This window comes from Rosa rugosa, chromosome 3 (genome assembly GCF_958449725.1).
Source record: "Rosa rugosa chromosome 3, drRosRugo1.1, whole genome shotgun sequence".
NCBI lineage: Eukaryota > Viridiplantae > Streptophyta > Magnoliopsida > Rosales > Rosaceae > Rosa > Rosa rugosa.
This window is the reverse complement of record NC_084822.1, coordinates 29360687-29493266: the sequence shown is the minus strand read 5'-3', so window position 1 is coordinate 29493266 and position 132580 is coordinate 29360687. Positions and strand designations below refer to the sequence as shown.

At 37.7% G+C, this 132580-nt stretch overlaps 8 protein-coding genes, 7 long non-coding RNA genes and 1 pseudogene across 33 annotated transcripts in view; 8 read left to right on the top strand and 8 right to left on the bottom strand.

Annotated features, from left to right (window-relative positions):
* The first annotated feature begins 1967 nt into the window (after positions 1 to 1967).
* LOC133737527 (uncharacterized) lies at positions 1968 to 3290 on the top strand. The gene is made up of 3 exons (XM_062165063.1): positions 1968 to 2688; positions 2975 to 3045; positions 3258 to 3290. The coding sequence occupies exons 1-3, from the start codon at positions 2109 to 2111 to the stop codon at positions 3288 to 3290; spliced, it is 684 nt and encodes a 227-aa protein (XP_062021047.1). The 5' UTR covers positions 1968 to 2108.
* Positions 3291 to 7101: 3811 nt separating this feature from the next.
* Positions 7102 to 8135, top strand: LOC133736365 (uncharacterized). The gene is made up of 4 exons (XR_009859520.1): positions 7102 to 7164; positions 7546 to 7612; positions 7717 to 7849; positions 7956 to 8135. It is a non-coding gene; the product is annotated as an uncharacterized LOC133736365 (long non-coding RNA).
* A 7437-nt stretch (positions 8136 to 15572) lies between these two features.
* LOC133737526 (putative receptor-like protein kinase At3g47110) lies at positions 15573 to 19569 on the bottom strand. Its single transcript, XM_062165062.1, has 3 exons — positions 16878 to 19569; positions 15921 to 16403; positions 15573 to 15747 (listed from the first exon to the last, which is right to left on the bottom strand). The coding sequence occupies exons 1-2, from the start codon at positions 19567 to 19569 to the stop codon at positions 15928 to 15930; spliced, it is 3168 nt and encodes a 1055-aa protein (XP_062021046.1). The 3' UTR covers positions 15573 to 15747; positions 15921 to 15927.
* Positions 19570 to 33905: 14336 nt separating this feature from the next.
* LOC133740183 (UPF0496 protein At1g20180-like) lies at positions 33906 to 35994 on the bottom strand. Its single transcript, XM_062168105.1, has 2 exons — positions 35533 to 35994; positions 33906 to 35070 (listed from the first exon to the last, which is right to left on the bottom strand). Exons 1-2 carry the CDS (start codon positions 35564 to 35566, stop codon positions 34013 to 34015), a joined length of 1092 nt encoding a protein of 363 aa, XP_062024089.1. The 5' UTR covers positions 35567 to 35994; the 3' UTR covers positions 33906 to 34012.
* A 2589-nt stretch (positions 35995 to 38583) lies between these two features.
* Positions 38584 to 43336, bottom strand: LOC133738156 (uncharacterized). Of its 7 annotated transcripts, none has more exons than XR_009859977.1 (9): positions 42594 to 43295; positions 42389 to 42498; positions 41421 to 41543; positions 40861 to 41096; positions 40411 to 40538; positions 40152 to 40306; positions 39573 to 39678; positions 39400 to 39449; positions 38584 to 38910 (listed from the first exon to the last, which is right to left on the bottom strand). It is a non-coding gene; the product is annotated as an uncharacterized LOC133738156 (long non-coding RNA). The 7 variants fall into 7 exon arrangements; XR_009859978.1 differs by lacking the exon at positions 40861 to 41096 and adding an exon at positions 39791 to 39912 and having other exon boundaries at positions 42594 to 43288; XR_009859976.1 differs by having other exon boundaries at positions 40861 to 40942; positions 42594 to 43269.
* A 252-nt stretch (positions 43337 to 43588) lies between these two features.
* Positions 43589 to 46419, top strand: LOC133738155 (WPP domain-interacting tail-anchored protein 1-like; annotated as a pseudogene).
* Positions 46420 to 49485: 3066 nt separating this feature from the next.
* Positions 49486 to 51885, bottom strand: LOC133738157 (uncharacterized). Its single transcript, XR_009859981.1, has 3 exons — positions 51756 to 51885; positions 50148 to 50212; positions 49486 to 49686 (listed from the first exon to the last, which is right to left on the bottom strand). It is a non-coding gene; the product is annotated as an uncharacterized LOC133738157 (long non-coding RNA).
* Positions 51886 to 53162: 1277 nt separating this feature from the next.
* On the top strand, positions 53163 to 57276 carry LOC133736522 (butanoate--CoA ligase AAE1). The gene is made up of 3 exons (XM_062164042.1): positions 53163 to 53362; positions 53932 to 54257; positions 55560 to 57276. Exons 2-3 carry the CDS (start codon positions 54060 to 54062, stop codon positions 57024 to 57026), a joined length of 1665 nt encoding a protein of 554 aa, XP_062020026.1. The 5' UTR covers positions 53163 to 53362; positions 53932 to 54059; the 3' UTR covers positions 57027 to 57276.
* Positions 57277 to 61881: 4605 nt separating this feature from the next.
* Positions 61882 to 65613, top strand: LOC133739513 (fluoride export protein 1-like). 5 transcript variants are annotated; one of them, XR_009860668.1, is made up of 8 exons: positions 61882 to 62400; positions 62566 to 62643; positions 63016 to 63114; positions 63312 to 63504; positions 63693 to 64108; positions 64536 to 65087; positions 65201 to 65231; positions 65387 to 65613. XR_009860668.1 is itself a non-coding variant. In XM_062167297.1 (6 exons), the coding sequence occupies exons 1-6, from the start codon at positions 62014 to 62016 to the stop codon at positions 64752 to 64754; spliced, it is 1392 nt and encodes a 463-aa protein (XP_062023281.1). In that variant the 5' UTR covers positions 61882 to 62013; the 3' UTR covers positions 64755 to 65613. The 5 variants fall into 5 exon arrangements, 1 of the variants encoding a protein (XP_062023281.1); XR_009860665.1 differs by lacking the exon at positions 65201 to 65231; XR_009860667.1 differs by having other exon boundaries at positions 65201 to 65613.
* Positions 65614 to 78747: 13134 nt separating this feature from the next.
* On the bottom strand, positions 78748 to 80742 carry LOC133736646 (uncharacterized). The gene is made up of 3 exons (XR_009859647.1): positions 80562 to 80742; positions 79802 to 79878; positions 78748 to 78974 (listed from the first exon to the last, which is right to left on the bottom strand). It is a non-coding gene; the product is annotated as an uncharacterized LOC133736646 (long non-coding RNA).
* Positions 80743 to 88440: 7698 nt separating this feature from the next.
* Positions 88441 to 91174, bottom strand: LOC133736163 (uncharacterized). Its single transcript, XR_009859442.1, has 3 exons — positions 90994 to 91174; positions 90234 to 90310; positions 88441 to 89404 (listed from the first exon to the last, which is right to left on the bottom strand). It is a non-coding gene; the product is annotated as an uncharacterized LOC133736163 (long non-coding RNA).
* Positions 91175 to 95926: 4752 nt separating this feature from the next.
* Positions 95927 to 100021, bottom strand: LOC133735497 (uncharacterized). Of its 3 annotated transcripts, none has more exons than XR_009859061.1 (4): positions 99516 to 100021; positions 99365 to 99439; positions 96352 to 98540; positions 95927 to 96116 (listed from the first exon to the last, which is right to left on the bottom strand). XR_009859061.1 is itself a non-coding variant. In XM_062162904.1 (4 exons), exons 1-4 carry the CDS (start codon positions 99594 to 99596, stop codon positions 98452 to 98454), a joined length of 378 nt encoding a protein of 125 aa, XP_062018888.1. In that variant the 5' UTR covers positions 99597 to 100021; the 3' UTR covers positions 96347 to 98451. The 3 variants fall into 3 exon arrangements, 1 of the variants encoding a protein (XP_062018888.1); XM_062162904.1 differs by lacking the exon at positions 95927 to 96116 and adding an exon at positions 98784 to 98916 and having other exon boundaries at positions 96347 to 98540; XR_009859060.1 differs by having other exon boundaries at positions 96352 to 99439.
* Positions 100022 to 101394: 1373 nt separating this feature from the next.
* On the top strand, positions 101395 to 102477 carry LOC133737525 (uncharacterized). The gene has a single exon (XM_062165061.1). It carries the CDS (start codon positions 101395 to 101397, stop codon positions 102475 to 102477), a length of 1083 nt encoding a protein of 360 aa, XP_062021045.1.
* Positions 102478 to 109184: 6707 nt separating this feature from the next.
* On the top strand, positions 109185 to 113699 carry LOC133738562 (uncharacterized). 4 transcript variants are annotated; one of them, XR_009860164.1, is made up of 9 exons: positions 109185 to 109464; positions 109804 to 109932; positions 110317 to 110420; positions 110514 to 110614; positions 111433 to 111482; positions 112359 to 112467; positions 112837 to 112929; positions 113269 to 113327; positions 113451 to 113699. It is a non-coding gene; the product is annotated as an uncharacterized LOC133738562 (long non-coding RNA). The 4 variants fall into 4 exon arrangements; XR_009860163.1 differs by having other exon boundaries at positions 112802 to 112929; XR_009860162.1 differs by having other exon boundaries at positions 112796 to 112929.
* A 145-nt stretch (positions 113700 to 113844) lies between these two features.
* Positions 113845 to 117263, bottom strand: LOC133738563 (uncharacterized). 3 transcript variants are annotated; one of them, XR_009860168.1, is made up of 5 exons: positions 116933 to 117263; positions 116224 to 116845; positions 115386 to 115452; positions 115003 to 115110; positions 113845 to 114819 (listed from the first exon to the last, which is right to left on the bottom strand). It is a non-coding gene; the product is annotated as an uncharacterized LOC133738563 (long non-coding RNA). The 3 variants fall into 3 exon arrangements; XR_009860167.1 differs by having other exon boundaries at positions 115386 to 116845; XR_009860169.1 differs by lacking the exon at positions 115386 to 115452.
* Positions 117264 to 127043: 9780 nt separating this feature from the next.
* Positions 127044 to 132580, top strand: part of LOC133735845 (sterol 3-beta-glucosyltransferase UGT80B1) — an 11154-nt gene continuing 5617 nt past the window's right edge. The window contains exons 1-7 of one of the 2 annotated variants that reach the window (XM_062163273.1): positions 127044 to 127810; positions 127893 to 128000; positions 128303 to 128466; positions 129232 to 129474; positions 130060 to 130171; positions 130616 to 130786; positions 131684 to 131747. In XM_062163273.1, the coding sequence (XP_062019257.1) occupies positions 127729 to 127810; positions 127893 to 128000; positions 128303 to 128466; positions 129232 to 129474; positions 130060 to 130171; positions 130616 to 130786; positions 131684 to 131747 (944 nt within the window). In that variant the 5' untranslated portion in view covers positions 127044 to 127728. The remainder of the gene's footprint in view (positions 127811 to 127892; positions 128001 to 128302; positions 128467 to 129231; positions 129475 to 130059; positions 130172 to 130615; positions 130787 to 131683; positions 131748 to 132580) is intronic. The other variant, XM_062163274.1, reaches the window with a different exon arrangement.

Genomic DNA, 132580 nt, shown 5'->3' with positions numbered 1-132580 from the left:
GAGATAGAGAACGCAGGCCAGTGTTTGAGACGTTTCTAGTGTATGATGGGTCCAAATCTATCATCTCTCTGTAGGGATAGAACAAGCCCATATCAATTGTACATCTCAAGTATCGAAAGATATCTTTTACACCAGTCCAATGGCGTTGCGTTGGTGCAAAGCTATATCTAGCTAACAAGTTCATCACAAATGAGATGTCCGGTCTTGTGCATTGGGGTAAGTACAATAATGCGCCTATTGTACTTAAGTAGGGCACTTCTACCTCTAGCACATCTTCATCATCACCCTTCGGACGAAGAGGATCATTTTCATGATCAAGACTACAGACGATCATGGGTGTGCTTGAAGGCTTGACCTTGTCAAACCGCCTAAACATCTATCAACACGATGCTCAAGTTCCAAACCGAGACATAATCGTGTTCTCTCAAGATCCATCATCTCAAACTTGGATTTCAAGTGTTCAACGGTTTCCCTTAACTCTTTAAGGGTTTCCAATGAAGATCATGTCCAACATGAACTGCGATAGAATCCGGAACTTGTCATGAAAACGCGTGGGCATATCTCTTCCCAATCAAGTAGTCACTTTAGTGAGCGTTTCAACCTCATTGCAAACATGCTTTGTGATCTAGAGCCACTTGACTTGGGTAAATGAAGATCACCATGAACCTTCATGTATATTCCGTATCTGGATCCCCATAGAGATATGTAGTGACCACATTCATAAGCTGCATGTTTAGTTATTTGGAGACTACCAAACTGACAGGGTAGTGGAGTGTAATGACATCCATTATGAGAGAATATGTATCATCGTAGTCGATTTCAGGGCGTTTTGTGAGAATCCTTGCACCATAAGGCGAGATTACCATCTTCTTTTCTCATCAAGCTTTCTAATGAAGACCCATTAGTCAACAGGTTTTATGTAGGAGGTGTTGGCACCAGTGGCTCGAAAAACCTTCCTCTTCGTTAGAGAATCACTACACCAATTTCGGAATCAGACAACACATATCAGACGACAGCAAACATTTTAACTGTCGTTTGCAAGAAATATTCTGTCGTCTAAGTTTTCGAATCCAACAACAGTTTTTTCTTGGCTCTTGTGTAAAAGCATTTCAGACAATGGTTGATTTTTTTGATGTTGTCTGAATGAGTCAATTCAGACAACAGTTATTATGTGATGTTGTCCAAGGTTCATTAGACAATGGTTTACTTTTGCTGTTGTCTGATTATTTTCAGTCACACAACTGTTTTATTTTATTTTAGGTGTCTGTTGTCTGATATCTTTTAAGTTAATGCCTGCTGAAAGATGTTGTCTGATTGTTCTTATTCACACAACAGTTTTTAGGTTTCTATTGTGCTACTCTCTTTCAGACAATGTACTTGAGTTGATCTTGTCTGAGTTTTAGGGTTCAATATGCTGGCGCCCTAGAATTGGCTTTTAAGGCTTGGTTAAATTTTCAAAATTCACTTCCCTCCTTTCGACCAAATTTTGGTGAAATGTTAGAGTAGTATATAAAGGAAAGGGAACGTAGCATTTCCTCCTTTTCTCCTTCTTCCTCTGTCGGGCTGCACACGCCTCTCTCTCCCCTCTCCTCTTACCTTCTATTCTCTTTCCCTTCCACTTCTCTCTGCCATCGTCGGAGACCACCATTTTTGGCCACCAATTCACAACACCACCCTTGGATCTACTCCTCTACTCAAAGTATGACGTCATTTTGAAATGGATCGGGTTTAAAGCATTTCTAGGTCGCGACCCCAGAGTGTTCGATTGTTGGAGAGCTGATTTCAGCCCTCTCTCTTCCAAAAAGGTAGCAAATTCGATCCCTAACCCAGAGTTCGAGTTAGGAGTTCGATTTCGATTCGCAGCAGTCAATTTGAAGGTATTGGAGTTCGATTTGGAGCAGGCCATTTGAAGGTATGATTCCAATTGATTCCATTATAAATCTTGAAAATAGTGTTTGAACTTTGAACTTTGATTCGCAACAGGCTATATTTATCTGGGTTTGAGTTGTTCTTGTGTAGACAATCATATATGTATCTGGATCTGAGTAAATATCTTGCTTTTGGGCATCATTTGTTGATGGGTTGATTGCATAACTGCTATTTCTAGTATGAGCTGTTCAAACTTACGTGATCTTGGTACTTTGGTTACTGGAAATCCTGGCTTCATTGACTACAGAGTGGCTCCTCTGTCAAAATTTGGGAACTACTCATGTCAAAACACAAGTGGAGGACCAAGGATAACTCTTAGGTGCAATAGTTGTCAACCAATTCAAGACAATATGTATATTTCCTGGCAGTTCATTGATCTTCCTGATAATCCTGCTGCTGCTGTTGGATTTCAGTTCAATCTTACTGCAAGGAGTCATGCTAATAAAAGACATCTGAGTTTTGTTAGTGGAACCCTAGAGAATGGAAGTACTTTGGATGATAGACCAGTTACATTCAGAGGGAGTAATACAAATATATTGAAATTCAGTTTATTTCCACGAATATACCATAATCTACATGATCTAAGGCTCATCCAACCTTTGTTTCATGTGTTTGTACTGGGTTCATTCTTTAATGACACAAGTCAGCTCCAAGCATCCCTTCAAAGGCCTAAGGATGGAATACTTAACACCACATTGTACATCAACTTCCTCTCTGGCTACATTGTGGAGATAGATAAGCAAAATATTATGGGTCCTGGTAGGAAACATGTGCTTCCCTTAAGTAAACAAGATCCATCCTTTCAGTATGTTCTATGTTAATTCTACCCATAGTAACCTGCAATTTTTGTGGTTCTGTTTGTTTTTATTTGATCTTTACTTCTCCTTTTCTGCTGTTGCAATCTTTCCTTAATCCCAATATGCCAACAGATGATTTTCTTGTTGCCACATGTCTCAGTTGAAGTTCAGTTTTTAATTTATGTAATGTTATTGCTCTCTTTATTTGTATGTTACGATCTAATTTTTTCTTCTACCTTAAAATGCAGTGAGCTTCCTTGCTGATCTTGGCGGCTTGTATTGCATCTCCATTGGCATATTTTTCTACCTTCTGGTGCAAGTATGATACTTGACCCTCAAAGTTTTGCTTTGTTCTTCATCACTATTTTCATGCTTACGAAAAGTTTCAAAGGACACATAATGGAAAAATCTTAGGTTGCAACCAAAATGAAGATAATGTCAATAGGGCAACCAAAATCTTTGATTGTTTTCTCAAAACCAAAAACCCAAAAATCATTGTCTTCTTTATTTCTTTTGTTTCTGTTTTCACAGGTTTCTGTGCTCTATTTTCTTTTCATTAATTAGCATAGCAAATGATCTCCAAAATCCTTAAAAATTTACCAGTATCCAGTTTAGTGTGTCAGCTTCATGTCTATAAAGTTTTATTTAAATCGGAGTAGCTTAGGTTAGGTTTTTATTCTCGTTTTGGTTTCTGGTCAGAGTCATAGTTAATCTGTTTTGTGTTCATTAGATTAGTTGTTATTCAATCTTTCTGTGGGTAATGACCCATGTTATTAACTTGTATTTATTTGGTGTTGTTTTTAGACCTGTAAATGGACCGGATTTTGATCCGGACCCGCTCTAGATCCGTGACTATTGGACGGGTTTGGATCGAAAGTTTTGATCCGTTGATCCGTTAATGATCCGAATCCGTTAACCCGTTTATTTAACGGATCAAATACGGATCTAGGTCGATCCGATCCGTTAATGATCCGGCCCGTTTTTGTAATAATAAAATATTATTTTTTATTAATATATTATTATTTTTTAAAAAATATAAAATATAAAATATGAAAAATTTCTAATACAATTTTTTTTGCAGAAATCTAAGGGACAGTCTATCACCCAAGATTCCAAAAAGCATTAAGAATTTTGATAATGTAATTTTACTTTTGGTGATACTTTTCATGTTGTTTTAATATTTTATTAATATCTTATGAGGTATCATGATATAAATTTAATATTACTATTTAAAATTTTAAAATATTTGAAATTATAACGGGTCGGATTAGCGGATCGGGTATCCGTTAACCCGGTGGATACGGATTTGGATCGAGCTATCAACGATCCGCCGGGTTAACGGAGCGGGTTTGGATCGAATTTTTTTTTTTAAGTAAACGGATTTGGATTTAGGTCGATCCGGTCCATTTACAGGTCTAGTTGTTTTATTAATATGATCTTTGCTTCAACCTGAATTGGGTTCTTGCCTAATTGCATTTGTGGATGTGGATTTTGTTATTGAAGGTATGCTTTGGATGTGAATGTGGAGAGGGCAAAAGATGTTCTCATGCATGCATAAAAGGCTATTGCATATGGCACATGACCCTGCCACTAGATCTTTTGGCTGAAATGTTAACCTTTATGGGTAATGAAACTGATTTATATAAACAAATATAATTTTCTGGGTAGTGTGAACTAGCAATAATTGCAAATGTGTCAAGGTTTCCTTTTCATAAATTTAACTCATAATGTTTATTATCGCTGCCTTATGTAGTGGCCACTTGGGTTATTATTTAGAAGTAATGGTGCCCAGACATGTAAACTATGTGCTTCGATGCAGGTTCGTCATGATATTCCTATATAACTTCTGTAAAAGTTGTTGTAATGCCAGAGAAGCTCTCCTGCTGTTCCTGGACGAACTCATATTTTTTTTGTTTTATCTGTTGTAACAGATGAAATGCAATGATGTTTTCTTTTGGTTGAAGTACATAGCACAAATTGATAAGCATTTTACGATCAAGGGCTTTTGCGTTATTTTTTTTATATGATTTCATAGTTTATCAGTCCCAAGTGTATGTAAACTATTTCATTGACTTGTGTCAATCTACTTTTTATAAGAGCTTTAGTATTTGATCATGATACTCTCAATACCTTGACAGTTTATTAATTGCATCTGCTTTTCTTTCCTTGCAGTGATTTTGCTTACAACTATCTTAGTGGTACAATACTAAAGGAATGGGCTTCAAGCTTGCAGTGATTTTGCTTACAACTATCTTGGGAGATCGACCAAATTGTATTCTTTTTTATTATCATGTAAAGCTCATGAAAAATGCTTGTTAAGCTAATAAAATAGATATAGGCACTTGGGCAAGCTTAATTCCTGTGTAAATGTTAGGATGAATACTGCTGATGGAATGAAATGGTTTTTGGAATCAAGGATATGTTGTTCAATTGTACAGAATGTATATCTTCTTTTCTATCTCAGACAATTCAATACCAATCGCAAACCATTGTCTAACAAACGAACATAAAGAAAAAAGAAAGAAAAAACTGTTGTCTGAAGCAATGACACACAATAGCTTTAATAGTTTTTCTGTTGTCTTGTTCAAAGTCAGTCAATAGTTTTCAATCACATTGCTGATCTACAAGCTTCATTCAGACAACAGTTTTTGTACAAATCAATGTTCTCTAAATATTCATTACACGTCAACATTCTTCCAGGGTCTGCCAACTAAAATTACTTTGCACAAGAGTTCCGGTACCAATTGCTGTTGTTCTTCGTGGTATTCAGACAACAGACGGTGTAGTAGCTGCTGTTGTAGTAAACTTTGTCAGACGACAGTTTTGTGGTATTGTCTGATTCATGTATCAGACGGCATTGAGATAGACAACACACTACTACAGAAAATGAATCAGACGACACCTCTCATACGACGCTACACTGTTTTCCGTGGTGTGAATTATTTCTCATTATTGAGACGACGGTTGTAAAATTTCCGTCTTCTAATATGAATTCAACCAACAGGTGTTTTTCATACTGGAATTATGTATTGCTTCAGAAGACGTTTATAAATGGAAGCGTGGTGTGAAGTTAAATTATTAGAGAGGCGGCAAGTTTCGCACCAATTGGCACCACTTAAATTTCCTCAGCATGTAGTGTTTATATGACGGTTACTTTAAAACTGTGGTGTGAATCTATAGATTTGTAAGTCAAAACATGTTCACTGACATTCCCACCAACATTTCCCTCCATTCTCTCCCCCCAAATCTATTTCCCTCTCACCAGGCAGCATGAGGAGGCAAAATTGAAAATTTTGAAGTGCCATTCAGACGACACTTATATGTAAAACCATTGTCTGATGGCTTGTACATATGCATCGACTAATTGCTTATACATGTGTCCATGCCAAATGAGCCCATTTAGACAAAATATACTTAAGAAAAAACGAAAAAAACAAAGCCCTAGAAGAAAGCGGCATTCACTCCACAACTACCCCCGACACTGAGAGACCCTTACAAACGCCTGCCCTTTCTTCGACATACCCCGACCTCTCTCTTCTTCACAAACCCTGACCTCTCTCTCTCCTCGACAAACCCTTTCTCGATAGATCCCAACCCTATCCCTTCTTCGACAAACCCCAACCAAAACTGTCTCTCTCTTCAACAAACCTCGACCAAAACCATCTCTGCCTCTAGCGATCTGGGCAGCGCTCTGGTTACTCGATCTGGGAAGTAGTGAAGGGGAAGAAAACCTAATGGGTAGCCTCTAGGGTTCTTCAGATCTTTCGCCGAAGGTGGTTATTGCTTTCAGGTGGAGTTGAATCAGAGAAAGAAGACCTCGAATTGCCAGGGTTCGAAATCGGAGTCGGATTAATTAGGGTTAGGGATTTGCGTCGATTTTGGACAGGCTTCAGGATTTTGATTCGAAATTCAGCTATGGGTAACTGGGATTTGAATTTTGTGGTCTCAGTATTGGATTCGAACGTACATTGGAGCTGTGGATTTGAGATTGAAGGCAAAAATGTCAAAATTTGGGCCAAGAAGGTAACTAAGTTGCTACTACTTCAATTAAGAGATCAATAGTGGTTTTGGCTTTACCATCTTCTGCGATTGCGAAATGTGGGCTTGGCTTTGGGGGTTTTGGTCCTGGCGAGGCTCGTCCACCATCTATTCGCAGCAGGCATGACTATGGGAGGCTGCATTGAACAGACTGAGGATGTTGCTTATAGGATCACTGCTAAGGCCTCGGATGTTGCGCATACTATGTATGATGTTCTTAATTATGTGAGTTGAGTCTTTCAATTTTCGAATGGCTGGGTGTGTTATTTGTTATGTGGTTTTTTTTTTTTTTTTTTTTTTGTGAAAATGACAGACTGTTGTACCCAATGCTCTGCAGATATCGGTTATGGTGGTGAAGATAGTGGTCATCAGCCATATTTTATCTGGGATTTCAGCTGTGGTGAGCAAGTTTTGTTCGTGTAAAGTCCCTGGTTATGTGCTTGGTTTAGGGCGTTTGTGATTGTGGTTTGGATTTTGGTTGATTGGTAGATTGTATCTTAATCTCTAATGAGCCAACGACCACAATCTGGTGCTCCTGCTCCCAGAAAGGCATGGTGCACTGCCCTTTGTTAAATGTGAACCTGTAGTTTATACAATATTACTGATTTGCTTTGTTTTGACTCAGAGGAGGTTCATACCAAAAGCTCGCCCAAAGGCTGAAGTTAAACCGTATAAACTCCTCACTTTTTGTTCAAACCAATGTACTTTATTATTGATTATCCTTTTCTTTTCTGGTTAATTTGAACATGACTCACTTGTGTTATTCTTGATGTCTCTATAGTGACCCGGAGGAGGAAGAGCAAGCTAGTCATGCTGAAAAGGAGAGGGAGTTGCTCAGACATTTCCATGTATGTATTACGACACTGATTGATTAGTTTGCATTGATATGATCTCGAGTTTTGATCCCAATATCTGATCGTTTGTATGTTTTGTCTTGCTTTGTGTCTTAAAGGAACAATCTTTGAGGGCAAAGCTGAAAAACGAAAAGAAAGGTAGAGGCTTTTCTCAAGTGGGTTTTTGAGTGGGATGTTGAAGAAGGCTTATACCAGATCCTTCAATTCCTTGCAGAACAGCCTTGGTCTAAAGTGTGTTTTTGATTTTTTTTTATTGTTTGTTTCAATTTTGATGTCATTTCTAAATATAGTGGATGCTGATTATTGGAGTGGATTGGATTGTGTTGTGGTGGTGCAGGAACAAACTGGATGTTAGAGAACTTGCAATTCATTTTGGGGTGTGTTCGAATCATTCCTGTTGTGCAAAAGGTTTATACCTGTAAGTTTTAATTTCCTTTCTGCAATGCAGTTTTCACGTTGACTGAAGTTTTAAATCTTGAGATTGCAATTTGGATTTTCAGTAGCGAGGGGGTTTATTGATTGGCATTGAGTATAGTTTTCCTCTCTTTTGTTACTCACAAAGAAGTAGAATTTGAAATTTTTATGATTTTGTTATGCATCTGATTTTTCTGTTAATATGATCATAATGTTTTAGCTAGTTAGTTGATAAGAGTGACTTGATCTTCTATTTATCTGTTTTCGGATAAGTTATTTAATTATTTCCGTTCTTTTTCTGTTTCTAAGATTTTAGTATGAACCAGGGGAGTAATGAAATCGCTTCTCTATGTATCTGAATTTTCTAGTTTACTGATTATTTATAACCAGGTTCCCTGATACCATATTTAGAGTAAGCATTTCTCTTCGGAAAATGAATTTTAGATTACAAAAACTGTGTTTGCTTTCTAATACGTAGTCATTGATGGTCTTTTCTTTGGTGTAGAATGCTGTGGATATGGCGCTGGCAGATTCAGAGTGTAACAAGCATGAGAATTCCTAATTGAGATTGTCATGTTTCTGTAACAAGGTTGGTTGTCTTGTATCATAATCATTCGTAATGTGAATTCCTTGTTAGCTAGATCATATGGTTCAGTATTATGTTCCGGTTGTGTAGGCTTTAGTCAATGTTGGTGCTGATTTGGCAAAACTAGTTCCTGGCCAAGTGTCCACTGAGGTAGATGCACGTCTTGCTTATGACACGCATGGAATTGTAAGGAAGGTACTGGTTTTTCTTTGTAACTCAACTTTTTTCCTTTTTCTTTTCAAAGATGATGCTAAAGCATTGGAATTCTATTAGCTTATAACTGATGTTCAAGAATGATATGTTGGTTGCTAGTCTATTTCAAACTATGAATGCATCCTGATTATACTCATTTGTTCTTTCTTCTTTGTTGCAGTTACTTTCACAAATGACAATTTGAAAAGTTTTGTCATTTTGTTATTGTATTGAGCCTGTCATGGTTGGTGCAGTAGTTCTGCGTTGAACTTTCATATCCCCCATAATATCCGTAGATTCAATAGTTTCTAACTTAGGTGGCTTTGTCATTGCAGAAAACTCTTTTCCTCTGCAACCCTTTTTTTTTCTTTGGTCCAACATTTGCATGTTAGATTCAGACTTCTACGCAATGTTTTAAAAAGCGCGCCTTAAGGCTTAGAAAGCGTGAGACACTGTAGAAAATGAGTCTGTTTGCAGGTGAGGCGCAGAGGCGGACAAGGCGCCGATGAAGGAGGAAAAGGTAGCCAAAGCGCGCCTTACGGCGTCTAAAGCGAATGCCTGGGATTTTTTTTTTCTTTGGATGGTTTCGTGTTTCTTTGTTATGTGCAATTGGAATTAAAATTTGGATTTCGTGTTATAAGCTTCTGTTATTATCTAATTCAAAAGCCTCTGGTATTCAAAAGATATGCAGGATTTTGTGTATTTATGTGTATATGTCACTATGGTTACTGCAATCAACGGCCTTAAATGGGTATCGTACAAAACATGTAAATAGATTTGAGTAGCATCTCACCTACTGTGCCTCTAGCCTCCTAGCTATGCATATACTCTGTTATGGTAACAAAACATGTAAATAGATAGACGTGTAGGTGCTTGTGTGTATTCTATGATAGAATATCCAAATGGATTTAATGAGGCTTGCAATGTTAAGTCGCTCAGTAGCATCTCTTGTACTTTAACCCTCATCAGAATATTGATCAAATCTTTTCTGTTTTTTAATTAGGCTTATTTGTCCGTACCGTGTAAACAACATGTCGAAGACACCTCTGCTTCCAGTGAAGAAAGAAGTAACAGCTCCCTCATTGAAGTTGAGAATATAATATCTGCATTTAGAAATCTGAAGACTACAGACAAGTAAGTTCAGAATTAGAATCAACTTTTACTTTTACTTATGCTTGTGTTATTTTTTTTGGGAGTGACTTGTTATAATTCCTCTACAGTTTATCAAGTGTAGCTGGAGTCCCATTGTTAGTAACTTCAGTGCTATTCTTTTAAACCTTTTATAACATTACATGGTTTAGAAAAATGGAGATTTTGCCACTTGGAAAAGAAGCATTGTTTATGGCAGCTACTATCATATCTGCACAGTCATCTTGTGCTCAAGTCTACATGGTGCTTGGACGAACTTGTGCAGATTTTGGAATGCAAGGAAAGACGTGGGCAGATCGTTATACCCATTTTTTACATAATAGATCCTTCACAAGTACGCCTCCAGAGGGAGAGTTATGCAGCTACATTTGTTCAACTTGAAGAATGTTTCAAGGACAAGGTGCTCAAGTGGAGGGATGCTTTGACAAAAGCATCCAAACTAGCAGGGTTTGATTCATGCAATATCAGGTAACCTTTTAACTTTCTAGCAGTAATGCAAATATCTCAATAATCCGGATTGTCTTCAACTATTAGTTATTATGCCAGCCTTGAATCGAATTAGTGGAGTTAGTAGTTAAAGATATTGGTTTATATAAGACTAGTTCTATATACATGTTTTTGGGTTACAATACATGTTCAATATATAAGACTAGTTCTATACATAAATACAGCTAATTTATACGTAAGGCTTACGCCTTACGCCTCAAGGAAAACGCCTTGCTGAGGCTCTCCCGAAAACGCCTCGGCTACGCCTCAGCCTTTTAAAACATTGCTTATACGTCTACGTACTGTAATTAAGTCTTTTGTCATAGACAAGTGAAATAAGGGCGATTGATAAAAATGATTCTTTACTAGCTTGCTTTTTCTTTTTCAGTATTGGCATTGGTCTGGGTGTTATCTATTGGTTTGCTTTTGTTCTATGTATTGTTGGTCTACAAGATACGAGGATTCCATTCTCACTAGTTCCGCTTTACTTTTGTCAATAAGAATAAGCTTACACGACCAAGTGTATTTTCATGTGCTCTATGGGTGCCACTAAATATAGTGTCTAACAAAGTTTCCTGAAAGAGTTTAGGGTATATATATGCATCCTCATATGCCATCATACGCCTTTGCATTTGTACAATAGAATATTAGACCTTTCTTTATTTACTTGAGTTAATCATGGTTATGAAAGTTGCTCTTTTTCCTTATTTTTCTTGTCCTTTGGTTATAAGAAGATATTCTTGCAACTGTGGTACTGAGGTTTGTTATTTAACTCTCTCTGTAACCTTCTGTTGGACTTTACAGCATGGCTCAGTGTATAAGCTTGCGTTTGGACCGAAAGGATTTGTTGCGGTATATATCAGATCCTATTGTTGCAAGGCACATATATTCTTCGAGAAAATGCATTTGGTTAAGAAGAGCAGGTCCTAATTTTGAAGACAAAAGCTAAGAAGAGCAGGAGATCAGTGAATTAGAACTTGACTTGGATTTTTTTCTGTTCTCGTATTTTGTATTATCAGACCCATTTAGATTGATATGGGATTATATCAACTATCTATTATGATTAATTTTCTGTTCTTTTGGTCATTTTTCATTCCAGAATCTAAATCTTGCCATTACAACAACAATATATAGAAAGATATGTCGTATGATGAGGATTATAGGGTGGAGTCAAACAAAAATTCTACAATTCACACGACGGTTCTTACTTATATCATTGTTGGATACACACACAGACAACGAGTAAGCAAAAATCATCGTCTCAAATGTCACAATACAACGGTTAGAGTTATATCTGTCGTGTGAAAGCGCGTGCACTGAATTTTTAAGTCATCACACCACATTTTATGCTGGAAGAACTGTCGTGTGTATACAATTTACACAACGTCTTAAAAATAAAAACTGACTTCTAAACAACAAAGAGACAAAGGCTGGAATCCTAAAAACCGTGGTATGAGTAGAAGTCACACCACGCTGGAATCCTAAAAACTGTGGTATGAGTAGAAGTCACACCACGACATATTTCTGGCGACAGCATGTCGGCAGATCTGCCGGTCCATCAGACGATGGAGTCAGCTGCAAACCGTCGACTCAATGATCGGTATACGACGGTTGAAAACCGTCGTCTGACAGCGTTTCATCAGACGACGCCTCGATAGACCACGGAAATGCAAAACGTGAGACGACAGTTTTAAACCGTCGTGTGAAGCCTTTTGTGTAGTAGTGACAGCAGCGCCTATTATCAGACGACAGTGAAAAACTGTTGTCTGATTGAAAAATTGGTGTAGTGAATCCAACTTAACCTGGATCGCATCTTTCCATTTAGGCCAAATTTCTCTACGTTGGCATTCATTATTCAATGGAGCATGGTTCGATATCATCGGACTCAACAAACTCATGCGCAATGAAATGCGCAACTACATCATCAATCATGATGGAGTTTCTATCTCACGTCTCATGTACACTAGTGTAATTATCAGAGAGCTCTATATTCTCAAGAATAGGTTATGACGTTGAGGCGTCCCCCAACGATAACCATAATCCGGAAGGTTCTCATGAGACGGATTTTGAGTGTGGATGATCAAAGGATTGAGTTATGCCAAAGTATCTTTCGAACCCACGGGCCTCCCATGCATCCTAGCTGGGGCCATGGCCTGTAACACCAGAGTGCCACTCTCTATGGTGTTGGTGTCATGCCTACCTCCGTGTAGGGTAGGGTTTCGTCCTCTCGTAGGGACGTCCATCCTTGCAGGCATGTCTGCAACAGATATGTGTGATCTCGTCACTTTAGCAGGGATTGAGATGAGACATAGTGGGGATAGACCACGACAATTCCTGTCGTTCCTGCTGAATATCCGTGTTCTTATCTCCTTCTAACGACGGGAAGACTGTTTTATCAAAGTGACAATCCACAAATCTAGCGGTAAGGAGATCGCCTTGCAAGGGCATTAAGTGGCGGACGATTTGTTGGAGTCTCAAATCCAACTTAGTTGCCCATTCGTCTGTAAGGACTCATCACAGCTCAATTGGCACATAACTGACACACTCAAATATGTGTAAGTACGAGATACTTGTACCCAGTCACTAGCTGTAACGTAGAGATTGTTTGAGTGGCGGTGAGCTTTGACGAATTAGTATAGCTGCATGCCATATTGCATCACCCCAAGCAGATATAGGGAGATTAGTGCGCATTGCCAATGTCCGGCCTACCATCGTAGTCGTCTCTGCGAGACCATTTGGGTGTGTATATGGGAATATGATATCCAACATCAGTCCCAGTGATATGCATTAATCATCGAAAGTCTTCGATGTAAACTCTCTAGCATTGTCAAGTCCGATTAATTGAAATGGATGATCCGGGGAGTGAGCCCGTTGTCATATGATATGTGCTAGAAGTGTAGTATAAGCAGCATGACAAGTGGACAATGACACAACACATGACCAGCATGTTTGCTTATCAACCAACATCATGAAATATTTAAACGTCCGCAAGTTGGTTGAATCAGTCCACAGAATCCCCTAAGATTATGTGTAAGAACAGAATGAGTATTTTCGTATCTTTTGCATAGGACGGTCTCGGTCCTAATTTTCATAAGGAACAGGATTTGCAAAATGAGTGAGGGGCTTTGGAAGCAACTAATGAGGATTTTGGTTGGATCGTACCTAAGCGTCTGAAGCGCTGTTTGAAGCAAAATTTGCGACTACATCATCAATCATGATGGAGGAATTAAAGAAACTTAACAGGGTAAGTGGGATAAATGACCCTAGAGTTTGGGTAAATGGACAAAAACTCAAAGGAAGAAACCCGCGGCATCGCGCAGGCCAATTTGCTGGTCTAATATTCCAAGGTTTCAAATTTCTCCGAAACTGCCGAAATTTCCATAATTTTCAATTACTGAGACGAAATTCATATGCTATATATATCAATTCCATCAGGTGTTTCCCAAAATTTTCTTAAATTTTCCGTACATTTTTGCGAAATTCTTATTTTCCGATATATCTACACACACAAAATATATTTAAAAATTCAGACCAAAATTTTGTCCGAAATTTCTGTGAAATTTATATGTCACTGACAATGAATTTTTTACTTCTTACTTTCATAAAAAAATATGAAATTTTGATTTTTTTTTTTTTTGCAATCAATTTGAATACAACAAAAAACCTTTTTGGCTTTTATCTGCTACAGAGTTGAATGCTCCAACCACAACATGATTCCCTTTTTGCTTCGTCTCAAATGTTGTATGCTTCATACAATGAAACACTATATTGGGTAATTCCACAATATCTGATATATAGATTGCATGTGGGAAGAGATCAACAGACGTACAATACCCATGTAATGAAGTACTAAAATCATTTCCAAAACTCATGCACTTAGGAGCAGTATTGTATGATTCTAAATGGAAGCAGTTCAACTAGCTAGATCAAACCACATCATAGTAGCTTTTATATTCCTTTTGTTGTACTTGTTCAATTTCATTCATGGGGTTTTGGTATTATGTCCCTCCCCCCCAGGGCCCAGCTCTGTTGTAATTTTCTAATTATTAGTGAAAAAGGGTGATGACCAACCCTTTCATTGGGTTCCAGCCATAAAAAAAAAAAAAAAGTAAATTATACTCACATTATCAATATATAGTACGTTTATATATAATTACACTGTTCAGAGCAGTAGGTCATGTTAACTGGAATCTCCCCCTCCAACATGTTCTCACTAACACTGAGATATCGCAGTCAGGAGTTAGGACAAGTGATAAACTTGGTATGAAATGTTGCGAGAGAGGCTGTTGATTTGAAGGTTGATGTACCTAAGAAAGGAGAGGCTTCATGAAAGGTGATATAGTGCCATGCAAATCATGGCCTTGTAGATTCAAGACTACTACGTACTATTTGATGCCTTTTGCCGCAAGTAATTCCATGCCAACTGAAAAGATTCATTCTATGGTTTCAAGAAGTCATGTGGATCGTGGCTATGAGTTCTTTGAATCCGAGTTAAGCCACATGATCCGTATCATTTGCGAGTTTGAGACACTAGCAGGAAAGAAGGAGTTCATAAGAAGGAGAAGGGTAATCACATGAGTCATGACAGCATATGAACCAAAATGGACATAAGCAGAGTACATGAAGCTCCATTGTTAATTGGGCTGGGCTCTCACAACTTGGTAACTTTACAATGGGTTCTCTAAGCAAGTTCTTTGTTTCTAACCTGTTAAGTTTAGCTCGAGCACCATAATAGATTAGAAGGTGAACACAGTCGATCTCACGTACTCTTATTATTCTAGTACTGCTGTAAACTAGAAATTGACATTTCAGTGATTATATATACTAATCGTTTTTTTTTTCCTCTCACAATGACTCTTTATTTAATCTCCATTATTCAATTTTGTAGAAAATGTGGGTGGGTGACTTAATTAGATGAAGGTAAGGTGTTTGAAGAAATGTTCTTTACAAGAAGAGGTGTGGGGTTGAAAAGATACTTCTGGACTTGTTAGTTTCCATTTACACAAAACATAACAAAAATATAGTTATGAATTGGATTGCTTTGCCTTTTCTGATAATTCTCACAAACCCAATTGGATTACATCACTTATTACACATAATTAAGATACAACCATTGCTAGTCTCCATTGGATCTTAGGAGAAATCTACACAATAAGCAACTCATAACCTAGAAATTGAAATCAAGCACTCACTTATTAGTAGCTGCAACTTCGTCCACACTTCCAGGCTATCATCCTGCCTTTAGACGTCTTCGTCAATAGTATAACTCACAAAATATGGACACCTCGCTTCCCATGCCATACTGTGTAAGTATTTTTGCACAAAAACATGATTATGCAATCATAAAGAAGTAAGGAAGAATAAATAAATAAATAATGAAAAAGGGCCAAAAAAATATATCATTTTGTTGCACACATCATAAAGAAGAAAATAACAGCATTCTCAAAAAAAAAAAAAAGAAGAAAATAACAGCACCTATTGTTCAGCTTTTTCTTGGCCTTTCTTGACAGATGTCAACACCAGTGTAAGCATCTTTTATACGGTGTAGCTTCCTGTGGACCTCCTTCATAGACATTCGATTCCTTGGTGATTCTTCCGAGCATGCAAGTCCAATCTTAAAGGTTGGAAGTATGCAATTCCACACACAAGTGTTCAACTTGCTTAAATTCTCATTGTCAATGTTTTCTTCAACTGCTTTGATTTCATTATTGTAACCTTTGGTGTAGTTCACTACATTTTGTGATGTTGCAGGTGCTATCTCTTCTAAAGTGGCAAGAAGAGTTGGATCTACAATCTGCATCACTCTTCCTGGTATGGCCATCTTGACAAAGTTATGGAGGTTCAAACCCTCTTTAAACATTTTATCGATAGGTCTTCTTCCTGTGAACATTTCCAACACAAGCACCCCATAACTATATACATCCCCTTCTCTTGATGGCTCAACACCACTCGCATACTCTGTGACTCACAAAACAATCAAGTATATATATGAGTTTTCTTTGTACAATTTGGAACCTAACTTCTGTAGCAGGGAAAGTTTCTTTGTTGATCAGACTAGTATGAAAACTTTTTCATCCTCAATGATTATTAATGGATGAATGTATTATGCAAATGGATTCCAATTTTGGGTTGAGACAGAAAGTGAGATGAACTTCATTATTGGTATCTTTACTCTCTTTACAACAAACATCATTTACGTCTTGCATTAATATTACAATCTTTGAGATGACATATCTTATCTTGCTTGCCAACTTGTATTTAGTATTTGTTAGGGCTTAAAATTTAAGCTAGTTGTCATTGCCACTGTGTGGCATTGAGCATAAGCTACGTACCATGCTCCTATTTCTCTATTCTTTTGTCCATATTTCTATTATCCTCAGTAAACATGTAGATAAAAATTTAAGAAATTATAAAGTAGTGGAAGATTATTACCTGGAGCAGCATAGCCAATTGTTCCCTTTATCCCAACTGTGCTACTTTGATTTTGAGAGGAGTCCGTGGTCGTTGAGATGAGTCTTGCTAACCCAAAATCACCAACACGAGCAACCATGTCATCATCAAGAAGAACATTGCTCGGCTTCATGTCACAGTGAATGACTTGTGGTTCACAATGGTCATGAAGATAACACAACACAGAAGCCACATCAACAGCAATATTCAGTCTTTGAAGAAGGTTCAAACTCCTTGATTGGTTTTCTCTATGTAGCCACTCCTCTAAACTTCCATTTGACATGTACTCAAAAACTATAGCTTTGAAGTCATTACCATTGTAATCTATGCTGGAGCAACATGTTAAGATCTTCACAAGGTTCCTGTGCTGGATATTTCTCAGTGCATTGCATTCTGCCACGAAACTCTTGGAAGCTCCTTTCTGTTGAAGGTTGAGGACCTTTATGGCAACAACCTTGTTTTCTTCTTGATCAATAATCCCTTTGTATACAGAGCCAAAACCGCCTGATCCAATTTGATTGCTCAGAGAGAATCCGCCAGTAGCTTGATGAAGTGTCTGGTATGAAACCTTTGGAAGGAATTTGATTGATGACACTGCAGATAGCGGTTTATTCTTTTGAGTTTTTCTCCTCCAATAAAGAGCTATGATCACTGCAAATAGAAGAGAGCATCCAGCGACTACAGAAATTGTGAACTTTAGTTTGAAACCATGCAACTTTCTCTGCTTTGGTACTTTGATGGGGCATGCTGGTAGCTGCAATTCCGAAACACCACCACAAAGTTTGCTATTTCCATCCAATGACATTGCACTTGTGTCTCGAAAAACTCCTTCTTTCGGTACCTCACCCTCCAGGTTATTAGACGAAAGGTTCAAATAGATCAAGAATGGAAGCCTCTGTAGGTCTTTTGGAATAAGTCCTGAAAAGTTGTTTCGTGAAAGATTTAGATATTGAAGACCTCTCAAAGTAGCCAAAGAAGAAGGTATGATTCCTTGAAAGTGGTTCCCTTGTAGGTAAAGAAATTCAAGGCTCTGACAACCTCCAATAATTTCTGGAATTCCTCCAGTCAAATTATTTTCAGAGATGTCCAGTGTATTGATATTCTTCAGCTTACCCACTTCCACAGGCAGAATGCCTGTTAGCGAGTTTTGCGATAAGTTGAGCAAGACAAGGGAGGATAGACCAATGACCTGTGATGGTATATCTCCACTAAGCTTATTGTGTGATATATTCATCACCTGCAGATTTTTGCAGTTACCAATATTTGGATGAATGTTTCCTTCTAATTCATTTTCTGATAAATAGAGTACAACCAATTGGGTGAGGTTTCCAAGAGAAGATGGGATCCGTCCTGATAATCTATTGGAATTTAAATATAATCTTTGCAGTTTTTGTAACTTCCCAAAAGAAGCTGGAATGATACCTGTGAGCAAGTTTACGTCCAGGCTCAAGTGTATTAAATTGTTGAGATTTCCTAATGTTTCAGGAATCGTTCCCACTATTGGATTGCCCCCAAGGTAGAGTTGAGTCAGTTGGGTTGAGAAATTGGCTACAGAGTTAGGTAAAACACCTCCAAATTTGTTATTAGTCAGAGTAAGGATCTCCAGATTGCTGCAATTTGTCAAGAATGTTATAAATCCCAAATCATTTGATGAATTACTTCCTAGATTATTGTGGAATAAGCTGAGCACCTGGAGACTAGGAAAATTTCCAAAACTTGCTGGAACTTGCCCAACAAAATTATTTTTCGCAGCATCAAGCTTCTGAATCTGAGAAGCATTGGGAAGTGAAGCTGGGATTTGTCCAGAGAATTCATTTCCACCAAGATGCAGTAGTCGGAGATTAGGCATGTTTAAGCCTATACCAGGTGGAATACTGCCCTTAAACTTATTACCCGTAACCGAGAAGACGTTCATAGATGATATGTTAAAAAGGGAGGGAGGGATCATACCAGAGAGATTATTGGGACCAATTGCAAAAAATGATAAGCTTCTCAATCGGCCTATCTCCTCTGGAATTGTTCCCACCAAATTGTTAAATGAGAAGGCCAGTTGTGTGATTGATGAAAGATTTCCCAAGGAAGGTGGGATGGGTCCCGTCAGACTGTTTTCCGTTAGATTGAGATGCACAAGCTTCCTCAATGACCCAATCTCTGAAGGAATTTTGCCGGTAAGGCGGTTTTGTCCAATACTTACGATGCTCAGTTCCGCACACAAGGTCAGGTTGACTGGAATTCCCCCCTCCAACATGTTGCTACTGAGATTGAGATGTCGCAGTCGGAATAAATGTTCAACTTGTTGCGGAATGTTGCCCGAGAAGCTGTTGTTTCGAAGGTTGATGAACCTAAGAAAGGAGAGGTTGCCAATGTATGGTGATATGATTCCATGCAGATCATAGCCTTGCAGGTTCAAGGCTGTTACTCTTTGATGCCGTTTGCCGCAAGTAATTCCTTGCCATTTGCAGAAGTGAACGGAGTCATTCCATGAGTTCAACAGCCCATCTGGATCGGTGGCTGTGCAATCTTTGAATTTCAGCAAAGCCAAGTGATCGGTTTCATTGCTTAATGTATTTGCAAAGATGGCAGGTTGGAAAAGGTTGGTGAGAAGGAAAAGGGTGGTCAGGAAATGAAGGTAGGTAGACCAAAATGCACAGAAGTTGAGCTTATGAAGCTCCATTTAGTTTGCTTAAGCAGCAGGAAGCTAGGTGGTGCAAAGTTGAACTTTCAAGGAGCGGTGTTTAACATCGTTTACTTGTGTCAGTGCATATATAGGCGTTGGCTCATCGATCAGTAATCACTATTCGATCACTAGATCAATTTAGTCAAGGTGGTGAATCAAGAGTACTTATGACTTGAATTAAATATTTGATGGTGGAAGAAACTTGGAAAGCAGTCCTGCACTAATTATCTAGTGGAGTTCTGGCTATCATGTTGCTATCATCTGGATAAGCTATCATGTAGAGCCTATCATGGTGGAACATAAATCGCTCCTCAATTCTAACTTACCGTATCTTACAATCTAGATACCAGAGATTCTAAGACTAGAAATTTACAGTTATGGAAAAATGAAATTCCACAATGTTTAGTTAAAGAAACTGGAGCTCCAAAAACCATTAAACCCACCAAATATCCTAGTTAGGATATTCAATACTAGCACAGAGAATAGAGAATTATGGTTTATCCATGTTACTCAGAATTCTGCAAAGCAGAAATGATCATTTTACTCTCTCATAATTAAGCCGTTGCACTTCTATTCTTGGTTCTGCATTGTTAAATTTAGAAAAGAAATATCCAACCTATTCAATAATTGCAAGAATGAGCTTTCTAGTAAATAAGTAGAAACTTGCGAGAACAATTTTAAGAGATCGATTCCCATGAGATTCATTCTCAAGGATACCGCCTAAAGAATCCAAACTAGATCCCTAACTAACAAGGCAACAGACACTTGAAAATTTGAAACATTCTCATAATATAGTAGTGGATTACCCAATATACAAACTTACTTATAAGCTAATGCTGAATACGTGATAACTCCTATCCAAACCCAATGAGGCAGAAAAGGGACTCATTTTTTATCCTTTATACAGCACTAACACCATATCTTTTTCAATGACGGCTATCAGGGAAATGTTGTAGCAGAGATTCATGCACTGAACCCTATACAGTTCTGATTACTACTTGTTGAGTTAAGTTCAAATTCTAATAGGGATAAAATAACTTTATGAAAACCCAATTTTTTTTATTATTATTTTTTTTTTTTTCAGAAGAGAAATCCAAGATTTGTTGACATGATATGTCAACCAGAATATCACAAATCCAAGATTTCTCTCTTCTCCTTCTCTGCAAGCCGTACCTCCTCCATTCTCTGAGAGCGGAGCCCTCCTCCGGCAGCATCTCGGACGCAGGCGGCAGAATGGGATCGTCCGATCCGGCAGCGAAGAACGACGGCAGAGATGGAGCCTCTGTCTCAGTGGCGAACACGTCGTCTACTACGACGGAGTCATGCTCGTAGCGGAGGTAGTCATCGTCGTCGGGAAGAGTGAAGAAGGAGGAGGACATGGTGTGTGGCTGACACGTAAGAGAGGTCTCTCTCTCTCTCTCCGCTTTAACTGTTATGCGAAATGGTTTACTACAGAGGTGAAAATGAAATAAATGTCAGGTGGCGACTAATTTGGCTTATTCCATCTTCCCGCGCTTATTGTGCCGCTACTCTGGTAGATTAGACCCAATTAATAGCTATATTTCACTAGATTTTTATGAAAAATTAAAAGCTATAAGCTAAATGCAATGCAATTTAAATCGAACAAGTTCGTGCTTCAGCAAACCCCGTGACTACAAAAGGCTATGACGGGCAGAGTCGGGGTCTCTCCTCTGTCGTTTTGAGAGTCGGCAAGTCTCTGGTTTCTCAATCCTATGTGGTGCGTCTCCATCTTTTTGTGGTGAGTTTTCCTGAGCTTGGTCTCAGTTTAGATTTTTTATGTCTCTTTTCCTTTCTATCTCTCCTTGTTCTAGCCCAATTTTTCATCAAATTTCCAAATCTATTATCAAACCTCCCATTCTCCTCCATCTCAAACACCTCACTCTCTCATCTTCATCCGAATTTTCTCTTTTTCCACAACCTCATCTTCACATTCAACCCTCGGAGTCTCCACAAGAATCTGTTCACTTAACTTCACACCTGAAGATTGCAGCAGTACGGGCAAACCACCAAAGATTGTGGACATCGTCGGACCAGTGGTGTTGTGATGCATGGCGGTCTCCACCTCCACGACTACCTTTACTAAGTTCTTTGTTTTGTTCTTGTTGTTCTTCCTGTGCATGCAATTTCGGTGTGGAGAATGATGGTGGAGAGTTACTTGGCCTCTGGAAGTCAAGCTTCTTTCGGGGTTCATTTGGTCACAGTACTACCATGGCGGCCAGCCTTTGTGTTGCAGTGAAGAGTTTGGTGTTAGGTCTAGTTTTTCTAGTATTTTGGGCTTTTGGGCTTCGGTTTTAGTTTAGGTATGGGTTTGTCTATTAGGTATTTGGGCCTAGGACTCCTGTTTTCTCATTGTATTACCTTTGTAATGTGTTTCATCTAATGAAAGTGTTATTTGACCAAAAAAAAAAAAAATGCAATGCAATTTAACTTCTTCCACAAAACTGTTTTGTTTCTAGAACATGTTAGCTATGTTCATTGATTCAGCAAAATTACATCCTAACGTCCGTTAGAAGAGCCATTACATAAGCAACTCAACTTTTTTATAATCCTATGATGCTCATCCAAAATCTAGTCAACACTACTATAGAAAACTCAAAGGCACAAGCAGACTACTCTTGACGGCATATCTCAAAATTGAGAAACTGCCGACTCCTTCCCCAAAAAGAAAGAAATCATCAGTATGTCAGTCATCCAATACCAACTAAAAGAAACTAAAATAAAAAAAGAAAAATGCAAAATCAAGATTAGTTTGTAACAGACCAAGACCCAACCACAGATTCCAAATCCTACGAGGTTTGAAACCCATGCCCAAATTGGAAGCCTAGACCAATCTGAAACTACTAAGGACACCTAGGAAACTGGACACTATTGCAACAAACCTGCCACCGCCATCCTTGTCGAGGCTAGCGACCCGCCACCAGTCCTCATAAACATAACTAGGGCAAGGTTAGGAACAAAAGAGAAAGCCCCACACAGACCACCTCGAACCCAACAGTCGACTCCTTGCCTCCGATAATTCGCTATCGTCCTAGCATCGACTACACCACCCAATATTAATGGCCAAAGTCCAATCTTCAACCTCATATCACAACCGGATTTGGATCTCTCGACCCACAACCCGAATGACCTAGCCATTGCTCCTCTCGATTGCAAGCGAGATGCAGGGTACCCCACGAGGGACAAACCCCAAACTTGCGCCGCCGAAACGAACACAACCTCCAAAAACCTGTGGAATTCCCCTACTTAGATTCACATCCTTACTATAAATCCAAGGCAGAACACACCCACCAATGAACAGTAGGCCGAAGCCTAACAATATCTTCCTGAATAAGGAGAAAATACGGGAAATGCCAGCCCCGAGAGAGGCGCCGCTCCCAGCCCAAACAGAGTGCAAAGTTTTCTCATTCTTTATCTTCCACAAAATTATGAGCAATCTCAACCCAATAATAAATTAACTAAAAGATAATAAAAAATTACAACGTCTTCCACAAAATATGGACAACTTCCCTCAAATATAAACATGGATTTTAGTTTTTATTTTATAAAGACAAAAATCAATTAATATGTTCAGAGCACATGTTAAGGAGCTAGTTATCTATAAAATATGTTCCAATATCTCTAACAAACTTTTTTATTTTTTAGAATGTCGTTAGACATATTCATTTATCTATCTCACTCTCTTAATAAAGTGAAATTTCATATTATTTAGTGATGATGTCTCTGATTTTGATGGTTGATCATATCCCCTAATTGTATCATGAGTCTCTGTTGGTATGGAAAAATTCAATAGAAAATTTTCTTACCTACTTCTTTTGGCTGGAGTGAGAGCGAAAGTTTCACGGTCAAGAAAATGACTATGCGTCTTCGGAATTTGAATTGATGTGGGGCTATCTGCAACTTCAATGCTCAAGTTACTGATAGTTTGAGCTGTAGTAAGTGTATATGGGATTGATTGCTTACTTTAAATGTTCACTTTACCAAGTATTTGTAGGCGAGTTTGAGCGGATATCTTGACTAGTGCGCGTAGGGGTGTGCAAAGTCCGCAAGTCATGTATTAGCGGATCGACTACACCCAAGATTTCAAATTTCTCCGAAATTACCGAAATTTCCGTAATTTTGAAGTACCGAAATGAAATTCATATGCTATATTATTTTCGTCAGGAGTTTCCCAAAATTTTCCGTACATTTCGGCGAAATTCTTAATTTCCGAATCATCTACACACACAAAATATATTTAAAAATTTACACCGAATTTTTTACTTCATACTTTCATATAGAAAATATGAAATTTTGATCTTTTTTTTTTTTTTTTTTTTTTTTTTTTTGCAATCAAGTTGAATACAATAAAAAACATTTTTGCTTTTACCTGCTACAAAGTTGAATGCTCCAACCAGAACATGATTCCCTTTTTGCTTCGTCTCAAATGTCGTATGCTTCATACAATGAAACACCATATTGGGTAATTCCACAATATCCGATATATGGATTGTACGTGGGAAGAGATCAACACACATACAATACCCTTGTGATGAAGTACGAAAATCATTTCTAAAATTCATATACTTGGGAACAGTATTGTATGATACTACATGGAAGCAGTTCAACCAGCTAGCTAGATCGAACCACATCGTAGTAGCTTTTATATTCCTTTTGGTATTACGTGCCCCGCCCGCCCTGTTGTCATTTTTTAATTATTATGAAAATGAGTGATGGCCAAGCCTCCCACTGGGTTCCAGCCATAAAAAAAAAAAAAAAAAAGTAAATCACATTCACATTATCAATATACAACACATTTATAATTACATATAGATAAAAACACTAGTTTAACAACCTACTACAATATTAGTTAATTACTCGTTCATATTAAATATCACAATTCTATTATAAATTTATAATTTTAGAGAGGTTACATTGTAAGTAGGTTTATTATAGGTTAGTTTAGTCTATGTAAAAGTTTCATTCAAAATTATCATTTTATGAATGCAAGTAATGTTATTTCTTTATTTTTAACCGAAATTTCCACCGAAATCGAAACTTTCTCCAAAATTTCTTTAAATTTGAAGTACCGAAATCAAAACCGAAACTGAAATTTGAATCATTGGTCTAATCTATATTGGAAATTTGGAATCAATTAATTAAATTAAAGGCAGTGAGAGGCGGCTGGGTGGCGCCTAAGCCTGTAGCTCTTCCTTGTCCCATGTTTGGTGTTGTAAACGGCACGTAAACGGAGAGTGATTGATCATTGATACTAGTAAAAGATAATTAATTATAATGGTCATTCCACTAAGATAATTGATTATCAATTAGTCTTAGGAGCTTGGATGCTTCATGATTAACTTATGTAAGGTGATTACGAATAGTTTAGACTCAAAAGTTTAATATAAACACTGGGTTGATTTTAATCTAAGATTTTTGCCGCTATACTTTTCTTTGAATATTTGAGGAAGGAGACCGATACTTGCCGAGCGAGTATAATAGGTAAATAGGATGTGGAGTTGTGGACTATATCCAAAGGTTTTTGGCATGATAGGTTCTATTAATATATGATGATATTAATAATAATATATGCAGCCAGCCCCACGAGGTTTGGACTTGGGGACTGTATATAAAGTCCTATATATGTTTGTCTCGTAGCGGCAGCGCAGTTTTTCAGGTCAGAACATGTGCTTTCAGATTGTTCTCTTGGGTTAATGTTCTTAACTGATGAGTAGCTGATAAACTTATGACATGAGACAATTATGTGTATAATATATATATTAATTCAATAGAGACAGATTCATAAATTTTTCTTTTCTATTAGATGAGAATATGAAATTTTTTTTGTGATAATAAATATATTCTCGCGCAAAACAACATACTAGCGCCTATTCGTATTCTTGTCATTTGAATACTCAATTTTAAGTATTCCATATGCCTAACCACTGCAAGTGGCCTAGTGGTTCTTGACTAGTTGGGTGTGCTCCCCAACCTAGGTTCGAACCCCAAAGCTGTCAAAGTGGCCAGGCACTGTGCTGCAATGCACAGTTGGAGCATTTCACATGCGCTGAAGGGGTTTATCTTGGGCTTAGGAAGCCTTTGGGTTCCCCTTGACAAAGTCAAAAAAAAAAAAAAAAGTATTCCATATGCCTATGTGCTCTTGCATAATGATTTTAAGCTGTTTTATCACTTATCATAAATTTAATTAGAGATAGTTGCTGACGTTTACACGCTAAATGATTCTGAGCATTAGTCAATTAAGTTGGGCGCAGTTTCAATTGTAATTAAGAGAGAGTTATATAAGATAAAAATTATTATTATATGTCGATCTAATGTCGCGTGATCGATATCATGATCTTCCAAGAAGTATGTTAGAATAAATCAAGAGTTGAAACTAATGACCAGTATACTAATGTTATTGGTTCAACCGTTCAAGTCAACTTTAATTTCCACTAGTTTTTCCTCTTCATTCGAATTGATAGGTTGACCATGTCATATCACCATTTGAGTGTCTCATCCAAACATCCTCTTGGAAATAAGATCATCTCACTTAAAACTTATGACTCTCCAAAATCCAAATGATGCTTCTAAATTTCTAGGAACCTCGAGACTCAGAGCACAAGGTCAACTATTTCTTTCTCCCAAGTCTATCAAACAAGTTAATTACATGAAACTAGGCATCGACCCCGCATGATGTTGTGGGTATGTTACATGCATGTCTGACTACAGCACGAAATATTATATAAATAACTAAAATATCTTTTACAAATTCTAAAACCTGGTATGCTAACCAGATATGCACGTACATATTGCAAAAAATTAGATACGCTAACTTAGTGTTTCATCTATGGTGGAATGATATTATAACAATTTGAAAATGACATTACTGAAAGGTCATAATTGTTAACTCTACATTAGTAGTGTTTCATCTATGGTGGTGTTAATGTCTAAGATTGAACGGTAGCCTAAATCTTGGTTAACGTGGGTCCGGTGGGCGGACTGTTACTTGTGGTATCCTTGGAGCTTCCGCTATCTGTCAAATAAAATACAAAGTGGCGTCAAAGGGAGACTGCGCTGGACGGTCTTCTCTTCTCCGATGCCTAAGTTAGTCAATGTATTTATGTTGACAGTATAACAGTAGGTAAGTAGTAAATGCGTAATTAATGAGGAGAGAGGAGTGGACATTTTATAGGTGGGGAAGAGGCTGACCTCTTCCTTGTTTTCGATATGGGACTGATATGCTTCAGTTCCCAGTTTGTGGAGCTTCTGGTGCTGTTTTGGCGAGGTGCGTCAGCGATGATCTGGGGGTGAGCCGGGGCTCAGGCGATAGCCTGCTTGGCTGTGTTTCCGTAGGTCACACCGTTGGTGGTAGTTGGTACAGATGGCGGTAGCATGAGCATGGCTCATTATAGCTAATTATGCTTGGCAAATGCTCATGTAAGTACAAGTCCCCCAAGTCCCCAGTCAAGGAGGGCAATCTTGGTTGGGGAGTTGCCTAGCGGTTTGAAGCGTTACTTTTGCTAGACTTGCGACAACATAATTAGCGTCAGTGCGTTGTTGACCATGGATTCTCTGAGCAAACGCTTTATACCCTTTCGGGTGGGCCCCTGCTAGGCCCCCCAGGGAGTCCCCCACTCCCCGGCTAAGATGGGCCTCCGTTTGGCCGACATATTGTTTGATGAGGGGGATCTGTATTGAACAGAGGGTGTTGGGTAGCGAGCTCAATCTTTGATACTCGAGTGTCGGGGGTCAACGTGCCTGATCAGGGCCACCGAAGACGGTTGATATGTCCCCCTACTTGGCCCGGAGAGACGTAGCTTAACTACAACACAGAGTGGCGGTCGTTGTCAGAATGAGGCGTTGCCTTGGGAATCGCCGTGGGCAGAAATCCATCTGCTGATAAAAAGCGGTAAGAAGCGTCGCGGGGACCTTCTGGCTTGAAGCTCAGCGAGCGGTGTTACGCTCAGCAGAGACTGTTGTAAGATGAAGTGAGACATTCCGCTAGCGGTGTTGCACTTAGCGGAGACTCGCTTGCAAGAAGGGAGGGAGAAGTCCCGCTAGCGGTGTTGCGCTTAACGGAGACTCGTTTGCAAGATGGAAGGGAGAAGTCCTGCTTGCAAGCGAGTCTCCGCTAAGCGCAACACTGCTAGCGGGACTTCTCCCTTCCATCTTGCAAGCAAGTCTCTGCTAAGCGCAACACCACTAGCGGGACTTCTCCCTTCCATCTTGCAAGCGAGTCTCCGCTAGGTGGGGAAGAGACTAATCTCTTCCTTGTTTTCGATGTGGGACTGATATGCTTTTACTCCCAGCTTCTGATACTTCAGCGACGTGATATTGGTGCGGCGCGTGGTGGCACGTCAACGGTGATCCTGGGCTAAGCCGGAGCTCAAGCGATAGCCTGTCTGGTGGTGTTTCCGTAGGTCACACCCTTGATGGCAGTTTAGAACTGCTATCGGTAGCATGAGCGTGGCTCATTGTAGCTAATTATGCTTTAGGCACATGCTCATCTAAGTAAAACCTCGGCAACAAGTTGGTCTTCTTGCTTGTCTTTAAAATCTACTTACTCGAATTGAGCCTAGGCCCAAAGGCCCAAGCTATAGATCCAGAAACCCAAATCCCTTGCCTGGCCATCGCCACCGCCGCCGTCGACATCATCTCCACCGGTCGGCCCTTCCACCACACCATCTGTCGTCATTCAGCGAACCACCAAACCCAGACGAATCTGGGTGGGAAATCCTCTGATATGCCTGTTGACCTTGATTTCTCTTCGACCATGATCCATGCAAGTCCTCCAGCGTTCAACCGGACAACGATCACCGATCCAGGCGAATCCGGCCTGCCACCTGCCTCGCGACCTCGACTAAAGGTCCACTCCTCTCTCCTCATTAATTACGCATTTACTACTTACCTAATGTTATTCTGTCAACATAAATACATTGACTACTTAGGTATTAGAGTAGAGAAAACCGCCAACCGCGGTCTCCCTCTGACGCCCTGTGTATTTTATTTGACAGATAGTGGAAGCAACAAGAATATCACAAGTAGCGGTCCGCCCCTCGGATCTGCGTTGATCAAGATTTAGCTACCGCCAAATCTGAGACATTAACAGAGGTTGTTAGCTGCTATATTCTAGTTCTTTTACTATTAGACATTTGGTTGCAAGTCTTTTTTAGGTGGGGGTAATCTCTATGAGTTTTGCTAAGATGTTTCTAGTTGTTATTTGTACCACAATTGCGTGCCGGCAAATTAGACTAGATGAATGATTTTTCCTTAGAAAGCGAGGTTGTTCTTGCTTAGCTAGGCTTGCTTCATGCGAGTGTCCCATATTTAATGAGTTTAGTTTGGCTTAGATAAGTTGTCTGTTTTCTTTTTTGCCAGATTGCTTGTATAAGTGCTTGTTAGACTCTGATATGTTTTATGGCTTGATTATCTAATGAAATCAACTCCTCTTCAAAAAAAAAAAAAAAATTAAATAGTGAGTGTAGCATGGAAAGATCAACAAAAGTGGAATTCGTCCGCATAAATTTCACACTGATTCTTGTTTCTAGATGGAGAGACCAACAAAGACCCCCCACAATGCCTACTGAAAAGTAGGGCTGGGCGTCTGGACCCGAGAACCCGACCCGAACCGATCAAAAAAGCCCGATTCGGTTCGGTTTTGTGTTGGAAAATATCGGTTCGGTGCAAAATCCGACCCGAATTACAGTTTATCAGGTCGGGCTCGGGCTTGATATTTTCCGAGACCGAAAGACCGAGAAGAACCGATTTCTCCTCCATCTCGGCCTCTCTCAATCTCCTCTCAAGCCAGCTCCTCCTCCTCCTAAATCTTTCCCCTCCATTTGCAAACGTAAAATGCTCCGACGACCCGAAACAACAACCCATCAACCACAACTGCATCATTTCCAGATCCAACACAAACACTACTAATATTTCATACACCCAGATCGGAGAAGAAGATCAGAAGGCTAAAAAAGATTGGATTTTGATTCCAATATCCGAAACCCAGTTTGTCCAATTAATTCCAAAGCTAAATCACTCACCATCACCAAACCCAAATCCAAATCCAAAATCGAATGAGGAACCCATAGTCATTTGAATTCAGGCCCTTCTTCTTCTTCTTCTTCTTCTTCATCGTCTTCCACTTCTTTTCTCTGCTCTGCTTTGCTGGCAATCATTCCCTTCGGTGAGCATGATCTAATTGATGATGATTTGATGAATATATGATAAATAGAGAGTTGCATAATGGGGATTGGGGAGGAAGAAAAAAGAAAGAAAAAAAAAGAAGAAGAAGAAGAAGAAGATAAAGATATGTAGAATTGCAGAGGAAAAAGAAGAGTGTCGAAGAAAAGAAAGAGAGAGGAGAAAGTAAAGAGAGAGGAGAAAGTCAGAAAGTAAAAGGCATAGAGTCTTGTGCAATATTTATATTTAAATAGGTTCTGGGATGACCTAGGACGATATAAATATAAACATTGCACATAATATACTGAGAGAGTCTCGTGCTCCAGTGGTTGGGAGTAAGGCCTATGTGTAAGAGGTCAGGGGTTCAAACCACGCTTCTTACCCAATTTTGTGCATATTTTGCATATTATTTGGACAAGCTGGGAAACAGGATTTTGGGCCCGAAAAGCCCGAAGACCGAACCGGCCCATTTGGGATCGGTTTATGTCGGTTTCCAATTTTGAAAAAGCCCGAACTGGCCCGGACCGATTGTTTCGGGTTCGGTCTCGGTCTCACCAAATTTCAGGCCCGGCCCGACCCGAGCCCAGCCCTACTGAAAAGTAGTATGTGAGTGTAGAGTAGCTAACATACATATAACAGAGTGTATAAAGAGTAATACACACTGATTGCAATCAATGTCTAATGAATATTTTGCTAGTAGTGAGGAAATAGATAAGTCTCTCTCTTGTATGCCTGGTCAAAATTTCCTTTGAAAATTTGAACAATTCTAAGCTCAGCTTTGATCGTGATGGAAAGTTCATTTGGGACAAAATGCAGTGCACACAATGTCTTGCATCAGAATCGAAGCAATCTCGCTTAGTGATAAGTTTTGTGCCAATTTACACGAATAAGGCTTTATCTCACTTACTTGCAGGACTAGGCAACATGGTAAACATATTTTAATAAAAAAAAATTGTTGCTGTATGCTGTATAAAAATATTTGTTAGTTTATTATTCCTATAATTTCAGGACATTTTCGTGAAAAACAAAATGCATGCAACCTAAACGGCTAAAAGCATGCCTTTTGAAGAGTATATATATCAAATGGAGGGAAAAGGGGGAAAATTGGATGCTGTTTAATTTATGCAAAATGGAGGGAGAGACCATATTGGTGACGTATATAGAGAGAAAAGAAGGGGAGATTGAGGAAAATGGAGTGAAAACTGAAGCAATTATTTAGATGAAAATTACTGAGAAATTAGAGGGAAATTGATAAGGGCCGGGTTGTTCACCCAGGGTAATTCAGTAGTTTCATGTAAACAATGTTTCTACGGTAGCATCATGCATCATTTTTAAACAGCAAGGTTGAAAAGTTTAGGTACCATCTGTTACCAAAATGAAAGTTCAGGTACCATATTTAATAATGGGTGTTGCTATTTAAACCCAGCAAATTTTTAAGTGTACCCGGCATTTTAAATATTATCTTATATTTCCTGTTTTACCCCTGTTTAAATAAACCCAGCAAACATTATCTCCATCACCATCTTCAAGGTTGAGACCAGTTAGAAAGAGTACTGATCTAGAAGGAGGAGATTGCGAGGAGCATTCCCGTGATCAAAGCAGAGAAGCTCGAGAAGATTTGATGTGGGATTGTGGGCTATTGGATTCGATTACATTAAAAAATTGTAGAAAGTCCAATCAATCAATGATTTGATTACATCTCACCCATATCAATACAAGTATGGAACTAGTCTCTAGCCTACTGCACTTCGTTTTACCCAACATGATTATCTTAAAACAGACTATTGTAGAAGAAATGAAGAAACCCATTTAAGGTAATTGAAGAAATGAAGAAACTCATTTCAGGTAATGGAAAAGAAGAACAAAATTGACTGAAGTCTCCCAATCAAAGAATTGACATTGTAGATGGCTATGCAATCAATCACAAAATTTCAATTTAAAAACCAAAGGCTCAAAGCAACAATAAGAAGGTATCGGCCCCATATCCCACTTTAGCGTCCTAAATGGGGATGTCGTTTATGCTCACAATAATGAAACACGCTGTCGTTGCCATTTCTCTTCTTCTTCTTCTTCCTCCTCTTCATAGCATGCCTCTGATCCGATTCCAAAAGAAGGATTTGTGTAGGTTGCTAGGTTTATTATATCGAGGGCAAAATTGGAAAATAAAAAATATTTTTTAACTGCTGGGTCTACTAAGAAGTTTGTTGGGTTCAAATAGAAACACCCTTAATAATTTTCCTAGATAGAAACCAAAAAGGCCATTCCCAACTCACTTCACAGACTAGGACAAAAAAAAGAAAAAAAAAAGAAAAAACTTGTTTCATAAACTCGCAACTAGTATCTATTAATGCTAGTAATAGAACTTACCCATGATCGATCTACTTCTAATGGTCAATTTTATATCAGATTCGTTTGTTGGCTTCATTTCTAAGACCTGGATTTTTGTAACAATATTGACATTATGAATAAATGTAAGAAGATAAGTATTCCCTAAAGTGAAAATCTTTTGATAGCTATTGGTGATACAATGATATGGAAACTCAAGACAATATATTATGTATGTATCGGTTTGCTCAAGAAGTTTGGAGTAGCACTACCAAATTCTCTCGCTACTAGCTAGAATACTATGAATCGCTTTAGACAATGTTTATTGACCACGCATGTGATCAAAGCTTTGATGAAAAAATATCCTTGTCTGTTGGGAAAATTGGGAAGCTCCAACAAGTTGATCTTCAATCAAATCCATCCTCACCTCTCAAGGTATCTGTTTGCTGCTGTTGTCAGCTCTAGGTACTGAAAGAGAACATAGAGAACATCCCTTCTCACAAGCAAGGTCCCAGCTGCAACTATCACCGTATGAAGTTCAATTTTGATGGGATCATCAATAACAATATATATAGTTAGTGACTATTGTAATTAGCTCCAAGTGAGAAACTGTAAAGTTTATATTCAGTTATATATCGTAGCGATGACTCCTATTTGACATCTTGGAGAATCAAGAAGATTGTAGAAGACATGTTTTGGCTCTCATTATCCTTTGAAGAAATTTAATTCACTTGTACTTTAAAGGAAGCTAACTTAATTGCTGATTATTTGGCGAAACTCGATCACTATTTTAATTCAAGCCGCACATGAAATGACTGCATGCCTTTCTCAACTGTAAGACCCTTATACAATTTTGATAAATTTACATAGAGGCTTCTCTTTTACAAATTTGTTTTAGTTTTTTTATGTAACAAGAAAAGTAATAATTTAATAATTATACTATATATAGTTGTTTGCCTCAAAATCGTCTCGGCCCAAATTAGTAGCCGAGGGATTTGAAGTCCAATTGTCCTTCTTGATACGCAGGCGTGCCAACTCGCGGCCAATTGGCCAAGCGAGGTTTTGATAAGATTTGCGCTTGATCTGACTTCTTTCAAGTGACTGTGGGCCAAGGAATGAACCGTCTCGGCCACTAGCATGGGTTCTCTTGCCTTAATTTGTTGCAAGGACTTTCGGTGTCTTCACCGATGTTGCTTCTCTTTTTGATTTTTTGATATAGGTTGCAGAAAGTAAAGTGCGAAAAGTGAGAGCAAGAATCTAAATGCGAATTAATTAAAATGCATGAAATTTAAAGAGACTGAAGAGTAAATTGCATGCAGGAAAGATAAAGTGCATGCGGAAGTAAAGAAAGCGATAAAAATTTATTTTATATTCAACAAGGAAATCCATGTCTCCTGGGAAGTCCTCGTGTTGCACCCCTCTTTTTTTAAAAAAATAAAAATAAAAAAAACAAGGAAATCCATGTCAACATTTAAATTGATGATATGGCATGTGCCATGTCATTTGGTAAGTAATTTTGGTACAAAGTTTTGGGATCCCTAGCACTACGTAGTCTTAACCAAAATTGGGTACAAACAATAGTACTAGTCCGACAAACAAATATACAAACAACAAGAGGTGGCCTTGACATCGAAGAACATGAGCATTTACTCTTTTACTTTTTTCTACTGGGTGTGCTCCCCAACCTAGGTTCGAACCCCGAAGCTGTCAAAGTGGCGAGGCACTGTGCTGCAATGCACAGTTGGAGCATTTCACATGCGCCGAAGGGGTTTATCTTGGGCCTAGGAAGCCTTTGGGTTCTCCTTGACAAAGTCAAAAAAAAAAAAAAAAAAAAAAAAAACTTGGTGCATTTTTAGTATAACAAGCATACATTTATATACACAAAATGAACTATCCTGTAGAAAGGTTTCTGTGGGTGCTACGTACCATGTATCCTAAGTTAGTTTCTGATACAAGATTCGGTCATCTCCTTTGTCACCATAGTTCTAGCTCTATTGATAGTTACAAGACACAGATACACGTGCTCTTGAAGCTCCTCCACTTGCTTTCTAAACCCGCCATTACTCTTCTTAAGCTCCTTGACAACTTGCAAAGAATACTTTTCCTCTCTTCTCTCCAAGCAGAAGTGTATCATCATCTTGTTGTGTTCAACTTCATCATGAAGCCTTGCAACCAGTCGACTCATCATGTCGAAATCCCTATTTAATATATAAGTCCCCTTAGCTGCCACGTCAAGTTGTTCTCCAGCTTTGGTAAGAACCCTACTCCTTAAAAATGGAATGCAACTACCGAGCTTTTTCTTCAAACGCTTAAATGGGAAGTTGAAAAGGGCTGGTCCCATGAGCAAGGCACCAAAAGCATGAGCTGATAGAATAACAGCAGTTATAGCAACGAAACTACAAGCTACTGTTAGGAAAATCCCAGAAGCCTTCTTGAAATACTCGATAAGCTTAAGTTTCCTTGCCACCCTTTTCCTCATTGACTTTAGGTGCTGTAAAAATGAAGAGTACTTGTCATGGATGAGCTTGAACTCATGGTCATTCGGATTTGAAAATGGGTTACCATGGTTTTGGACAATGGACAAGTGTAGCTCCGAAACAATCGATTTTATTTTTTCAGGAGAATGGTCCTCAACTTTGTCAAGTGCTTGTTCAATGAAGTGGTAGTTAGACTGAATATGGTGGATGCTTTTCAAGAGGTGGGTGCAGATTTTTGACGCCTCAGCACTTATTTCATAGTACTCGAGCATGAGGCCTTTCAATTCGGGTAAGTGGGAAAGAATTGCGGATTCAAGAATAGCGGGGATGGATTCTTGACCAGGTTCTAGGAGAATTTCTGAGAATTTCTGATCATGCTCGTGATTAGAAGAACATGATGGCTGGCTCACAATCAGTTGAGCTTTATTGAAGAAGTCTGCATAGGACTTGGTTCTAAATGCACTCCGGTACTCCTCGTTTAGATTGAAGCTTTTTCGAACATTTCTGATAGCTTCCTTCCCTGAAAATAAATACACGAATTTGTCAAACTAATCTTTTTTTTTTCTTTCTTTCTTTCTTTTCAGAATTTTATAGAAAATTGCAAACCAAGAAAAATAGGACCAATTGATCCATAAAAACATGCATATCACAAGATACCACTTTTCTAATCGGAAAGTGCTGAATTAGATTTTAAGTTTTTGTATTTTTTTTTTCTTTTTGCCCAAAACAGAATCAATCTATATGTGCATGTTCTTCGATCTTAAACTTTTGTCACCTTTTTCTTCTCTAGGAAAAATAAATTAGACAACATGGCAAACCCACATGCATACTGAAAATTCTCTCTTTAATTCGATCAGATCTATTAGATGACCTAACTCATATAAATTGACTAAAGAGACTGTGAATAGAGAGAGAGAGAGAGAGAGAGAGAGAGAGAGAGGAACAGAAACAAAAATAGATGGAAATTAGCTAAAACACATACCTTTAATCTTTGAAGCTTTAAATCTTGCCCACATCTTGAGGTCTGTAGGAGGAGATCGATCTATTATCTGATCGAACTCATAACCCAACTCAGGCTTTGCCAACAATTATAGAAGCTATAAAGAAGAAAGATCAAAGAGCTTGAATTAATGAGCACGCAAGCGCAGGTAGCTATTGTTGCTTGTTGATGATCAACTTCCTAGGTAGTTTGTTGTATTATATATGCAGTTTGCTCTAAAAAATGTGTTTAAGGATTGTAGCTCACGCTGTCGTACGTTTTGATAACTCTAATCTGGTCATTTGAGAGAGAGAGAGAGAGAGAGAGAGAGTTGTGTGCAAGCTTCAAAGGGCTAAGTTTGCTGAAGAGAGCCCTCGCTCCCCTCGTTCTAAGGACCCTTTTTCTGCATCTGACGGCCTCCTTTTTCCCTCCTTTTATTCGCCTTTATGAATATTTTGTTCTTGCAGTTATATGTATACACTTTATATGGAATATATATGCTTTGCTTATACCATCTTAATATATAACATAGAGAAGAGGAGTTATCATTACCCTACAACAAAGCTAGCCTACAATAATGTTGTTATATACGGAGTTACGGACAACCTTGATTTAGGGCATCGATCAAAATGGCAACTATACACTTCGTGATGGAAGGGTACACGTACATAAATACCTTGTAAATTAAGGCACCTCTTGATGCATTTTCTGCACTAATTTCTGAAATATCACCACCATCCAATTGATGACCAATTTTAACTAACTAGGTAGATACCAAATCGTACTAATTAGCTATCCATCATTTTCCTTTAACGTCGTTTTAATTAATTAGGAATACCAAATTAATTGATGAGGATAGCTAGATATAGATAATGCTTATAAAGCGACGTTAGGCAGAAATTCCTAATTAATCAATGCACGAGTTATTAACCACGCATATGATTTCCAGGATATTTTTCAATTCAGAGCCACGTACCACTTGTCAGTATGACACAATTCATTAATTACTGACATTAGTTTGATCAAAATCTAAGATCAGTATTTAGATTGCTCTCCATCTTTGAGTATGCATGGCGTGCCTTATTAACCTTCATTTTTGTCATCAAAAAAAAAAAAAAAACTTCATTTTCCTTGGATTATATATCAGAGCGTGAATAAAGGCCGGCGGGCTTCGGACCACCATGGTTGTTCTCACTGTAAAGCGTATATATGATATATCGCGTAAGAAAACGGAGCAGGGTGTATGGTAGCCCGTAGCCCTAGCCCTAAAGGCCGCTATGCTGGATTGCTGGAGGCCGTGGTAGGGATCTTCCGAGGAGTCTTTTGGGTCGCAATCTTTGCCATGACTGCCGGTATATTATCATTTTATTTTCTCTATTATTCTTTAATTTCTGTATTATTTTATGATTGTTGCATCAATTATTGCTGTGCTTGATTTGGATTTCTGCAATTGGGTGTGTTAGATTAGTAGGATTTGGATTTGGGTAATTGGTTTGTTTGATCCGATTAGAAGTTTATTCTTTTGAGGTATAGTTGATAAATCTGGAACTTTAATTTGCTTTGAAATAGATGTTGTGCTTGAGTTAGATGTATGCAATTGGGCTTGATTCCATCAAGAAGAAACTTTTTTTTTCTGTTTGATCCAAAAATAAGAACTTCATTGATAATGAAACAATCAAGAAGAAAAAAATTTCAAGAAAAAACTTTTAAGTTTTGTCTTTATTTAAATTTTCTAATTTTACTTTATTAATCTGTGCTTGATTTAGATTTCTGCAATTGTATTTTACTGAGGCATAAAGTACGAGTCATGAAAAATCCGTATTTCATGCTTCAATAAAATACAATTGCAGAAATCTAAATCAAGCACAGATATTTCTATTAAGATATATACCAGCTTCTACTTAGGATTTTCACTTTTGTAGTATATATGTAAATGTACAATGTTTCATAACTTAGGAATATATAAAACTTAGCAAGCAAGCAAATTTGCAGCATCACACTGGCTATGCCGCTAGTTCTCTCTTCTAACCCCATATGGGGATATGAACAGTAAAAACCCTTAGTAACATAACCCCCACTGATTTGCCCCATATTTTCTGTGGCCTGTGAAGCTTTTGACCCTTGATTGTTGTGTTGTCTCTATCACGCCATTTGCTTTGTTGTTTGCTTGTCACCGTTTTCATTTATCTATTTTGGTAGTTGAGAGAGAGAGAGAGAGAGAGATGGTTTGATTGTCAGAGGCCAGGTAGCTAAGAGATTTATGGGGTTAATTTCCGGTCTTTCTTTCTCCTCATCCTAAAGGATTTTGGTCAAGTAGTGAAGAGACTTAGTTTTGCAAATTTCATGTCTTGCTTTCTCCTCATTGTCTTGAATTCACTACTACAATAAGTTAATCAGACGACAGATATTTGGAGTTGTGTGATGACCAGCCTCACTGTGGTCTAAACGAGTGTTGTGTGATTGAAAAATCACACAACGGTGATTTCACCTTTGTGTGACAATACTTTGCTCAACAGAATACTTGTTTCCGTTGTGTGAATTCTGCGCAGGCATGTGCCTGGCATGGCATGCGTGGGGATGTGTCGACACATTCAGACAACAGAAGAAGAAATTCGCCGTTGTCTGAGATTCATAACATACAACAGATATAACTCATTCTTTGTTGTGTGAGGTTCATAACACACAACAGATATTACTCATTCTTTGTTGTCTGAGATTAATAACACACAACTGAAGTGAAATTATCTCCCTTGTCTGTTGATTACTCAGACAACAGAGATGATTCATTTCTGTTGTGTGTTATGAATCTCACACAACAGAACTTTGTTTTCTTTTGTTGTTGGTTGTTAGTTCACACAACCACTATATTTGGTTAGCTGTGGTGTGAATATTGTAATCAGATTGGGAAATAGCCAATTACTATTGTAGGAGAAGCCTTAATTTTGAACTCTTTTACAGTCATACAATACATTGTTTTGTATTGCGTTGTATGAGATCAATGCTAGGTGAAATCATACAAAATCAATGCTAGAGATTATTACCAATGAACAATAATTTTATATTAATGCTAAAAGTAACTTTGATACATCAAAACAAACTCCAATCGATTCACTATATACAATTTTATAAGCATTTAAACATTTTATTGAACTAAGCCTTCTAATTTCATAAGCTATACAAGATTGTGTTCGATCCTCACCCACAAGCAATGCTGCAATACGAGCAATCCAATTTCCATCTTGTGTAGCATATGCTTGAGGATTCTGATGGAAAAGTTCATTATCTTGTGCAGCATTAGCTCTAGATTAATCTCCTACATGGAATCTTAGGCCTGAATCCACACCCAACTTGGATGCCAAGGACAGTTGCCTTTGCTGCTTTCTGCATAAAAAAAAAAAAAGAGGTGGAAGTGGTGGCCATGGAAGCAATAGAGGCACCAGAAAATACGCATTGTGAAATCCTTAGAAGAAGCCCAGTCAAAGTCCCAGGAAAATCCTTCATTTTTTGTTTCTCTCAAAAATCCAACAAAGTATCAGATTCTTAATTGGTTTCAATACCTCATTTCCTTTAGTCCTATATAAATGTGTAACAGAAAACGCAGCATCAAGGGCTTGATCAAATTCTGTTAGTCCTATATTGATGCAATTCCTTATGTTTCATCATTCTATTCATGCAAATTCCAACTAATAGACGCTTTCATCAAATCGATTCAACTCTTTCTTAAAAGAATCCATGAAACAAATAGATATCATACAAGCTAATAATTCTTTTGATACCCAAAACGAATATCAATATAAGGTAACTACGTACTGAAGCAATTAGTTCACCAGAAAAAAAAGTAACAAGAAAAACCAAAGTTAAGATTCATACTTGAGACAAGAAGAAAGAGAGTGTGGAAACAAGGAGTTCTTAACATACGCCTGCACACAGAGGATTAATAGATAAACTGTTAGAAAAATTTAAGAGACAATGATACCAACACTGTCCCCAAAAGAAACAAATGATGCATCCATATCTAAATAACTGAGATATGACAAAAGTACCTGCTTTACAGCCTGCCCATTCATTTCTCATGACCTCTGGGATATGATCAAACCAGCATCCTTCAAGTTCCTTCTAAAGGCATTCACGAGACTGCTAGTATGAGGCCTGTCCAGATAAATTAGAACATATAAAACTTTAGAAAATTTGGGAAATGTAAATACATGAAAGACAAGATCGTGAGGGTAAATGTACATTTCAAACAAAGATCTAATCCTACCTCAAAGACCAGTCAGTTTACATCAAACTCTCTATAAGTTTATTGGCTACATATAGGTCAGAGAAAACTTAAGGTTTGTAATGTCAAAGTCTGAGCATCTTCAGACCTGAAGCTTTAACAACCTGCTCATTGAGTAGAGAAAAACTAAATAAAAATAAACTTTTTTTTTCCAAGACAAGTTCCTATGCCTAAGAAAGATAAAGAACAAAAATTATCTTCTTTTGTTCATCACTAGTTCACTACAATCATTGATGGAAGCTTAGAACAAGAAGGGAAACTGCTAATACACAACCTACTACTAATGATTTGTATTAGTATAGAGAAAGGTGTTGACTTGCTAAAACAGGTAAGAGTATCATACCAGCTCTTGTGTTAAGTAGAGATGACCAATTGAAGACCATATTTCGATACATGTGATCAAATCAGCATTGCGTTGATTGACAGCTTCCAAATGTGTAGCCAAGTGACAGTTCACAGAGCACATTATCTGATCATAGACTCTGATTCTCATAGAGCCTGGACATGATTAGTAAGGTTAGAAAAACATGCCAACGAACTGCAGGCTTATTATATTAGGTGAAAGTCTAATTCCTAGAGTTTAGTTCACGCTAATCACTTACCAAAGAGATATGAACAAGCCTGCTAGCTGCCTAGAACCCATACATTCATAAGCTTTCCTTCTTGAAAAGCCTTTCCTATATTATCCAGCCACCAATGCCCAACAGAACTCCTTTCAAGCCCTACCTACCTACAAATGGAATAGTAATTTAGTTACAAACAATGAAAGAAGCTCGATACCTAATTACAGCTATGCATCAGCCACTCTCTTGTTGGCTAGAGGATTCTAAAACACAATTAAGGCAATTCTCAAATCATGAACAAAAAACAATTGCAGCACAATAAAACCAGCAAATTCACAATTCATATCCCTACTGATTTGACGAAAACAGAACATATATTCAACACTAGAAACTTCAACCCAATAATCTAAAGGAGCAATCAATAAGGAGATTATCAAAGTACAAAATAGATGCAGAATATACCACAAAGTAGCAACTTGTCACCCTCACCTCAACTTAATAACCGAGCTTCTTAAAACCCAAATCGGAAAGAAGTTTAGTTCTTCTCCTTGTTTTCTCTTCAATCCGCAGTCTCAAAAAAAGAAAAACAGAACTAAGAGGTACTCATCCCAAATAAGTATCTCAATGGGGAAGAAAAACAGAAAAAAAGAAGAAAAGGTGAAAGTCAAACGGTGAAAGAGATAAGACCTTGAGCTAGGTGGCTTCTAGGTGTCAAACACGTGAAGCTAGCATCCACTGATGCTTAATAAACAAAAATAAACTTAATCTAAAAACTAACTAGCTTTATCAATAACAAAAAAATAACCTTAGGTAAAAGAACATGGTAAAAGAACTCATCCTAAAAACAACTTTAGGTAAATTAAGAAAAAAGAAAAAGAAAAAAAATTTGTTTCAGGATTTCACACAAGAAATCAAGGTATGCTATAATCTTCTCGCCAACATCTTCCCATTTAACTAAAGGACTTCTATCCACTATGGCACTATTTATCATTTCAACCAATTTTTCATCATAACCTGCACCAGAATCTTTGCATAGGTTCTGATCTTACAATATATTGGTATGACTCCTCATTGCTGGTATGCTTGTACTGGGATGCAAAGCCTTGGGTCTTACATGATTTCGTGAATTCGACATTGTTGATAGCTGCAGTCCAACTCCTCAAATCAAAGACCTAAATTGTAATTCAAATCAGTGACAATGGGACACTGCATATACAAATATATATAGAGAACATCAAGTTTGAACATAGACCTTCAACCAAAATTTTGAACATATACAAATATATATATATATATATATATATAGCTGTCGATTTGTTGTCAATCCTTCAATAATACAAATATCTACAAAAATGACCACCATAACTAATTAAATAAGAAATTAATCATTATAACCGCAACGCATCAAAAATACTTCATATTGCAATTAGTACAAAAATGGAAAGTATTTCTTCATAACATATCCACTTCAACCAAGACAATAAATAATGCAACAAGTTTTGTGTTTACACAAAAGTGGAGAAGAACAATATAACAGCTACATATATATAGAGTTCAACTCAGCTGAGAGATTACTTGGATAATAACTGAAGAATGGTGGAGTACTGTTCATTATATATATTAGGCCAAAGAAAAGATGATTGATATGAAAATAAACAATAATTCATTTTATCAGTTCGGCTAAATTGTCAAACTATTTGACAAGTTTAGATGAACAGATAAGACACTAAAGCAAATCAAGTTCTAATAATCCAAATTTCATTGTAGTTTCTATATTAGGCGTTAGTAGATATGTTCTATCCTTAGAAGAAACAATACACTATATGACAGCCAATGAATCCTCGACGATACATTCAATCCTCCCAATGTCATTTTCCAGTATGGTTAATGCATAATCACAAAAACAGAGCCAAAACCTCTGAAACTTCCACAGAATTATCGTTATGATTAACAAACTCATATCAAAATCAACACAGAATATCAAAGACTAAACAAAAAGGTTGAGCTAGATAGATACCCTCAATGATTGAACTTAGTGGCTTTCTGAAGCACTCCAACTGACCTCGATCTTTGAGCGCAATAACCATGTCTAGGGTCATATAGTGCAGAATGAATGAAATCACGAACCTGCCCAATTGAATTCATGAGCTTTATTATCTTGAATTACATAAAGTGAAGAGTCCAAATTGAAAATGATAGGAAGAGTGAGTAAAGTGGCTTACAAGAACTGGTTTTTCACCAACAATGTGTGTGGAGAAAAGGGCTTGCGGTGGAACTGCCCAGAGTTCACATGGGTTCACTACACACATAGCAATTTTACTGTGCTTACAGCATAGAGTGTAGAAGTAAGATAGATACAAAGAATACCTTTGGGGCTGCGGAAGAGCAAAAGAAGCGTCTTGGAACGAAGAGTCCGACTCATCATCGCCATTAGCTACCAGGTGATGAAGGTTGCGGGCCCACCGAGAGGGTTTCAGTGGCAGTGCAGAGGATGGGAGGGAGGTTTCGCTGAGTGTGTCGAGAAACCCTAGATTGCAGATTGATGATATCAAATACACCATTGCTAAACCTCCCGGGAAAAACCCTCCAACTGAACACTACCTTCAGAGAGAGTGGGCTAGGATTGCGAAGGAGAGAGGGAAATTAGGGTTAGGCTTATGAGGTAGAAGGTCTTGGGTGACTGTTTGGGGGTGGAGGTCGATTCTCGAAGAATGTCTCGGATTAGAGAAATTAGAGTTCTTCCGGGGCCAGATCCATGGTTGATTCAAGACAGGTCAAAGCTTTAGGGCCAAAGATTGAAAATTTGGGGGAGATTTGGGGGGAGAGAGAGAGAGAGAGAGGGATGTTGGGAACGGAAGAAAGGTAGTAGAAGAAGAAGGGGAGGTGGCAGAAAAAAGGTGGAGTGAACCCTGATCGAGGCTATTGGTTTCAATAAAGACTACTTAAGTTACTAAACGGGAGACTTCAAGTTTCTCCAACAACATAAAATTAATGGACCGTTGTATGAGTATATGATGACAAAGAAGGTTGAAAGGGAAAATTTGCCCCGGGAATTATGTGCTCATTTCCCTCCATCTAGGTCTCACATTCACACAACGGAAACTTCTTAAATAAGTTGTGCAATATCTTCCTAAAAAAAAAGTTTTCAATTTGCTTACATTCACACAACATAAACATATTTGTACCGTTGTATGATAGAGTTTGTGTTAATACACAACAGCAGATTTTACTTCTGTTGTGTGATGAGTGTTGTGTGTTTCAATTTTTGTAGTAGTGATTATTTGTGTTTGTTTTATTTTCCTCAGATGTTGTGGGAATTTCAGCACCATATGAGAAACAAAGAATTCTTTGATTCTAGGATCCTTGGTGCTATTGTTTGTCTTCTAAGATACAATAAAAGTTTGATCTTCTAAAAACTGAGGATAGGCTAAGTAACTGAAAAGGCTATACCATGAAGCTAAGTTCTTGATAGTGTATATATATACACCTCCTTAAACTTGAAACGTGAGGATATTTTTATTTTAGCATGTAGTTTAATAATCTATACCATTCATTTTCTAATTACATACACACATATGAATCTTACAAAAAGTTAGCCAAATAGGAAAATATTTACCATTTTATTAGCACAATATTCGTTTTAATTTTATGTAATGGACTACATTTGTTTACACAATTTTGAATGACCAAATGATTATGGATTTGGTTGATTTCCTGTAGGCACAATTCTTGTATAGGAATCTAAAGAATCACCGGTTGAAATCATTGAATCATGTAGTCATATACTAGTGTAAAATAGTAAAAATCCTTAAATTATTAAAGTAAGGAGGTTTTCTCTCTAGAACGGGCCTATACATACATATGTGTATGTGTTTGTGTAAAGCTTTAGGTACATTCATTGTTGATCCAATTGCTGATGGTTTGTTATTAATATGGACTTGTAAATGTGTACAGTCTGCTTGATATTTTTGTTTCTTATTGGATGGGTTGAATTGTCATACAATTGCAGCAGTATGTCAACATTAACTTATGATTATCCAAGATTGCAAACCCCTAAACCCTGGATCCTAAACTCTAAACCCTAAATATTAGAGGTTGATTTTGGAATTCAACTTCTCTATAGTACCAAGAAATCAGAAAAGTTTCGGAGTTTGGGTTTAGAGTCAGTATGCATGAATTTAAACCGTGAACCTAATTGTTCAAGGCCATTTCTACATAAGTAGTAACTCTTAACATTTGTTATGTTTCTGTTGCGCCTGTTTGTTTTGTTCTATTGGTGTTCAGGTTTCAGAACCATTTGAATAGTTGCACAGTTAAAATGGATTATGATGCTACTCATGAAGCAAGTGATTTTGGCAACGATGTTAATATTGACGTCCCAGTAGTAGAATCAAATAGAGTTGATAGTCTTGAAAGGGTTTCATTTGAGGGCATGGTTATAAGAGAATTACAAAATGTGGGCGAGGTTATAACTCGAGTTGAGTTGGATCTAGCATGTGCTTCTGAGAAGTTGCTTAATTTAATTGGTTTTATGATGCATGTGGCAACCAAGGAGAGTGATTTTGATGCCTTTATATCCAAGGAAGAGAAGACAATAGTTGGTTCTGTCGAGAAGGCTCTAGAGTTCACTCTCTTATCTGGAATATTAGACTCTGAGGTAGGTGAATTGGATAAGGTCATAGCTTTAATTCAAACGGAGATTACGGCTGCTCAAGAGCTACTATCTTTATATACATACTTAGGAGAAACATTTACAGTAATGGAAGAAAAGCTGCAGGATTCTGAGCAGTCTTTGAAGCAGTTGCAAGAACAAATCTCTGAAATCAGGATGCAATCTCTGAAGTTCCAGAGAATCCTTTCATGCTCCGATGGAGAAGAAAATTGTAAGATACCAGTCTCATTCTTATTGTGTATATGGTGATCAAGGTTGTTGGGATTTTATAATGGTAGGCTAGACATGCATTATAATCACCTTTGGTGCATAAATCGAATTGTTAGGGAGTGTTACTGTTACTTCCATTCTGTTCTGTTCCGTTCTAATGCATGCATATTATGGGGTTGCTAGAAAACATATAGTGGGAGGCCTGCAGGCAGGTTTTTCTAACCACCTTCAGTGCATAAGTCGATATAGTAGAGACTAACTGTTGATTTTATTCCATTCTAATGCATGCATATTGATAGGGAATAGCAACAAAGGAGTACTGGGCCATTTAGAAGATGATATATTTTCAAGCAAGAATGTACTAATGAAAATGCGAACTGTTAAACATCAGAGACATATTTTGAGGATGCTAGAGAAATCTTTGGCAAGCGAAATGGATCTTGAAAAGAAATTGACTGAATCAAAACACATTGAAGAGGATCTAAAACTGAGACTACTCTCTTCAGAACAAGAGGCATATTGCATGGAGGATGAAATCAGTGAAATGAGAAATGTTATTACATATCTGAAAGAAAAAGAAGCAAAAGTTGAAAATAGGGCTCAAAATGCAGAAGCCAAATATAAATTATTAGCAGAGACCAACACAGAACTTAATGAAGAGCTCAGACTTCTTAAGACACAGTTAACAGAATTGACATGCGGTTGCAACATGCCGTGGCATCTGCTGAAGCTAGGTAGGAGAAACAAAACATGTTGAATTCGACTATCATAGATATGGAAAATGTGATAAAGCATCTAAAGCAGAAGGTTTCAAAAGCTGAAAGTCGGGCTGATAGTGTAGAGGACAAGTGTATGATAGTATTAATTAGAATCTAATGCAGCACTAAATGAGGAAGTAAACTTTCTGATGGATAGATTGAAACGCGTGGAGGCAGCTTTCCATCAAGCTAAGGAAGCAAAATTAGCTACTGCAACTGATATTGCACTCCGGTCAAAAGACGTTATTACAGACTTGATAGTGCAACTTGCTTTTAAAGACAGCACTTTCATAAGCAGGTCTCTACCATCTTATATCTTATTAATATTCAAGTTCAGGATTGGAATTTGACTATCAAGTGGAAAACATATATTCTTTTGCTGTCTATCATTATTTTTTCTTGGACTAAGTTCAATTTGCCTCATCTAATTTTTGGTCGAAAATCATGTTAGTCCATGGTCTTTTTATTTTTTTTTTGTTTTTTGTTTTTTATATAATCAATATCATCTCTGCACTTCCAATATTCCTCTTTAGTTTCCAATCCTCAGAGCTCCATCCAATTGTGCGGTCAAATGATGGCGTGGCACTGACAGCATGGCCTACTTTTCAGCTGTTCAAGTTGAAGAGCGTCCCCCTTTCCGATATTTCTCTCCGGTCACTCAACTCTCCCCTCCATCTGTAGGGTTCTTCGAATTACTCTCTTTCTTGCTTGCTTGCAAAATCGAGCCTTTATTAGGGTATTGAAGCTTAAGTTGGATTTCTTCTTCTTCACCAACCCTTTTTTTAAAAAAAAAAAAAAAAAAACCCCATCACTTCTCCTCATTTCCCACAACCTTTTCTCTTTCTCTTTCTATGTTTCTCTCTCACACAAAGATCGAAGCTTTAGCTCAGATAACACAAAGATGTGATAAACCACATGATGCAACAACAGAACACATCAACCACAAGATCATATCATACAACACATATACAATATCAATTAAACCAGCTGCACAACATCCACACATGATCTGCAGAATTGCTTTCCTAGTGGCATAAGGACTCCACCTGGATCAATGACGCTCTGGATCCCTGCAGAAACAGCTTGGCCTAGGTTAGACATCTTGAGCACCTGGAATGAGGATGAATAGAAGAACTGGAACAAAAGCCTTCTGTATGTCAACACCAAAAGCTTCAGAATGGGGCTGAACAATATGCTAAAACCAGTGATGAATACAGGGACTTTGCTCCCTATTTATATTGGCCAAAACCACGAGTTGAACTCATCCCATAAGGAGTCCAACACTGCTTCATGTTTATCTAGATAGGAGACTTAGAATTGATCACAAATACTTAATGTAATACAGGTTGATTACTAATGAGTTTCCTACTTCTATTGAGAGATATACACCTCAATAGATAACCAGAATTAGAGTTGTATTCATGTTCTTCTTGTTATTTCCATAGGATTAAATCGATTGGGTTTATCTTAATGTAATGTCAGATGATGTTAAGTCCACATATTCTAACAAGATGGACTCAATTTCAAGCACAAGGAGGCCTTGTTTCAAGAGTTGAGTGACCATCTTGAAATAGCCAGTTCAAAACCACCATAGCTTGGTACGGCAGGGAAAGAGAAAGGTTCGAAGAGTGACACTGATTTGAGTAGTCAGAAGAGTGCAAGCAAGAGCAAAAAGGCCAACCTGTTACCGTGGTTGTTAGCTGTTGAAGATGGAGTTGGCTCCAACCCTAAGGGAAAAATACTTGCCCTAAATTTGGATGCATGCCTTTTTTGAGTAGGAGTAACTTCTATATGCTTTTCTGATATGTTTCTAGTTGATATCTATACCACAATTGCGTGGCGGCAGATTAGGCTAGATGAATGATCTTTCCTTAGAAAGTGAGTTTGTTCTTGCTTGGTTAGGCTTGCTTCATGCGAGCGTCCCGTAGACTTTAATGAGTTTAGTATTGGCTTAGATAAGTTTCTCAGTTTTTTATAACCGGATTCTTGTGTAAGTGCATGTTAGACTGATGCCTACTTTATGTCTGATTTTTGATAATACAAATTCCTATTAAAAAAAAGAAGAAAAAAAAGATATGTATATATGAGGGCAATGGCCTTCCATCAAGAGATTCTTTTTTAGCCATTTTAAGGGATTTTTTTGTGATTTTGTGGGACCTATTTTTTTTTTTATATTACATATCGGCATCTCGACCGTTTAGTTTTTAGGTATCCATGAGTAGATCATTTCTATAAAATTTCAGCCAAATTGATAATCATTAAGGCATTTATAATCATGATCTAGCATTATGAAAAAAACTGTTCAGTTTGGACAAATTCGGTTCATCTATTGATTTGATCTAGTTTGGTACATTAACGATCATCAATTTGAATGAAAATTGGCAGAAATGATCTATTCATGGAGACATAAAAACTGAACGGTCGATATGTTGACATGTGATTGAAAAGTGAGTCACACATGTGATTCTTTAAAATGACCAAAAAAATGATACATCGCTGTGTGTGTATATATATGTCGATAATAATTAACAAGAAGACAAATAGTGTAGAATTTAGTATTATTGATGTTCATATTATCATATATGGTATGATATATGATAAAATAGGAAAATAATGATGGGTGGAGACGTGGAACATGTTAGGCCGAAAAGACAAGACTAGCCAGAGCCCACAGGTACTAGAGTTGGAAATGGAAAATGGGCGTGTAGCTGGAATTTTGTCCTCACTAGAAAGACTTATACTGTGATTCTAGTTTTTTGCAGAGGAATGGATGATGTTAAAAGAGTGAAAATAGAATCCTGGAGCCCCTTATCTAGAGACAAAAACCTGGGGGTAAAAAACTAACTCACATAATCAAAAGCAGAACAGTCCCTGCACCGTTCATAAGGAGAAAAGAGAAACAAAATGAACAGTTACAGGGGGAACAAGAATTAAAATAGAGAATTTGTTCAAAAATGTCCTTATTAGTAGTTTTAGGGGGGTGTATTCAATCTAGATTTTAAATGATTCTGTCTGACTTTTAATAATCCGTGGATTCTCGTGGATTCTTCAGAATCCATGGATTGTTTTAATTCTATATGGATTTAAACAGATTCTATTGTATTATAGTAGCTAGATTTGTTTGGATTTTAATAGATTCTAACTTATATTAGGCTGCATCTATATCCTACAAAAACAATAACCTACATGGATGGCTTCTGAGATTGGCCAATTGCATTTTGGTTCATAACAAGATTTTGGGGAGTTTGTGGCCCTTTAGTGCTTATGACGAAGTGGATGGCATATTACCACTTCCTAGACAATGTACAAGACATGTTATGGGTGATGATAGCAAAGGTTATGACCAGAGTGGAGAGAAGGTTTCTTACAAGTTAGGTAGTATTACTGTAAAAATCATAAGAAACATTCCACAAATTTTCATTGACAAGCATGTGATATACACATTTTTACTCATAATTCATAAGGTGTGGATCAGTGTCTGAAGTTGGCACAGAGAGAAAACAACAATACATTATTTTCTTTTGTGGTTCCTAACAAGCTATGCACATATATTTGCTTCTATAGGCCACTTGTGTGGAAGGAACTTGAGAGCAACTAGCACAAAGTTATTGCAAGATAAAAACATCCGCACGCCTTGTCCTTCTTCCAATTTCCAACTCCATTGAGTTTTTCTATCTGCAACACCATCAAGGCAACTTAATTAGTCCGTAAAAAATTAGCATAATTTCAACTTGGCAATTAAATAAGATGTAGATTAGATTATGAGAGCAAGTCCAGCATCCAATAATCCTCAATGGAGTGATTCAATCTAGCAAGTCCCCTACCTATAAGGTTATAATCTTATCATAGCTAGCTTAATTAAATGTTAGTTAGAATACATATATATTTGCATCAGTAACACTACTAAAGAGCAGTTTGATTATAGCTAGTCTCCAATTATGAAAGAAAGTCTATTCAAGATTACATAAAGCAGATTTCCATACAAAGTCATCAAAATCATAACCAGTCACATGAAAAATAAATAGGGAGCCGCACACAAACCAAATGAAGTAAAATTACAGCTAAAAGATGCAATACATGGTGGAGGACATCCTCACTATCATTTGTTAAAATTCATGAACTGAAGCAAAGTGTACCTCAAATTAAGTTCCAAAGACCAAGGGTTATAGCTCCCCAAAGACAAAAGAAACTGATGGTTCTCCTGCAAAGTAAAGCTCTCTAGAGTTAGCTAAAATTACAATTTATGGAAGAAGAGCACCTAGCTTGTTAGATCAGCTGGAAAAAAGACAATGCAGAAATTAAGAATAAATAAAAAAAAAGACAATGCAGAAATTTGAAAGAGAAGACAAGTAGGGTGTAAATAAATGAAAAAGAAATCACTTAGCTAGATACCTTATTACGGTAAAAGCTAGCAAATAGCAGCAAATCCAAACAGTATAGCAGATTTGGATAAAAACCATAGTATGCCACTCTTGTCAAAACTAATAAAAAAGATGGCACATTTGCCATTATCAAATTACACCAGTTTTGATTGCAACAAATAACAGCTGGTATGATTTGCAATAGAACTAGCTACCAAGAGTAGAGCCTTTAACTAATGATGAAAGGATCACTTTCAATTAAAGCAAAGAAGACCCTTGTTTTTCTCTTTTTCTTTTTGTCCGTATCAAGATTCTAGCCACTTGAAAAAAATTTCAACATTCCAACCATTTGATATTTTTTCAGTACAAGTATTACAGAGACATTAATCTTATTCATTTTGATTAAAACACCTAGAAAGGATCACAAAATGTTCCACTTTCCCGCCAATGCTTGGCAAATCATTTTTTCCCCATTTTTGATTCAAATGCCATCAAATTTTCACAATTTCTTTTTATTTTATTTGAAGGTTAGATTCTGATACATGTCCCATATATTCAGAAGGAATAGTACATAAGCAGTGAACAAGGATCTGAAGCTAAAAATGGTCACACGAAAAAAGAAGAAGAAGGCAACTCACAATAGAACTTCCTGAATGATCAGCAAGCACCAATTCAAGTTGCAAGGCTTCAAGAGCAGTTGATAGTTTAGGTTAAAATTAAGCATACAATTCTATTGATTGCTTCAAGGGAGGCTTTCAATGTAACTCGAGTTTCAACTTAATTAACTAGGACTTCTTCATATAGCAATCTACAATCAATGGAAGAATGAAAACGTGTTGAGCCAGGGTATATATATATATATATATATATATATATATATATATATATATATATATATATATATATATATATATGGCATAATTCTAAAGCTAGCGAGTGTATGCACCAACAGTTGACCACCTCATTTGTGTGCACCCGATCACAAAAACAAGATCTGTATTGTTTTCAACGTACAGCAACAACATATTTTTGGATGCAAACTAACCCTTGTCATTCTCATTGGTATAAATAAGGATAACTTGATTAGTTTCTAATAAGGACATCACTCTTTCTATAAGCTCAATAGTCCAATACAAAGCCAAACATAAATTTCAGCCTAAAAAAGAAAAAGCCCCAAAAGAAGTCAAGTATAATATCAAACCAAATATGCAGAATCCAACACATAATACGCAATCTAGGTACATGAAATCCTTGAGCAAATCAAATAAAAACGCCCTTTCAATGTCAAAAAGAAGAATAATATGTCTGCATAAACGTTCTAACCTGATCAAATTAATAGCTAAAACCATTGCAATCAACATTGAACATGCGTATCAAAAATACCTTTTTAACAAGTGATGATTTCCAGCAGATTCACAGGTTGAGGTCAGCTCCAGGTCAGTTTGTCATCTCAGGTAAGATCTTCTTCTCTCTTTGACGTCTTTTCATCTTCAGAGTGCGAGAGAGAAAAAAAAAAAAAAAAACAAAGACGTCAAAATCTCACGTCTAGAGGGTGGATTTCTGATAGGGTTTGGTATTTATACCAAGCACCCTAGAATCCTACAAAATCAAGCATCTAATAAAATCTTTCAAAATCGTTGGGCTTTTGAATACCATCAGATTTAAAAGGACTTTTTAAAATCTTGATTGAATACCACAGGATTTTAAAGGACTTTTTAAAATTTTTAAAATTTTGATTGAATACCACAAGATTTTAAAGAACTCTTAAAATACAAAACAATCCTATAAACTCCTAATTGAATACACCCCCCTTAGTGTTAAGAATTATTATTAATGACTTATCTTTAATTAGTAACTAGCGGGGCCCATATCTTATGTGTGTGGAGAGATTTTTTTTTTTTTTTCTTTTTTAAAAGAGGATCAAAGGGTATTACTCCTGCCTCCATGGTCAGGGGCGGAGCCATGTTAGGGTCTACTGGGTCCCGTGCCCCACTGGGATTTTTAATAAGTAGCATAGAGTTTCCCTTAGTAACTAAACGCCAAGTTGGTGCAGTGGTGGCTCCTTGATTCTAGCTACTAATGTAGCTGCAGGTCTCAGGTTCGAGGCCCTTTGCAGCATTGGACTTTGTTTTGTTTTCAAATTCTTGCTTTTTTAACATTAACACCATTATTTCTTATAATTTTAAAAATCAAAGATAAAATATAATTTCTTACTTTTTAAACCTTAACACTATTATTTCTTATAATTTTAAAAATCAAAGATAAAATATATAACCATCATTAAGAAAACTATAAATTTGATTAAAAATATATATAACTTTTTTTAAAATATTGATATTTTCGTAACTTTATTCTAATTTATTAATTTTTATTAAAGTTTGATTACTTGACATATGCAAATTTTTTTTCTTCTAAGATTTCTGGGTGCCCCCCTTGAGTTTAATTTCTGGCTCCGCCACTGTCCATGGTGACTTGAATCCATGACTTCGTACATAGGTAGTGGGTGCTCTAACTACTGAGCTAACACCATAGGTGTGGAGAGATATGAAATAGCGAGAAGTTTCTTTCCTCCGTGTTTATAGGAATTTCTTTTTATTTTATTTATATCTATATTCTATTGAATCTATTATCTTTATTAGTTAATTTTATTTTAAAATTCATTGCCATAATTGGAAATATGACATATCTGGTAAGCGTAACTTCAGTTTGCGGTACAAATTTGACAGCTACCACCCTAGTTTGACGGTTGACATGAAAATGACATTTGTGGAGAACTAACCCGCTACCTTCATCTATGTCATCAACCACAACGAAGCACAGATACCACCTCCTTTACCTCGACTCCCCCTCTTCTTCATATTATTTGAGTACTTCATGTGGATGCAATCGATCTCAACAGACCTTGATGATGAGATTTGAAGGTTGATTTTGTCTCTCAGCTCATCCAAACTCTACAGCATCCCACTGAGACCCGGAACAAACCAAGTCAGGTACCTTCTAGTTCTTCATTTCTGAATACCTTCATCCCCATTTTGTTTATGTTTAGTTTATGATCAAAGATGTAGGCGATCTTTATTTTCTTTGATTAAAGATGTGGGTTACTCTGATTTTGGAGCTTTTGTCCTTTGAGAAAGAATGTTTCACCGGAAACAATACTTGAAGTGCTGCTTTACCTTCCATTTTGTTTAGTTATGGTTTTCATGTCTTTAGCACCATGAAAGGTGACGTGAAAGTTCAGCATCAATAGATAAGTTGATGCTGTTGAATGATTAATTGGTATATTTGGAGCTTCCTCTTGTCCCACATATATATATATATTGATGGTGATGGACACAGTTGCTGTTTACAATTTGACATTTCCAATGTCCAAAGCAGTGCACGAATTGGAAAATTTACAGACTTTTTTGGCAATCCCTTCAACCTTTAGCATATTACAGAGTCAACGTTCTTTGTTGTTTTCTTTCCATTGCACATACCTTCAAGTTTTGTATACTAGTCCAATACTTATCTTATTGCTGTGCTACAGTTCCTGATATTGCTCTTTGTGCCGCTATTGTAGCTAATCTCAACGCGAAGAGTTGTATAGTTTGCGTGATTCATTATTATACAAGTCCAGATTCCTGAAGGACCAAATTCTCAGATAAAAACGTTATATTTAGTTTGTGGTTCTGCCTGATTGTGAAACTGATGGAGGGTGCGATTAGGTGCTCCGCCAACTATGTTCCTCTTTCTCCGATCAGCTTCTTGGAGCGCTCAGCCATGGTCTACAGGGACAGACCCTCTGTTGTGTATGGAGACATCGTCTACACTTGGAGACAGACACTTGAACGATGCACCAGACTTGCTTCTGCTCTTTCCCAACTTGGAATTTCTCGAGGCGATGTGGTAAGAAACTGAGAACTTTTAATGTTTGTTTCTCTGTTTGTAGCCATTGTTGACTACTTCGCAATTGGATGTTATTGTTTTTCTAAGTTCAGAGTTCGGAGGTGTTGGCTTATCTCTGAATACTATGTAGTTGTACTCCTAATAGCTTGCTGAGAGATTGGATTAGATTGGGTTTTTTTCTCTCTTTTTTTAACTGTACTAATTTTGGAAAATATTTTAACTTGTGAAACATCCCAATCAGACATTTACACACTGATGAAGAGGAGGCTGGTTGTGATTGGCAAGTTGCTGGTTTTGTGTCTTCCACATATGATTTTTTTTTTTTTTGGCTATAATCATTCCCATAGGATTGGAATTTGAATACCATGATCAAGAACAAAGAAAGAGGCGGGAACATGAACCAAAACCCCTCAACCAAAAACAAATGGCATAAAGCCAAATGAGCAAAAAGCCATAAGACATATACAAAGTAATAACCATGAAGCTTGAAAGATGTAAAGCATGCTTAAATCAAAGGTTCAGTCTTACAGTTTGCGTCCTACTTCGGATAGGATAATGAGCATGCATGCTAATAGCTTGTCAAGAGCTTAGATTATATAGTTTTTCCTTTGTTTATCTCTTTTCTGTTCCTGTTTTTTTTTTTTAGAATGCTACAACTTGTGCACATCTCGTTCGTAAATTATCAGAGTTTTAAAGACAAGGCTGGTTGTGATTGGTAGGTTCCTGGTCTTGTTCTTCGCATATGATTGAACTTTGAAGAGCATGATCGCTTTTAGTCTTGTGCTACCCATTGCTTTAAGCTAATGACTTTGCATCTGTATCATCATGTTCAGCCTAATTCGAATAGATGCAGCTGAAGTATTTGTCTTTTAAAGTTTCTCCTTAAGGAGTGTTTGACTAAGTCTCACCCAAAATTCATACTCATAAATATTGAGCCCTACAGTTGAACATTCAGTTCCAAGTTGTTTGTTTGGTAGTGAGATTCTATATTCAAATGGTCATCTTTCTGTGTTTTATAAAAAGGACTACAGTTAAATGAATCTATATGCAAGTTCTCCAGTATGACTTACTTATACATGGCCATGGTGCAAAGTTCCTTTGTCCTGATTTTCTTTAATGATTATTATTTCTCAAGTGGTCAAGGGATTGAGATATGAATCCTAAAAACTGTTGTCACTTTTTCTTTCCTACACTTTAGTCCTCTTTGCCATATTCTTGAAGCCCCAATGCACATATTTGTACTTAAATAGTGATATCCCTGTTCACCTGTGCTTTGAAAAAGCTTTTTGTTGATTTTCACAGGTTGCTGCACTGGCGCCAAATATTCCAGCAATGTATGAGCTCCATTTTGGTGTTCCAATGGCTGGGGCAGTTTTGTGTACACTTAACATACGTCATGATTCAAAAATGGTTTCAGTATTAATGAAGCATTCAGAAGCCAAAATCATTTTTGTAGACTACCAATTTATCCATGTTGCGAAGGGAGCATTTGATATCTTATCCAAGACTGGAACCAAGGTCCCTCTTCTAGTTTTAATTCCAGAGAGTGATCAATCATCTCCTGACTTCTGCAATCCCCCTTCTGCATACATAGAATATGAGAGACTGTTAGGAAAGGGAAATCTTGGTTTTGAGATCCTACGACCAAAAGACGAATGGGATGCAATTTCGCTCAACTACACTTCAGGCACTACTTCAAGCCCAAAAGGTGTCATTTATAGCCATAGAGGTGCGTATCTCAATTCTCTGGCAGGAGTTATTCTCAATGAGATGGTATCAATGCCTGTATATTTGTGGTGTGTTCCCATGTTTCATTGCAATGGATGGTGCCTCACTTGGGCTGTGGCTGCTCAAGGTGGCACTAATGTCTGCCAAAGAAATGTGACTGCAAAAGGAATTTTCACCAGTATATCTCAGCATCGGGTGACCCACATGGGTGGTGCACCTACTGTCTTAAACATGATTGTAAATGCACCTGAAAATGATCGGAGGCCACTTCCGGGCAAGGTAGTGGTGATGACCGGGGCTGCACCACCACCATCCCAGGTACTGTTCAAAATGGAAGAGCTAGGGTTCAGTGTAACACATGCATATGGTTTGACAGAGACTTATGGTCCTGGGACAGTTTGCGCTTGGAAACCTGAATGGGATTCCCTACCTCGAGATGAACAAGCAAAAATCAAGTCACGACAAGGGTTGCAACATATTGGAATGGAGGAACTTGATGTTAAAGATCCGGTCACGATGAAGAGTGTTCCATCTGATGCAAAAACCATGGGTGAGGTTATGTTCAGGGGCAACACTGTTATGAATGGATATTTGAAAGATAATAAATCAACACAGGATGCATTTGAAGGTGGATGGTTTCGCAGTGGGGACTTGGCGGTCAGACACCCAGATGGTTACATAGAGCTAAAGGATCGTTCCAAGGATATTATAATTTCTGGTGGAGAAAACATTAGCACAATTGAGGTGGAATCAGTACTTTTCAGGCATCCAGATGTTCTTGAGGCAGCTATTGTGGGAAAGCCTGATGAATATTGGGGGGAGATACCCTGTGCTTTTGTGAAATTGAAGGATGGTTGTAATGCTAGTGCAGAGGATATCATTAAGTTCTGTAGGGATCGGTTACCCCGCTACATGGCTCCTCGAACTGTTATATTTGAAGATTTGCCAAAGACTTCAACTGGGAAGGTGCAGAAGTATGTACTGAGAGAGAAAGCTAAGGCCATGGGAAGCCCCTCCAAGACCTGCATCAGCAAACTGTAAAGCTTGGTATTTTATGTTGGTGATCTCATGTCAATTCATATCAATTCAAGTTGTGAAATTGTAGCATTTACAATTTCCCCTTGTTTTGGAACTATCTAATCATGTGAAATCGGTACTGGGAAGAAATACAGTAGGCAGCTGTGAAATTCCATTCATTGTACCATGATACCATCGAGTCCAGTGAACCTGTTGAAAGAAATAAGTAGCAACTGATCAGCCCCATTCACATATATACAATCGTTTTCCTCCATGGCTCCTCTTTTGTTGCTTCAGTAACTGTTCGATAATTTGTTTAGCTCGTAGTTTGGAATGAGCAATCTGATCTTTCAAGATTCAAATGGATCTTGATTAGAAGAAGTCGAAGACTTCATTTTGGTAGAAAATAAACAAGTAGTAATTCTTCAAAACCCATTAGAATAAACATACAGTGGGCTCATGTCAAACGACACATATCTCATGTCAATGGAAGATAAGATTACTCGGAAGATTTGTATCTGGAGAAAAATATATCAAACAAGAAGATGGCAAGATACATGTCTCCACATCGATCATAGGGCCAACAAGTCATCACGATCCTTCTGCATTGCCTGTGTCAGATTGGTATCAAAGAGCTCGTATCGGACAGGCATCACCATCTCATAGAAGGGGTTCTTCAAGACATAGTGTACAACTCATAGATGTGTTTCAAGAGCTAGACCTTCCATCTGCTGTGTCCTAAGCTCACTGACAACAAAGAATTTTGTCCCTGCAAAAGTGAATCGGTCTTAATAAAACAGCATAACTTTTCAATTCAAAGCATTCTTATTTACAAGGATAAACTGAACATAGGAAACAAAAGGCAACCAGCAATCCTCTTAAATAAGAAAGCCCCCCTCCATGCCAGAGGCAAGGATGCCAAGCCTAAAATAACAGATACAAGTAACCTGTAAAAGGAAATGTAAAGCATATAAAAACAGAACAACCATTAACTTTGTGCTAGGAAATTCAGGCCATGCAGGTGAATCTGATGTGAGTATAAGGACAACAGAAGAACTGCACAGGGCACATAATTCCAGTTCAGCAGTTGTCGAGGTGTTATGTAGAGTGTTGAGTGTTGACATCTAGCATTTTTCAGAATGTTAAGAACTCACCAATCATCGAATATGGAGTGAGTACAGATTTCATATAAATTTTGCGAGCAATTCTGGACAGTGAATGTTAGGTTTTATTCAGAAAGGCCTCGGTATTATTAGGAATAATATAACAATTTATATTCCTTATGTTGTTGTGTCTTTGTTACAATGTGGGACTCTCCTTCTCCACATCCAAATTCATATCGAGCCACACAACCTCAGCATTTGGCGAGATACTGGTACAAATCTCCCACCATCCATCATTCTCTTGAGTCATATCATCGTCCTTGCTCCACCTAGCCTTCAAGTTAATATATTCACCCTGAGCTTTCAACCCGGCTCTACCTTGATAGGTTTTTTCTTCTATCCGCCCTTGCATCTTTAAGTTGTCACCTTGGCTATCCGCCGCTGCTGTTGAATGATGATGTGTCCCAGCTGAACTTTCGGCTCTAATACTAATTGTTTTGGAGAACAGAATACTCCTAGTCATAGTACCGGCCGGTATTGTCTCCACTTAACCACCTTGACGTCAACATGTGCGGGGTATTATCCCAAAATACCTTGATACTATTAGGAATAATTCAACCACTATGTGGAACTATTGTTTTCCACATCCTGTTTTGTACCAATAGTCACACAGCCCCTACATCTTCACCACCTTGTACGTGGCATAGCTATTGCCAATTACTAATGCATCTTTATCGATGTAGGGGCTATTGGCCTTAGGAAAAAGAGTGATGAAAGTATCGTCAAGGGATCCCAAGGTAATTCACCTTTATCAGTACTCGAACATAGAAATAATGCCCTGCGTACACACAAACATTACATTTCGTCTAAATCGAAAACACTACAGATCGAACACATAGTTTTGGAATTCTCGAATGGATTGTCTCTCACCAAGTGAAGCTAGGAATCGCTGCCAACTTAAAGAATTCTAAAATATAGGACGATGGTTTATCAGTTATCACTTATGTAGTCTGGGATGGTTTATGGCGGAACCTTACACAATCAGGAAGAGTGGAAGCAGGTTTACAACTTGATGTAGTCTTTTACTTCTCCTCATAAACAAAGGAATACCACTGTAAATTAGATTATTTATTTATTTATTTTTTAACTAGGGCTAAATTTCGAGTTTTTAAAGTGATTAGGAGCCCTTCGGTTTAGCCCAAGTGGTGATGGTGGGCAGAGAATTGAGGTTAGGATTAGGTTAGATCAGGGTCCTTGATACTTCTCCATATCAAACAGATATGAAATCTTCCTCCAAGATGGTACTTTTAATGGCTTACATTCATCAATTTTGAAATTTGTGGAATTGTACGTCCTGAGGAATTGGAGAAATATGGAGTAGTAGTGACTCAACATAAGCTTTCTTTCTCGCGAAGACCATAGATTTTGACACTCCACAAATTTGGTATTTGTTTGTATTCCATAATCTCAATTTGTATCACAAGTTTGACCAAAAGAAAAATTGTATCACAAGTTACTGGGTAAATGTACTGCTGGAGGCTTATAGTTGGTTTTAGCTTGTTCATAACTTGTACGACAAGAAAATTTAACCTATTTATTACTATCTTAGTTATCTGTAACAGCTAACACTTGTGGCTAGGGTCTTTTTCACATGGAAACATTTCACACAAACTGACAAACTCCGTCCGGCCAGTTACACTAGGATTGCAGTACCTGTTGAAGGAATTTTGTGTGTTGACTTCTCCCATTGTTAAACATATCAAAGACATTGATGTATCTAAAATCCTATTAAACAAAGTAATATTTAACATTAGGGGAAATGATCATTTACCCAATTTCAGCTTAAAAATTGCCCACTTGCTCCACCAAGAGTTTAAAAACCTCATTTACCCAAAACACTCTAAGGGATTATTTCCCCTTTACACAATTAATTCTTTTTTATTTCTTTTTATTTATTTTTGGGACTTTTTTGCCCTCTCCTTCTTTCTCACTTAGAGGGAGAAATCATCCTCCACCTTGCCGGACTTCGGTGACCAGCAGCCGACCGCCGACTCCGGTGACCGGACTCCGGTGACTAGTGGTCGACCTCGGACTCCGGTGACCGGAGACAGGAATCCGGCGACCGGGGACAGGAATCCGGCGACCGGAGAATACCCAGTAACCATATTATTGCCCCCCAGTAATCATATTATTGCCCCCCAAAAAACATATTATTGCCTCCCAAATATCATATTATTGCCTCCAATAATCGTGTTATTGTCGTCCAGTGAATTGTATGAACTCCCAAAACCAAAATGAATACACTACAGGCACAATTGATCAATTTATAATCATATTATTGGCTCCCAATAATCATATTAGTGCCTCCCAATTATCATATTATTGCCCCTCAATACAAAGTCCAATGTCTCTACTGCCTCCCAATAGACCACCAAAAATGCACCATTTTGTAGGATTCACAGATAATTTGACTTTAATACACTGAAAACAACATGTAACTTATCAAAACACCACACTATAGTGATCCAGGTCCCTCGTATCAAAGTCTACTGGGGGCCAATAATGTGTCTACTGCCCCCCAGTAGACCATTAAACAAACCCCACAGTTACATTGCAATCTCAGGATACCGGAAAAAAAAAAAAAAAAAAAAAAAAAAGTGTTATGGGCACCCAGAAATTGCTCTGGGCACCAGATCAGAGCGACTGGGGATGAACAAACTCGATATCCGACCGGAGCGCCTAGATCTTGAAGCTTTGGGCCGCGATCTTCTGCTCCAGCACCAAGCACCGCTGCCCCATTGGCCCCATGCTCGCAAGCTTCAATGCCAGATCCTGAGACTTGCAGCGCCGGCGATTCTTTCTCCGCCTGAAAACGAATCTGGAATTGATTAGGATCGGTGGGATGGTAGAGCAGATCATGTCTGTTGGCCGGTGATGGTTCTTTTCTTGCTGGCTGCGGGTTAGGATCGGTGTGTCGGCGTAGATTCGGTGGTGGACTGGAGTTGATGGGATTGTGGTGACGTTGCTTGGCTCGGCGCAATCTGGCCCGATATGGGTTGGATCCGATCGGAATTTTTCGATCTGCGTCTGGGCTTTTGATTCCGGCATGGGGAAGGGAATGGTTGGAGACGGTTTTCCACTGCGTTGCGGGGATGGAATGAGGTTGACGGCGTTCCGGCGAGGAGAGAAGGAAAGTCTACGGTGAGAGAAGAAATCGGTGAGAGAGAGAGAGAGTCTGAGAGGATAGAGTTAAATAATAGGGGGCAAAATTGTCTCTAGATGTTAGATTGGGTAAATGAGGTTAAAAAACTCTTGGTGGAGTAAGTGGGCAATGTTCATGCTGAAATTGGGTAAGTGGTCACGGCCCCTTAACATTAATATATAGGTTGTATTATTGTTGAATGATTTGTGGACTTCTTGAAGAGTCGGTTGAGCTCTTTCTTTCCTCCATGTCATAGCTGACAGAGCTATGCTATATATCAAAAATATCAATTATTTTTAATTTCTTAGATCTAACTTCTTCTTTACAGAGCTGAAAGAATTGTCATCGTTTTGTTTGTGTTTAAACTGTACAGCAGGTGGGAAACTTGGCATTTTCTTACAAGAAACAAATTATGACATTTCAACATTATTTTTAATATCTTAGATCTGACTTCTTCTTTACAGAGCTGAAAGAATTGGCATCATTTTGTTTGAGTCTAGACTGTAGAGCAGGTGGGAAACTTGGCATTTTCTTACAAGGAACAAATTATGACATTTCAACATTAGAAGCTGTAGTACTTTTGTCAATTTGACTACAACGTTTGTTCTTCCTTTTCATGTCTGTTTTTTTTTTTTTTAATCAACATTCTGATTTTGTTATATATTGGTACTCGTGAAGTTACTGAAACAAGAATCAAGCCCTGTACATGGTCATGGAGGGGGGAGAGTACAGTGGGACTAATGACTCTGAACTGAGAGCAAGTGTATCGATCGATGTGACAAGAAGTGCCAGTTCTTCATTAAGGTGGCGCTCTTTAAGTTCATTAGGTGCTCATACCTCTCAAGTAGATGAAGGAAGTGAGAGTGTGTCAGAGGTGGGAGATATTGGGGATCGAGCTCTTCACAGCAACAGGTACAGTGTGAGTGGCAGTTTCAACTTCTCGTCTGCAGAGGATATTCAATTGCAATCCTATGGATTCTGGCGTCATGATCCTGCTGCATCCCATGCAATCTCCACAGTGTCGCGTTTGCCAGAGGGAATCATTTCTCCCCTGTCTATTGATGCCATAGTACGCGATGAGGAGAAAAACCAAGTGAGATTTTGGTGAAATCTTTGTTAGGTCCCAGAACATGGACATGGCCTTTGTTCTTCATGTCTATTGATCAGGAAACCAACAAAACTAAAGATGTTTACATTTTTTCTTTTTCTTTGTCAGATCATGCTTGTAGGAAACACTTATGGTTCTTTACATGTGCAGGCAAGTACAGAAAGAATACCAAAATTGTTGGAGTATGGTTCATGTATGACTCATCTAGCCTTCTTTGGCATTCTTGGGGTAACACACTTAAATATTGTTCAGTGTATATATTCTTTGGTGCATCTTGTTTCAATGCTAATACTATTTGAGTTTTATAGCTATTGGCAGCATTCATTTGACAAAAATTGGATCTTGTTGCGTTAGTGAAACAACTGACAATTTCCATAGCTCCATATTCATTGTGATGTACTTGTGAGAACCGGCCAACTCTTACCATATATCATGTAGAAAAGTACTTTTTGCGTAGAAAAGGTTGTATACAAAAGTTTTAGATTTCTGTTTCTCTTGACAAGAGTGATTATACCATTGTAAATATACCTTGTTGTTTCTTTATTTCATAGCAGCAAACCTTCTTGGCAAATAGATTATTTGACATGTTACAGTATGCAGGTCTTAACGAGATATCTACTGCAAAAATTGTTCGGCCCCGGAGTTGCTGGTGTGACAAGTGACCAAACAATTCTTTACCTTGATCTTCCTTCTAATATGGTAACTTATTGATAAACATGTTTTCCCATAAGATAGTTTAATTACAAGAATCAGGAGGAACTTTTATTGAACATGGCCTAAAACTTCCCTATGACCTTCGTTTCCATAGTCCTTGGCTCTTCTTCATATCATTTTGACATCATACTTGTAGGATATTGATGTGGATAATGTTGGATTATGTTCCAATGCATTTGTAGGTTGGCTCTTTCTTGATGGGGTGGTGCGGTGTTGTTTTTAAAGCAGATATATCATATAGGTCAGATTTTTTGGCAATTGGATTGACAACAGGTTACCTGGGAAGTGTTACAACTTTTAGTGGTTGGAACCAGAAAATGCTTGAACTGAGTGTCGAAGGCCATTGGGTTTTTGCTGGTCTCGGTTTTTTAATAGGTAACATGGAAAACTTTAAATGCCATGGTAGACATGTTGATTGTTGCTGCAAGCATTGTATTTAAATTTCACAGGTATCTGGCTGGGATCCTGCTTTGGGCCTTTTTAAACTTATCCACGATCAAATCCAAATGTAGCTTAACTGACTTGGCTAATATGAGCTTCTCTTGTATGTAATTGGTGCTCAGGTTTGTTTCTTGCTGCCTACTCCATCATTTTTGGGGTAGAAACATCCAAGTGTTTTAGGCAGCTGCTTGTAAGGAATTCAGGGTATGGTGTTGCTAGCTCTAGAAAGAGCTGGAGGGTTGACAGCCACAAGCGTCACTTGGCAGTTTTGGCAGTGTTTCTGCTGTTGCTAGCTGGATTATGGACTATGAGTGGAATATTGATGAGGCAGGAGTTTAACAGCAACAGCAGTGAGACACAACTATGGTTGGCTTGCATCGTTGGACCTCTAGGAGTCTGGGTCAGGTGGTTCTTAGCTCGACTAAATGGACGTGGATTGGGAAAGACAGGGTTGTTAAAATGGGTTCCATTTGGTACTCTAATTGCCAATGTTTCTGCAGCTTGTATTATGGCGGCACTTGCTACTGTAAAGAGAGAGGTAAGGTTTTGTCATCTGATTTCTGTTCAGATCCCATACCATGACTAAACCTACATCCTCACCTTTAAGTTTTATATGTCATCCTATCATACTGGATAGGAATTGTTCACAAATTACAAGTGTAGTTTTCTCTTAGTTTTGTTTTAGATTTTTTAATTTTTTGTTTTAAGATTTTTAGGGCCATTTGTTAGTTCTCTTCAAAGAACCTGCAAGAAAACATACCTTATGCTGCCTATAGTTGAGCATGCATGGTGCCAAACCATGCGAATTTCATAACTACTCATTGATCTCTCTTTATTGACTCCTGATTCTAGTTGTTATCATGCTAGCTGCATTAACCTGGTCCATATGCATTGAACTTGTGAACATTACATGACATAATCCCCGCAAAGCTAACGACTAATATTATTCTGTTTGTGCTTACTAGGTAAATACCAAGACTTGCGATATTGTTGCAACAGGCATACAATTTGGATTTTTGGGTTGCCTGAGTACTGTATCTACATTCATTGCCGAGTTTAATGCAATGAGAGAAAGTAAATACCCCTGGAGAGCATACATCTACGCCACAGTCACCATATGCACCTCATTTTGTTTAGGGACCCTGATATATTCTGTACCTGTTTGGGCAAAGGGAGACAACTAAATACAACAATTTTGTGCTTCTCAAGTGCCCCATGGATCTTGCAGAAGAATTTTCTACAAACCACCTGCAGCCAATTTCCGTGCTTGATGAACTTTCTATCTTTTCACTGTTCTTTATCTTCCTTTACCGTTTCATTGCATATTCTTGTGATATATTTTATCAAGAATCCAGAAATTAACAGATGTATGTAGTCTTGGAAGAAGTTAGGCTCTTTGTATGGGATGAGGAAGGAGAACTCCCAAAGCCAGATCTATCCAAAGTCATTTTACTTAGACGGGAATAAGAAGATTCAACACAAGGCATATGGGATCAATTTTTCCCAATATATACAAGGTATATATGCTTCAACTCACACACATAGTACTCGAACTTAAAGATCTGGTTGCAATTACAAACTCTGTTCGCAATTACAGCATCAAGTCATTGAGTTTTTTGTGATCCATCAGGTTTCTATGTTGCATGAAACATCCAATAAAGGTTGGAGTACTTTTTCTAGTTTTTGAATTGCATCTAGTATTAGTATCTGAGTATTTTGTTTGGATCATATAGTTCTAGAATTTAGAATGAATATTTTCACTCCAGTCAATTATGTCAAGTATCCTACATAAACAGATGCCATATACTTCCTGCAGTGGTTCTTCTTGTGATGGCAAGAGTGGAGCTTGCATGTGATGGCACAATGGCCGATGTTTGTTATGAAATTGTGGTCCGACAAGCTAATTTGTTATGGTGGTCATTTTCTACAGTCATTTGAATTTAATTGATAAAAAAAGGCTGTATACCCTAATAAAAGAGAGAGATTGCCTCTTGTCGTAACATTTTAATATTTTATAATTGAAATTAAATTTGGGTGAATTTATTTTGTGTTTAAATTCTGAATTTATTTATGTGTTTAAATTCAGAATTTATTTTGAATTTTATTTTGTATCTCATGGTGTTTTATTTTGATTTATTTTGGGTTTTAATTCTTGTAACCTATGGCTTTTGGTTACTACCCTATTAATGGTAGGGAGTGTCCTAAGAGCCTATAAATAGCACCATTTGTTGCATGCTCAAACAGATAATTGCTTTTACGTAATATTGTTACGAAACACTACTATTCGTCCATCAATTTTCTTTCCAAAATCCCCCAAAGAGTCTTGTGTATTTTTTGACCAGAGAAAGGTCTTTTAGTGGAGCTTTGGGTTCCTCCAATTTGTGCAGATTGGTGTGAGCCATACAACTTGTTGTTGGGCTGTTGTATCCTGGAGGGGACAAGTCAAGAGATTTCTGGTGCACCGGCTGTCACGCCCCGGATTTTGAATAACAAATCCAAGTCCGAAACATGAATTAATACAACTCACATAAATACAACCTGAATTTTTTCTCAAAACAACCACACCTCACATCGCTCGATATTACATAAACCAAATCTCAAATTTGTTTATTACAGCACACTCTCACCAAATTATATTGTAAGGCTCAAATGAGCATAACTCACCTCACAATTACAATTGCTGTAAAACTAAAACAAATTCTCTAACCCGCACGATCACCGTCCTGATTCTCCTGACCTGCAGGATTACCCGCTACACCGTTTGAATAGTGTACCGGGATTGCAACAATACAAACCCGGTAAGCTTTTTGCAAAGCTCGTATGAGTAAATGAAAGGATTGCACGATTTAAAGTAACCAAATCAACTCAAGCATAAATTCAACTCAAGTATTTTCTTTGCATAATAATTGAAGTGTACAACGTCACTTCAAGCATCAATCAACTCACATCTCAACATGACTACTCAAAAACAAACAACTGTTTACTCAATATATACTCACAGGCTTATGATTTATTTATATAAATCATCCCATGCAGTATATTATACTTACAGGCTTATGATTAATTAGATTAATCACCCCATTCAGTATATCATACTTACAGGCTTATGATTAATTATATTAATCACCCCATTCAGTATGTCATGTCATACCCAAGGGCATATGATAACTCGTTTATCCCCCAAGCAGTATGACAGCAGACAGACTAGAGCTCTAACTGTATCGTAAAGTGTCACCTGGGCCAAGGTTCACCTTACGAATGACTGCTTTCCTCAATTCACTCGACTCCTCATTTAATTCATCTCAACGACTCAACTATCGCACTTTACTCAATTACCCATTATCATAGACAACACAACATCTAAGATAAATCACATATTCCAAAGGGTAATGCTCAAAATATAACTCAGTAAATCACATCAATACTTCACCCGATGTCACACCATCCAATATATATTCCATGTAAATATATATATACGTAGTCACCCATACAAGAGTGACCACTAATACCAACTATAGTTCACATGCAATAAAATCTAGAAATTCATTTTTATAGTTTAAATACATTTTACTTACCTATGGACCGTAGTCGATCAAGTCCATATAATTTAAAACAAATATTTATTTTCATAAAACAATTTCCACAATTTCCCAATTAAATAAAATCACCGAATTTCGGTTCGTGAATGAACCATGTGCGATTTACTCACCTCGATATTCCCGCTGCGTCTTCAATTCAACACAATACACACCGAAACCGCTCACCCAAGGAAGACCGTCAATCACCTAGTCAAACATGACCTTAACTTAGCCAACAACTCAAAAACATACTCAAACGACAATCCAACGGTCGGATCGAAATTAAATGATGATCCAACGGTCGGATCCTCACGGATCGCCTTTAGGATCACCCTCCAAAAATCATCACGAAGATCCAACGGTCGGATCTTCCTGAATCATCCTTACTAACATCTTCACAAATTTATACAAAAATCCGACGGACGGATTCTCACGAATCGCCTCCCTAATCACTGTTTTGCATTTATACGAAGATCCAACGGTCGGATCTTCGCCCATGACCACACAAAGTCATCGGGACAGTCATACGATCAACATGTTATAATTTGAAGTAAAACCGATGGTCAGATCTTCGCAGATCGTAAACCGAAGATAAACCGTAAAAACGTTAAATAGTAACGTCAAAACGTAAATCCATTATTTATCCACATTTTCTAAAATAACCTTGTAATATATCAAAACGCTCGTATGGATGCGTAGATCATCGTCCAGATAATATAAACTCAAAATAAGGTCCGACCCGCCGCCACAAGCGGAGGTCAGACGGTGGTCAACGCGGCGGTCAACGAAGGTCAACCACCTCTGATGCAAAAGTCGTCAACTACAAACTTCTTCAAAATGAAAGGGTGATCAACTTTCATACCTGGAGCTAAGCCTGGTTCGGCCTAGATCGTCCTAGATCAAGCGTTGAAGTTGGATTAATCTCGGCCGCACGATCGGATCCTAGATTGAATCAGAGGCGTTCAAAAAGTCAAACCTTGATCTAGCGGTCTACACTCAAAATCGTGATGAAAGACTTACATGGGGATGATCAGGGGGAAGAGGAGATCACGAAAATGGGAAGGATCGGCCCGTGCAACGCCGGCGTCGACGTTTTCCGGCCGGGTCGGTTTCGCTCGTCTGGGTGTCTTCGATCCAGCTTTCGGGGCAGCGGCGGGCCAAGACCACACCGGAGGGCGTCTGGGCGTGGAGCGGCGATCACGGTGGTGTCCGGGTCCGGGGCTGGAGGACGCCGGAGGAGGGCCGTTCGGCCGGGTCGGGTCGAGCGGTTCGGCCGCGTGGGAGAGGAGAGAGAACGGAGGGTTTCGGGGACTGTTTAGCAAAAATTAGATTTTTTCGTCCTTAATGAAAAAATCAGAAATTTTTCCTATTTATAGAAAATTCCCAAATTTCAAATATTCATAACTTATTCATACGAACTTCGAATATTGTGTTCCACATATGCACGAGATCGTATCGACGAGCCCTACAACTTTCATGCAGGAAGTTTTCCCAAATTCCGTATGTATAAAAAGTCAATTTCCACGAGCCCCTAAATAACGTTCGATTTCGAAAATTAATCGTTCAAACTAATTCCACAACTTCTCCGAGACTCGTACTCGCTCCCACTATCGTGAAATCATTTCTAAAAAATCCACGGAATTTAATTTGGATTTTTCGGGGTATTACACCGGCATTGTTCCGCAGAGGGCTTGAATCTCCTTAAAGAGAGCGAGATACCCGCGCCTCAGCCTTTTGTCAACGAGTTTCTCAAGAGAAATTATAATTATTTTATTGTAATTTCACCAACAATTTTAAGGAGATTCAACAATATGGAGCGTACTCAAGAGAAGCCGTTTGACAATGTGGGAGATCTCAACAAGCCATTCCGCTTCAAAGGTGCACATTTCAAGAGATGGAAGGGAAAAGTTCTCTTCTACCTTAATCTTCTCAAAGTTGCCTATGTGCTAACGGAGAAGAATTCATCAAAGAAGAGTACCGAAGGCATGAAGGATGATGAACTCCTTGCTCATGAAGAAAAAGTTGAAAATTTTCAAAAGGATGAGTATAATTGTCGGTACTATCTCTTGAACTGTCTTGCTGATCATTTTTATGATTATTATTCCTTGCTGAGAATAATAATTATTAATTATGATCATTCTTTGCATGAAGCTTTATCATCACCAGGTGCAATTTTCTGGAAAGAGGCTGTGAATGATAAAATGCAGTCTCTAATTTCTAATAATACTTGGAAATTAGTAGATTTACCAACAGGGTTTAAAACCATTAGGTGTAAATGGGTCCTTAGGAAAAAGCTCAAACCGGATGGAAGTATAGATAAATATAAAGCTAGACTTGTTGCTAAAGGTTTTAAGCAAAAAGCTGATCTAGATTTTTTTTGATACTTTTTCTCCGGTTACAAGGATTACATCCATTAGATTATTGATTACTATTGCTGCAATTTATGATTTGATTATTCATCAAATGGATGTGCAAACAGCTTTTCTAAATGGTGATTTAGATGAAGAGATCTATATGGACCAACCAGAAGGTTTTATATAACCTGGTCAAGAGCACAAGGTATGTCAGTTATCTAAATCCCTTTATGGTTTAAAGCAGGCTCCTAAACAGTGGCATGAAAAATTTGATTCCTGCATGATTGAAAATGGTTATAAATCAAATGAATGTGACAAATGCATATATTATAAATCTTGGAAAAATTCACATGTTATTATTAGCCTCTATGTGGATGATCTGTTAATTTTTGGCTCAAATTTGCATGTAATTGATGAGACAAAAACTATGCTTAAGAGCAATTTAGATATGAAAGATCTTGGTGAGGCTAATGTTATTTTGGGCATGAAAATAACAAAAACATGTGATGATATTTTTCTTGATCAGTCACATTATATTGAGAAAATTTTGAAGAAATATGATTATGTTGGCCACAAGCATGTGTCTACTCCTTTTGATTCTAGTGTTCGCTTCTTTCCTGTTGAAAGTGAAAATGATGTGAATAATCAAAAGGAATATGCTAGCATAATTGGCAGTTTGCGCTATGCAACTGACTGCACTAGACCTGACATTGCATATGCAGTTGGAGTACTTAGCAGGTTCACAAGTAAACCAGGTAAAGAACATTGGCATGCAATTGAGCGTGTTATGAAATACTTGCTTGGTACTAAAAATTATGGATTATTTTATAAAAAATATCCTGCTGTACTTGAAGGCTTTTGTGATGCCGATTGGAATACTCTGTCAGGTGATTCTCTCTCTACCACTGGTTATATTTTTACATTAGGTGGATGTGCTATTTGTTGGAAATCAAAGAAGCAAACAATAATCTCTAATTCAACCATGGAAGCTGAACTTATTGCTCTAGCTTCAGCAAGTGAAGAAGCAAATTGGTTGAGAGATTTATTGCATGAAATTCCCTTGTGGGAAAAACCTATACCACCTATATTGATTCATTGTGATAGCACTGCAGCTATTGGTAGAGTAAATAACCGTTATTATAACGGTAAATCCAGACCTATAAGAAGAAAGCACAGTACTGTGAGATCATATTTGAGTGATGGAATTATTAATGTGAATTATGTTAAATCATGCGATAATCTTGCAGATCTTTTAACTAAGGGCTTGGCAAGAGATAAGGTCTGGAGTACATCGAGGGGGATGGGATTGAAGCCCATATCGTCATGAGCCATATATGAGGACACCCAACCCGGTGATTAGAGATCCTAAAAACTGGGTTCAATGGGAAAAACGAATCATAAGGTGGCCGTAAGAAAAATGCACTATATTTTCTTACTCATCCCTATGATGTAAGTGCATTAATCTTGTAACGTATATGAAGGTTGAGTTTACTTAAAACTCTTAATAAAATCTGTAGCTCATATGAGTGGGATGTTATAGTTACAAGAGCATTCTTGACGGATTTTACCTATATGAGTGTGAGAGTGGGGCTGCTCTCTATGAGAATTGGGCTTATTCTTGAAATGCACTCATGAAAACCGGGATAAGCACAAGGCCGTAACGTGCTGGCTAATAAAGCTCATATTAACACCTGAATTATTATGTGTGAGCAGTAGTTCTTATTTTCCCTTAAGCAGTTATAGTTCAAGTCTGAGACCACTATCAACTCTGGAGTAGGGATTGCTGTTTCACTAAGTGAAGGTTCAATGCAGAGCACACCTTCATGACGCATAATGGTTCGTCTTTGGCCGGTAACTTTGGTTTATATTTGTTTTTAAAATATTAAAATGAGTGGGGGAATGTTGTAACATTTTAATATTTTATTATTGAAATTAAATTTGGGTGAATTTATTTTGTGTTTAAATTCTGAATTTATTTACGTGTTTAAATTCAGAATTTATTTTGAATTTTATTTTGTAACTCATGGTGTTTTATTTTGATTTATTTTGGGTTTTAATTCTTGTAACCTATGGCTTTTGGTTACTACCCTATTAATGGTAGGGAGTGTCCTAAGAGCCTATAAATAGCACCATTTGTTGCATGCTCAAACATATCATTGCTTTTACGTAATATTGTTACGAAACACTACTATTCGCCCATCAATTTTCTTTCCAAAATCCCCCAAAGAGTCTTGTGTATTTTTTGGCCAGAGAAATGTGTTCTTTTGGTGGAGCTTTGGGTTCCTCCAATTTGTGCAGATTGGTGTGAGCCATACAACTTGTTTTTGGGCTGTTGTATCCAGGAGATTTCTGGTGCACCGGCATTGTTCCGCAAAGGGCTTGAATCTCCTTAAAGAGAGCGAGATACCCGCGCCTCAGCCTTTTGTCAACGAGTTTCTCAAGAGAAATTATAATTATTTTATTGTAATTTCACCAACACCTCTCTCTCTCTCTCTCTCTCTCTCTCTCTCTCTCTCTCTCTCTCTCTCTCTCTCTCTCTCTCTCTCTCTCTCTCTCTCTCTCTCTCTCTCTCTCTCTCTCTCTCTCTCTCTCTCTCTCTGAAATTTTGTTAGTGATATATATCCACCAGGTTGGTTTAACGAGAGCCTTGAATGACATTGGCCTTGCTCTAGCTGCATGCAGTCCCTAATAGCCGAATCAACTCATTCGAGTAACCAAGGAATGGCTTATGGACATGCGGCTTTAACTTGGTGGCAATATTGCTTATAGTCTAGTTTCGGACTAAATGCACTCAGTTCAATATCCATTTGGATAGCTGACATACACCATTCGCATCACCATTCATTAAAATGATGCCTGCATGAGTGACTACGGCAACACGGTTACTTGGTTTACAAACAGAGAATGAAGATGTAGAGTTAATCTGTTAATATGGAGGTCCACAACCATTTTGAGAGATCAAAATGTAATCCCCAAGCATCAGCTTCCGACACCTCACCTTTCCCCTTGTTAATTATCCATATATAAAACTTCAATCCAAGTACGGGCAGAGCCTCTAATAACTCTACGAACTCCAATAATACCAGAAATCGTTCTAACACCATCCAAGATCAACTTGGAATGACAAGAAGTTGGTTTAATCCAAGATAGAATCTCAGTTCTAGTATTCTTTTTGTTCTCCATTTGCTAGTATAACCTAACAATCAGCACAGAACCATAAGCATCAATAAAATGTAGAGGATTTTGCAATTGGCTTCAAAGGTACTATTGTTCTTCACTTCCAAATGAACCCAGCACTTGAAGATGCCATGAGCTTACCTATTAAAGACATATTCAACTCAATGCCAACCTTGGTTCGTTAAGTGGCCTATGTACACAGATAAGCTCAGCGTCTGCCATCCATCTAAATGCAGCTTGTTATTATCCATGATTCCACGGTTTGGTCGTGTTCATCAGAAAGTTCTCCAATACTGTGATGTTTGATATCTTACAATGCTGGAGCTAAACACTAGTAGATCTCCAGAAATTTTTTCCCCTCCAACCACTTGCATCTCATCTGAAGTTTTTCCAATGCAGCTTAAAGTCTTTTAGTTTTTTTGAATATATTAATTAATTCAGTTCAATATGGATCTGAATCATTTGATAGCTCAATCAATATATACGAATACGATGCATATAACTGTGGCAGCAGAGTTATTACTTGTTACGTTTTATAGTTCTTGCGAAATCAATAAAAAGGCATTGATCAAACGCACTTTCCAAAGCTATAACAGATAAACAGAAAGCTAGTTATATTGCTGGATATGCTTCTGAAACTCTCATACTCGTCCCTTTTTAGAGTGATCGATTTAGAGGCTGTGAACTCTTGATTTGGAGCAACTGGAAATGTACTCTTTTCACTCATGTAAGAAAGGAATGAAAATAAGAGAAACAATGAAGATTAAGAAAATCGAAAAGAAACTTACCACATATGTAGAACGAGCAACCATAGATATACATATGTAAATGAGAATTGAAAATACATACTAATTAGTTAAGATTAAGTAGTTTTGATTAATCAATAAATCTAGCACAACGTGTGATGACACTGCAGCCACGCCTATAAGGATTAGCCTGCCCAGATCTACCACAATTGTAATACGAATGTCCAGGTTGACCACATGGAACCATATTTCTTTTTAGGGCTTCATAGCTTATATATCTTGTAGGCCTATCATCATTAGAACCATCTTCTTCATCTTCAACAGAATAACTGAGGCAGTCACCAGAAAAGCCATCGCTGCAAGAATCGATATTCTTAATATCTGGACGCGGTGGTGCTGTTGACATTGCCCTTCCATGATTGCTGGTTCTAACTGAGAAGTGTTGTGGGGTTGATGATATTGAGTCCACCACCATGCCCATTGCCAAAGATGTCACACAAAGGAAATTTACTAATCTAAATGTATTGATCTCCATCACCACCTAGAGAGAGAGAGAGAGAGAGAGAGAGAGAATGAAAAGAGATATAGCAGATTGAGTAGTCTGAATATCGAATGAATGCATGAATATTAATTGTTAGTTGGTATATATAGTATATGATCTTGTAGGCACAACCAAGTTCACAAGCTTTGTATTGTCCTCCTTTTTAATTAGGCTAGGGCATTCATTTCTCATGGAATATGGGCGTTTGGTGGGCTTTCACGAATAGGAAGGTATTCGGAAAAGAAAAGGCAAGCACAAGATTTTTACTCTCCTCTTTTTTAGAACCTCGTCAACATCGGCAAAATAAAGTAATCACGTACATATGCATTTCTAACCACTTCAAAATTGAAAAACAATATTCAATCTTTTCATGCAATGACACAAGAAACAAACATGCTATATATGAGATGCAATGAATGAATTACCTTTAATAAGAGATTCACAAACATCGGCAAAATAAAGTAATCACGTACATATGCATTTCTAACCACTTCAAAATTGAAAAACAATATTCAATCTTTTCATGCAATGACACAAGAAACAAACATGCTATATATGAGATGCAATGAATGAATTACCTTTAATAAGAGATTCACAAAGATGACCTTCATCTCGAGTTCCAATAACTTTTAGTCTTCACCTAAAACTCTCACATGGTTCTAACTTAGGCCCAACTCTTATTTTTTTGTACAGGGCAATGCCAACGCACAAAAGTCCTATACTAGCTAACACCCTCCCCCATCGACATTCCTATACAAAACCTCAATTACAAGATAAACAAAAGGACCCTAGAGCTAGATCTGCTTCTTTTGGATTTACCACATTATGAAATTCCTAAAACACCTTTTAGAATTAAAAAAATAATAATAATAAATAAATAAATAAAACATATAGAATCTGTTACCAAGACCATTTCTCACTGTGCACACTCAAAGACAATATTGACATTCTCTATCTTTTGAGTAATTCAGGCTTCTTCGGTGGCGGCATAGTCGTTCTAGTGTTTGTGATTTATGAATTTGTGAAGGACCCTCCTGATTTAAAATTCTAACTCGGCCCCTCTATGTAGAAATTATTGTACGTGGATGTATTAGCTAGTTCAGTAAGTTATTCAAAAATTGGGAAGAAACATATATATTTTAAATTTTTTTATTAATATATAGAGAATACTCGATCAATTATCACATTCTTAATTTCCATGTGATATAATTGGTCTAAACATTCTGCTCAATTGTTTATTTTCCTACCTAAGAGAGATTCAATATTATGATAAAGAAATCGACTAGAATTAGATAGCCTCAATTTATACACAGAAAATTGAAAATTGAAAGAAACAAAGAAACTAATTCTTTGAGAAGCAACGCAATTGTATTCCATAGATGATTAAAAGGGAATTTGATCATCAGACAGATTATTCTTAAATTCTATAACTAGCTTTGAGATTGTCCATTGGTAGCTTGATCGAAAACACTAATTAGTTGAGACTGAAGTACGTAGTTCTAATCACTACTTCTGGCACAATGTGTGATGACACTACAACCACGCCTATAAGGATTAGCTTGCCCAGAAATACCACAATTGTAATACGAGCTGCCTCGTTGACCACAGGGAACACGATCTTTCAGTAGGGCTCTATAACTTATATACCTTCTGGCTTCATAAAGATGTCTTCTTCTTGTCCTTCTTCTTTCACTAGCCATAAAATCCTCATCAGAATAACTGTGGCAGTCGCCAAAGAAGCCGTTACATGATGAGAAATTGTTATTATCTCGACGTTTTGGTGCAGGCACTGCTCCAACTTTCCGCATGTCGGTTGAGAAATGATTTGGGTTTGATGACGAGTCAGCTATCATTGTCATTGCCAAGGCCATCACAAGCAAAAAATTTATTGCTGTAAATGTATTCATGTCCATCATCACCATATGTTAGAGAGAGAGAGAGAGTTGCAGAACGAGTACTAAAAGGATTGAGGAATATTAATGGTTCATTATGATATATAGCAATCGAGTTTGACGTGAGTAGCTAGTGTTCTAGCCTTCTAGGTAGTATTATAACGTAGTTATGCTTTGGTGTGAGATGTAGTGTAGCGCGATTCTCACTCATTACTCGTTAAACGAGATTTGTTCAAACCAAACCGCTAGCTTATACCAGATTTATAGGCTCCACTTCAGGCATATATGACCAGGCTTCTTTTTTTTTCTGGTCTGACTTTTTAAGCCAATTTTTTTTTCAAAAAATTTCCAAAAATACATTAAATGAAATCTGCATCTTAAAAACACAAGTATGGCTCGTTGCTAAAAAAAGAAGAAGCTCTTCATGTACTTTGCACGTCATTACGTCTAACTCCATAACAGTGTAACCTCAGGTCATGTTGCAAATATATTGTATGTCATACCATGAAAGGCTAAATAATCTTTCTCTCTCCAAAACTCCAACAATAATCGCACCCCTAACTTGGAACGAGGGTAAATGTAGGGGTCATCAAGGGGCCGGGCTAGGGCCGGCCCTACCCTAAATTTTAGGGCTTAGGGTCGGGCCGGGCCGGGCCTAGTCAAAGTCAACAAAATTTAGGGCCGGGTAGGGTCGGGCCAGGGCTTAAATATGCTAACCCTTACCCGCCCGAAAAGCCCGAGCCACTAGGGCCGAAAGGGCTGGGTCGGGCCGGCCTTCCGAATAGGGCTGAAATGGGCCTAAAAGGGCCTTAATTTGTTTAACAAAAAGAAATATATTATTTTTATTTTTTATCTCAAAATGTGGCTCAATGGTTATATAGGTAAGGGACAATGATAAAATAGGTCATTTTAATGTGCCTTATTATAATTCAGGAACCACAAATGTCCCCATGATAATTAAGGTCACCTATTAACAACCTACCACTGGAGTTAAACTTAATTACCAAAGTTGCCACTGACAGCTCTCTCTCTCTCTCTCTCCCTCCCACCCGTTGCCCATGCCCGTCTGAACCATGATCTATTCGGAGTCTCGACCCTTATAAAAATATCTCTCTCTGAGATTGGAGCCTGCCATGTCCGATGAGGAGCACCACTTCGAGTCGCCGACGCCGGAGCCTCCAAAACCACTCCTTAGCATTTCATAGTTTGATTGAATGGAACGGGAGGGATTCGATTCCCTCCAAACGGTGCGTTTCTTCAGCTCCAATCTCTTTCTTTCTCATATATGAATTCCTTGATTCTTTTGTACCGCTCATCTTCTCTATTATTGTCTTTCTTTTGTGTTAATTTAGATCTAGATGCAGCACAATCCGATCCGCGTAGGTTTTGTTTTAGATTCAGAATTTATTCAATTTTGGGACTTGTAATATGGAATGAGTTGGATCGGTGTTGTTTAGGTGAATAATTGATTATTGGATAGTAATTTTGATCAGTGAGGTGCTGCTATTATGTTAATAGTTTGTTTATTGTTTTAGATCCGTAAGTTTGATTTTGAGCTCAATTGGTGTGTTTCTTTCGTAGCTATAGTGGATATGATTTTTCAGAATGCTTGGAAGTGTGACTTGGTTACTGATTACAAGCTGTAACATGATATTTGTAATTTTGAAACCAATACTCTATCAACTTGTTGCAGCATGCAACAGGTTTTGGTTGAGGTTTCTAGTGATTAGTGTGTCAACCTGTGAATTCTAGCTGCCATGATTGAGATCCTTAGTAATGGAGCATCCACTCTGCTTTTGCTTTTATTTTTACTGCCTGTCATGATACAGAGCATGTAGCGGTGAGTTTCATTTAAGCAATCCTTGCAATAAGAAGGAAATTACTGAGGTTAAATCAATAAATGGTGACTCTTTGTTGCAGCATAAAGACTTGGACAATGAATAAACCATGTTTAAACTTTTTCAAATATTTTCCTGAGTTTAGTAACGTTTGTGAAATGACAGAGGGGTAGTTAAGCATGAAACCAATATTTTAAACATAAGGAAAAGTACCTGTAAACTAGTTTAGCTCTATGAATTGCTCATTCACATTCCGCATATCAAACATGTTACTGACTATGTCACTGATCATATAACTGTCAAAGTTACTGATGATTTTCTCATTTTCACAAGAAGAAATCTTATAAGTATACAACACTTTAGAATGTCACTTTATTGTTATACTGTTCAAATTCATTGACTATTATTTTTTCATGGCCAACAGATTGGATTGTGGAATTTTTGTGATGTATTACATGAAGAAACTTTCGAAAGAGGAGGGGATTCAAAAGACAATCAGCAAGAAGTATATTTTGCAATATAGATCGAGCTCATATAATCAAGACATTTGCGAAACATAGGCAGAGTTAGATTTCTGTAAATTTAGAGTTTTAGCAATCTGTTTAGGGTTAGGATGCAAGTCACTGGCCAATTGTAAACTCCAGCTTACTAAATCAATTAGCTTTTTGTATCTTTTTATGGTGTCACTGTTATATTTAGTGACTTTGAATTGCCAGTGACTTGGCCAGGAATTGACAGTGACTTTGTTGGTAACTAGCCAAATCACTGACCAGGTAACTGTTAACCTCAAGTAACTAGCCAAGTCACTGACCAGGTAACTGTTAACCTCAAGTGATTACTGTAAAGTCTTTGACCATGTTACAATCATGAACATGTCACTGACCATGTAACTGTCAAAGTCAGTAAGTAATTGATAATCTTCATTGCTAACCTCAAGTCACTGGCCAGGTAACTGTTAACCTCATGTCACTGATCATGTAACTATCAAAGTCACTAATGATGAACTGTTAACCTCATGTCACTGATCATGTAACTTACAATGTATATGTCACGCCCCGGATTTTGAATGATAAATTCAAATCCGAAACCTGAATAATTACAATTACAAAAAACCAAATCTCGAAACTTCGAGTTCATTATTACAATTCACTCTCACAATATATTATAAAGCTCAAATGAGCATAACACACCTCACAACTTACAATTGTTGTAAAACTCTAACAATTGCTCTAACCGCGCGATCACCGTCCTGGTTCTCCTGTCCTGTAGGATTACCCGCTACACAATTTGAATAGTGTACCGGGAGTTGCAACAACACAAAACCCGGTAAGCTTTTTACAGCCAGTATGAGTAAACAAGAAAGAACTGTTGATTTATTAGATTTCAAGACTACCACAAACCCACGTTACTTTCTCACTCTCATATATATATATAGACACTTATGAGTTACTCTCAATTTAGCTCATAAGATCACTCACTCTCATATATATATATAGACACTTATGAGTTACTCTCAAATTCGCTCATAAGATTTCCCAACATTTGGTAGACAGACTCATATATATATATAGACCCTTATGAGTTACTCTCAATTTCCCTCATAAGGTTACCATATATATATTGACACTTATGAGTTACTCTCAATTTCACTCATAAGTTCACTCCACATTTGGCAGACAGACTAGAGCTCTAACTGAACGTAACCACTCGTCCGGCCACAGACGTGATTACGATTTAATACTATTAATAACCACCAGCCCGGTACGAGAGCGTGATTCACTAATAGATGCCATGGTCACCTCGTGACCTAGTGATCTCCACAGATCACAACAATTTATTGTTCCTCAACAATAAAACTCAACACCTCTCACAATATATTGTTTCTCAACAATAAACTCAATACGTCTCACAATATATTGTTTCTCAACAATAACTCAACACAACTCCAACAATACATATTATTTCACGTAAATAATAATAATATATATATATAGACATTCACACAGGAATGCCTATTAATACCAACTATAGTTCATATGATTGCAATAAAATAACGTAATTAAATGTATTGGGTTCGTAATATGAACCACGTGAGGTTTACTCACCTCGATAATCCCGCTGCGTCTTAAATTCAGCTCAAAATACGATCCACAATCGTCCACCAACTCAAACCGTCAATCACCTAGTCAGATACGATCTTAACTTAGCAATCATTCATAACCCACACATATACGGAAATCCAACGGTCGGATTCAAATTAAACGATGATCCAACGGTCGGATCTGAATTTAATGATGATCCAACGGTCGGATCCTCACGGATCGCCTTTAGGATCATCCTCCAAAATTATCACGAAGATCCAACGGTCAGATCTTCCTGAATCGCCTTTACTAACATCTCCACAAAATTATATGAAAATCCGACGGTCAGATTCTCACGAATCGCCTTCCGAATCACTATTTCTCAATTATACGAAGATCCAACGGTCGGATCTTCGCCCGTGACCTCACAAGGTCACCGGGACAGTCATACGATCAACATATCCAAAATTGAAGCAAAACCGATGGTCAGATCTTCACAGATCGTAAACCGAAGATAAACGTAAAAACGTTAAATAGTAACGTCAAAACGTAAATCCACTATTTATCAACTTTTTCTAACATGACCATGTTATATATCAAAACGCTCGTATGGATGCATAGATCATCGCCTAGATAATGAAAACTCGAAATATGGTCTGATGCGCCGCCACAAGCGGTGGTCAGTGGGCGGTCAACGCGGCGGTCAACGCCGGTCAACCACCTCAGATGGCAAAGTGACCAACTACAAACTGGTTCAAAATGAAAGGGTGATCGACTTCCATACCTGGAGCTAAGTCTGGTTTGGCCTAGATCGTCCTAGATCAAGCGTTGAAGTTGGATTAATCCGGAGCGTCTGATCAGATTCCAGATTAAATCAGGGACGTCGAAAAAGTCAAACCATGATCTAGCGTTCTATACAAAAAATCGTGATGAAAGGCTTACATGGGGATGATCAGCATGAGGAGGAGATCACGAAAATGGGGACGATCGGCCCATGCAACGCCGGAAAAGTCGTTTTCCGGTCGGGTCGGGTTCACATGGCTGGGCGTCTTCGATCTCCATCTGGGGGCAGCGGCGGGGCAAGGCGACACCGGAGGGAGGCCGGGCTTGGAGCGGCGATCACCATGGTGTCCGGGTCGTGGCGGGAGGACGCCGGAGGAGGAAGGAAAATCCGGGTCGGGTCGGCTAAGACCCGTTGGGTCTGACGGTCGAAAGAAGAGAGAGAACGGAGAGAGCTGGGGGACTGTTCAGCAAAAATGAAAATGTTTCGTCCTTAAATGAAAAATCAGATATTTTTCCTATTTATAGAAAATTCCCAATTTTCAAATATTCATAACTTAATCATACGAACTCCGAATATTGCGTTCTACATGTCCACGAACTCGTATCGACGAGCTCTACAACTTTCATGAAGGAAGTTTTCCCAAATTTTGAACGTATAAAAAGTCAACTTTGTTGACCCCCTAAAAACGTTCGTTTTCGAAAATAAAACCGTTCGAACTAATTCCACAACTTCTCCAAGCTTCGTACTCGCTCCTACTATCGTGAAATCATTTCTAAAAATCCACGGAATTTAATTTGGATTTTCCGGGGTATTACAGTATATATGTAACTGACCATGTAATTGATCATGTCACTGACATTGTCATTAACATGGCCTGTGACTTCACTGGGCCAACTCTTTGGCAACGTGTGTTAACCTGATCATGTCACAGATTATGTAACTGATCATGTAACTTACAATGTATGTAATTGACCATGTAACTGATCATGTAACTTACAATGTATGTAACTGACCATGTAACTGATCATGTCACTGACATTGTCATTGACATGGCCTATGACATCACTGGCCATATCAGTAGCTGGCCAAGTTACTGGTCATGTAACTTGCAAACTCAATGCTAACCTTCTTATTTTAAAAATGGAACAAGAACATGTCAAGTCACTAGCTAATCATTGTTATATTCATGTCCTTGACCATGTCACTGTTATACAAGTCATTGACATATTTTGGAATTTTCAAGTCATAGTTATATCTAGGTCACTGGCCAGGTAATTGTTAACTTCAAGTCACTGGCCAAGGTCACTGACTAGGTCATTCATAACCCCAAGTTACTGGCCATGTCAATGTTAATCTCAAGTCACGATTAACCTTAAGTCACTGTTAATCTCAAATCACTGGCCAAGTCACTAACCGAGTCACTATTAAGATATCAATTAAGATACGTAAGCATCAATTATTTTACAGGAACAAATATGGCTCACATGTCCTCGAACACCTACCAGTTTGAACAAACAAAAGTACTAATGAGATTTAATAAGGGGAAATTACTGGTCCCCCCCCTATACTTTTTAGGATTTGACAGTTCAGTCCCTGCTATTCCAATTTTAACACATAACTCCCCACACATTCAAATTTCACACAATTTGGTCCAAAATGACCATTTTACCCCTCACTTCCTTTTTTTTATATATCTAATACACACACACACACACATATATACATACATACATACATACATACATACACACATATATATATATATATATATATATATATATATATATATATATATATATATGTTGTAAATATTATTTCTTATGTGGCTGTCCACGTTATTAGTTAGGGACCTACATGTAATATCTTAATAGTGTGAACACTTATCATGTAAACCCTACCTCTATATAAGGGAGGCATCTGAGACTGAATAATATACTTCTCTACTTTCCCCTCATCTCTCTTTATACGTTTCTTATTCTGTACAAAGTAAGTCAATACTTTTTAACACGTTATCAGCACGCTCTGCTATTTTTCTTAAAACTCTATGATGATCTACGAGTTTATAGTGCAACGTTGTTGCTCTTTACTATAATTCATGATCTATGAGTTTATTTATAATCTATATCAATTATGCATATTAGGGTTTATGGAGATATACGGCATCATATCAATTATAATCAATAGTATAATTATAGAGTTTATAGTTTAATATCATGTAAACCCTAATATCATATTAGCCGTGCCATCAGAATGTGCTTCTTCGTTTATAATTGATATAATAGCCGTGCCATCAGAGATGATAATTATAATCTATATCAATTATATATAGTTTCATATGGTTGTTGCGATATCTTCTTCGTTTATATTGCTTCTTCTGTTCCTTCTTCATTAATATATATATGAGGTATATGTTGTTAACATAATGGATATATCTTTGCTGTTTCATTCCTTATCGCATATATGATATTTATTTACTTAAATTTATCTTATATGTTTTATCAATTATGCATATTTAATATTCATAATACCAGTGAACCTGAAGTTTCACTACTGCTACTCGAGCCAGAAGTTTCGAGTACATATCCGTTTGAACCCGAAGTTCAAAAAATTATATGAAAATCCGACGGTCAGATTCTCACGAATCGCCTTCCGAATCACTATTTCTCAATTATACGAAGATCCAACGGTCGGATCTTCGCCCGTGACCTCACAAGGTCACCGGGACAGTCATACGATCAACATATCCAAAATTGAAGCAAAACCGATGGTCAGATCTTCACAGATCGTAAACCGAAGATAAACGTAAAAACGTTAAAGAGTAACGTCAAAACGTAAATCCACTATTTATCAACTTTTTCTAACATGACCATGTTATATATCAAAACGCTCGTATGGATGCATAGATCATCGCCTAGATAATGAAAACTCGAAATATGGTCTGATGCGCCGCCACAAGCGGTGGTCAGTGGGCGGTCAACGCGGCGGTCAACGCCGGTCAACCACCTCAGATGGCAAAGTGACCAACTACAAACTGGTTCAAAATGAAAGGGTGATCGACTTCCATACCTGGAGCTAAGTCTGGTTTGGCCTAGATCGTCCTAGATCAAGCGTTGAAGTTGGATTAATCCGGAGCGTCTGATCAGATTCCAGATTAAATCAGGGACGTCGAAAAAGTCAAACCATGATCTAGCGTTCTATACAAAAAATCGTGATGAAAGGCTTACATGGGGATGATCAGCATGAGGAGGAGATCACGAAAATGGGGACGATCGGCCCATGCAACGCCGGAAAAGTCGTTTTCCGGTCGGGTCGGGTTCACATGGCTGGGCGTCTTCGATCTCCATCTGGGGGCAGCGGCGGGGCAAGGCGACACCGGAGGGAGGCCGGGCTTGGAGCGGCGATCACCATGGTGTCCGGGTCGTGGCGGGAGGACGCCGGAGGAGGAAGGAAAATCCGGGTCGGGTCGGCTAAGACCCGTTGGGTCTGACGGTCGAAAGAAGAGAGAGAACGGAGAGAGCTGGGGGACTGTTCAGCAAAAATGAAAATGTTTCGTCCTTAAATGAAAAATCAGATATTTTTCCTATTTATAGAAAATTCCCAATTTTCAAATATTCATAACTTAATCATACGAACTCCGAATATTGCGTTTTACATGTCCACGAACTCGTATCGACGAGCTCTACAACTTTCATGAAGGAAGTTTTCCCAAATTTTGAACGTATAAAAAGTCAACTTTGTTGACCCCCTAAAAACGTTCGTTTTCGAAAATAAAACCGTTCGAACTAATTCCACAACTTCTCCAAGCTTCGTACTCGCTCCTACTATCGTGAAATCATTTCTAAAAATCCACGGAATTTAATTTGGATTTTCCGGGGTATTACAGTCTACCCTCCTTAAAGAAATTTCGTCCCGAAATTTGAGCGTAAGTCAATTCCTCTCGATTAAGGTTGACCTAACCATCGAATCTCCATCTTTCCCAAAGCTGTAGTAATCTACAAAGCCTCAACCCTTGTATAAAAATACATTCCTATGGCCACTAAATCCTTTCATCACAAACGTAAACTCACACAACAACTGCTCAACAACACTCCACATCACATACACAAAATCGTCACATGGATCATCTCATAGATCCTCACATAGATCTTCACATAGATCATCACATAGATCTTCAAATAGATCATCACTCTGTACTGGCATACAAGCACAGTAAACACTCCCACAAAGTGTTTCGCTACTCAATTAGCATCACGGTAAATCTCCATAGTAAAACTTAAGCATGCACCACTCTTCACAACCATAGAGATGCATCACTCAAAACAAATCATCCCCAAAAGCACGCCAATTAATTATGTCATCCAATGATGATGACTTGGGCTTGCTCAATCCTTGGGCTAAGCACTAGGGCTGGCCAATTGGGCCTGAAGAAATCGGACCATCCACATTTCGAACCGGCCCAAACCACTTTGGGTTTAACATTTGGGCCTACTATTCGGGCCGAACAATTGGGCTTACTATTTGGGCCTACCAATCGGCCCACCAACTTCCAGCTCGGCTACGGTATGAAATTGTACATACCGTATATACGTATACATACCGTACAACTGTATATACGTATGCATACCGTACAGACCGTATATACGTATGCATATTGTACAACTGTATATAAGTATACATACCGTACAGACCGTATATACGTACGTATACCGTACATACCGTATATACGTCCGTATAACAAGCATATACGAGATCCAAAAATATTTGTAAGAGGTAAGGTTCGAACTCCCGACCTCAAACACGAAGGTTTTGCTCCCAACCACTGAAGCAAGAGCTGCCTTCATTAATATATGCTCACGTGTTATATTTATTATGTCATAAGCGACATAAATAAAATAACGGGGGAGGCAAGGTTCGAAACCTCAACCTGCCGCACGAAACCTTTGTCCCCCAACCACTGGAGCACAAGCTGTGCTTAATATAATGTGTACAAATTTTATACTTATTATGTCACAAACGAACATAATAAAAATAAACGAGAGGCGAGGTTCGAACCTCAGACCTCTTGTACACGAACTGTACACTCAACCACTCGAGCACGGCTGCTCACGTTATTATCCATACCAATCCTTTTATTTAAACCAACTGTTTCAACTGTTTCAACAATTCGGCCCAAAACATCCAAGACTGTTGCAGAAACCCAGCCCAACGTATCCAAAACTGTTACAGAAATCCGGCCCAACTCATCCAAAACTGTTTCAGAAACTCGGCCCATCATGTCCAAAACTGTTTCTGAAACTCGGCCCATCAGGCCTCCACCCACAGCTACAGTGATGCCTTGATCCGAGACAGGCCCAAGTACGGCCCACTTGTGTCACGGCTTATCCCTTCCGTGATTTACGGCAGTCAAATCTGCTTTCGGCTAAAGCTGTCTGCCACAGCATCTCGAGGTTCGGCCTGTCCCCTTACACGCTCTCCACGCGCCAACAACTTTTCCGGGTTTTCGGATGACTTTAATCCAACGCGTGGATTCAAATTCTGAGATCGTTCATCCAATGGTGGAGATCTGCTCACCTTGTTCTATAAATAGGTGCATTCTGGGGAAAAACTGTTCACTCCAAAAGAAAAGAAATTTTCTTCCGAGCTCAAGCCTTTCTCTCTCAACTCTTCAGCCTTTCTCTTCTCAAATCCTTTCTTCATCAATTTCAATCCTTCTCTTCTGATCTTCTCTCCCATCTAGTTGATTCAATCCCATCTTTCCTCTGAACTTTCAGATCTTCAATCTTTTCCTCCAAATCTTCAATCCTTCTTTCTCAGATCTTTTCTTCCATTTGAAGATTCGATCTCATTTTTCCTCTGAGAATCTCAGATCTCCAATCACCAGTTCAACAACTCCAATCCTTCTAACAAAATCTCCCTCAAACACTAAACCATGTATTCCTCGATTTCCACATCCTCTCACCCCATGACCCAAGAGCCACGAACTCTGCAACTAATGGAGCTCCAAACCCCGCAACAAATGGAACCACAACAACAGCAACCAACAGAGGAGGGAGGAAACACCCAAGCAGCTGGAAGTAGTGCCATCATGGATTTCTGGCGAAGCCGTACCAGGTGGATTCCTACTCCAGAACAAATAAGAATCCTCAAGGATCTTTACTACGTCAAGGGATTTAAGTGCCCAACTACAGAGCAGATTCACGAGATCTGTCTCCAGCTGAACCAGTATGGGTATGTTGAGGGTAAGAACATTTACTTTTGGTTCCAGAACGTCAGGGCTCGAGAGAAGCAGATGAATAGGTGTAATCAGGCTGCTCCAGTGCCCATGAGAACTAGTTCTCTTGGTACTGGTAGATCCATTGATCTCAATTTTGGGTCCACTGGTTCTACTGGTGCTGGTGGATCCATCGACATCAATTTTGGGCCAGCTGGTGGATCCATTGACATCAATTTTGGGTCCACTAGTTCTACTGATGATGGTAGATCCATTGATCTCAACTTTGGTTCCACCTATTCTACTGGTAATGAAGGATTTCTTGATTTAAATTCTGTTTCATATTCTTCCTCACACTTCAACACTAATACTAGTACAACTCTTTTGGCACAACAGGAGGACAAACATCCCTGCAACAACGAGGAGGAGATCACCAGGAGGTTCAAACTCTTCCTCTGTTCCCCGTGCACGGCGAGGACGTCTTTGGTAACCTGAAGGCTACTTCCGAGGAAGGTAGCGCTTTTGGTTACTATTCTGGTGGCTCAGGCGGTTACCACAGTGGCTCAAACGTTTCTCTTGAGCTCAGCCTCAACCCATCCGGAGCTGCTGACTAGGCTTAGTATAGCATAGTCCTCGTTTCCCTTTTTGTAATATAAAATCAATAAGATTGTGTGCATGTTTTCTTTTTCTTTTTTTGTTTAACCACAACAACACCAAGGATCGAACCTTGGTCACTTAATACTCTTTTCAAAACCATCGAGACTCTGCTGCACACATCTTTCAAAATGATTTATCACAAACAATCATTCAAAACCTAGCAATCAATTAAGTCACACAGAGGTCAAGCTAGTATCCTCTGAGTCAAACCAAACACAATAATTTCGTCGCTAGAATTAGGGATTAATAAAGCTAAACACTTCCTGAGTTAGCTAGGAAAAACCCACATCTTTAGAGTTACACTTACAACTCTAAAAAAAATCTCGATCACTCCATCTATCAATTGCTTCAACAAGCAATATGTACCATCTTAGCATCCACTAATCGATACTGGTACCACACTCAGTATCTCACCCACGAATCACCTCACTGCTCATTTGGTGGTAAGTCAACATCTAGTGGGTCAAAATTCTGTGATTATAGCACTTCACACTAACCACGTCATAATCCATAATCTGTCCTCACAACAGTATCTGGCCTCATAAATTAGTTATACAACCCTAGCACTCCTAGAGTTGAAAACAACGTTATTACCTAAGCTCATACATCAACACAATGTCTCTTCACAGTCAATCCTATCACGAGGTCATATCAATCTTTCCATAAGTCAACCATACACAAAATCCATCATAGTAACAACGAATTATGCATTACTACTCAACAATAGTCAGTGAACCAGCACTCCACAATAATTTCCAATACCATCCGCAGATCTCAAACCACACCCCGACATTTAGCTAATATATAGTAGCTATCCTAAACACCAAACAACTGTGCATGAATGAATGCTCCATTATAACACAATTCCATCACTAAGCAACCAATAACTGCTAAGTATTCTTCAACTCAAAACATCTGCATATCCAACTAATGGAAAGTATCACAACTACTAGTCAAATACTCGTAACGACTTTAGATACAAGCATTGGTCAAACACCATGACCCCAACAACCAACGACTACAATGCACATAAGGATACTGTTTTTCGTGAAAACCATCCTCAATAACTCCACCAGAGTTTAATCCAAAGGTTCCCATTCCTCAAAGGTGATAACTCAAAGAAGCTACACAAGCTCCACCACTTCACTTACAAAGTCAACCTATGCCATGATCACTTGACATACTACCCTTATTAAAGGTAACATAAGTATCTCCCAAATTACATCACTACACTCGAACACCAATATAGTCTTGAGAATTCTGTCTCATAATCTCTCACACTCCTATCATCTTGAGTTGGTGAGATCAATTCTCTTTTCAACTATTCCTAGGGTCTCAATCTCTTTCACCATTTCAACCCAAGAATAACATCCATCACATCAACTACAGGTAGACTAGGCAACTCAACCTCTAATGCCTCCACCTCATCCTCAACTGTCTCCATAGAAAGGTCATGTCCCTACATCAGACTCGACCTCTACCTCACCGACTCATCAGAGTTAAATCCAGAGGTTCCTATTCCTCGAAGATCACAACTCGCGGAAACTAAACTTATTCTAATACGAACTTAGTAGACAACTCTACCGTCCTACGGACTTACACGTTGTCTAGACCCCATACTAAGACATACCCAATGATTTTACCAGTACCGAAGAGTATATGATGGGGATCCGCTGCAGACGGGCCATCACTCGGGAGGTACTGATTATCACCAAATATGTACCTTACGCTCTGATACCAAACTGTCACGCCCCGGATTTTGAATGATAAATTCAAATCCGAAACCTGAATAATTACAATTACAAAAAACCAAATCTCGAAACTTCGAGTTCATTATTACAATTCACTCTCACAATATATTATAAAGCTCAAATGAGCATAACACACCTCACAACTTACAATTGTTGTAAAACTCTAACAATTGCTCTAACCGCGCGATCACCGTCCTGGTTCTCCTGTCCTGTAGGATTACCCGCTACACAATTTGAATAGTGTACCGGGAGTTGCAACAACACAAAACCCGGTAAGCTTTTTACAGCCAGTATGAGTAAACAAGAAAGAACTGTTGATTTATTAGATTTCAAGACTACCACAAACCCACGTTACTTTCTCACTCTCATATATATATATAGACACTTATGAGTTACTCTCAATTTAGCTCATAAGATCACTCACTCTCATATATATATATAGACACTTATGAGTTACTCTCAAATTCGCTCATAAGATTTCCCAACATTTGGTAGACAGACTCATATATATATATAGACCCTTATGAGTTACTCTCAATTTCCCTCATAAGGTTACCATATATATATTGACACTTATGAGTTACTCTCAATTTCACTCATAAGTTCACTCCACATTTGGCAGACAGACTAGAGCTCTAACTGAACGTAACCACTCGTCCGGCCACAGACGTGATTACGATTTAATACTATTAATAACCACCAGCCCGGTACGAGAGCGTGATTCACTAATAGATGCCATGGTCACCTCGTGACCTAGTGATCTCCACAGATCACAACAATTTATTGTTCCTCAACAATAAAACTCAACACCTCTCACAATATATTGTTTCTCAACAATAAACTCAATACGTCTCACAATATATTGTTTCTCAACAATAACTCAACACAACTCCAACAATACATATTATTTCACGTAAATAATAATAATATATATATATATAGACATTCACACAGGAATGCCTATTAATACCAACTATAGTTCATATGATTGCAATAAAATAACGTAATTAAATGTATTGGGTTCGTAATATGAACCACGTGAGGTTTACTCACCTCGATAATCCCGCTGCGTCTTAAATTCAGCTCAAAATACGATCCACAATCGTCCACCAACTCAAACCGTCAATCACCTAGTCAGATACGATCTTAACTTAGCAATCATTCATAACCCACACATATACGGAAATCCAACGGTCGGATTCAAATTAAACGATGATCCAACGGTCGGATCTGAATTTAATGATGATCCAACGGTCGGATCCTCACGGATCGCCTTTAGGATCATCCTCCAAAATTATCACGAAGATCCAACGGTCAGATCTTCCTAAATCGCCTTTACTAACATCTCCACAAAATTATATGAAAATCCGACGGTCAGATTCTCACGAATCGCCTTCCGAATCACTATTTCTCAATTATACGAAGATCCAACGGTCGGATCTTCGCCCGTGACCTCACAAGGTCACCGGGACAGTCATACGATCAACATATCCAAAATTGAAGCAAAACCGATGGTCAGATCTTCACAGATCGTAAACCGAAGATAAACGTAAAAACGTTAAATAGTAACGTCAAAACGTAAATCCACTATTTATCAACTTTTTCTAACATGACCATGTTATATATCAAAACGCTCGTATGGATGCATAGATCATCGCCTAGATAATGAAAACTCGAAATATGGTCTGATGCGCCGCCACAAGCGGTGGTCAGTGGGCGGTCAACGCGGCGGTCAACGCCGGTCAACCACCTCAGATGGCAAAGTGACCAACTACAAACTGGTTCAAAATGAAAGGGTGATCGACTTCCATACCTGGAGCTAAGTCTGGTTTGGCCTAGATCGTCCTAGATCAAGCGTTGAAGTTGGATTAATCCGGAGCGTCTGATCAGATTCCAGATTAAATCAGGGACGTCGAAAAAGTCAAACCATGATCTAGCGTTCTATACAAAAAATCGTGATGAAAGGCTTACATGGGGATGATCAGCATGAGGAGGAGATCACGAAAATGGGGACGATCGGCCCATGCAACGCCGGAAAAGTCGTTTTCCGGTCGGGTCGGGTTCACATGGCTGGGCGTCTTCGATCTCCATCTGGGGGCAGCGGCGGGGCAAGGCGACACCGGAGGGAGGCCGGGCTTGGAGCGGCGATCACCATGGTGTCCGGGTCGTGGCGGGAGGACGCCGGAGGAGGAAGGAAAATCCGGGTCGGGTCGGCTAAGACCCGTTGGGTCTGACGGTCGAAAGAAGAGAGAGAACGGAGAGAGCTGGGGGACTGTTCAGCAAAAATGAAAATGTTTCGTCCTTAAATGAAAAATCAGATATTTTTCCTATTTATAGAAAATTCCCAATTTTCAAATATTCATAACTTAATCATACGAACTCCGAATATTGCGTTCTACATGTCCACGAACTCGTATCGACGAGCTCTACAACTTTCATGAAGGAAGTTTTCCCAAATTTTGAACGTATAAAAAGTCAACTTTGTTGACCCCCTAAAAACGTTCGTTTTCGAAAATAAAACCGTTCGAACTAATTCCACAACTTCTCCAAGCTTCGTACTCGCTCCTACTATCGTGAAATCATTTCTAAAAATCCACGGAATTTAATTTGGATTTTCCGGGGTATTACAGTATATATGTAACTGACCATGTAATTGATCATGTCACTGACATTGTCATTAACATGGCCTGTGACTTCACTGGGCCAACTCTTTGGCAACGTGTGTTAACCTGATCATGTCACAGATTATGTAACTGATCATGTAACTTACAATGTATGTAATTGACCATGTAACTGATCATGTAACTTACAATGTATGTAACTGACCATGTAACTGATCATGTCACTGACATTGTCATTGACATGGCCTATGACATCACTGGCCATATCAGTAGCTGGCCAAGTTACTGGTCATGTAACTTGCAAACTCAATGCTAACCTTCTTATTTTAAAAATGGAACAAGAACATGTCAAGTCACTAGCTAATCATTGTTATATTCATGTCCTTGACCATGTCACTGTTATACAAGTCATTGACATATTTTGGAATTTTCAAGTCATAGTTATATCTAGGTCACTGGCCAGGTAATTGTTAACTTCAAGTCACTGGCCAAGGTCACTGACTAGGTCATTCATAACCCCAAGTTACTGGCCATGTCAATGTTAATCTCAAGTCACGATTAACCTTAAGTCACTGTTAATCTCAAATCACTGGCCAAGTCACTAACCGAGTCACTATTAAGATATCAATTAAGATACGTAAGCATCAATTATTTTACAGGAACAAATATGGCTCACATGTCCTCGAACACCTACCAGTTTGAACAAACAAAAGTACTAATGAGATTTAATAAGGGGAAATTACTGGTCCCCCCCCTATACTTTTTAGGATTTGACAGTTCAGTCCCTGCTATTCCAATTTTAACACATAACTCCCCACACATTCAAATTTCACACAATTTGGTCCAAAATGACCATTTTACCCCTCACTTCCTTTTTTTTATATATCTAATACACACACACACACACATATATACATACATACATACATACATACATACACACATATATATATATATATATATATATATATATATATATTATATATATATATATATGTTGTAAATATTATTTCTTATGTGGCTGTCCACGTTATTAGTTAGGGACCTACATGTAATATCTTAATAGTGTGAACACTTATCATGTAAACCCTACCTCTATATAAGGGAGGCATCTGAGACTGAATAATATACTTCTCTACTTTCCCCTCATCTCTCTTTATACGTTTCTTATTCTGTACAAAGTAAGTCAATACTTTTTAACACGTTATCAGCACGCTCTGCTATTTTTCTTAAAACTCTATGATGATCTACGAGTTTATAGTGCAACGTTGTTGCTCTTTACTATAATTCATGATCTATGAGTTTATTTATAATCTATATCAATTATGCATATTAGGGTTTATGGAGATATACGGCATCATATCAATTATAATCAATAGTATAATTATAGAGTTTATAGTTTAATATCATGTAAACCCTAATATCATATTAGCCGTGCCATCAGAATGTGCTTCTTCGTTTATAATTGATATAATAGCCGTGCCATCAGAGATGATAATTATAATCTATATCAATTATATATAGTTTCATATGGTTGTTGCGATATCTTCTTCGTTTATATTGCTTCTTCTGTTCCTTCTTCATTAATATATATATGAGGTATATGTTGTTAACATAATGGATATATCTTTGCTGTTTCATTCCTTATCGCATATATGATATTTATTTACTTAAATTTATCTTATATGTTTTATCAATTATGCATATTTAATATTCATAATACCAGTGAACCTGAAGTTTCACTACTGCTACTCGAGCCAGAAGTTTCGAGTACATATCCGTTTGAACCCGAAGTTCAAAAAAAAAAAATACGGAATTTTAGAACCTGAAGTTCTAATCATAGGAAAATTCTAGTATACGTCGATGTATGCCATACATTAACTTTTTTGAATATTTTAGACCGTCGGATATAATTAAACTGAGAATATATCTAACGGTTCAGAATATTCAATGATGGTGACCTGCTCACCTGGTAGCCCTTTTTTTTTTTTTTTTGCAAAATTCTGAATTACATGATAAATCAATTTCATAAATTATAACTATAATCCACGACATAAACCCTAATTCCTAAAGACCAGAAACTATCTCGGCCACCCCATCGTTCATTCAACAGCTACTCATTCAACCTAGCAGAGTTGCGAAGGCTTCGTATCCAGGTAAACGGCATAATTGAATTTGGTTGACCCCATATATATTTCATTCAACAGCTACCATCATTGGAATCATTCAACCTATAACAATCCTGTACGTTTATGTTGATTTTTGATTGCAGTGAGTACATGATCATTTTGCTCAAGGACGAGGACAAGGAGGCGAAAGAGAAGATGCTGTAACCCAGGTACATGGTCATTTTGATCATTCTGTTCAGTATAAGATTGAACCAAGAAATCCGAAGGTTATCAACCCAGGTATGAGGCTTCATTTTTCTTTGCAGCAATTTTTATCTTTTGTAGTGTGAGAAACTAGTCTTTACTCTTTCGAAACTAGTCTTTATCTTTCATAAATTTTATGTTTGAGCACCGATTCCAGTTGAAGATTAGACTATAGAGTTTAAAGACCTTCGTTTTGGTCTCACTGGTCTTAGGGCTAATAGCAAAATAGAAACAAGTAGGGAGGAGGGCAGCCTCCGAAGCATAACTTCATTAAGTTCAATTTTGATGCGGCTTGTGATGGGAGGAGGGGCTATACTGGGTTGGGAGCAGTGTTAATTAAAATAACCACATTGGACACCGATCTTCCTAATTACTTTGATTACTTTGCTATTTTTATCCACTGGCATGCATGGACATCACTGTTAAGGCAATAAATTTGCTGTTCATGTTGGTTTTAAGTCCCTTGAAATTGAAGGGGATGCCCTTACGGTGATTAACACGCTCCATGAGCAGGGAGAAGATCTTAGTGAGGAAGGAAATATATTGGATGAAGCAAAAGATGTGATAAGGCAATTAGATCATTGCAGCCGGGGGTATGTTCGTCGGAACTGTAATATGGTTGCTGACAAGATTGCAAGAGAAGCTCTTTCTTTTACTAATCCTATGCTTTGTTTACAGTTTGGGCCTTCATGGCTTTATAGTTGTATTGAGAGGGATTCTTCTCATAACTAGTTAGTTCTTGGGTGTGGTGCTCTTTCCGCGTCCCAGTTGGGAAAGATTTTAGTGAGGCCATTAGTTTTATGCAGTTTATTACTTAGGTGGATTCTATTATCCTTCCATGGATCAAAGACGGTTTTGATTCACATTCGATCATGGTGTCTAATTTGATTCCTACATTTTCCCTCAAGTACAGAGAGTCACAAAGAATGCAGAAATTTTCTTGGTTATTTGTTTCATAAGTTGCGTGCATGTTTATCCTGTTGGTGTGTACTGGATTAGATGGATGCATCATTTCACTGTCCAACTCAATAGAATGCATGATTTCTAGTGGCACTTCCAAATATGTTGGTGTGATGAAATTGTTCAGTACTTTGTAACACCGCCACAACCCAAAACATGATATCAATAGAGTAATGAAGCAATGAAAATGAAATTTTTGATCCTTATTTTTCACTTCTCAACTGCTTTCCGAGGTTACAAAATTTTGAAAGACCAAGTAATCTCCTAATCTGGTAGTAGGTCTAGTCTTCATTATAAATCATGTAACAAAACTGACCTCATGCAAAGGCTTTCCAGGTTCGGTAGGATTTATGAAATCCGTGATTCCCATTGCTTGGCCTATGTTCACATTACGAAACTAGTACTAACTTAACATGATGGGAGTTCTCCAACTTAAACTAACAGAGGCGTAAGACTACACTTATCTAACTCTACTAATTGCTCCTATAGTTGACTGTGACTTGTCTACTTTTGATGCATTTCTAGCATAGCCTGAAAGAAAGCTTCATCACTAGCTAGCTTCATTTTCTTCCCCGATTACACACTATATATTTTTGTTCTATTCATTCCTGCAGCTGCTGTTTCAAGTATCATAGAAAAAGAAATTGCAGAAATTGTGATATTTTTTTATTCCACTAACATTTTCAAGACATAATTCCTTGATGCATTTGCAGGAAGATGATATCCATTTGAAAAACCGGTCATCTTCAACCATATAAGCAAAAAGTCAAAAGGTATAATGCAACAACCAAGGCAATTGAAAACGTATCAACTGGGCAAGTAGTATTTAACATATACAACACTTGGTGACCTAACAACTAATACATTGGTGAGTTAACAAGGGCAAACATGTCTTGATGGAAGAAGAGTAGCAGTCAGCCTTCAATCTCCTTGACACCAACATCAAAGCATGGACTGATAACCATGCGAGTCTTTCTTCATACCTGTTGTAAAGAAGAAGCTTAATACATATATAAGATGAAGAAAGTTCATTACTGAAATTAAGAGATGGGCAAGAAAGTATCCACCTTTATTGTACTTCTGAAATACATAAAAATTGGGATCAAACAGTCAAATTTCACACCAAATCAATCCAAAGACTCAAACTTCTCTAAAGATCATGGGTACCCAAATAGAAATCAATCCAAACAATGAAAAAAACTGAAGACGTACACACACCTTTGCTATAATCTCCGCCGCGAAGCTCTCCGGCATGTCCCCAATACTCGGCTTTGATTGCAGATGCGAAGACCCAACTTGAAGTGGTCACCGACAGTAGCAAAGGTGGAGGCGGCGATGGATGAACGACGTCGTCCCAAGAGCACCGAGAGAGAGAGAGAGAGAGAGAGAGAGTTAAAGGAGAAAACAGAGAAGAGGCGCTGCACGAAGAAGAGCAATCTAACTCATGCATCAAAAAAAAAACAAAAAACAAAACTGAATTGTATTGAAAACTCAATTGGATTAAATCGACGGTTAGTAAGCTCGATCCGCGTGAAAAAAAGAGAACAGAAGTCGTTATCTGACGGCTGAAATAAGGAGTACACGGATCGCACTTCACTTCGCTTATATTTGATGTACTAGCGTGGAATTAGCAAAAATATGATTGAAGAATCCTTATTCAGGTGACAAAGGTGGTCAAAGTGTAAACATAAACGACTTTTAGATAAATTTTGTAGTAGAATGCAATGTATAAGCGAACTATTTTATAGAGGAGCATATATCTTGTTAAGGTGAGATATGTTGTCGAGGAGGAGCAGATATCTTGTTAAGGAGAAGATATGTTGTCGAGGAGGAGCATATATCTTGTTAAGGAGAGATATGTTGTCGAGGAGGAGCATATATATATCTTGTTAAGGAGAGATATGTTGTCGAGGAGGAGCATATATATATCTTGTTAAGGAGAGATATGTTGTCGAGGAGGAGCATATATCTTGTTAAGGAGAGATATGTTGTCGAGGAGGAGCATATATCTTGTTAAGGAGAGATATGTTGTCGAGGAGGAGCATATATATATCTTGTTAAGATGAGATATGTTGTCGAGGAGGAGCAGATATCTTGTTAAGGAGAAGATATGTTGTCGAGGAGAAGCAGATATCTTGTTAAGGTGAGACATATGTAGTAATGTAGTCGATGAGCAGATATCCTGTGAAGGATGAGGTATCTTGTTGAGAAAGAAATATCTTGTCGAGGAGGAGCATAGATTATCAAGAATCATATATTTCATTTAGGGAATAGGGTTAGGGTTACTATTTAGGGGTTAAAGTTTGGAGTTTAGGGTTTAGGGTTTGGGGTTTAGGGTTTAGGGTTTAGGGTCTTAGAGTACTAATGAATGTATCTTGTTGTTTTGAAATTTGTTAAACAACATTTAATACGGATTAGGAATTCAATTGTAGTTAATTTCTAAATAAATGAAAATTTTAGGGTTTAGGGTTTAGGGTTTAGGGTTTAGGGTTTAGGGTCTTTTATATTTCAGAAAGCATTAATATTTTCCATATATTTAAATGAAAATCCTTTATGTTAATGGAAAAGGGAAAAAAATAGTTATAGATAAATCAATTTCGTTCGTAAGTTATAACCCACAACTTATAGTCCACGACATAAACCCTAATTCCTAAAGACCAGAAACTATCTCGGTTGCGCAAGGCTTCGTATCCAGGTAAAGGCACAATTCAACCTAGAGACAGAGCGGATTTTGAGGAGTGCAGGCAAGGAGGCGAAAGAGAAGATGCTGTAACCCTATAATTATTAACTGAAGGTATACATTACGGAGTTCCTTTCTTCCCTGACTGAAAACTTGAGAACAATTTTGCTCCACTGCAATTTGACTCAGAGAGTGCTGTTTGCTATTTGTGCAGATGCTTGAAGTCTGAAGTATCTTCTTGCATTGAAGAATCTGAAGAATATAAGAAGTATGAACTGGGCAAGTTTCTCATTTGAATTTCTATTAGAAAGTGTGCGGTTGTTCAAGCAGAATAAAGCAAAGTACATATCTGGATGTGTGTTGTTCTTCCAACTATATTATTATAATGTCATCGGCTTAGGAACTACCAACAAATCCTTGGGAATAAATCTGTCATTCATTAATAAGATTAGTTTCATCAAAAGATTGAGGTCACAAACACAATGAGCATTTCAATCAGAAAAAATGACAAATACAAAACTCCCAAAATGACAATAGAATTATAAAGTCTGAGTCAGTGAGTTGTGTATCTCAAGCCTTCTTTTTGCTGCCCAGCATAGGTCTCTTGCCAATCATTGAACTACTCGTCCTGGAAGTTGTCAACAGCCCATGTAGTATGGCCAAAACACCAGGAAAGGGAAGTACGTAAACAGCAGCTTATCAGAAGCCTTGCCAGACTGAACTTGTTCTGATAATATAGTCACATGAAATTTCACAAAAGCAAGCAATACCAAACAAAAGAAAGTTGCAGAGATAGACAATCCAATATGAAACAGAATTTCAACAATTCACACTTTAGAAAATAGAAAATCTCCATCCCTCACAACCTAATTATAAAATTTTCATCACTATAAGTTAACATTAAGGACAAGTTGGTGGCTTAAACACATTTTAACCTGCAATGTTGTTCTGTTTCTAATCCAATGCATACCTAAAATGAGGATTAAAACATAATCTAACATAAATGCTTCATCAGAGTTCAATGGAAACTTGATCTTGGAATTGTGGAATTGCTTGGTACTTTCCCTCTTGCAAAGCTTAGCTGGGATCGTGGCACTGCAGCACTATTGAGATAAATGGAACAAATCACCAGCAAGCAGTATTGTTACAAAATTATATTTACCACAATATCAAAATTTAAAGTAATATGACCTCATCAAGAAAGTTGGCTAAACAGTTTCAAAAAATGAACCTTTTATACTGAAAAACAGAATGTAAAGAACTTAGGTTACATGAGTTGGGGCTAATAAATTATGCGGTTCAGCAAAGATCCACTATTTGCTACAAAAAAGACATTTGTTTCCAGGTAGCATACAAGCTTTGATTGCAGGATGCAGGGACTGAATGAATGTCACTCAAACTCACATGGAAAAAAAGGTAACAGACATATCAGAATCCAACCAATCCTACTTCTTATTATAAGAGACATAAATTTCTTTACACAAACAAAGGAGTACAGTGTGTGTCTCAGTGGATACGAGTCCAACACAGAAGCCAGCATAATCTACTCACCGCAATAGTCCTTTTTTGTGCTACCACTTTGGACGATTCATAAAGCGGTCGCAGCACTTCCGGCACACTCCAAGCCTGGAACAAGATGAAAAACAATTGAGTTTTCCTGAATAACAAATAACCAAAGAAAATAAAGATCCGAAATTCAGACCTCAAGGTTCAGGTGGTCAACAATATGAATGATTGATCCTCCACCCTCACACGGTCGAATCAGATAACCACTAGGAAGCATTTCTGCTCTAACAAACTGGGCAGCAGAAGCTCCATTGGGGCCAGCACCAAAACCAGAAGGGAATATTGGTGAAGTAATGAGTCAGGGAGGGAACAAAACCCCAACAGATTGGACATTACTGGAATTGGAGTTCGAATTAGTCGGCTTCTGGCTCCGACGATGACTAAGAGAGATCGAAAATTTTAGGGTTTGGGAATTCTGATTTGGGATTTTGGGGCTTCTTCGATTAGATTTCTGTAAATTCAAAGAGAAGAGAAACTAAGGATGGAGAGAATTGCAGCGGAGAAGTGAATCAAGTGATAGCGGAGCGATGTTCAGGCAGCCATGGATCTGACACGCTAGAATATAAACTATGAACCAAGGAGGAAGAAGGAAGAAGGAAGAAGGACGCTGGAAGAGAAAGACAAATAGAGAACCCCAATCCTCAGTTCGGTAAAAAAAAAAAAAAAAAAAAAAAAACACAACACAATCTCTTGATAGAACGAATTATTGTAAAAAGTGGTAGTCAAGTTGTAATTAGTGTTAATATTTCACTATAACAAGTTTGAGAACAGTTTTACTAATAAAACAACGAATTGTGGTAAAAAGTGCTAATTTAGTTATAATAAGTGTTAATACTTCATTAGTACAAGTTTTCAGAACCACTTTACTAATAAAACAACGAATGTGTTGCTATAATAGTAAAACTTCATATATTTAAGTAAATTTACGGTGAGTCCTTTATGGTGTAATAAGGTTGTCTATCTTGTAATTACTGTCCTTTATGAGTTATTTACATATTTAACGATGTTTTTTTCCTGATTTTACGACAATTGAGGTCCAAAGTAGTAACTAAGGTTGTATTTATGGTAATTCTTTAATATTACAAGTTTGAGAACCATTTAACCGATAAGACAACGAATTGTTGTAGAAGTAGTAATCAAGCTCTTATTTGTAGTAATTTTTTATATTACAAGTCTGAGACCCATTTTACTAATGTGACAACGAATTGCTGTTAACGTGGTAAAACTTTATGTATATATTATAAATGAGGCGCGAGTCCTTAATTGTGTATTAAAGTTCTATATTTTGTAATTTAATACTTTTCTTGTGTAAATCTCATCATCCATGAGATAATTACTCGTTTGACAATGCATTTTACTATAAATTACAACAATTGAGGTATAACGTTGTAATTATGGTTGTTTTTATGATAATTACATGAAATGTGATCCATTTACAAAAAAAGCGATCCCTTTACCAATGCAACAACAAATGTTTTGTTTATATGGTAAATAATCATATTAGACCTAAAACTTTTCAAGTCCTTATTCTTGTAATCCAGTTGTTCTTTTTGTAACTAGAGTCCTTTCTTTTGTAAATTATATCATCGATGAGGCATTTTACAACAAAATACCACATTGGACGTATTTAGTGATAATTATAGTTGTAATAAAAGTAATTACAACATTTACGATCTTCATTACAAGTTTTTGAACGATTTACGTATAAAAGAATAAATGAGTACTTAGTATGGTAATTTTTTTTTTTTTTAAGTACACATGTCAAATTATAAGTGGATAACATGTTGACCTGTACAACAGGTTTCACTAACTAATTTAATTTAATATATATTAATTAAAAAGTTGATGTATGACAAACATCAACACACCTTAGACTTACCCCTAATCATAAGACCACGAACCTGAAGCTTCGTGTATATAATTGCGATCCAATGTTCATTTTTTTTTTTTTTTCGAACCTGAAGTTTCGATATTGATTACTTATTTGTTAAGAACCTGTAGTTCTAACACTATACATGGATCCTAACATACCTCATCTTCATTGTGGCAGGAAGATGACGAATTTGGCAAAATTGGATTTTGTCGCCCTTGACATCTCTGGCAAGAACTACCTGTCTTGGGCTCTTGATGCAGAGATTCATCTCGAAGCCCAAAACCTTGGGCCTACAATCAAGGAAGGAAACTCAGCGTCCCCGCAGAATAAAGCTAAGGCTATGATTTTTCTGCGCCACCATCTCCATCAGGGATTGAAGGACGAGTACTTAACTGTCAAAGACCCACTTGAGCTATGGACAGGTTTGGCAGATAGGTTCGCTCACCAAAAGACTGTTGTGCTCCCTAGAGCACGTTATGAATGGACGCATCTGCGCCTTCAAGATTACAGTTCTGTGATAGATTATAATTCTGCCATGTTCAGGATCACCTCCCAAATGAATCTTTGTGGAGAAACTGTAACTCAGGCCATGATGCTTGAAAAGACCTTCTCCACTTTTCATGCCTCCAATATGGTCTTACAGCAGCAATACAGAGAAAGAGGATTCACCAAATATTCTGATCTCATCTCTTGTCTTCTGGTGGCTGAGCAAAACAATGAGCTCTTAATGAAGAACCATCAGTCTCGCCCTACAGGATCACAACCATTCCCTGAAGCGAATGCTGCTTTTACTAGTGGTTATGGCAATAGACGTGGTGGAAGGAATGGCAAAGCCCGTAACCGTGGTCATAGACGTGGTCAGGGTCGACAAAATGGCCAAGCTCGTGGGGGCTACAACCAGCAGTTGGGCCCAAGGAACAATGCCAAGATTACTAAAGGAAATGGTCAGATGATCAAACCTCATAAAAATGAAGACAGTGTTTGTCTTAGATGTGGTGGTAAAGGCCATTGGGCTCGCACCTGTCGTGCAGAAGACCATTTGGTGGCACTCTACAAAGCTTCCTTGAAAAAGAAAAATGTGGAGACAAACTACATTGACCACTCTGACCCTTGGGATTCATCTGAGCCTATGGACATTACTCCGCTTGATGTCTCAGATTTTTTTGCGAACAATGGAAGCAATTTTGATGATATGACTAGTGGTGGAATCCTTGACGACAACTAGTTGTCAGCCTATGCTTAGGCATTTTTTCTTTTATGTTTTCCTCGCATTAGTCGATCGTATTTCTCTTTGTTTTGGTCTCTAAATTGGATTTTTTTTTAGTTGTATTTTTCTCTCTAGTTTGGAAGTTCAATAAAAGAAGAATGTTTCTATTCTATTATATATATTTTCCCGAACAGTTTGATTTACCATGTTTTTTTTTTATGACCATTACTCCTACTGGTATATAATTATGGTTCGTTATAAGTTCCCCAGTTTTTGGTCTAGCTCAAAAGTTCTTGTTCAGACGTGCATGCACACATGAATTCATCATAGATATTCTTTTTAACGTTTTTCAGAGTAAAATACATGAGGTAGTACTGCAGCATGTAGATAAAGATTAATGACACTAACTTGTGCATGGAATGATTATGTACTTATCTTTGTGCAAAGAATATCACAAGTAGATATTTCAATGACTTTATGAGATTGATTAGACTCTGAACGTCTTGCAACTATAGTTATTGGTAGGAAGTTGTTTTTAAAACTACTTCTAACTAGTCCCTTGTTTTTTTTTGTTTTTTTTTTAAACTTCCGTTTGAAAAAAGAGAGATTTATATTTCTTTAAATACAATATTATGCCTTAGTCAGATTAATTAATTATTATTATTTTTTTTTTTTTGAAGGCATGAAAATGGATTTTGGATGCTCTCAACTTATGAATGATGGAGAAGAAATATGTCTTGCTGACAGTGCCACTACACATACGATCCTTCGCGATCGGGTTTATTTCTCCACTTTAACACCTTCTAAAGCCAATGTGACTACTATCTCAGGTCCTGCAGACCTGATTGAAGGCTCCGGAAGAGCCCACATTAGGCTACCCAATGGAACTCCATTGTCCATTCAAGAGGCTTTATACTCTTCGAGATCCAGAAGAAATCTCCTCAGTTTTAGAGATATCCGTTTAAATGGATACCACATTGAGACCACAAATGATAATCATGTGGAATATCTTTGCATTACGTCCGATAAAAACTGCCAGAAGCAGATATTGGAAAAATTGGTTGCCCTATCATCTGGGTTGTATTACACAACCATTCAACCAATTGAGGCATACCATGTTGTGAACCAGCAGTTCAAAAATCAACATACATTTATGCTTTGGCATGACCGTTTGGGTCACCCCGGATCCACCATGATGCGTAGGATTATTACAAATTCCAATGGACATCCATTGATGACTAAACATATTATTTTGCCAAGCAACCCTTGCAAAGCTTGCTCACAAGGGAAATTGGTGGTTAAACCATCTTATGCAAAGGTAGATATCGAATCCCCATCTTTTCTACAAAGAATTCAAGGGGACATTTGTGGCCCGATTGACCCATCTTGTGGACCATTCCGATATTTTATGGTCCTAGTTGATGCCTCTACAAGATGGTCACACGTTTGCCTCTTGTCTACCCGTAATGTGGCATTTGCCAAACTACTTGCTCAGATAATTAAATTACGAGCTCAATTCCCGGACTACACCTTCAAGTCCATTCGTCTAGACAATGCTGGTGAATTTACATCTCAAACCTTTGATGATTACTGCATGTCTATGGGAATTGAAATTGAACATTCAGTTCCTCATGTTCATACACAAAATGGTTTGGCAGAAGCTCTTATTAAGAGACTTCAAATAATAGCTCGCACTTTGCTAATGAAAACAAAGATGCCAGTTTCTGCTTGGGGGCATGCAATTTTGCATGCAGCAGCTTTAATTCGGTTGAGGCCCATAGCCAACCATCAATATTCCCCATTACAACTTGTTTCTGGGAGCCAGCCCAATATCTCCCATCTTCGAACATTTGGTTGTGCTGTTTATGTGCCTATTGCACCGCCACAACGTATAAAAATGGGCCCTCAACGTCGATTGGGAATCTACATTGGTTTTGATTCACCATCCATTATTCGGTATTTAGAACCCATGACGGGTGATACCTTCACCGCACGGTTTGCAGATTGCCATTTTGATGAGACAATATTCCCGCCGTTAGGGGGAGATAAGACTGTTCCAAATGAACGTCGTGAATTAATGTGGACTGTACCCACTATATCTCATCTTGACCCTCGTACTAAAGAAAGTGAAATTGAAGTACGAAGGATTCTGCACCTTCAAAATATTGCTAACACAATGCCTGATGCATTCACTGACACAGCAAAAGTGACAAGATCACATATCCCAGCAATAAATGCACCGGCAAGAATTAATGTCCAAATTGGACAAAATAATGTGGCGGCCAATGAGCCATCTGCTGCACGCCTGAAGCGTGGCAGACCTGTAGGTTCAAAAGATTCAGTTCCTAGAAAGAGGAAAACAAAGGCACATCTGAATCCTAATGAAATCGCCCCTGAAGAGAATATTGGGCAAGACATTAATGTCCGATCCACAATTCATGATTCTGTGACTACAGAAGAGGAAAATGACATCAGTGAGACACCAGCCCATGAAGAGGCTCAGGTACCTGAAAATAAGGAAATTTCCGTAAACTACGTGTACACCAATGAGTTGTGGGATCGTAGAGATATGATCATAGACAATATATTCTCATTCGCAGTAGCTACTGAAATAATAAAAGGCGATGACACTGAACCTCGCTCTGTTAATGAATGTAGACAGAGACATGACTGGCTCAAATGGAAAGATATGCAATCCAAACTGAATTAAATTCTTTAGAAAAACGCAGTGTTTTCGGACCTGTTGTCCAGACACCACCCAATGTCAAACCGGTTGGATATAAATGGGTATTTGTAAGAAAGCGTAATGAGAGAAATGAGATTGCAAGATATAAGGCGCGACTTGTCGCGCAAGGTTTTTCACAAAGGCCTGGGATAGATTATGAGGAAACATATTCTCCCGTAATGGATGCTATCACATTCCGCTATCTAATAAGTTTAGTAGTTTCGGAAAAACTTGATATGCGACTTATGGATGTTGTTACTGCATACCTATATGGTGAGTTAGATACTGATATCTACATGAAAGTCCCAGAAGGACTTAGGTTGCCTGAAGCAACTGCAAAACCACGCAATATGTACTCAATCAAACTGAGACGATCCTTATATGGATTGAAGCAATCTGGACGAATGTGGTACAACCGCCTCAGTGAGTATCTACTTAAGGAAGGATATGTCAATGATCCTATATGTCCTTGCGTGTTCATTAAGCAATCAAATTCTGGTTTTGCAATAGTCGCAGTTTATGTCGATGACATGAATCTGATTGGAAGTTCTTCAGAACTTGGAAAAACTGCTGAATATTTAAAGAAAGAATTTGAAATGAAAGACCTTGGAAAAACAAGGTATTGCCTTGGGCTGCAGATTGAGCATTTGGATAGTGGGATTCTTGTCCATCAATCTGCTTATACTGAAAAACTTCTAAAGAGATTCGGTATGGACAAAGCTCACCCACTTAGTACCCCAATGGTTGTTCGGAGTCTTGACACTATGAAAGATCCATTTCGTCCCAGACAAGATGACGAAATTATCCTCGGTCCAGAAGTACCATATCTTAGTGCTATTGGTGCCCTACTTTATTTGGCACAATATACAAGACCCGACATTGCATTTGCAGTTAGTGTGTTGGCAAGATATAGCTCTGCTCCAACATCACGCCATTGGAAAGGCGTAAAAGACATTTTACGCTACCTTCGTGGTACAACAGATATGGGTTTATTTTATACAAATAAATCTGTTGATAATCCCACGATTGTTGGATATGCTGATGCAGGATATCTCTCTGATCCGCATAGAGGTCGCTCTCAAACAGGATATGTTTTTACTTGTGGAGACACTGCAATTTCATGGCGATCATCTAAGCAAACACTCGTGGCTACTTCCTCCAATCATTCAGAAATAATTGCATTATATGAAGCTGGCCGAGAATGTTTTTGGTTAAGATCCATGATTCGCCATATTCGAAGCACGTGTGATTTACCTTCAGTAACTGACAATCCAACAGTCATGTATGAAGACAATGCTGCTTGTATTGCTCAGATTAAAGAAGGATTCATCAAAGGTGACAAGACTAAGCATATCGCACCAAAGTTCTTCCACACCCATGAGCTTCAAAAGAATCAAGAAATTGCAGTAAAGCAAATTCGATCCGATGAAAACTTAGCTGATTTATTCACCAAATCTCTACCTAAGTGTACTTTCCAGAAGTTAGTGGAAGGGATTGGATTGAGACGACTCTCGAAGCTATCAAGCGACGCATGCAAAGATCAGGGGGAGATTTCAATCAGGGGGAGCATCAAGAAACATGCTACCTAGGACATATGCGCGTTGTGCTCTTTTTGTCCTTCGACCAGGGTTATTTTTATCCCACTGGGTTTTTGTTACCTGGCAAGGTTTTTAGTGAGGCAACAATAAGCGCATCCAATGCCATCATCAATTGGTGGACATCCAAGGGGGAGTGTTGTAAATATTATTTCTTATGTGGCTGTCCACGTTATTAGTTAGGGACCTACATGTAATATCTTAATAGTGTGAACACTTATCATGTAAACCCTACCTCTATATAAGGGAGGCATCTGAGACTGAATAATATACTTCTCTACTTTCCCCTCATCTCTCTTTATACGTTTCTTATTCTCTACAAAGTAAGTCAATACTTTTTAACAATATACACACACACACACATATGTATAAAATTATACATATATTTATATATCTACATATACATATACATATACATATACATACATACATATATATATAGGTATATATATATATATATATATATATATATATATATATATATATATATATATAGGTATATATATATATATATGTATGTATGTATATGTATAGATACATATACATATATATCTAATGTGTTTATGTATTTGGTAAGTCTATATACTATGTTTATGTTTCATATTATAAAAAAAATTCACAACTTTTATATATCTAATGTGAGTGTGTGTATATATATATATATATATGCATGTGTATGTATATATCTGCATATGTATATGTACACACACACATATATACATATCAGTATTAATTAAGCAAACAACCCTTATGGTTAAATTTTCAGAAACTCCTGCAATTGCCCCTCTCTTGATAATAACCAGCGTAAAAGAATTTAATAACAAAGGGGTAAAAGAGTAATAAATTAGTAGAAAAGATAAGAGGATAGACAAGGATAAATTTAAACGTTCAGTTAAGCAGTAGAATATCTTAAACAGATTGCAGTTATATCCTCCCACCTCATCTTTACGTGCCAAAACTGCCCACCTTTAGGTGCAAAAACTGCATATTGGTAGCAGCACCCCTCTCATAATCTCACACACTTTAAACAACAAGAAGTCTAAGAAAGGTATGTTGTGGTTCCATGGAAGAATATTCAATGAAGGGACCTTAAACTGTTCAATTTGTTCATTCAGGAGGCTTTGTTCTGTTCACGCGGAAAACTGTTGGTAAGCAATGTATTATTGTCCTTATTGCAACTCTTATTCATTTTGATTTCATGTTTATTGATCCTTTCTGATTGTATGTGCCTTTTGAAATAGGTGAAGGCATATGATCTATGAATTGTGACTTTTGATAACACTTCTTTGGCGATTTCATCTGTGTTTTATGAATCAATTGGGTAATTTTTTGTTTATCTCTATCTCACTGGTCAAGGATTTGTTTTTCTTTGAAAAATTTATGCTTTATTAGAGAAATCAGTACACTACACCACACACTTAATTTGTACGTTTCTTCTTTTCTCAATTGCAAACCATATTACCTTAAGTTCTCTTTGCCGGACTATCATATCGCTACCTCTTTTTTTTCCAGAAAAAGATCAAGTGATGATCTTGATCAGCTCTGGCGTATTCACTGCAGCTATACATATGACAATCTAGGAGAGTCAACATAGCCTTGATCTGTCGGCTATTGCTCGATCTTAGGATTAAATCTAAATTTGTGGTACGTAAAAGTGATGAGATCGGAACCGTCATGTTTCTTTGCTTAGGAAAGGGAATTCGTCTTTTAATTCCAGTAGGCCATCGTTTGTATTGAATAATTATGATAGAACTAATCGGTAATAATAGTAGGTGTCATGGTAATTTCTTTCTCTGTCATCTCTGAATTTATGTTGTAACTTGCTTTTAATATACAAAGAATTCCAGTCAGCTACGTACCGTACCCTTTCATTTATCGTTTGATTATAAGCAGTTGTTGAAATTTACATTGAAAAGATGCATATTGAAAAGAAGGATTGGAGGAGTTGGATTTGGACCGTAGGGTATATCAATGATTTCTCCTCTTATCTATTTTAAATGGGATGTGTATTGAAACCGTTTGCTCTTGAAAATTTTATTCCGTTATTAAAATATTATTTTTGGTTTTTCAGGGAATCTCATAAGCAATTAATTATAAAGTCTGGATGGTTAACCTAAAGAGATGTTGTTCGTGGACTCGAAAGCGTTTAAACTGAAAGTATTCAAAAGAAACAAATTATTCCAAGCACGAGCACGGCCCCTTTTGCACGCGCTTACGCGCGTGTAGGAAGGCTAGTAAATTATACATATAAAAAAGATGAGTTCACTGTTCATTCAGCGTTACTGTTCATTCGTAGGCAGAAAGACGACTCTGCCCTCATTTGGATTTTTTTTACGCCTCTGCCACTGACTTTTTTTTTCTTCTTCTCTCTTCCTCCAGTCTCCAGAAGCCTCCTAGAGTCCTAGACCGACTTTTTTGCTCTCTCTTCTCTTCTCCGGGTTTTGCCCTCACTTTTTTTTCTTAACTATGGCTCTGCGATTCAGAATCCTCTCTTTTTTGGGTTTTTTTGCTCGACGCAGAGAGAGAAGAGTGCAGAGGAGAGTTTGTTTCCGCTGTGCCCAGTTGTTATTGCTGATGAAAAACATCCCCGGAGATTGGGGTTTTGATTGCTGCATCTCTTATGGCGATCTGGAGTTTTCAGCAAAAGAAGAAGGGGTTTTATTTTCAGCAAAAGCAAACTTCCAGGTAAATTTGGATCCTTTAGAGCTTTTACCTTGTTGGGCTTTTCTGAAAAATCTGATGACTCTGAACTTTTGTTCTGGGTAGAAAATATTGGACCGGAGGGTTGCTTTTTATTAGAAATAGAAGAAAGTACTTAAAGTTATCATACATGAAGTTTTCGTTAAAGACATGAGTATTTTAAAAAAAGCCAGCTTTAGTGATAGTCATTGATTGCTGTATCTGCTGTTTCTAATAGTATGTTGAGTTCATTTTTTATCTAATGGATGGAATTTTCTTCCACTACTTTTGGATTTAATTCCTCTTCAAGGTTATCATTGAATTAGTATTTTTCCAATTGTGTAGATACTTTTCATCAAGTGAAGAGCAAACGTGAAAGAAGGAAAGAAGACAAAGCTTTGACAATGCAATTGTTGGCTGTCCCTTGCAGCCAAAATGGAGGAGATTAATGTCCCAATCTCCCTTGATTTACAGGTTAGGCATTGGTATCATTTTAATTCGATTTTTCTATAACTTTCTTATTTGAGTCCTAAAGATTTGAGCTTTCAACCAGTGGCCGAGTCAAATTATGTATTTGAGGCAAGTAGTTACTTCATTCTCATTCATAGATTGCTTCCTCCTTAAACTCAATGAGGACAAAATCCCACTTAAAGCTTCAATCTTTAGAGCAGTTTAATCAGTTTGAGCAAAACCAATGGTACCCAATTTTCCGTCTTTCTCAATTGTTAGAAATTATGTAGCACCCAGTTTCCATATATTGCTATAATATTATAAAATTAGTGGTGAGATAAAGAAATAATTGTTGTACCAATTATGAAAGTAACGCTGATGTTTGTGGTGGGTTGGAATTCAATGCAGGAATTGACTTCTTGGAATTTAAACCTTCAGAGTTTGCAGCAGCAGTGACCATTTCTGTAACGGGAGGAAGCATAGCATTAGATTACACTTAGAATTCAATCTCGGTGCTTATCCAACAAGAATCTCTTGATATTTCTTTGCAGACTTTCTTTATTATATATTGTATGTTGATCATTTTGACAATCATCTAATTGTAGCTTATCAATGGTGATTTGGATGAAGCAAGGAAAGAGCAAAAGTCAAAACTTTGAACATCAAAGACAAGATAATGTTGACTGGCAAGAGACTCCAGTTGCAGGTACTTATCATTATTTGACAACCTCCTTTGGTAAAAAAACAAGGAAAATAGCCTGTTGATATATACTTTCTTATTTAAAAGTTTATGCTACAATTAAAATTGATTGATTATTTTTCAATAATCATCTTTAGAGATCTAGGTAAAAGAACTTAATAAACTCTGCTAGAGATCAAGGTGTTGCATTTTACTATAGTAAAGTTATGCCAAACACTATACAGGTAATGGATGTGAATGAAATCTGATTGCCTCTGCTTCACTTGCTTTTAGTTCGTACTTTCTGGATGGAAATTGCTAGCATGCTGATCTTTTTAAAGCTGTTTTCAGTTTGGCTGTGAACACTGAAACCAGGGTTTGTTTATTGTTTAATTTTTATCACATGTTTCAGTCTTCTCTCTCTCTCTCTCTTTTCTGTGTACTTATTTATAGTTTAGGTTCTTTATATAAATTATCTGCAGGATTGAGTTTGGTTCTGCATATATAAATTCAAAAGATTCCAGTGAATTCAATTTTTATTCTTTGGTTCGTCCATTGTATTATTCATGCATGTACAACATAGTAGAACATCAACATCATCATATGAGAATGATTTCCATGACTTGATGTACATGTATACGACCAAGAGAGGAATAAATGAAAGGAAACAAATGGTCATCTCAGAAGAAGTGAACCAACTGCTATTATGTTGTTGGTACTGACAAAATTACTACTAGAAGTTCCTCATCTGCATTCCCTTGGAGCCTTGAACATAATTTTTATTTTATTTTTGCTTGGTCTCAACTTTTAATGTTGATTAACTCTTTCTATTCATTGCTTTATAGGTTGGAGCTATTGTTGGACTTGATCAATATGTCAACTACTTCAAAATTCAGTAAGTTCTGGTGATTCCTAAAATATAAGTTTTTTTTTTTTTTGGACTGACACTATCGTTTTCCCGTTGTTTCCCTTTTTCACTAGAAATTTCATTTATCGCTGAATGCCACTGCATCTGATTCTAAGATTTGTTAGTGACATTGGTATATTTGCGTGCCAATGATCTCACTGAGGACAGAGCCTAGAGTTTTATTCAGTACTAAGGGTCAAATTGCCAATGCATCTTAGTTGACAGAATTCTTAGTTTACAATGCTTTGCATACCAATTACCTTATTGAGGACAAAGCATAGAGAAAAGGCAATACCAAGATATATTGAGCCATCCCCGAAACATATTACTGCCCTCGCAAGCCTTCCTTTGTTATAACTTGAGGTTCACATGGGTTTTAGATCCTTTGCTTAACCAAAATTACACCGAAAGCAGTGCTGCAATTTGAATATGTGCCAAAAGCTTATATCTTGCTGCAATCTCATCATGAATTGATAAGATCCTACTGGTGTTCTAATATTTATATGAAGTTAATATACAAAACATTAAGATAGAAAATCTATTACATTTTGTTTCAATTTGGTTTGATAGAGTAGTAAAGCCTCCCTCAAGATCAGAATGGTGTGGATTCCAGTGATTGTGATGGTTCTGTTTGTTTCTTACACCAGCATAATTCAATGCATAGAGAGCTCTCTCATTATCTTTGTTCTTTTAATGCTTAGTTTATGAATTGATTTTCTTGGTGTAAATTCACCTTAGCAATGATTTTGAGAGATAAAATTGTGGCTTATAGTTTGGTGCTTCTAATATGAATGTGTAGATTCTAAACTATAGAGGGCCTGTTTTTGGTTTTTCACTTAAACTTCAATATCTGTATGTTTGCAGGCTGAGGATACAACAGAGGATTAAAAGCGCAGAGCTCAGGATGTTAACCAAGGAGCAAGAAAATGAACTTCCGAACTTTACACCATTCATTCCATTGATGTCTCCCGTGGTGAGTTTCCTCTCTGAACTATTCTGTTTCTATTTTGATGATGCCCGCACTCTGTTATTAGTATTTAACTCGATGCTTAAAACTTTAAGATTATATACAATGATATGTAATTAGAGAACGACGATTTTTCTATAATGCTTCATTTGGCAACTGATGATCTTTTGTACCAATGGTTCTTATATTGCTTTTTGAAGTTCGGGACTGATTATGAAAAGAACAATTTCAAAAGTATTAAGTAAAAAGTGAAGCAATATAACAAATATTAAGCTAATGATGTCAATAATAATGTCTTTTCCAGTTTCATTGACTGACTTGCTTTCCTGTCAAGTTGTAGTGAAGTTGATCCCATAGTAGCATCCTTCTCCGCAGGAGCAGTTGGACTGATCTCAGCACTGATGATGGTTGAAATAATAAGCAAAACACTGCAGGAGCATCAGAGATGTAAATATTGTCTTGGAACTGGTATAACCTTTATGTTCTCAACCCTTTTGAACTTCGGCCAGTTTATGAATCAAAGTAACAATAGATACTCACTTTCAGTTTTAACTAGAAAAATAAATAAATAGAAATAAACTTTTTCTCCAATGTAAATCTGATTTGACAACACCATAGGAATATTAATCATTTCCATATTCTCATTGCTTCTGCATAAATAGATCTCCTCTAGAAAAGCAGCAACATGGAATTAGTACTACATATATATGTTTTCTAATAAAGCAATTGTCCAATAGGATTAGGTTAGAGTCAAATCAAACCTAGATATTATTTATTCTTTTAGTAAGTGAACTTTGGTGTTTGCAGCTTATGGCTCATCTTCTGATGCAATGACTATAATCCAACAAAGATCTCCTGTTGTTAAGGTACATTAGAGCGTTTTACTATACATTAAAACTGTTTTGCTTTCCTGTAGTAGTGCTCCTCTACTTTTGAATGTTTTGAGGGGATCGCATTAACTCTATCATTAAAATGATAATTCTAAGCAGGGGATGATGATTGAATTTGCTAAGAACTCAGTTGATTATGTTACTGCCAGCGCCCAGCGGAAAGAAGCATGTTATTGTGTTTTCAAGCTTAAACTTTCAGGGGTGGCAGAGAATTAATGTACCTCCTTTGTGCTCTATAGCTTTACATGACTTCTTCTGTTAGTAAATATGCAAGCATTCTTTTTTAATATAAGTCGATACTTACTTGCAAAGAGTTAGATTCTTTTGTAATGTGTCAAATGACAAATTTTTCAGTTATTGATTTTAGCTTTACGATTGTGATCATTACTACAAATTTGAGAAAAGAAAAACCCGCAGCATTGCGCGGGAGTACTATCTAGTATATATAAAAAGAGAGAGAGAAGAATAAAAATACACACACACACACACATATACATACATACATGTATACTCACACACACACACACATATATATACATATGTATAAAAGAGAGAGAGAGAAGAATAAAAACAAAAAACAAAAAAAAATAAGTGAGGGGTAAAATGATAATTTTGGATCAAATTGTGTGAAATTTGAATGTTTGGGGAGTTATCTGTTAAAATTGGAATAATAGGGACTGAACTGTCGACGCACCAAAAGTTAAAGGGGGGATCAGTAATTTTCCCATTTAATAACTAGGAAAGAAAACTTAACCAACAAAATGCAGTGAAAATATAGCTGCAAACTTTTTTTAGGGTTATTATCACAAATGGTACCTGAACTTATCTTCTATTTTATCGATGGTACCTGAACTTCAATTTTGATCACAACCAGTACCCGAACTTTTCGATTTCATTTTAAATGGTACCTAAGGCCACATTCGGTCACTATTCCGGCCAAAAAAGCCAAATCTAAAAAAAAAAGAAAAAAGAAACAAGTTCAAGGCAAGTATATTACCAAAAAATCATCACTATATATGATTGCAACCCTTGAAATCATCAAAAATCATCACTATGATTGCCTCCCATGCCGTTTTTAGTCGGAATAGTGACCGGAGGTGGCTCTAGGTACCATTTAAAATGAAATCGAAAAGTTCGGGTACTGGTTGTGATCAAAATTGAAGTTCAGGTACCATCGATAAGATTGAGGTATAGTTCAGGTACCATTTGTGATAATAACCCCTTTTTTTAATATCATTGTAATGATAAGAATGAGTACATTGCCATGCCCCAGACCATATGACCACCATAGAAGATGATGGTTAAACTATTTTACCGTGAAAGTTATTCAGAGAACATGAAAATTGGAAATACATAAATAAACAACTGAACAATAGATCCTTTGGTCAAAGACCATGCTAGGAACTAATGACTTGAAATATAATTCTTCCCATTATGCAACAACCTGATTGAAAAGCCGTATGCGGATCTGCAGAAAGAATAACAAAAGCTAAGTTTAAGTGTTGTTCCAGAAAACATGATAAGTAACTATAAAAGCTGAGACTGATTACATAAACCAGCACAAGTCATGCCATCTATGCAATGAGCGTGCAATACTAAAGATGGGTAAAAGATAAAATGTAAAGATTAATCAAAATTGCAAGAGAAATACCTCAGGAAGTTTTTTTACAGAATACTGAATACAACATCCAACCGTGCATCGAGAGTGTTGTCATGCACAATCTTCCCATCTCGAGAAGCCAAGACTACACCTCCAGAACTAAAAAATGGGAAATAATCATCAGCGAGTTCTATCATTCATGTTCTTTCAATCAGAACAGAAATTGTTTGAGAAGCTATATATTAGCAAGCCAAATCAAATCTTGTCCTAAATGTAAGCTGCTTCAAAAAATAATTGGAAACAGAGAAATGCTAGTTGCGACTCATACGGTCCTAGTTCATCAAAAAAAAAAATCATATAGTCCTAGTTCTACTATGATTGCATCTAGAAGGCCCATAACTTGGTACAAAATTAAGGCAGACCAAGAAACATACTAGGAATAATTTAAATTGTGGATGTGTTGTAGCTTATTCAGGTTCCACATCACATTAGTTCTATCTCCTGTCACGAAATAGCACATTAGCTGATCAAAAACAGTTAAACACCAGCCAACTAACCAAGTATATATATGTTTTCATATAGAGAAACCCTACAGAAGGCCACTACTCATAATACAGATAAATATCCAAGCATCATAATCAACCACTGCATAGGACCATAGAAAACTAAAACATTATCACAAAATTAGACCATTTAGCTAAAAGCTTCATCTGGACTGAAGGCAACTCAATTAACCAATAAAGTGATAAGCAAAACCAGAGCTTTCTTTTAATTAGTACTTTGCACTAAATATAGCCTTCACTGTGCAATCATTTGATTGTTATCAAGTATACAATATTAGAACCAAAATATGAGCCAAAAGTCTGTTATTATGAATCTATGATCAGCACGTGGATCCCTAACTAGTAGCCTAATATGGCTTGAATTTCATGTTGGAAAAGGATGCAAGCCATTGAATTTCAAAGGCACAGTTCCGTATATCTGTTTTCTTCCTAGCATATGCTCTTTTTCCCTGATCAAACTAATCAACTAATTACAACCCACATCCCGTGCCTACTACAAATCCAAGATATGTGTTTTCCTATAATCCCTCCCAAAAATTAAAATTTCACATGTCAAGACCACATGAAAAATTTTCAAGTATTGTAGTCTTGAGTAATTGACATCCAGTTACCTTTATGAAATGTAGTATTCTAACACAGTTCTAATCCTAGTTCAAGAATATAATCTGAGTACGAAAAGCCAAACAAACAATAAGCGAAGGTCATGTACCATGTTTGAATCAAACAGTTCTAATCCTAGTTTGAATCACTGTAGAAAATCCACAATGGAGAACACATTCTGTTTAAGTTGATTGAAAGGAGGTATAACCAAAGCAGAACCAGTAAGAATAGCGCTAAGAAATTCTTGAAAGTGATCAACAAAGATTATTGCTGTCTTGAACAACAAAACCTCCTCTCCATTCAGTGGATACAATTCTTGCATCCACAGAAATCGATTCCAAAGACCTTGTTCAGTGCCACAAACACCTTTCGGCTTCCCCGTCGAGCCCGAACTGTACATTACATAACAGAACAGCCTCTCATCCTCTTTCTCACTCTCACGCCTACACTCTCCTCCATCACTCACTGTCACAAACTCTCCACCTATAGAAAACCACACGGAGAGTAGCCTCTGTTTTGGCCAGGAAGGGTCCAGAGGCAGAAACGCCTCACCGCACCTCAAAACCGAGAGCACGGAGACTATGTATTCCATCAAAGGTGGCATATATAAGCCGAAAATTCAATGCAATGCAGAGGTATAGGTAGATCATTACATCATTTGAATCACTCTGTCAAGCAAAACAGATGAAACTCTCGCAGACTAAAGCATATCTTCATCAAATCCAATGCACCTATCCCAAATTAACCAATAGATTTGTAACTCATAATCATTTGATACATAAAATCAGAAAATGTGTATAGTAAAAATCAAAACAGACCTGAAATTTATCGATTCGGAAATCGTAGATAGAGGCGAGAGAGTCATCGTCAATCATTTCCTCGCCGAACTGCTTCACATCTTCGCAGAGCTTCTCCACTCTCTGCCACCTGAATTCCTCGTCCCGAATCGCCGACTCTGCATCAGCCACAGACGACTCCATTTCAATTTCATCGTCGCTTTGTTCGAGCCCGTCGAACATCTCGCTGGAACTCGTCGAAAATCTCGCTGGAGCCAATCGAACATCTCGCCGGAAATGTCATTGTATTCATCGGCCGCCACGTCTTCATCGTAGGTTTTGGGATTTCTGATCAAAAATAGAGAAAAATTGAGCTCTGGGATTTTGAATATAAAGTCATAGACATGTTTTAGGCTTTAAGGGCAGAATGGGAATCAGAAAAATTAAAAACTGACTTTTTTTAACATTATCTCATTTTTTTTTTTTGAATAGAAGTTTAATATCAATAGATCAAACAGCCAAATGGCTATAGTCTACAAAGCTTACATAAGAAAGCCAAAGTCAAAACGACTACCCTATCTAAGCTAAAGCAAACTACTAGAGTCTCTGATGCGCTCGCAAATATGCAAGCCTATACAAAGTAATCAAGCCTCGCCTCCTACGGAAGAAATATTCAACTAACCCTTGCTTGCCAGGCACGCAATTGTGGTACAAACACTGATTAGAAACGTCATAGCAGACATATAGAAGCCTCATCACCTTGCAATAGACTTGAAGGAAATAAAATGCAATTAGTAAATAGCTATCTCCTTCCCTTTCGGGTTGGAGCCTGCTCCAGCACCTGCCTTGTCAAGTTTGGGGAAGAGCCTTTTCTTTGTTGCCCTACTCTCTTCTCCCTGCTTTGCTTTCTTCTTTTCCCCATAGGGTAGTTTGTTTCTACTACCTGCAGGTCTCCCTCTTTTTTTCTTTACCTGGAGAGGTTGCTCATCAGTTTGCTGCACTGGTACCAAACCGAGCTGTTCCGGTTCCAAGTTCAGGTTCCTTTTGCCAACAGCTAAACTCAACTTGAGCTTTTTCGGAGAAATGGTGATGTTATCATCCTCCCTTTGTCGTCTCTTCCCCATGATGCTGTCAGGTACAGTCAACATCTCAGACAATTCACGAATGTGAGCTTGACGTCGAGGTCGAGTCATCAGGATGGCCGGATTGTGGAGCAGCCGCTCCGGCAGTTGGTTGGGAAGCATAGTTCGGAATACCACCTCCTGTCCTCCCATGGAAACCCTAGACCGGATTCCTGCAGTCACTGTGCTAACCGACGTCGAACTCGAGGTCGGAACATTGCTCCCAACAAGCTGCATCTCCGGCACAGGAACAGCAACCTCCTGTGGGGCACCTAAGACCGTGCGTGCTGCACCGTCGGTCTCCTCCAACGGAGGGCCAGAGCAGGGAAGGCCGACATGAGTAACCAGGCCGCAAGTCGAGCAACGCCCAAACAGTTTGTCAAACCTAAATTTTCATAAGAACTCGACCTCATCCTCCACCCAGTACCAGCGTTGGAATGGCAGCGGCCTGTTGAGAGGGATCTCCACCCTGATGCGATATTTTCCAACTTTCTTGGCCTGTTTGTCGATCTCCTTGAAATCTCCAAGAGTAAATCCGATCAAGGACATCACCCTCTCAGAACGGAATGCAGGCGGGATGCCTTGCAAAGTGATCCAGTACGAGGCTGTGGTGAAAGGGACCGAATCAATGGCAGCCACCCCATCATAGTAGGCTAGGGCAACCGGAGCATGATTGTACCCCCATGGCGCTCCCTTCCATATCCGATCCCGATCGGTAGCGTCAGAGAGGGTGAACAGAACCCTCAGTCCCTCCGCCTCCTCTACACGGAGTGATCCATGCACCCGCCAGGCATTCCGGAACATCCCCAGAAAAGATCGATTATTGTACTCTCGAGCAGTGAGCAGCTTGCCCACCATAAACACGTCTGCCTGCCGCAGACCCTTTCCTTGTTTTGGTCGCAGATCAACATGCTTCCTTCCCTCAGCAATCGCAAGAGATGAAGCCAGTCGAGCAGCCATGGCATCAACAGAAGACATTGTTGATGTTTGCACAGAAGCACCGCCGAAAACCCTAACCCTAGAGAGGAGGCGGCTCTGTTTTAAAAAGAGAACTTTAACATTACCTCATTATTCATAAGGACTAAATTAATATTATTAACAATTTATTATGGACCTTTTTATCAAGTGGGAAACTAGGTGATATTTTTATCATTTCACTCTCTAATGTGACCTTTTCCATCATTTCCCTTTATAACATTTATAAATATTAGTTAAGATGGTTATATTCAATTAACTATCTCTCTAAATCTCCCAAAATTAATTGTTGTTTAACAAAGGAAACAAAAATTAAAGAAAATAAAACTTAGGAAATCAATTACAAAAATGAGATAAGTTGTATGTTATAGACTAAAGAAAAACATATTTAAAAAATAGAAAAAATAGAAAATTATTAGGGCTTAATTGGGCGGGCTTAAAGGGCCGGGCTTCATTTGCATGACCCTTACCCTACCCTATTTGAGAAAAGGTAAGGCCGGGTAGGGCTTCGGCCCTACGGGCCGGGCGGGCTTAGGGCCTAGGTAAATGAATATATACCCTATTCCAAAACTCAAACAACGCATCTTTGGCAAGCACTTGAGGTTTAGTAGTTGAACCAATCACAAGAACCCGACCTCCCTCCCATTCAACCGCCTGTTTTTCCTTGATAAATCTATTTTTTATCCGCACAATTCTATCATCCGAACCTTCAATTTCACACTCCATAAAATATGGTCAACATTATCTACAAAGATAACCGACGGCTGCTTACTTTTGGCCACCCCAAATAGGGCAATTATCAAATTCTCACCATTTTCAATTTCCAATGAAGCAGCATCAATTTTTTTTTTTTTTTTCAGAAAACAAATGTAACTTTGCACTAAACACGTAATAGGCGATTATTGTTTCTTTTCTTTCCTTTTTTTTTTTGAAAGAAACTTTTTGTTTGACATTTTTCCTCAAATGAGCAGAGACTAAATGAATGATTAGTTACCACCATTTGACCTAAATCGTAAGTGGAAAGTTGTGAGTTTAACTCTCGTAACGGTCTACTATAAGAATTTTGTTTGTTGAGTTTGATGCCCAATTTAGATATTTATTAAGGGTTTTTGTCCATTTACCCCATTTTTTGAGATTTTTTTCCCACTTACCCCATTAAGTTTTTTTAATTCCCTCTTACCCAAAACACTCTAAGGAGGTCTTCCCTAATACCCCATTAAGATTTTTTTTTTGTTTTTAAATTTTTTTTAATACCATTTTACCCTCACCCCTTTGAAACTTAGAGAGAGAGAGAGAAAATGGAAGAGAGAGAAACCATAGGAGACTTCGCCGGAGCCCGGTCACCGGCCGCCGGAATCCGGCCACCGACTTCGCCGGAGCCCGGTCACCAGCTGCCGGAATCCGGTCATCGATCGCCGGATTCCGGCCGCCGCCCACTGAAATTTGCTGAAAATCTCACCGGAAAGGTTTTTTTGCCCCCAATAGACATCTATTGCCCCCTAATAGAGGGGCAATAGACCTTTATTGCCATCCAATAGACGTCTATTGCCCCAATAGTCTATTGTCCCCTAATAGACGACTATCAGTCATGTATTGCCTCCCAATAGACGACTATCAGCCATATATTGCCCCCCAATAGACTACTATCAGCCATATATTGCCCCCCAATAGGACTTTCAGTCGCCAGAATGAGAACTAATCTCCCTAAATTTAGACAAATAAAACTTTGATTACAGAAAAAAAAACAAGAAGATTACATCAATTCAAAACGTCTATTGCCCCCCAATAGCCGTCTATTGCCTCCCAATAGACGTCTATGGTTTTTTTTTTCTGAACACCACTGCAATGAAAATAACTACCTCAAACCTCTCTTCCGCCACCGCCTCCTTTATCAACCTCTTTTTTCTTTTTTTGTCAAACCTTCATCAACATAATAAAGAACAAAGGGATTAAAGGGCATTCCTGGAAGCCATTAACTAGGAAGCTGCTTGTTTCAAATAAGAAGCTTCCCAAATTGTATGCCCGTGGTTAGAATCCTAAAAACCATAATTGATTTCAATGGAAAATGAGAAGCCAAAATAGTCTCGGGAAGTGCATAGTATTAAATACCAAAGTGACATATTTGGCTTGTACCAAAAAAAAGAAAAATAAAAAAGTGACATATATGGCAGGTGTCTCTTATATAACTATTGGTCTTCTGCATGCACTACCAAACCACCGATCAAAACCCCAAACAACAAAACAATCACACCTAAGAAGCAGCTGCAAAATTGCAAAAGTGAAAAAGCAAATCGAGTCATATCTATAAATATGAAACCTTTATCATCATCCTCAGCTTGATCAGGAGCACCAAAAACACCATTTATGCATTCCCGGCTGAAGCGAAACCCCAATTAATAACCAGTCCCAAATTTAATTACCAGGAAATGGAATGCGAAGGTCGAGAGAGCAAAGAGCACAATCCTCCAGGTAGTTTCTCCGGCCTTGTCGCACGGCGGTTTGGCAACGCCGGAGGGAATCGGCGTGCTTCCGGCCTAAACAAAGAGCTAGGGTTGTATTTGGATGTGAGTCAGGTCGGGTTTACCGACGAGTACGTCGAGGATGAGAGAGGATAGAGAGACTGAGATCTGAAATAGGAGAGAGATAGGGGAATAAACAATTTGGTTAAGGGTAAAATTGTTATTTTGCCTCAAATTGGGTTAGTGGGAATAAAAATTTGTTGCTGGGGTAAGTGGGACAATTTTGGCTGATTTTGGTGCTTTGGGTCAAGGACCCTTACCCCTCATATTACAAATTGATGCTCAGTTTTTAAAGCGACGAAAATCTAGAACAGAAACTCTAAAAAGACTAAAAACCTAAAGCGAAAAAAAAAAAAAAAAAAAAAAAACGCAAAAAGTAAAAACTCCTTATCCCTACACTGCCCTAAAATCAAATCACTGTCATGAACATGCCTAAGACCCTCTTGGTGTACGTCGCTGTGAGATCTCGGAAATTCAGTTTTCTATTTTTGGAAAGAAAATAAGTTCGAGCTATTTAATACGGTGTATGGACATGAAGGTCATTAGACTTTCTCATAGATACACATTTCAGTTCCCATCATTATATGGATATGTTGAATAACCAACCAATAAATTAACAGGCCACCCACATGACACCACAGGTTCAAAATGCCAAATCATCTTTCTAGATATTTTAGTTTTTGATCCATATGAACTTAATCGATCAATCTCTATGAGTTTCTGAAGAGCAAATTATCTACAACTATAAGAATGATCTAAGACCCTTCATTGAATTTAATAAGAATGTCAATCAACGTATGAAAATGCGAGTTGAGTGATGAAGCAATGGTCTCTACTTAATGAAGTAGACCTAGAAAAACAACCCTTAATTTATGTTTCAACACCAGTTAAGATCGAGCATTATTTGACACTTTGAGAAAGCTTTGCCAAAATGGATGATGAAGTAGTGGACTTCTATAAGAAGTTCACTAATCCGTCGGCTTGAGGAATCCATGGCAAAGGTTGATGAACCAACAGAGTTTAACAAAGCACTCGTTGGATTCCTTTAAATCTTTTATTTATTTATTTTCTTTTCCGCGATCCCAAACAGGCGTTGAAAAATATAAAATTAGATCAATAATACCAAATATTTACTTTCTCATTATAACCTAAAGTCACAATAATTCAGTTGTTAGGGGTGATCCCGGAACTAGATTGCAATCCCGATAGAGCTAGTGCTTTAGCTGGTACTTACACATGTACTCTTACCACGTTTGGTTCGCGGAAAGGAAAGGAAAGGAAATCAATTCCTTGCTCTTTCCATAGGCATGGGAAATTGCAATTCCCAGCAATTTTCCTTTCCAGTGTTTGGAAAGACTAGGAATGTAGTCAAAATACACATTTTAGTTTCCATTGCAGGGGTAGTGCAAAAATCATACAAAAAACTAGTACAGTTGGTTATATTAGCAAATAATGATTTTGAGCAGGGACAATTTAGTCATATGATTTTGCAAGTGGGTGGGGTCGTGGGGGGGGGGGGGGGGGACCAGCTTCCTCTTCTTTTTCCTTTCCTTTGAGAATCATTTTCCATTCCTTGGCCATCCCAAACACAGGAAAACACAGGAAAGGAAAGACTTTCCTTTCCCAATACCCAGATTCCGCGAAACAAACATAGCCTTAAATTATCAAATCTCTTTCTTTCGTAGAGCATTTGGCTATGAACTGGAAAATGTTGTTGAGCCCCATTGGTTATGAGTTCCAAGTAGAAGGTGGAGGAACCTTTTTGGTGATGTGATGCTACATTTTATTAAGAATAATATTGAATCATATATAAAATTTCATATGAAACATGACATCACAAATAAAATAGCATCAACGTATGTAATATTCATTTTTTATTGTCTATGAGATCGTCTTATTAAATAAGAGATCTTATGAGGCAACAAAAGTGATAATTGTGTATGTGTATTTTATATTGAGGTGAGTATTGTTGAACTTTTTGAAAAGAAAAGAAAAAAGCTTTAGATAATGCATCTGAATTTCTAAATGTTGTTTCCTTATATTGTTCATTGAAGACTTCAGATAAAGGAAAGGTTTGTAAGTTGGCAGTATAATAATCTAATCTTATATATCTATGGTTATCATGTATATCTTTGCCACAAACTAGTATTCTCCAATGAGATAGACTCTCGATAGTATAAACAAAATCTCATTTCATCAACTCCTTAGCGGTCTATCAATGTGAATACTCCTAAAGGTTCAAATCGTTGTGAGCACATGATACAAAATTAAGAAGGTAACGAACCAAAGCTTGGGAAAGAACATCAATGGAGGTCACAATAAAGTTGCATCGTTTTCCAAAAGGGGAGATGTTAGAGAACGTACGTACTAGAGTTTTCATGTCCTAACTTAGTAGAAAAATTTGTAGTACTATTTTGGATCAATTCGTCTTAAAAAAAAGAGGACTTTGGTGGAGGAGATTACTAAACCTACTCCTCCTAGGAAAAACCTGGATTTCACTTTATTATATGAGAATGAGTTGTTAGTTATTTTTCTAGTCAAGAAAAAGAAAGAAAAGGGCATATCGATCGATCTACAAGAAGCCAAAAAAAAAAAAAAAAATCAAAAGTTAGTTGGAGTGATACTTCCTCTTATTTTATTATTGCAACCCCATCCTAAACTACATAGACGTAAGAATAAATTTGAGATGGATGAAAAGGCTGCATCTTTTTCTGCATAAGGGAGATATTTGAAATGCTATGTTAGGTCCATAATTACGTAGTAATTATTCCCCTAATCTTGCACTTTTGCTTAACCTTTGTGTTTATTTATATATATTTATTATGTTTTCTTTATCATGCTAGTAAATGATGGAGAAGTTTTGAAATGCACTAAAAAGTCAACTTTAGCACATTTCCGTACTCCGGTTAGGAGAAATTGAGCTAAGCAAGGATGAAGGAGCGGCAGCCTGATCAAAAATATTATAAATGAGCTGAAATTTTACAGAGACATTCTAGACATCTTGAGGAGTATTTCATGAAGAGTAAAAAAAGAGCTAGTTCGGAGTGGAAGACATTCAAAAGATCAATCCAAGTTTCTGACTAAAAGACGAAAACTGCAAAACCAGACCTGTACGGATTCCAGTAGCATTTCCGACTAAACCACTATGAACTAAGCTATGAAATTTTACCAGGATGATCTACACTTATCGCGGAATATTTGCTATGAAGAAGTCGAAGGCCAGTTCTGAAGTCTCGGTGGAGATTCAATTGAAGGAAGAAAAGAGAAGAAAGTGCATAAACGGACAAAAAATGGGTCAACGGAGGTCAACACCGGATTCTGACTATTTCCAGCCAAGTTGGCCGGCTAAGGACATGTGTGGAGGACATGGAAGAGCCGTTGACTAGGGTTAGAGACTTTAGATGGGAAGACTTTACGTGTAGGTTATTTTGAAATTCAAAATTTGAAAGATGACAAGTGGTTCCCCTCTTACATCTTATACATTTGTCTCCCATTTATTGTCTTGTTCCTTTGCACAATGACTTTCCTACCCTTACTTTATCTCCTCCACCAAAATATTTATGGGCTTTCTAAGTCATTTTCATGTGGAGTTAAAAACTAGATCCACATTTTGTGCGTACACATTTGTCCATTATATCTAGCCCTTCATTCATCACTTTTGGCCTATAAAAACACCCTCCCCTCATTTGGACGTTTTTCATACTTTCCTTCTTCTTTGTCTCTCCATTTCCTCTCCATTTTCCTTAATTTTTCATCTTTTAGGTAGTTTTGTTTAGCCTTTGTATAGAGAGAGATGTATAGTATCTTTGGTTGATAATCAAATCAACATTTTCGTTTTCATAAGCCTTGTTCTTCATAGTTTCTGAGCAAGTCCACCCGTTGAGGTTGGCTGGTCAAGACTATTCATTGCTTTTTGCCTTTCATTTCCACATTTTTTCTTGACCAGTCAGATATTGTTCACAAAAAGTCACTCTGGGTCAATTTCTTGACCTGCCAACTGACATTTGGTGACTTTTTGTGAACAATATCTGACTGGTCAAGAAAAATGGTGGAAATGAAAGGCAAAAAGCAGTGAATAGTCTTGACTAGCCAACTTCAACGGGTGGACTTGCTTAAGAGTTTTGTGGATTTGTAAGGTGATTTGGGTTTATAGAAACCAAAATTACCATACTTTAAAGCATTTCTCACCTTGTGTTGCATCTAGGAGGCTAGATTGAGCTTTTGTGCTTTTGGTTTGGTACCAAAAACACCAAACCCATGGGTAACATCCAGTTTCTCCACTCTAGCTACCTCTTATTTATTTAGATGTTTCACATGTTTGTGGCTTATATTTGTGTAATTATGAGCTGTGAGTAGAATAAATTTGGAGCTAGGGTTTATCCCTAGTCAAATTTGTGTACAAACTATCTAATTAATTTAATATTGATCATGCCATGAACTTCTATTTTGCTAGTTTAATTGTTCTTCATTTATGCATCTTACATTTGTCACCTAAGGTTGGTAAGTGTTGATAATTTCATGGAAGTATGCTAGGCTTGACAAACTTAATAAACTAAAGTATGTTGCAAATGTAGAAATGGTAATCTTGTGATAATCAAATAAGGTTGCTTGGGTTCCTTACAATTGGGCTCATCATGTGGGTGTGGGTTAGGTTTCCGATAATCAAGGGACTTAGCTTGCATCTACATAGGTTTACTTGTATCCGATAATCAAGGAATGAATAGAAACTAAAAGGTTTGTAGGAGAGTTATTTCCGATAATCAAGGGATAGCTTAAATACATTCTCTAGTATAATTGTTTATTGGTTACTTGATAATGAAGAGAACCAAGGGGGAGTCCATCTTGGCATGAGCATGTTAGATTTGGTTACTTAGACCTGACACAAAGGAAGTTAGGTGTGATGCCTTACAACCCATTTTTCCTATATCAGGGAAGCGAAGACTGGCCAACCCAGTCTATCTCTTGATGCTCGTGTATTACATTTGGCAGGTGACATCGACTTATTTATCTCACCAAATTGACTACACACATGGCCCCTCCCAGCCTTCGGATGTAAGCAGAAACATGTACAATTTGGGCTATTCTCTATTACTTGGTTACAAATCTTAGATTGACTGCGTTAAGTATAGACTTCAGTACACTTTTTGGCTATTCGAGACTTTTGAATTAAAATTGCTTGTTGTACTCTAATAAGCATTTTTACAGTGAAAATGGCCGATGTTAGGACTCTTTATTTTCTTTTATCACTTGTTCATAAGTATGCAAAACCAATGCATATTATTTTTGCTAACAAACTTTTACCCCGTTTAGGGTTATATCGTGACATTGACCGTGTAACACTTTGGACTTTTTTTTTTTTGGGCGGGAGTAACACTTTGGACTTTGGAGGGGTCATTATATATCGTATTCATTTCGTTCCGAACTAAAAGATAAAAAAAAAACACGGAAGAGTAGATTGACCCTAAAAAAGAGACATAAAATTTGACCAGTCTGCTTAGCCAGTACAAAACTGTTGTGTCGCTTATAAGTTGGATGTTTCATTGGAACTCCGACACGGGGTGAAGCTTCCTTTGTTTAGCTTCTTCTATAACCAACCTCTCAAGTACCCAGAAGAACTTTTCTGGGATTCTTTCCAAGGTTCAGCAGTTTCTCAATTCTTCTTCGTTGGATGCTGTGTTTGCTGTACATAAGAGTTCAGATTGGTCTGTGCAGTGTGGATTCTTTGCTCTCAGTTTTGATCACATCTCAGCCGAAAGAGAAGCTTTCTGCAACTTTGTAGTATAATAGTTTGGAGGCGCGAAAGTTGGGTTGAACTTTTGGCCACCAACTGGTCCATGTTTTGACCGGTGGCTGCTGCTCTTTTGGGTCAAAGTAGAGAGTAGAGCTGGCAATGATCTGCCTAAGCGACAGCTCAGTTTCGGTGATTTCCATTCTTTCTATTATTTGTGTGGTTTGTAGCTCTTGAATCTTGAGGGTTCTGGATATTTGGGATTGCTTTTGAAGGGTTTGAGAGTTGTGGTTTTGGTGGGTACTTTCTGCTGTTTGTGTTTGTGTTTCTTCACGTTATGAGATTCAAATTTTAGTAGATTCAGGGAACTGGTTATTAGAAGTCGGCTCATGTTTCTTGTGCATTCAAGAATTTGGAAATTGGGAATTGATACTGAGGTTTTCGGAGTTTTGGTTTTGGTGGGCTTCTGTTGTTGAGGCCTGTGCATAAGCTGAAATGGGAAGTAATAGGGGAAGTAATGGTTTAGACCATCCTTTGAAACATTCCGAAGATGAAGGTGTTAGCAGCCCAGGACAGAGTAAGGATTTTAAGTACGCCAGTGATGGTTATGAGTCAGTAGCAATGGTTTATTGGTTCTCAAATGAAGTGGTTATATGCAGGTTCTTTTCGGAAGGCAGAGACTCAGAAGACAAATTCGGTGAGGCGTTCTTCGGTTTTGGAGATTTTTCAGTCAAAAGAGTTCAATGTTGATTCTTCACCTCAGAGAGGTTAGTGCTGCTTGTTTGGTTCTTATACATTTGTAGACCTTACAGGGAAGATATTGATGAGAGTCTTTCTGTTTACTGAAAGCTATTTTCTAGCTAAATGGAATAATTTCCTTCTTACTTGGCCAACAAGCACCACCAACTAAGTTTGCTAGATTTTATTGAATGGAGGAGAGCTTAGAATTCATAAATAGGATTGCGGAGTATTATCTGGATGTTTATTTGTCCTATATAACTGAGTAATTGCTATTTACTGCTATTTTTTTGTTTAGAATTTATGTGATACACACTAACTGATGTCTTAGCATATCTTAATGAAGGCTTGGACCATTGGATCACTGCACCTATTGGAACTCCCAAGAATTTGTTAATTGATGATCACAACATTAAATTCTCTAGGTCGATGACGGAGAGGAGGGAGAGTCGCAGGCATGACCTAAAGCTGGATAGACTATCTGAACGTGAAAAGGTAGATATGAACATAATATGCATACTGTTGTTTGTTTGCGTTCTCATGTCTGCTTCTAACTTATCATTTAACGTGAGTACTTAAGGTATGAGAGATGTCCTTTAAGTTAAAGTTAGACCATCCACCCAAAACCGATTGGCAGTGGGGGGGGGGGGGGGGGGGGGGGGGAGAGGCCCAAAACTTCATATTTTTTTGTAAGGCTTAGAGTTCCTAATTCTATAATCTCAGCAAGCCCCCTGACGTTGGTTGACCAAGTGTGTACATGAATTTACTGGGGGACAAGTAGCATGTTTTGCATGTGGGTCTGACATGTAGATTGTTTGCTAAGATACCATGTTGGGGTCTTTAATTTTCCTATGCAGAGCTTAGTCTTCCTGATGTCCGATATTTTATTGTCAATATGTAATATTAAAAACTTGCTATTTGGGATAGATATTTTCCGTTATAAAACTGCAACTTCATGCTGAATACATTGACGCAAAATGCTGTTTAATTTCTAAGCATGATAGTGTAAGGCAGTCCCTGCCTTACACCATCCTATACTGCTTCAATACCTGATTATGAAATGAATATAATTACATAACTTGATTTATATGCTGCTGAATAATTTAGCACCTTCTATCACTGTGGCCTCTAGTTAACCTCCACCCCCTCCTGAGTCCTTACAACCATATTTTAAAATTATATGGCTTTATTCTACTGTACATTTTCATCATGTTTATTTCATTTCTTGACTGGTCATTATTTTTCTTGTTTTGGTTTCAGAAAAAACTGATTGTTGAGATGGTCAAGATACAAAATGATGGAACAGTAGAAGTTGATTTAGAGAGAAGTGCACCTGTTGCATCTGAATTGTTAGAGCTTCATTCTGTTGAAGATGTGCCAATCTATTTAGAAGATACAACTTCCAGTACAACAAAATCAATTCCAAGATTGAAAATTGCCATGCTTGTGGTTGGAACAAGAGGAGATGTACAGCCTTTTCTGGCTATGGCGAAGAGATTTCAGGCATGTTAAACAACATAAATGGCTGATTTTTGTAATAATTTTCTTCTCGTGCTTTAGTATTTATGTACTTCTTTATAAAAGGATTAGCTTCTCCTCAAATCATAATTTCATTAATCATTGTTCCATTTATGATCCATGAACATATTGCTATATAATATATTTTGAAAGTACATTGCCTGTGTGCATGCTCAAGACTTGTTTTTTCAGTGAGTCAGTTTTGTGTTATCAAGTTAATGCATCAATAGCTAATGCAATCGAAGATATTGTTCACCTGTATGGGTATTGTTTTGTTGATCAAGTTGTCCTTTTAAATCTAGGTTTCTACCACTTTTGTTATATCACATGTTTTTTAAATTTTGGGGTAACAAGATGGGGAGGTTAGCAATTTAACAGTCCATATTATGAAATTGCGATATTTTGCCTCTATATATAGATCATGCAATGATGCTAGAAAGATAGTTGTAATAAGTTTCAGATGTCATTGTCAGATTACTCGTATTCCTTGTATGAAAAATATCATACTGCATTATCCAGAGATTTTATCTATATGTTTTTAATTCTAGATGATCTGATGTTTTCTTACAGGAATTTGGTCACCGTGTTAGGTTGGCAACTCATGCTAACTTCAGCACTTTTGTAAAATCAGCTGGTGTAGAATTTTATCCTTTGGGCGGTGATCCTCGTGTTTTGGCAGGATGTAAGGGATAGCCTAGTATTAAACTTCCTTTTGTTTTACTATTGCAATTTAACTGCTTCTGGTGGTGATATTGGGTTGGTAAATCACGTTCTATGTCACTCTGTCTATGTTTGCCTCATATGCCATCGGCCATTTTGTGGTTCTTTAGATGCTGGCCAAAAACATTTTTATTCCCCCACTCTCTCTCTCTCTCTCTCTCTCACAGCTGAAGCATAGCCTGAACAAATTGGTGTCAACCATGTGCTCAAGAGTGTGGGAAGGCCAACTTGAATACTTGACTATTGATTTCTTAAATAATAACTAATAGTTGTCCAACTTGTTTCACACCAAATTCTAGTTTTACCATCTTTCTTCGAGCTCTTTTACTACTTCAGGTTTTATTTTCTCATACCTTTACTTAGAGGCTTTATTCCATAACTGAAATTCAGTGTGTTTTAATTTTAGATATGGCCAGAAATAAAGGTCTCATTCCATCTGGACCCGGAGAAATATCTATACAAAGAAAGCAACTAAAGGCAATTATTGAGTCTCTTCTTCCGGCATGCACTGAGCCAGATATCGAAACTGGAGTACCTTTTAAGGCACAGGCAATTATTGCAAATCCTCCTGCTTATGGTGAGTTCTTACAAGTTGAATGTTTGATGTCACTTCAATACAATTATTTCCCAGTTAGTATTTATTACAGTCAATGTAAAGGGTTAGAAGGATACTTTATCAAATCCTCCTGCTTATGGTGAGTTGAATGTTTAGGGTTAGAAGTTGAATGTTTGATTCACTTCAATACAATTATTTCCCAGTTAGTATTACAGTGTCAAGGGTTAGAAGGATACTTTATCACTATAAATTTGATAGTCGTGACTTCAGTGAACCTATGTATTTTTCTAATTGTAATCCTGTATGTGCGCCTGCTAACAATTTTTTGAGGCTTCTTACATTTCACATAATCTTTTATTGGACTTTTACCATTATAATTAAGAGTATTAGATTTTACCGTAGACCCGACATTGTAGTGTATGCATTGGATATAGGGTGCTATTGTGATTGAAATCAGAATTAGTTTTCTCATTTGTAGAGGAGAGAAGTTGTGGTTGTAGTGAGAACAAAAGTGGTTGGCTCCAGGCACAGAAATATATTTAGTAACAGAAGGTTGTAAACGACCTGAACTAATCAGGAAGTATGAATACATATAGGAGAATGAAAACCTTATTTCTTGTGTCTTTTTAAGGAGTAACAGATATGTGACAATGATTGCTAGTTCCTTTAAGCAATTAGTTTTGTGGAATATGTTAGTTACTGTCTTTGTAGATTTGCCAGAAGAGAAAAGTTGTGCAAGTAGAAAGTGAAGGGGACTGGGGATTTATAATCACATTACCAGCTTAATCGTTCACCTATTCGTCTTGTTAAATAAAGAGATATGTGTGATTTATGAAATTATTCTTAATGCTTTCCTCTTCTTATATGAAAAGATAAACTATCATAAAAACTTGTCTGAATATATGATATGGGTTGCAGGACATGCACATGTTGCTGAAGCTCTTGGAGTACCCCTTCACATTTTCTTCACAATGCCATGGACGTGAGTGTTGACCTCATTTTTCTTTCATTCTGTGGTACAAAAAGTTAATTCTAATTACAAATCAAATGTTCTCTAACATAATCTGGAACAAAAAGAAAGACATGCATAAATTATATATCAATATGATGTATTTTAGTTTTTATTTTTCCTCAGAGATGAGCATAGTTTTGACTTGAACGATGGTTAGTATAGCAGTCATACTAAGTTGACACTAACAAGGTTCACTTACATGTGTCATAAAACTGACTAATAATATCCATGGTGTGTGTATTGACTAATGTTCTCTTACTCTTACCTGACATTTTACCTGTCACATAGTTAATCCATCAATTTGGACCACTCATTCAAACTAGAGTTCATTTGAGTAGTGGCTCAGATTGGCAGTGGTTTGATACGAGAACAAGTATATAAAATGTACAGTACAACTCTGACAATAAGATGCCAAAGTGTCTGGTAACATGGTACACAATCATTTGATCTGTTTCATGTCTATGATTAAAGCCCTATTTGCGTATTTTAATCTGACTGTAGATGGGAATGTAATGGCCCCGATTTACCTCCTTATATATCTTTCTAAATTCTAATTTTAGATATGTCAGACATATTTAAAAAGTTTATTTGATGTAATGGAAATGGAAAAGGTAGAAAAAACTTTTTTGCTGACGTAGACTGTTGTTGCTTTAAGTTGATTGACATGAGAGTGGAAAAGGTAGGACAGGACTTTCTTAGTCACATGGACTACATCGGTGTTTTAAGTTGACGTGAATGAAATTACTAAAAAGAAGACTTTTGAAGTCCGAAAACATGCTTTGTCCTTTAATACTGGCTTATTT

What these genes read in the sequence shown, in the direction of transcription:
- LOC133739513 (XM_062167297.1), top strand. Translation starts at nt 62,014, where the DNA reads ATGGTCATGGAGGGGGGAGAGTACAGTGGGACTAATGACTCTGAACTG. An exon ending in GCGATGAGGAGAAAAACCAA is followed by an intron (nt 62,401 to 62,565) that starts GTGAGATTTTGG and finishes TTACATGTGCAG; the next exon opens with GCAAGTACAGAAAGAATACC. An exon ending in CCTTCTTTGGCATTCTTGGG is followed by an intron (nt 62,644 to 63,015) that starts GTAACACACTTA and finishes TACAGTATGCAG; the next exon opens with GTCTTAACGAGATATCTACT.
- LOC133737526 (XM_062165062.1), bottom strand. Translation starts at nt 19,569, where the DNA reads ATGGAGCTTCATAAGCTCAACTTCTGTGCATTTTGGTCTACCTACCTT. An exon ending in AATTGGCTATGCTGCTCCAG is followed by an intron (nt 16,404 to 16,877) that starts GTAATAATCTTC and finishes TGTGAGTCACAG; the next exon opens with AGTATGCGAGTGGTGTTGAG.
- LOC133737525 (XM_062165061.1), top strand. Translation starts at nt 101,395, where the DNA reads ATGGATCCTAACATACCTCATCTTCATTGTGGCAGGAAGATGACGAAT.
- LOC133740183 (XM_062168105.1), bottom strand. Translation starts at nt 35,566, where the DNA reads ATGTGGGCAAGATTTAAAGCTTCAAAGATTAAAG. An exon ending in TAAAGCTTCAAAGATTAAAG is followed by an intron (nt 35,071 to 35,532) that starts GTATGTGTTTTA and finishes ATTTATTTTCAG; the next exon opens with GGAAGGAAGCTATCAGAAAT.
- LOC133737527 (XM_062165063.1), top strand. Translation starts at nt 2,109, where the DNA reads ATGAGCTGTTCAAACTTACGTGATCTTGGTACTTTGGTTACTGGAAAT. An exon ending in GCAAAATATTATGGGTCCTG is followed by an intron (nt 2,689 to 2,974) that starts GTAGGAAACATG and finishes CTTAAAATGCAG; the next exon opens with TGAGCTTCCTTGCTGATCTT. An exon ending in TTTTCTACCTTCTGGTGCAA is followed by an intron (nt 3,046 to 3,257) that starts GTATGATACTTG and finishes CTGTTTTCACAG; the next exon opens with GTTTCTGTGCTCTATTTTCT.
- LOC133736522 (XM_062164042.1), top strand. Translation starts at nt 54,060, where the DNA reads ATGGAGGGTGCGATTAGGTGCTCCGCCAACTATGTTCCTCTTTCTCCG. An exon ending in GAATTTCTCGAGGCGATGTG is followed by an intron (nt 54,258 to 55,559) that starts GTAAGAAACTGA and finishes TGATTTTCACAG; the next exon opens with GTTGCTGCACTGGCGCCAAA.
- LOC133735497 (XM_062162904.1), bottom strand. Translation starts at nt 99,596, where the DNA reads ATGCTTCCTAGTGGTTATCTGATTCGACCGTGTGAGGGTGGAGGATCA. An exon ending in TTGACCACCTGAACCTTGAG is followed by an intron (nt 99,440 to 99,515) that starts GTCTGAATTTCG and finishes ATCTTGTTCCAG; the next exon opens with GCTTGGAGTGTGCCGGAAGT. An exon ending in CACAAAAAAGGACTATTGCG is followed by an intron (nt 98,917 to 99,364) that starts GTGAGTAGATTA and finishes TTATCTCAATAG; the next exon opens with TGCTGCAGTGCCACGATCCC.